The sequence below is a fragment of the Euleptes europaea genome, chromosome 2 (genome assembly GCF_029931775.1).
Source record: "Euleptes europaea isolate rEulEur1 chromosome 2, rEulEur1.hap1, whole genome shotgun sequence".
NCBI lineage: Eukaryota > Metazoa > Chordata > Lepidosauria > Squamata > Sphaerodactylidae > Euleptes > Euleptes europaea.
Genome location: NC_079313.1, coordinates 115,354,000 through 115,477,422, shown reverse-complemented (window position 1 = coordinate 115,477,422; position 123,423 = coordinate 115,354,000). Strand labels below are relative to the sequence as shown.

The window sequence follows — 123,423 nt, the reverse complement described above, 5'->3', positions numbered from 1 at the left end:
AAAAGAGAGAAGCCGATATAAAAACACAGGTAGATTCACATGAACACATAAAGCTGTATACTGAATCAGACCCTTGGTCCAACAAAGTCAGTATTGTCTACCTGGACCAGCAGCAGCTCTCCAGCGCCTCAGGTAGAGGTCTTTCACATCATCTACTTGACTAGTAGTGCCCTGACTTGACTAGTGCCCTGACCTGGATGGCCCAGGCTAGCCTGATCTCGTCAGATCTCAGAAGCTAAGCAGGGTCAGCCCTGGTTAGTATTTGGATGGGAGACCACCAAGGAACACCAGGGTTGCTGTGCAGAGGAAGGCACTGGCAAACCACCTCTGTTAGTCTCTTGCCATGAAAACCCCAAAAGGGGTCGCCATAAGTCGGCTGCGACTTGAAGGCACTTTACACACACACTTGACTAGTAGGTGTAAGGGGTCTAAACTCTGTCAAGAGACTAAACTCCTAGCAGAGTCGCTCAACATGGAATGGTCATATCTGAGACACCAGACGAAGATGCATCCACCCACTTCAGGGATCAATGGCCACATGCGCAGAAGAGAACAAGCAATTCCAGTGGGGTTGGGGGCAGAGGAATCCTTGAAGGTTAGCTAATGAGCAGCGGCAGTAGTGGAAGGTGACACTGGCGGAGACAACGGCAGTGCCACTACAGCTAACCCTGGTTAGTATTGCGCAGAAGAAGGCAATGGTAAACCACTTCTGATCAACCCTTACCTAGAAAACCCTATGATGAGACAATCCAAAATGAAAAAAGATATAGTGTTGGAAAATGGGAACCCCAGGTTGGATGGCAATTAGCTACTGGGGAAGAGCAGAGGACAAGTACGAGTAGCGCTGTTCTTAATGATATGACTGGACTAAAGCTGAAAGGACTTTCAGTAGTCGACATGAAAGGATGCAAAAGGAAAGTCCAAAGCTGTTCGATGCATATAATAGGAACATGGAATGTGAGAAGCATGAATCAAGGTAAGTGAAACTGTAAAACAAGAAATGGAATGTTTAAACATTTCAATCCTGGGAGTAAGTGAACTCAAGTGGACTGGATTAGGACATTTTCAGTCAGAAAATTACAAAGTGTTTTACTCAGGGAATGACAAAAAACAGAAGAAACAGAGTTGCTTTAATAGTGAGGTAGCAAAGATTTAGCAAAGGCAGTCAGGAGCTATAATGCAAAGTCTGACCGAATAATATCAATCAGACTTCAGGGAAAGCCTATCAACACAGCCAACAATCAAGTTTAAGCCCCAACTACAGATGAGGAGGAGGAAGAAACGGAACATTTTTATGCAAGTGTTCAGTAAGAAATTGATCACACACCAAAACAAGATGAGCTGATAATCATAGTTGACTGGAACGCAAAAGTAGGAAACAAAGCAGAATCAAATGTTGTTGGCAGATTTGGGCTAGGAGCACGGAATGAAATTTACGCTGGTTACTGGAGCATACGAGAGAATTTCAGAAGGAAATCAGCTTGTGTTTTATAGATTACAGCAAAACCTTTGACTGTGTATATCATGAAAAGCTATGGCTGGTTTTAAAGGAAATGGGTATGTCACAACATCGGATTGTTTTGATGCGCAACCTGTACTCTGGACAAGAGGCCACAGTTAGGACAGAATATGGAGAAACAAAATGGTTTCCAACTGGCAAAGGTATTAGACAAGGATGTATTTTAGCTCCCTATCTCTGCAATCTGTATGCAGAACATATCATTAGGAAAACTGGATTAGATTTAGACAAAGGTGGAGTGAGGATTAGGGGGAGGAACATTAACAATTCGAGATATGCCGATGATACTACATTACTGGCAGAAAATAGCAAAGGCTTGTAACAACTACTGCTGAAAGCTAAAGGAGAAACCGCCAAAGCAGGACTACAGCTGAACAAGAAGACAAAAGTAATGGCTACAGAGAATTACTCAGCTTTAACACTGTCAATGAGGAAATTGTTGAAGACTTTCTATTCCTTGGCTCCATCATCAACCAAATTGATGACTGCAGCCAAGAAATCAGAAGGAGATTGAGAAGGGCAGCCATGAAGGAGCTAGAAAAGATTCTGAAGTGTAAGGATGTGTCACACAGGCAACCAAGATCAAGTTAATTCATGCCATCGTATTCCGTTACTATGTGTGGGTGTGAAAGCTGGACAATGAAGAAAGGTGATAGGAAGAAAGTAGATTTCTTTGAAATGTGGTGTTGGAGGAAAGTGTTACAGATAACCTGGACCGCTCAAAAAACCGAATAAATCGGGTATGGATCAAAAAGCCTGGAATGGCCCTAGAAGCTAAAATGACTAAACTGAGGCTATCGTACTTTGTTCACATTATGAGAATACAAGAGTCATCGGAAAAGACAATCATGCTAGGAAAAGCTGAAGGCAGCAGGAAAAGAGGAAGACCTAACAAGAGATGGATTGACTCTACAAAGGAAGCCACGGCCCTCAGTTTGCAAGACCTGCGCAAGGCTGTTAAAGATAGGACGTTTTGGAGGACTTTCATTCATAGGGTCGCCATGAGTCAGAAGTGACTTGACAGCACTTACTTAACACATAGTCCCTTTAACTGGAGATGCCGGGGATTGAACCTGGGACCTTCTGCATGCCAAGCCGATGCTCTACCACTGAGCCACAGCCCCTCCCCGCCGATATATCGTGTCTCTCTACCTGTTGAGGCTCCTCCTAACCGGGCTTACCAGAGACTCAGCACTACGGAAAGAATCCTCCGAACGCGGAGCGCCGTGAGCCTCTTCCGGTCTGAGAGAGAGAGACCAGCTAGCGCCGACGACAGGTGCCGAAGAGGACCACACTTACTCGACTCAGCCCGGGGAAACCTCGAAACGCGACGTTCTCCCGCCTGAGCAGCGATAGCCCAGTGACCCGGATGTAGAGGCGACCCTCCCTCGAGCAGCAAGCGAGGGTGCTAGAACGCGAGCCCAGATCGGATGAGCGACGGGAGACTGCGCCGAGTGCGCATGCGCCCCTCCTGGAAGCGCGCCCAGCCTACTTCTTCCCTTCCCTCCCTGCGAAGGGATTGGAATCCGTGCGCGCGGGGGAAAGCCTCCCTCGGCGATGTGCGCACGCGCGGCTGCTGTCGCCACTTCCTGTTGTTGCTTTTTCGTTCACTTCCGGCAGTGACTCTGTGGACTGTGCGGGTGAGTGGCGCGTTGCGGGCGGAGGAGGCGGAATCCTTCCCCTCAGCCGCGTTTCTGATCTGATGGGGGCCAGAAAGTAGTTATGGGGGGGAAAGGGAATAGCCTCTTCCGTCGAGATCCGCTTCAGCGGCGACTTTTCCAGGCAACTCTTTTGCCTCCAGGCAGAGAGGCTGCTTTGGAAGTGGCTGCAGGGAAGGGTGGAGTGCTAATGCTTTCCCCCTTCCTATACGTCATGCTGCACCCCCCTTATTGTTTTGTGGGCTAACGGTTTGTATGAATAGAGCTTCCACCTAACGGTCGAGTCTGCTGTCTAGTTGCAAGAACACTTCGCGTTTATATAGAGAGCTTTCTGAGGCCAGAGCGATTCACAACAAACTGTGTATTTGGCTTTAAAGCCAGAGCATGCATACACTTCCTGATCAGATAGCGTTGCCACTCTGTCGTGTTTTGGGCTGCATGCTCAAGTGAGGGTAAGACCTGTTGACCTCGATCTCAAATGCATCTGTATAGGATTTATGCCAGGATGCTTCCCTTCGATAACGAAACTGAATGCTCAGTTTGTGATATTTGCATGCAAAATTGAGCTTTTCTCCCCCTCCCCCTTGTGATGGCTGTGGTCCTTAGTTGGAACTGCCCAACCATCTTTCAAAATCTCTTCGCTAATGCATGAGAAGAGTTCAGTTGTTAGTGCTTGTTCTCATCTTCTCCTTGAGAAGATGCACTCATGTGTCTTGACAAAAGTTGTTTTAGTTTGGTCTGACATCCTAATGAAAAAACAAACTTGCTGATGGCTTCAGTAAGTCCACTTGACAAGTGAATGTTTCATTTAATTGTTGTATTACAACATAATTCTAAAACCTCTTGTGCCAGTCATACCCATTATAAAACATTGTTTTGAAGCTGCATGGCAGATAGCTTAAATGTTAATAAATGGTGTATCTCTTTGTGACGTAGGCATGGATCCACCGGAGGATTTCCATGGACAGAAGGAATCTCCGTCAATGGAAACTTCCTTGTCCCCCTCTCCCAACCCCTGAATTCCTGGAGGACTGAGAACCCCCAGGAACAGCACGAGAAGGGAGTTGGTCTGCAGCTGGAGAGGGGAATTAGTAAAAACCAAAAACATTACAACCAGAATGGAGGTGGCATGAACTATCATTACATTGAGGACAATGATGAGCAATAAGACACCTATCCCCACAATTGGATTGTGGATTGCCAAGAACGGCACTATTACAAAAACCATCAATCACCAATCAACATATTAGTATAAATTAAAAATAATCACTCATGCAGAGGGAATTTTGGTAGGTATTAGTAGAGGTGCTGCCTGTTCCTCAGAAAACCGTGCATGGGTTAAAGAACGTTTCTAGAAATGCTCAGAAGATTGGCTCCTATGGAAACTAATACTATTAATCACAATATTTTCATTATGGCATGTATCTTGTAAATGCCAGGAACTCAGGGTTGCAGAGATTTTTAACTGTCAGTATGATTTATAGTTCCTATGAACAGTTATGCAAAATAAAAATATTAGTTATGTGCTTAATTATTTATGTAACTATAACTACAGCTTTTAGCATTATCCAGCTACAAAATTTTAACAACTGTAAATTCCCGAGTCATTAGTATTTCTTTGAGCTGTTGCATGTATTTTGCAGCCGTAAAATGCTTCTCTTTTAAATCCCAAGATGTTAAGGAACACATGAAGCTGTCTTATACTGGTCAGACTAGAAGTCTATCTGGCTCAGCATTGTGTATTCTGACTGGCAGGCGATCTCCAGGTTCTAAGGCAGAGGTCCTTTCACAACAACTTATCCTTTTAATTGAAGATGCCTAGAATCTTTGGCATGCAAAGCAGATATCTAATACTGAGCCATGGTCTCTGCCTGTCAATGCTTATACATTTTAGTTTCTTCTAAACTGAACAGTGATTACTTGCTTCATATCCACATGATAGTTAGTCTTGCCATCATTGGTGAAAGAAAAACTTAATACTAAAGAAAACTTAATACTGATAATGTAATTGTGAGTTTATCACTGTGAAAAATGTTTGTTAAAACATTGTGTTTGTGTGACTGCATGGTTACATTTTAGTATATTTGTTGGAGCCTATTGATGAAGCAAGATTTGAAATAAGCAGGAATTGAATCCCATGATGCCTCTGTTGCTAAACAAATCAGCAATCATTTATTTTATTTAAAAACGCACCTTTCTCACTGAGTCTTAAAGCAGATTACACACTGGCAAATAATGCAGTCAAATAGCACAAGACATCCAACAAACAAGTGTCATACGAACATAAGAAAAGCCATGCTGGTTCAGATCAAGGCCCATCAAGTCCAGCAGTCTGTACACACAGTGACCAACCAGGTGCCTCTAGGAAGCCCACAGCTGACTGCAGCAGCATCCTGTCTTGTGTTTCACAGCACCTAATATAATAGGCATACTCCTCTGATACAAGAGAGAATAGGTATGCATCATGACTAGTATTCATTTTGACTAGTAGCCATTGATAGCCCTATTCTCCATGAACATGTCCACTTCCTTGTCAGACATGATGTGTCATAAACAATGCAAAAAATGGAATTATAAAAGTGGAAGACAGTGCAGTGAGAGCTAGATAATACATATAATAAGTAAACAATGGAATAGACTACAGTTCTATTCCAAATTAAAATACCGTAATCATATGAAGTCTTTTATGTGCATGTCATGCCTAGCTGGGATGGCAACCACACAATGCAGGAAAACCTTGTGAAAGTCTGTTTAGCTGTGCCCATGAATGGCAACAGAACTCCACAGCTGGGCTGTGACGTTCTGAATGACAGTATCAAGCAAGTTTGGTAAAAAGGACCTTTCTGTTTTGATTAGTACACTCCGTTCATTTGTCGTCTTTGCTTTCATGTGTGAGCATTAGATTTTCTTTCCCTCCCTATGTGTAAAGTGTTCTGATCAGAGCTCTAAAAATAATTAACGTGTAGTTTCCCTCAACAGTTGTTTAGACATCTCAGTTTTTCCAGCCTTGGTTCCAATATGAAATAGATGGCTTCAGCTATTAGCTTGCATGATTAATAAAATATTTTATCTATTAATTGTATTCTCCTCCACTTCAATTAATCTTGTGGTTTAGGATTGGTTGGGGAAGGAAAGGAATAGTTTTGTTGCTAGGAAATACCATATTGTCTGTTGCTCCTAGCTCAAATTTAGTGCTCCATGGGACAACTTTTTCTTTAAATGCAAGACTAAGTATTCTCATCATATATTTACATCTGTATCCATTGGTGACTGGCAAAGTTTTGAAATAATGCAGGAAAACATGTACCTTCGGTGACAAGAATGTTGGTAGAAATTTAATCTTTGTCTCCTTTTTCCAAATAATCTTAGCCTGTTTTTGTAAGATGTCTTTTCACATGCAGTGTCAACGTGAGTCAAACTGTGTCTGAGCTAGGTGTAATACTAGTAATGATGATGCAGTATTTTTTTTGTGCTTCATTAGTGTATTTTATTGCATTTATATAGTGTTATCCAACTCATCTCAGTGCAATTTATTTTTCTTTTGTTAGTGTTCATTATATGGCAGGTCCAGTACTATCCTAACAGTCTACCAATGGAATCAGAAGCTAAAGAAGGAGATGAAGAAAGTCTGCAAACTGCTTTCAAAAAGCTGAGAGTAGATCCAGCTGGGTAGGTGACCACAGCCATATAAATTTGTCTCATAGTTGTTTTACTATTTTTATTGATGGTCTTTTTATTGTGATTATATCCTATTCTCTTGTAAGCCACGTTAGGTGTTTTTGTTAATAAAGTAGACATTTTCCCATGTAGATGAGCAGGATGCAAAAAAATGGCCAGAAAGAAAGCAGGAGTTAAACCCTGTTGAAATCCAACAGTGCATCCGAAGACATGACTATACATGTCTTTCAATAGGAGGTGCATTCCAGAATGTGAACGCTCATCCAGCTGAAAGCGTGCGTTATGGATAAACCACATCCGAACTTGAACATGCACTTGTATGCACATCCAGTTCTTCCCAGAGTTCCTGATACAGCAGTGATAAATTCACAGAAGACTGCTTGGGCACTGAGACGTCCTTCAGGGAAGAAAGTCATTTACTGCTCTTTGCCCTCCTAACTTCTTCATCCATGCCATTTTTTTTGGCGCATCCACACACTATTAAAAATCAAAGGCATGTTTTGTTTATAGTAAAGGGGGTGAAAGAATAATTTTAAAGGAGAACATACATCATCATGGTTTTTTTCATTAATCAATACTCATTGTCCAAAAAGGGCAGCCTTGTACAGTTACTAAAAATTAAGAAATGAAATCTCATTTGCCTTCACTTAAACTGCTTGAGCATGTTTTCTGGGCTCTCTGCCTTTGCCTTGGCTGTCCTACCCTGTTGGAGGTGTCTTTCATCCTTTCCACTTCCCTGAAATTATGCTGTTTTAACAAGCTTTTTCATCCTGAATATTTGGTACTGGGTCCCCATTTTCAAACCCTGCCATTCCCCGTTCTGTAGAAACAGTATTTGTTTTTCAGTAGGTCTAGCACTCTGATTCTAAGCTTGTTACATATGAACAATCTCCTACAGGTTTCAAGCACTTATGTTTACACAGGATGCTTTAGGACTTGAACGCAAGCTAGATTACATGTCCTGTTGGCTATTCCATCCGCTAATTAGCTCACGTTACTGAAAGTTAAAGCCCAGGTTCTAACCAACATATCCCTTGTATTGTATATTAGGATTAAGATCAAGGGGAAGCACATGTATCTGTGTTTATTTTATACTGTATTACTGTTTCACTCACTGAATGGATGATCCAGAATCATAAAAGTTCACCTGTTTGTTCTAAATAAAGCCAACTTTACAGCAATATGTTTGTGATAACAGCCACATACAGCTTATATGCTTTTTCAATGAAAAATTGCATTAGGAAAAAATTGGGTTACCTTTTGAACAGATTCATCCAGGTCAGCTATGCGGTAATATGACCAGTTAGTAACTATGAATTGTTTTATAATGTCCTTAACCATCACATAGAGGGAGAAGGCAAACGTTTCCCTACCCAAGACGTTTCCTCAAAATGCTTGTTTAGCTTTTTAGTACTAAAATTCCAACAGTACAACATTAGGTGCCCAAACAGTAATTTCGTACCCGATCTTTTAATTCACACCGTGAATTAAAACAATCACACAGTGTTAGTATGACAGTACTACATCATACTTCTCACTCGTTTATACATAAGCAATAAATCGGAAAGTAGTTCCAGATGATTGGAGGGGCTTCTAGGCATGCCTTGTAACTATACGTTAAATGTCATTTGAATCTGCCAGTAGACCCTTCATTTCAGAGCAAAGCTTTAACATTCTGGTTTCCTGTTAACCTAGGTCTTCTACGTCTATGAGTGAAGGTATTGGCCTGAGAACTCCTGTCCGAGCAACTGTGGATGGAGCCAGGCATCAAACTGTCTGCTCAAGAGAGACCTGGCATGGGTAAGGTATCTTTTGTGGGGAGAGGAAGGGAAGGTGATTGTAATCCGGTTTGATTCTGCCTTAAGTGGTAGAGAAAGTCGGCATATAAAAACCAACTCTTCTTTTTCTTCTTAATAACTTGTCTCTTGATGAGGATAGTTTATAAATGACTGAACTGAATTATATGACTTCTGTTACCTGCAGTTAACCTAAGGAGAGGAATTTGGGGGGGGATTTTGATCTGCCGCAGGAGCTGAGAAAGTCATACTCCTCAGGTAGAGGCCATTGCGCCCACAGAAAGGCTGTGCCAAATTCAACCCCATGATCTTTTTTGTTGACGTATGCTGCAGCAGATCAGTACTCAGGGCTATAGAAAATCTTTTTAGGTAGGATAACACTTTAAATATATTTTGTCCCGATATGAGATTCTGAATAATGCTGCTGTTCTCTGTTCAGGTGTTCAAGGAAACCCTTGAGAGGGGCGACGAGGCCACAGCGCCGCAGGCGTTCCAAATCCCCTGTCCTTCATCCCCCCAAGTTTACATACTGCGGTATGAAAGCATCCTCTGCAAGTAACCAGCTGAAACATAAAAGCCAGGCAGAAGTTTCAAAGAGCCAACTCAGTCCAGACCCTGGCATTACCGAAGAGCCATACTTGGGAGGAAAGAGATGCCCTCTTTTTGACAGCGGTAACTGCAGGAGAGCCAGAGCAGAGCACCGGAGCGCTTGCACAAGCGAACAACCTTCGGAGAATTTGAGAAAGAGCTGTCCTGTTTTTTCTTTGGCCTTCGAGACCAGCCTGGATCCCAGCCATCCTTCAGATTTCCAGTCGTTATCCCAGCTGAGTTACGGGAAGCAGTGCTCTGGTCTGGACAAGGAATGCCGGTGCAAACCATGGCAAGCGATAAAAGCGTATTCGTTCTCTGGCTTGCGGAGCGTCCTGTCAGAATGTGAAAAAGCCGTCCTGGAAGTGCGTTCACAATCACTGCCAAACAGGTCGCCCTCTGGTACATGTTCGTCAGGCTCTGCCCGGTCGTGTTCTGAGCAAGCCCGTGTCTTTGTGGACGACGTGACTATTGAAGATCTTTCAGGGTACATGGAGTATTATTTGTATATCCCCAAGAAAATGTCCCACATGGCAGAGATGATGTACACTTGACATGAGAATCATGGGTTGGCAATTCAGTGGTGGTAGTGAGATGTTCCCTCCGTGCCATAGTTGGAAATGTATCCATTGTTACTGCTGCGTGTTTGATCAAATGTTTATTTGCACCATACAGTGTAGTTTTTTAAATAAAGTGAAAAAAGAGACAATGGGCCTGTGTCTGAAAGGTGCATTGGATTCACTGTTTCAGGAATGTACCTCAGTAAAGTTTCTCCCCTTGATCCATTTTAATGTTCGCACTATATCACCAAAAGTAACCATGTTTTAAAAATCTAAAGTGCATCTTCATTAAAACTTAGCAAGTTGTTCTGTTTTGAAAGAAAATGTAAGGAGCGGGTTAAGTCCGAGCCAACTTCTCTTGAAGAAGGGAAATGTTGAGATAGTTCCTCGTATATGTTAATGTCATGTTTTTAATAGATCTCCAGCAGAGATACTAAGAAATGGCTTGGCATAAGTAGGGAAGTGCAAACCCCATCTGAACAATTTTGCTAGCCTTAAACTCTTTGCATTCAGTGTGCCTTTGATTTTGCCTGCAGAATGCATTTTGAATTTTGTTTTGATCAAAATGTCAATTGCAACTCTTAAGCATAAGCTGTTAAAGTATTTCTCTCTGTTCCTGTTTAGCACTCCACTTCTGGATTTTCTTCCATACAATTTTTGTACTGTATTGAAGAAGTATAAACTGATTAGTCTAGTGAGAAGCCCTGCAGTGTACCAGTCTTCCTGCATCTCTGGAGCATTACTCAGCTGAATTTTCAAGGGACACATAGGAACTTAAACACAACAAAAGTACTAATGTGGACCCTCTCTAAGAGCTTTTCACATAAGCATTCACTGGATTCCTCTTAGGAGTTGTCTAAGTGGATGGATACTACTTCTAAAACAACCGGTACCATGCTACAAGTCTAACTGCATGCCACACAGGTTTGAGCCTGCTTTATCAGTGGGCTCTTGCAAGCCATGTGTAGCTTTCATGTCTGTCTGTCTGCACTTTAAAAAGGAGGCAGTATTGTTAATTAGGATTTTGCCTTGTGGTTATAATCCTGAATTTTGTTCCAGTGCTGCATTTAGTGGCAGCATAATGATTTTCTAAGTAAAATAAATGTATATGCTGTGGATTTTATAATCCGGTCTCTCGGTTAGTATGAGCTTGTGAGTTGAAAATTGAATATAGAAAATAGTCAGGTATACCCCAAATCACAGAAATGACTGTGGTGAAACAATCAGGTAGCAGAGTGCTTCTGTGCCTAGGAGCAAGCACGGGTTCCAACAGACAAGAACAATTTTCTGCCTAAGTGCGGGGAGAGAGAGAGATCCATTTCCCTTTTGTAAGAAATTTGAAATGAGGTATGGGATATCTCACCAGTGTTTTGTGAGATTAAATATAAAAGCAGCTGAAACTAAAAAAAATTGTATGTAAAGAGCTGTGCCGATCAAGCTGCACAATAAAAGTAGGGCAGGTTCTCACATGCATTTGAATGACTTTCTCAAGGACTCTATTCAGTCCCACAAGTAAGTTGTCCTCATCAAGCCACATTGAACTGAATGGAGTCACCCAAGAGCATGGCAATTCATACTGCTTTTAGGGAACTGGCAAGAGAACATCTCAGTGGGTTGTGCTCTTGATGATTTGCAGCTGTATGTATGAAACTGCTTCATTTAGAAGACATGGAAGTTTAACTTGCAATATCTATTCTCACGTGCAAGTTATCACTTGATGTTGCAGTCAATTGTTCCTTGCACTTTAAAGGCACTTGATATCTTCCTCACATTTCACAAAGGATATTAAATAATCCGATGGTGTTGACAAGCAAATTCTCATCCTGTACTCACCCTGACCTGGATGGCCCAGGCTAGCCTGATCTTGTCAGATCTCAAAAGCTAAGCAGAGTCAGCCCTGCTTAGCATTTGGATGGGAGACCACCAAGGAATACCAGGGTTGCTGTGCAAAGGAAGGCACTGGCAAATCACCTCTGTAGGTCTCTTGCCATGAAAACCCCAAAAGGGGTCGCCATAAGTTGGCTGCGACTTGTCAGCACTTTACACACACACACACACACACACTCAAGCCTGTAGGGAAAATATGCATTGCATGACTGAGGTTGAATCACTCCTTTAAGAGCAGGGATCGCTTTGAAACTATGGTAACTGAGCCTATTTTAAGAGATAACAAGGAAACTAAAACGAAGCATAAGCGCTTGGCCAAGCATTCCCATTTCCTTGAAAATGAACCCTCTCTTACTATAGTTGGATGAAAAGGTTCCCAATGTCATTGGTACAGAATGTCTCCAGAGTGTAATCTCATACCACATTAATTTTCTTTCCCCCATTTTAGGGCACAAGAAGGGCAAGAAAAATCAGTGCCGGAACCAAGAGTAGAAGGCAGTAAGATTAACTTCCAAAATTTTAGTTAATTAGTCAAATTCCTCTTCTCGGTGATTGCTAAATAACCAGCAGAAAGGTGCAGCATCCAAGAGGGGTCAGTGGAAGCGGTCATTTAAGATCACAGTTTATGCAATTCTCAGCATGTAATAAACCACTAGATGGAGCTTTGGGTACTGTTCTTGAGAGCTTTTCTAGTTTTAGCAAGAGGATTCATTCAGAATGGTGGAATTCCAAATGTGCCCACCAGCTCAAAAAGGTTGGGGACACCCGACTTAAACCTTCCAGTGGGTGCAAAGGAAGTAAATCTTAGATGAGAAGATCTGTGGGTTGGATCCTACCAGATCTTCCTGGTGGTCCTGGCCGGTTCCCCTCCTCATTGCAGCCCCCTTACCTAGTGGTGGTTCATGCTGGTTCCATAATCTCTGGTACAGCCTGTTTGTTGTTCAAGCGGAGTAAGTCTTCCCTCATTTGCTGGCAGAAAAGTTGGTCGGATCTAACTTTGTCCAGGTTGGGTATCGCTTATCTGAAATGCTTGGGACCAGAAGTGTTTTGGATTTCGGATTATTTTGGAATATTTGCATGAGAAATTCATTTATGTTATACACATAGCCTGAAGGTTACTTTATACAATATTTTATACAATATTTTAAAAATGATTTTGTTAATGGTACAAAGTTTGTGTACATTGAGCCATCAGAAAGTGAAGATATCACTATCTCACCAGAAGTTTTGGATATTGGATTTTTGGATAAGGGATACTCAACCTGTATCATCTTGTTGTGTGGGACAGGCCCTTTTACAGAAGGATGAAAATACGTTAGATTTTCAAATATACTGAAAAAATACATGTTATTTTATTCATTTTTTGTCAAAGTGGAAAAATTAAGACTTTGAGGTTGGAGAGTTAAAAGTGCAGGTCACAGTTGCAAATATAAAACAAATGCTTGCATTAAAATTCAAGTTTTCAGAGCTGCAAATGTCACCTTCATGTAACAACCCATTCTGTTTGCACGATTGCACACACATTTACATCTGTATTGTTCACTTAACTTATTGTATGTGTATCCCTTCATTCCTTCAAGCATCTCAGCGTAGCATACATGTGAACAATTTCGTTTTATTTTCACAAGATCACTATGTGATAGAATAGGTTGAGAGAATGAGTAATAAAACTGGCCTGTGTTATAAAGCTGAAGTACAAATGTGAACCACTTTGAACACCGAAAGCTCTGCATGAATGCTAACTATTGTGTTATGAAATCTGTACCAATATCCTATTTGGTGACTTTTCTGTGCTTTTGCAGAATCATAGCACACTCACAGCTGAAGTTCAGTTTAATAGTTGCAGCCTTTATTTTCCTTTGCTTTTATTGGTTGAGTACACTGGACCACCAAAAGCACCAACTGGAAGCATGACTGAGTCAAGGAATGCAGGGGCCAAAGTGTCTCCTCATACAATAATGTGTACAGAAGTAAAAAAGTTCGAACCCAGACCTGGATGGTGCTGGGCTAGCTTGATCTCATTAGATCTCAGAAGCTGAGCAGGGTCAGCATTGGTTAGTAGTTGGATAGGAGACCTTCAAGGAAGTCCAAAGTTGCTGTGTAGAGGCAGGCAATGGCAAACCACTTCTGTTCACCTCTTGCCTTGAAAACCCTACAAGGTCGCCATAAGTTGGCTGCAACTTGACAGCTCTTTCCACCAACAGAGAAGCTCATATACAGATGTGTGTGAACTGGGAAGAGAAAATGGCCCTGGAACAAGCCAAGCTGAGTGGCCCTTGTGACATTATAAGCCAGTGCTACAGAGGGTCAGTGGCGCCGGCAATGGGCTTTAGTTCATCTACTGCTTCCTCCTTCAAACTGACAGCAGTACAGGAGGAACTGGGTGAGTTTTATACCATTGGATCATGATCTGAGCCAAGTGGTCTTGGCAGAGTTTCTGGGGCTTGGCTGTGTTATACTTCACCTGGCCACCTCTGACCATCTAGGGTCAGTCGCCCGCCAAGAAATTTCTCTGTAACCTAAATGGCCAGTCTTCCCCTGGTGAGAATATACTGTAATCAGAATCCAAACCGTATTTGATATATTTAGTGTAACTTATTTGATTGCCTAGAAATGACTATTACAATATTTGCAAATGGGCAGTATTCTGTCACCTTAGTGTCTGCTTTTCTTACTTAAAACTGCTAGTGCATTGAAGAGACAAGGTGACTTGGCAAATAATCTATTTGACAGGGACGTCTTCCAACCAGATGTTATAGATGTTCCCACTGAAGAGGACCATCTCCCTCTGCGTTTATGTACACAGTATTTACATTTACCTCTCCTGGATTTCCCTAATATAGTTTTTCGTTGAAAGCAATGAAATTGAATAATGACTATAACAAAGAAAAATAATTATAACAGAAAAAAAATGCAACCCATACTGTCCCAAATATATTTTCTGTGCACCTCCCTAGAATGAGATGATTCTGAAGACAAATGTATGCATTTTTTCCACTTCTTGGCTTTTTGAACTCCACAAAAGTATGGGCCTGCTCTATTCTGAGTTGTTGTAGTATACTAACATTGTGGATTTGGGGACCTGACCTAGAGGGGTGGCAGGTGCAAAACCCCTGGAGTTCATCACAACATGTGTGAGGCTCCACTCCTAGTGAGCCAGCTGCCATACCACTGTATGATGGATGTGGCAGCCATGTTGCTAGGCCTAACCAGTCAAGTCATCACCCTGGCAACCAGCGGAGGTAACTTGGAGTGGCTGGCAGAGAGAAGGACAGTCTGGTTGTGAATAGCAACAGTGGAAGGACCAGAAGTGGTCCTGGGAATGGGGGGAGTGGCTGCAGGAGCCTCTTTAAGCCCTTGTTAAACTGGGCTGAGGAAGAGTCCCCAGTGCTCATTCCCAGCCGACTGGACAGGAAGATCAAGAGAGGCTGTGGGGAAGGTAAGTAACAAGGCATGAAGGAATCTTATTATTTGGGGGTTTTATAGTCATTATAGTCATTGCTTCATTTATAGTCTGCCATTCTTACTGAGACTGGAGGCAGATTACACAATTTAAAAGAACAATGCAATAAAAACAACAATATAATAGAAAAGTGCATAAAAGATGGATTACAAAATGACAAAACAACAGAAAAATTACAGTATGATATATTCAGTAAAAAATGCAATGCAGCCGCATTACAGAATCAGGAAATGGTGCAAGAAAAACAGCAAAATGCATACAATACACTGCTATAAAAATGGCCTAAAACACAGAGACATTGAAACTAGCACCCTTTTCCCTTTATAAAGATGCCCTCCTAATGCAGCCCCAAGGACTGCAACTGGCGGTGTGAGGACAGAGGGCCACGTAGGGAGAGCACCAGCTGGGCACACCTGCTCACCTAGGAGGGCATGTGGCTCAGTGGTAAAGCATCTGCTTGGCATGCAGAAGGTCCCAGGTTTAATCCCCGCCATCTCCAGTTAAAGGGACTAGTCAAGGAGGTGGTGTGAAAGACCCCTGCCTGAGACCCTGGAGAGCCGCTGCCGGTCTGAGTAGACGATACTGACTTTGATGGACCCAGGGTCTGATTCAGTATAGGGCAGGTTCATGTGTCAAGAGCATGAGCTGCCATTCAGAAGGTTCTTGGTTCAAATGTTGCCTCTGCCATTAGCTCAATAGACGATTGTGATCTTAGACAAATCCCTCATCTGGATCTACAGCATAATAATATAGACTTGCCTTGCTGGGTTATTGTAGGATTTGCAACATAATGTATAAGAAATGCTTTGAACTCTCAAAAGCACTATATGTCTAAAAATCATTCTGGGTTGTAGTTTCTGTGCATTCTAAAGGGCAAGTAAAAACAACAACAACCAATGGGTGCATGTGCCCATCACATTGACACAGTGTATGCATCTGTACTGAGATCCAGATTCTGAGAAGCAGTTCAGAGAGGCTAGGGGCCAAGTTACCCAAAAGACTAGAACGTCTCTGACTGGGTCTACTCTGCATTTTTTAAAAGGTAAAATGTAGTTGTGGGAAGTTACTGTCCAAGTCAGAGCCCTGGAAAGTAGGAAGAGACCCAGACATGATGCTTGGGTTCCCCAAATGTGCCCATCTTTGTTTTAGATCAGAGGTTCCCAAACTTTTTGAGTCATGGATCACTTTTCAGGAGAGAAATTCATCATGGAGCACTAATTTTCACCTAGCCACCTATATACTAAACCGAATAACAGTAGTATTTTTCTTTCCAATCTCTTCATGGAGCACTAGGAGATGTTTCGCGGAGCACCAAGTGCTCCATGAAGCACAGTTTGGGAACCTCTACTCCAGATCATCTTCTGTCATGTAACCTACCACTCATCTCAGTAAAGTCTGAAACTTTCATCCAGCCTTCAAGTTAGAAGAGCAGAAGAACGTGACATTGAGTTGCAACTGACTCATGGCAACCCTTTGCACAGGGTGTTCCATGCAAGAGATGAGCAGAGGTAGTTTGCCATTACCATCCTCTGCATAGGAATCCTAGTCTTTCGCGGTGATCTCCCAACCAAGTACAAGCCCTGGCTAAGCTGGGCTATTCAGGCTGCTCCTCCAGCGACTCTAAATTGGACTGGTGTTTCTAAATGGGAAGACTTCTTGGACCAGAGAAAGGCTTCAAACTTGGCTGAGTGGGGTGGTAGAAGAAGAGTTGGTTTTTGTATGCCGACTTAGTCTACCACTTAAGGAAGAATCAAACCAGCTTACAATCACCTTCTCCTCCCACACAACAGACACCCTGTGAGGATGAGAGAACTCTAAGAGAGCTGTGACTCGCCCAAGGTCACCCAGCTGGCTTCATGTGTAGGAGTGGGAAATCAAACCCGGTTCTCCAGATTCGAGTCCACCGCTCTAAACTACCGCTCTTAACCACTACACCATGCTGGCTCTGGAGGCAATTACCACATCATTATAGTGTAAGCATAACACTATAATTATGTGCTAATTGCCTTTTTTAAGCCCTTGGGGGGTGGCTGCTGCAGGGGACTGGGGCAGGGAAACAGGCATTGATGTGGATAGAATTGGGAAGATCCACATCTTTTCCATCCACATGGGTGCCAGCCTGGCCTTGTGATCTTTACCAACTAGAGAAAAGAAAGGTGAAAAAACCCAGAAGGTTCATGAAAGCATCACGATGCTGTGGGGAAGCAGAGGGGAAACACCTGTCCCATAGCATCCAAGACGGCACACCCATGTGTAAGTGATTGTACTCTAAAAGCACTGAATCAGCTTCTGTTGGAAACTTTCAAGCAGGGCTTGGAAGTGCAATTCATCCCCTGCTTTCCCACCCCAAGGTATACTCCAAGGTATATTGCCCCTGAACATGGATGTTCCATTTAGTTGTCATGGCTGCTAGCCAGTGAGAGGCATATATGACTTTAATATTTCACCATACTCCCTGAACAACAGTCTTCTGTCACCAGATCTTCAAACCTGAAATTAAAAAAAAATATATGTCAAGGTCAGAAAACACTTTCAGATTTAACACATCAGCAATGCATGTGCATTAAACAAAAATTCTCATTTGCATAACTGGACTTTCTGATATATATATATCAGATATATAAGACACATTTGAGATATATATATATATATATCAGTCCTTTTATCTGGATACTGGATTATCATCTCAGTCCTTTCATCTGGATACTGGATTGTCTCGACGTGTTGATTTATATCCTGCCAGAAGCCATTCTAAGCAAAGAAGGCCACCCTGTATTGTTAATAAGATGCAAGACCCCCCCTCCCCAGTCATGTGTGGATGCTCAGGTCTGTCGTCAGGTGGCACAGACTCTCTGTTGTGTCTGTGATTGGAACAATGCGTGAGCAGTGCAGCAGTCCGCCTCAGTTGCAACCTTGCCACGGTTGTAAAGGGGTTGTGATTTTAGCACACGCACAGCTACACCCCTGCTCCTCTTCCAAAGCCAGATGCTGCTTCTGATCCTGCTGCCGTGGGCTCCCTGTGCCAATCCGGAGTGAGTAATGAAATTCAAGCCCTCCGGCTCCGGCAAGGATGCTGTTTCCATGAGCCCATGTGATGCTTCGGTAGTACAGCTGCTGCAGCTCTTCCTTTCACCCGTTCTTCCATAATCTCGGGCTGTCATGGCGACTCCCAACAATGTTACTCCCACCAACTGCAGCTGGTGGCCCATTTCAGCCCTGGAGAACGATGCAGGCAAATCCATGGAGACGGAGGAGATCCAGGACCCGGCACACCCTGCTTTCCGATCCAAGGACAGGCTGGTTTTGTACCACTGGACCCAGTCGTTCAGCTCACAGAAGGTAAAGGCTTAACTGGGTTCAGAAGGGAGGGATGTCAGCCAATATTGTCGTGTGCAAAATTCCTGGATGTCAAGGAGAATGTGAAACTGGTAGACAAAAAGGAGGTTGCTTTTCCCTCGGGGGATGCCCAAGGGAGCAGCTGGGAGGCAGGGTGTTGTTGGAACAGAGGTGTGTTTTTATGTCTGCATTTCAGCAATTTCGACAGAATTGAGCTTGGAGGCAGGGGGAGGGGAGCCTTGACTGTCTCCGTCTGGTTTGAGGGTCAGATTTTCAAGTCGTGTTTGGCAATGCTTCTGACTGATGATTAGAAATCTTAAATGAATGGTAGTGGGGGAGGGGGAAGAGAAGCGTAGAAAAATGAATCCTGAAATGTTTAGCAGGTAATAATGGAGGAAGACTGGCGTGGAAACCTACAATGGGGCTTACTTCCTGAATATATATTGGGGAGCAGGACCGCATGTAGGGCTCAGAACTATACTGAACAACCCATTCACTTTTGAGACTGCAGTATTGGGACCAAAATCCTATTTCTTTTGCCTGTGCACAAGGGCTGTATGTTTAGGTTTTTGTTTCAAACCGAAAGCAAATGGCATCTCCTCTCCCCCCCCCCCCGTTCTAATTTGTGAATGCTCCATCACTGGAGTAGGCATTTACACAGGATGGAACACACCTGGCCTTATTTGTCATTGCCCAATGTACCCAGCATCAGCTGTTTCTCTTTGCATTCATTATATATGGGAGTTGAATTATGCACGGGGGTGAAGATGAACGGACAGGCTTCTTCAAGGAAGGTGGGCCTCTTATTTCCTTTGGAAGTGGAATAATCCCCCCTTGGAAAACTATGTGGGTTGAGGTGTCTCTCCCCCCCCTCCCCCAATACACATGCACACACAAAGAAACCCATGGAGTAAGGCTGTTGATTTAAGATTAGTGGCTAAAGTAACTTGTTTCACATTCACAGGGCACAGCTCTGCCTGTCAAACAAACTGTGTCCCCTCTCTTTCACACTGCACCCTCTCCTCTTTTCTTGTGTGATCATCTCTCTCCCTTCAAGGGGCTTTCTTTATGTCTTTCTCTCCGCCTTTGCCTGGGAAGGAAACAGTTAACTAGGCACTCATACATGCTGTTCTACAACTAGTCCAGAGCTAGCCCCACCTCTGCCAGAACTGATGGGACTCCATAGGTGGCAGATAGAGCGAGTTAAAGTGGCAGCGCACAAATATGCCTCTGAAAACCAATCTAGTTTGATAAAGAGGGTTTTTTTAAAATTGCTTTCAGAGAAAGCAGGATTCTCAATGCCTTGTAATGTACACATTGCATTGAGCTCTTAAGGGAACCCTAGATTAAAATGCATAAACCCAGCACTGGAGACATGCTCCTTTGGATAAAGAGAAATAGTGCTTTTCAGGTTGGAGTTTCCATATGCCAATGGCTTTTTTCCTTTGATAGCAATATAGCTTCAGCATTCCTGGGTGCAAACACCCAATCCTCTCTATTGCTGCATTTTAGCATAAGGTTCAGTGATCAAATCCTGACATACTAGAACATTTTGCAATCCAGCAATGAGTTGACTAGCTAAGAAAATAAGCTATCATTCAGGAAGCCCCTGTTTCACATTTTGCCTCTGCCAAATTTTGTCTCACTGTTCTCAGGCTTGCCCACCCCCATCTGCAATATAGGAAGGATAATACTGGCCTACCTTACAGGGATCTTGTACAAATGTGTGTGAAGTTCTTTGAATTCTGAAAAAGCTGTATTAATGCTAAGTATTATTACTATTTTAGGATTCACTTCTCTTTCTAGATAGAAAAGACAAGGGTTTATTATATAGGCATCCCTGTTGTCCATGATGTCTGCTATCTGCAGAAAACACACCGAGAGCTAGGTGCAGGCATACTCCCCAATCCTATCAAGATTCCACTAACAGCAGTACCGGCAGAACTGGCTTCTGTATTCTTTGTTCAGTACCATGGCCAGAGCATTCAACAAATGTGCTAATATTCTCCTAAAGCAATTCCCTTCCATAGAGAAGACTCTTGCAAGCCAAGGAGCCAAGTCCACTGCTGATAATGGATTATACCAGAGATAAAATGGGCTAAAACACAGCCTTGACATGTCCTTATGGATTTCTCTCATTCTGGAATTCTGCACTAAAATGACCAACCTCTGCAGTTACAAACCTTGTGATAGGAACCGAGTTGTTCATAGAGTATTTCATTTGGGGGAGGAGATATTTATTTATTTAAAGGTTTTTTAAAAAGATAAAGGTCCCCTGTGCAAGCACCGGGTCATTCCTGACCCATGGGGTGATGTCACATCCCGACGTTTTCTAGGCAGACTTTTGTTTACGAGTTGTTTGCCAGTGCCTTCCCCAGTCATCTTCCCTTTACCCCCAGCAAGCTGGGCACTCATTTTACCGACCTCAGAAGGAGGGCAGGCTGAGTCAACCTTGAGTCGGCTACCTGAAACCAACTTTCGTCAGGATCGAACTCAGGTCGTGAGCAGAGCTTGGGCTGCAGTACTGCAGCTTACCACTTTGCGCCACGGGGCTCCTTATTATTTATTTATTTATTTACTTCGTTTATACCCCAGATTTCTCCCCAGTGGGGATCCAAAGCAGCATACGTAATTCTCTCCATTTTATCCTCGCAACAACCCTGTGAGGTAGGTTAGGCTGAGTGTGCGACTGGCCCAAGGTCACCCAGGCAAGCTTCCGTGGCAGAGTGGGGATTGGAACCTGGCTCTCCCAGATCCTAATTCAACACTCTGATCCCTACACCATGCTGACACATGTATTGGTCAGAAAGAAAGACTACTTCTTATGATGCCCTCTGGCCCGGAACTCCCTTTTCCCCATTCCTGGATTCATGGGTGCTAGTTGAGGTTACTTATAGTGAGGGAGAGACATTTTGTATGTGGTCCAGATTGCTCTTTTTATCAGGGAATCCAAGGCTTGACAGGAACTGTGTGGTCTTAGGTTGGGACACAGCCTGGTGAGCTACCATGAATGGGTGTGTGCTTAGGCTTCAGAGTCCTCTTTGGACACAGAAGGGAATAGGGTGTATAACTTCAGCCCTTGCCACTGGCCAGTAGCATGAAGCTTCTGGATTAGCAAGGCCTGGCATAAATATGAGGAACTTGGCCTTCTGCCTTGACCCAATAAACGGAGCAGTACATTCTGCCTGCTGTAGTTCATGCTCTAACTTCCATCTTCAGCCATTGACCCTGGAAACCCATAGGTGGAGAGCACACTATCTAAGTCTAGAGATTGTGGTACAGCTGTCCAAGGCCCTAGTTCACATAGTTCATAGTTTTAATGGAAAGTGGACTGTGTTTGCAAGCCAAGCACAACTTATGCTACAAAATGTACTTTGCTAAATCACATGAACACATGAAGCTGCCTTATGCTGAATCAGACCCCTGGTCCATCAAAGTCAGTATTGTCTACTCAGACCAGCAGTGACTCTCCAGGGTCTCAGGCAGAGGACTTTCCCATCACTTACTTGCCTAGTCCCTTTAACTGGAGATGCTGGGGATTGAACCTGGGACCTTCCGCATGCCAAGCAAATCCTCTACCACTGAGCCACAGCCCCTCCCCTATAACTCCCATAATCAGTTCCTTGTCTTGTGGCTGCATGATGTATTTTGGACTTCTCTGCTCTGTGTGTTTTAAGCAGTGTCTCCTTCTCTCACATCTAGAGGACATAGATCAATATCTTTAAAATATCTGGCCATGTGGATCCTGCCTTAGTGCATAGATTATTTTCAGATTCCTCAGGAATCATTTTATCTTTTGTGAAAACAAAGGAGGCCTCAGCACAGTTGCTTGCTACAAACCCCTTAGTGTGAGGGAGTGTGCTGGCTTGAAGAGGGCTGACTTTAGAATAAACTAGCTGAGTGCTAAACCATTTGCTGTGTTGCTGTGATGTCACAGAATCTTGGAGGATGGATGGATAGAGAGCAGCCAAAAGTAGGGACTAGGGAAAGGGGATCTGAAAGGTAACGGTGTGGCAAAAAAGAGGCCTTAAAGGGAAATAGAAGGCAGAGGGAAATTGACCACAGCACCATGAAGAGAGCAGAGGAAACTGTGGAAGTTGGTGTGTTTGTGTACATGGAGTGTGGGTCAGAGAATATGCAGGTGGAAATCTGTCCAACTGGGAGCCAAGCCATTCCCCACCCCTTCTTCACTAATTTTTGGCTGATTTACTTTAGTGCTGGGGAGGAAGGAAAACTTCACAGGGACCAAAAAGACTAAACGTTCTTCTTGGTAAGCTGTGTGTGGAGAGGCAGAATTTCCTCGTGTTTTGGTAGCATTTGCATCATCTTCGGAACATAAGACAGCCCTGCTGGATCAGATGAGACCGAAGAACATCTGTTCCAGCATCCTTTTTCCCAAAATGGCCTGACAGATATGTCTAAGAAGCCCAGGAACCGAGCATGAAAGCAACAGCCTTCCCCTCTTATCCCCCAGAAACTGGCATTTAGAGGTACACTGCCCCTGAACATGGAAGTTCATTTAGCTTTCAGACCCAACCTTCATGATTTTATCTAATCTCCTCTCAAAGCCATCTAAGCGGTGGCCATATCCTGTGGAAGGCAGTTCTGTAAATATGTGAGTTATGAAGGAGTGCTTTCTTTGGTCTTTTATGCATGGGCACTTGGACTTACTTTTTCCACTGGTCTGCCTTGGTTTTTCATTGGGTTTATGTGTGAGTTTTCTGTCTCTGAGAGATGACCTCGCGCCCAGACCGCACAATGTCTGGGTCTTTCCGATCCTGTTGTAATGCAATCCTTCAGTCTCCCCTGAGATCAGCCTAGGTCAAATCGTCCCCATTTCCATGCATAAGCCAAAGCGCGGGAGAGGGGAGCTGGTGAGGGGGTGACATTTTTCTCACAGTAAGCACTACAAAGCAGCGTTTTCAAGGGGCGGGGACTCAGACACTTCCAGATTTCTGCTGGCCATGCTGTAGTGCTCCAGAAACCCCAGGACTTTCTTTAGGGCAAGCAACAACATGCATAGCATTTTTAGAATTCAGAACAGAAAAGTGTGGGTCAAGAGAGCCTTGAACTCCAGGTAAAACCCCCATGTATAAAAGGCCTTTGTCTCTCCTGAATTTGCTGGCAATCATCTGCTGGGGGCTGGTAGCATTAAAAAGAAACTGAACAGAGCTTTGACTCTTTTAAAGCAGCCCAACGCCTGCCTAAGTGTTGGTTAGAGTGCCAAGAGGTGAGACGAAAGTCTGAAGTCTTAGATAAGCTAATTAGAATAAATCTTTTCATGAATTTTCATTGGCTTCCTTTTGTGTCTAATGCACAGATCATTGATTACGTATGAATAAGACAGGCCTATTGAACACATCAATTATCTCAGTACCAGTTCTTCAGAATTTGAGGCAAGTAACTATACAAAGGAACAAATCCTTAGTTTAATTAGTTTCTTTGGCTTATGTTTAACTACAATCTAAATGGACAAACATGAAAGTAAAATAGCTGTTAATGTAATCTAATATGTCTATTTTTGTTGAGGGGTGCTAATAAACACATTTTTGTTCCATTTTTAGAAGTCTGAAAGTTCAAGAATGCATGCTTGTTAGTTTTCCAATTCAAGAATAGTTTCTTAATTGCCCACTACATATTCCTTACTATTTTCATTCTTTTGTTCTGCTTAGGGCAAAGTATGCAAAACTTTGAAAACTGCCTAAACCAGGGGAATTGAACTCATTTGTTACGAGGGCCGGAAATGACATAAATGTCACTTGGTCAGGTCGGGCCATGCGTACCATAAAATTTAATGGCAGGTACTGGAGATACAAGCTTTATAGAAGACACAGGCAAAGCCAATTAATTATATTATTGTTTATTTTTTACTTAAAATATGAACGTGCTTAAAACAATAGCACTCTTACAGTATTTTCTTTTATTTAACCATCTTTAATAATTGACACTTCAGGACTTGGGGGGGCTGCCTCAGCTGGCAAGCCCAGCCCAGATAGGGAGCGAGGGGGGTGGCTGCCTTGGATGGCTTGCGGGCCTGATAAGAGGTCTCAAGGAGCCGGATCTGACCCATGGGCCGTATGTTTGACACCCCTGGCCTAAACCCATCTTCAGAAACTTCAAAATAATGGCTTGATTGATGCTCATTGAGAATTTTTTTTTTTAATGAAAAGCATCCATAGGTAGCTGCAGATATGAGCAAAGAAATTGTATTTTTCTACTCCAGGTCACTCCCACTCAAGTTTTTTTCCCTTCTGTGGGTGGAAAAGCAGCTGGGGGGGGGCAATTTATATGCCTAGTGAAATTTACAGCCTCCCATGGCTGCTTTTCATTAGAAAAGAAACATCAAGGAGACTGTTATCTGCCATGCCATGCCATGTATTGTTGATTCTTAGCTCCCAGCCAGATGATACATTTTTAATTGATATCCTCATGCTATTGAAGAGCACTTTTTGTTAATGATGCCGCAAAGTTTTTTTTAATGTGCTCATAATGCAACATGTCCTGTTCCTGTTTGTATCACTAGTTGATCCCCCTTGCCTTGAAATTACATCTAAGAATTTATACTAAATGTAGTTCATACTTATGGGCTGTTTTGTGCCTGCATTGTAAGTATTCACCAGATTAAGTAGCCTAGGCTAAAACCCAAGATTGGCACATAAACTTGCTCAAAATTGACTGTTTTGACTCTTTACTTGGACTTGATGAAAGTCCTGGGTTGCTGAAATTGACTCGATGTTGTTGGGAATAAAACTGACTGAATATGATACCTGAAGCTGCTCTATGTATCTAATTGGGCAGATCCAACCATCCTCTGAGAAGTCTTCCTCCAGCTGATGGGGCTCTTCCTCTAATGCAGGGATGGGGAACCTCAGGCCCGGGGGCCATATGCGGCCCCCGAGGACATTTTCCGTGGCCCTCGGAAGCTCCGGGGCCGGGTGTGTGTGTGTGGGGAAATGTGGAGGCTGGGGCCTGGTCGCGTGGGGCCAGCGTGCGCAGGTGTGTGTGTGTGTGGGGGCGAAGGCTTTTCTTCCTCTTTTTATGTCACTCTTCTTTCTCTCCGTCTCTCCCTCTTTTTCTGTCTCTGTCTGTCTCCGTCCTTTTCTTTCTTTCTCCCCCTCCCTCCATTTCTTTCTCCCTTTCTCTCTCTTTTCCCCTCCCTCCCTTTTTCTCTTTCTCTGTTTTCTTTCCTTCCTCCCTTCCTTCCCTGCGGATTGGCTGCGGGCTCAGCCCCCCTGGTGCCTCGTTTTCTTGGGCCCACCGCTGGCTGCCCTCCAGTTTGGGAGGGGGGACGGTGGGGGGAGCGGGGGCTCCCTCCAGGCCTTCTCTGCATGGCCTCCCTGGGGTTGCCAACCTCCAGGTGGTGGCTGGTGACCTGGAAACCCTAGCCTCCCCCCCCGCCGGGAGATCTACACCTGGTTATGGCCCCCGAATGATGTTATAAATGTGCAAATGGCCCTTGGCAGGAAAAAGGTTCCCCACCCCTGCTCTAATGGAGCCCCTTAAGTTGGAGGAAAATCTCCTTAGGCTGGAGGAAGGCTTCAGATGCAGCTCAGAGGAGAGATAGGACAAGGAGTAGGACTAGGATCCATCCCAATAGCTCCTTCTCCATTAGGGGATGCATATATATATGTAAGAAGTGCATGCAACCAATCATGGAGAAAGGTGTCATGACACACAATGTACACATTCACAATAAGCAGGAAAGCTCCTCTTGACCTTGCTTGTTGCCAAGCGCTTTTGTGGCCTGTACAGCTGGCCAGGCAGTCCATGGGATAAGCACGAAAAGTGCTAGGCCCAGATTGTTTGCAGGCTCATAAGAACATAAGAAAGGCCCTGCTGGATCAGACCAAGGCCCATCAAGTCCAGCAGTCTGTTCACACAGTGGCCAACCAGGTGCCCTTAGGAAGCCACAAACAAGACGACTGCACCAGCACCATCCTGCCTGTGTTCCACTGCACCCAAAATAATAGGCATGCTCCTCTGTTACTGGAGAGAATAGGCATGCAGCACGACCAGCATCCATTCTAACTGCCATGAATACCCCTCTCCTCCATGAATATGTCCACTCCACTCTTAAAGCCCTCCAAGCTAGCAGCCATCACCACATCCTGGGGCAGGGAGTTCCACAATTTAAAGGCTCAGGTCTTTCAGCTCACTACCTTTAGTTCCAACCTCTCATCACTGGCCCATGTTCTGTGCGCATAGAGAGAGCTCCAAGATACAAGCGGCGCCGAAATGCAGCTTTTGCTGCACGGCTCGATGTGAGTGGGCGGAATGAAATGAGGCTTCCTGCGTTTTTTAAGAGCCATCCCCTCCTAATAAAGTGGTTGGCAACAAGATGCATTGGGAGGCTGCAGAATCTTTACCACTGGAGATTTTAAACAAAAGGAAGCTAAGCAATCTTCTGCCAAGGATGCTCTAAGTATGAGATAATTTACCTCCGGCTCCTGGGGTCACTTCCGAATATGTGGACTTCTTTACACTGAAACCTCATATCAGTCTCATACTTGTGTCCTAGGATTACCAACTTCCAGGTGGGCCTGGATTTCTCCCAGAAATACATCTGATTTACTATGGAGATCAGTTCCCCTGAAGGCAACGTCAGTGTTGGACTGTATGGCATCACATCCTTTTAAATGTATGGCATCACATCCTTTTAAGGAGAATCAAACCAGCCTGCCATCTCCTTCCCTTCCTCTCCCTACAACAGACACCTTGTGAGGTAGGTGAGGTTGAGAGAGCTCTAAGAGAACTGTGACTGGCCCAAGGTCACCCAGCAGGTTTCATGTGTAGGAGTGAGGAAACCAACCCGGTTCACCAGATTAGAGTCCGCCGCTCATGTGGAGGAGTGGGGAATCAAACCCGGTTCTCCAGATTAGAGTCCACCGCTCCTAACCACTACACCACGCTGGCTGCCAGTCTGAGTAGACAATCCTGGGCTAGATGTGCCAATGGGCAACTTCATATGTGTGTTGCTTTTATCTTGTTTTGTACTTTTGTCTTGGTTTTGGAGTCCTTACAATTTGTTGTTGCTCTCTTAGCTGTCTTAAGTCTAAAAAGGTAAGACAGGACATAAATATTTTACATAAATAAACTGTTCAGTATTAACAATCAAGTCTTCCTCCAAGGAATCCTGGAAATTGTAGTTTGATATCGATTCTTTGTATCCCTGTGCTTTCTCATGGAACTACCATTCTGCAAATTCCTTGGTGAAAGCAAACATTAGTAAACTGCTTCGGTAGTGCAGTCCTAAACAGAGTTAAAGGTAAAGGTCCCCTGTGCAAGCACCGGGTCATTCCTGACCCATGGGGTGACGTCACATCCTGATGTAAACAGAGTTACACCCTTCTAAATCCATGGTCTTCGAAGAGTGTAACTCTATTTTGAATTGCATAGTTATTCGTTCGGGAAGTTTTTGTCAGTGTGCCCATAATTCTATGAAATTTGGGATTGCCAGATCTGAATTTGTGGCCTCCTCCTCATTGTACAGCCCATGCAGACTTCAGGAAAGAACCAGTTTCTTTGAGTTGGTGTAGGTAGGAATGTAGGAGGGAAGGCGGCATCGTATAGCCTGATCTCATCAGATCTCGGAAGCTAAGCAGGGTCAGTACTCGGAAGGGAAACCACCAAAGAAGACTCTGCAAAGGAAGGCAATGGCTAACCACCTCTGCTTCTCATTTGCCTTAAAAGCCCCTTGCTGGGGTTGCCAGAAGTCAGCTGCGACTTGACGGCACTTTACACTCACACACATAGGTAGGCATGTGAACTGTCAGCCAGGAAGCCCAGCTTTCCATCAACTATAAGTTCACATAGCTGATCCAAGCTGTTAGTTTTCTTTCAGTCTCAGCCCTAATCTGCAGCCCTAATATTGGCCAGTAAGCATCAGTGAGATAATGCTGGGTGCTCACGCCGTCAAGTCACAGCTGACTTATGGCAACCCCATAGGGTTTTTAAGGCAACAGACATTCGGAGGTGGTTTGCCATTGCCTGCCTCTGCAGGGGCTGAGAGAGTTCTGGGAAAACTGTGACTGGCCCAAGGTCACCCAGCAGGCTTCATGGGGAGGAGTGGGGAATTGAATCCGGTTCTCCAGATTAGAGTCCACCACTCTTAACCACTGCACTCTTAATTCTATAATAAGTGCTAAATATTGTTATTAATTCCTTCAAACACAGCATCATCTATTCACTTTATCCTGTTCTTTCTCCAAGGGGTTCAGGGGGCATAAGAGTCTCTGCTCTTCCATTTTATCCTCACAGCATCACTGTCTTGAAGTAAATGAGGTGGAGGGAGGGATTGGTCCAATATCACTCAGGAGCATTGCCAACTGGGGGTTGGGAAATTCCTGGAGATTTGGGGGTGGAGACTGGGGAGAATGGGGTTTGGGAAGAGGAGGGAACTCAATAGGGTATAATGTCGTAGAGTCTGTCCTCCAAAGCAGCCATTTTCTCCTGATCAATTGTAATTAAGAACATAAAAACATAAGAAAAGCCATGCTGGATCAGACCAAGGTCCATCAAGTCCAGCAATCTGTTCACACAGTGGCCAGATGGGGATGAGATTCCAGAGGATCTCATCCCCATCTGGAGGTTGGCAACCCTATCACTCAGTGAGCTTCATGGCTGATTTGAACTCACATCTCCCTGGCCCTAATCAGGCACTCTAACCACTATACCACACTGCGTGAGAATCAGTCCTCTGCTGATTCTGCTGTGTAGATCTTAGCATGTAACAAACTGCTTTATGTAACTAACTCAATGTAAGGTTACTGTCAAACTTGTCCACGGTTTGTAACCAACTGGCATCCCCTGGGTACTCCATCCCACCTGGAGTGTTGATTCAGTCCCACCCAAGGTTCTTTTTTAAAGCAGCTGCTGTCTTTCCTTCCAGCTAGTCATGGTTGTGAATTCACAGTTTCCATTTAAAGAATGTGATTTTGTTTTAAAACCAACAAGAGTTTTTTGGGGATAAGCTTTCAAGAGTCAAAGCTCCCTTCACCAGATACCTGCCAAAGGGAGCTTTGACTCTTGAAAGCTTATACTCAATTTTTTTTTTTTTTTGTTGGTCATGAAGGTGCTACTGGACTTGATTCTAGCTGTTCTAGTGCAGACCAACACGACTCCCCTCCAAAACTGTTTTAAAAATGGGGACAGTTCTGGTGAGTGCTCCAGTTTCCACCCACCTGACCTCTGCCCAGTTCTGCCCAGTTACCTTTTACTCTGGCTCAGGGTAGACTTCTCAAGACAGTAATTGGCTTTCTGCCTAGCTGATCTTGAAACAAACTCCCATTTTGTTGTTTCTGTACTTTGGGCATGGTAGGTACTACTTAGGGTGCTTAGAATACATGGAGCCAGCATGGTGTCGTGGTTAAGAGTGGTGGTTTGGAGAGGTGGACTCGAATCTGGAGAACCGGGTTTGATCCCCCACCCCTCCACATGAGCGGCAGACTCTAATCTGGTGAACCGGGTTGGTTTCCCCACTCCTACACATGAAGCCAGCTGGGTGACCTTGGGCTAGTCACAGCTCTCTCCGAACTCTCTCAACCCCACCTACCTCACAAGGTGCCTGTTGCAGGGAGGGGAAGGGAAGGTTATTGTAAGCCAGTTTGATTCTTCCTTAAGTGGTAGAGAAAGCTGGCATATAAAAAACAACTCTTCTTCTTACATTGACTCAGACCATCGGTCCATCAAAGTCAGGGTTGTCTACTCTGACTGGCAGCCGCTCTCCACAGTTTCAGGTGGAAGTCTTTCATAACACCTACCGCCTGGTCCTTTTAATTGGAAATGCTGGGGATTGCCCTGGAGTTTCTGGGGCAGATCTCCTACCACTGAACCATGACTCAGCCTGAGTAAGGAAGCTATTATTTGTTTAAGGAAGGCATTGTTATGAGCAAGTAAAAGTTTCTGTCCCACCTTATTCCATGTGTTCTATAGCTAACAATTCATATGCAGTATGATAAGTGTATTCACATTCAATACACACATTCATATGCAGCCACCCTGGGGTGAGAGGAGAGGCAGGGTATACAGATAAATAAATTTGGGCTTTATTTTACAAATGTTTTGATTAATTATGGAGAAATCACTGAACCACAGAAATGTTGCAGCCCCAGCTAACAAGGAAGGGTGCCTATAGCCCTGCCAATACGCCATGCGTGAACACTCTGGGATCATTACCCAGAGTGGATTTAGGGGTATGTGGCCCCAGTGACTGCTCAGCTTAGGGTGCACCTGTATATTCAACTAGCTAGCCTTTCAAAAAGTGAAAGAAATCATACAAACTAAAGAACCAGGGCTAACGGTGTAAGGATGTCATCTACTTATGGTACTTTAATATTGGTCTGTTCAGTGTTGGTTCAGTTTCTTGGCGTTTGTCCATTTCAGTTATTCTTAAGATTAAAACATTTCTATCCATTTAGAGAGAAACACTCTTGATTTTATTTGGAGTTTTGTGGCACGAATAAACAGATTTACAGATCTCAGCAAGCAAATTTATCTTCTTATATGTTTGTGTGTAAAGTGTTGTCAAGTTGCAGCCGACTCATGGTGACCCCAGCAAGGGGCTTGCAAGGCAAGTGAGAAGCAGAAGTGGTTTGCCATTGCCTCTGCAGAGCCTTCCTTGGTGGTCTCCCTTCCAAATACTGACCCTGCTTAGCTTCCAAATCTGATGAGATCGGGCTATACCATGCCACCTTCCCATCTTCTTATGTATTATATAAAGTATGCAAACAAATTGTATGTCAAGGTCATGGTGTGGCCTGCAAATGTAGTTGAAAACCAGGTGTTCAAAAGCTGGAGAAATGGGGGGGGGGGGCAGCAGGGGCAAGCTGACAATGCTCTTCAGCTGGGGTGGCCACGTGGTCCAGGGCCAATCCTGATCATCATGTATGTGTGTGTTAAGTGCCGTCAAGTCGCTTCTAACTCATGGCGACCCTATGAATCAATGTCCTCCGAAACGTCCTATCCTTAACAGCCTTGCTCAGATCTTGCAAATTGAGGGCCGTGGCTTCCTTTATAGAGTCAATCCATCTCTTGTTGGGTCTTCCTCTTTTCCTGCTGCCTTCAACTTTTCCTAGCATGACTGTCTTTTCCAGTGACTCTTGTCTTCTCATAATGTGACCAAAATACGGTAGCCTCAGTTTAGTCATTTTAGCTTCTAGGGTCAGTTCAGGCTTGATTTGATCTATAACCCACTGATTTGTTTTTGTTTTTTTGGGCAATCCACTGTATCTGTAACACTCTCCTCCAACACCACATTTCTTCGTATCAGCTTTCTTCATTGTCCATCATCATCACGTAGCTTTATCTAATTGTGGCCATCATGTGAATGTCTATGGAGAAGTGACTTCTATCTGGTAATGTGAGAAGGCATCCTTCCCTGTCATTTCAGCCAAGCGGTATATATTGTACTGACTATTAGGGCAGCGTAAAATCCATGAGTCAGAAATCCTGAGCTCCACTTGCTCTTGCTGGTTTCTTTCATCCAGCAACTCTCTCTCTCTGTCTCTCTGTCTCTGTCTCTCTCTCTCTCTCTGTCTCTGTCTCTCTGTCTTTCAGCAAGCAAGGCAAAGCTGGCCACAGCAGCTGAGTCGTGCTCCCGACCAGCAGAGCTACTGAACAGTGTGGGCGGTGAAGGGATGCATGTGATACGTGCCTTTCCTGTCTCAGCAGATCCCAGGACCTGCTGGAGAAAATTGTGGTTTGGCTGAGCCAAACAAAATGCCCCCTCTCTCACAGTCCGATAGTTAGATAATCTGGCGATGAAACCATTGATCCAATGACACAGAGGTGTAAGGGATGAAATACGCCTGTGTCGCTTTCCGCGGCTGAAGCTAGCAAAATGGGATGTGCCGCTACCAGATGCGAAGCCCACCGAGAACTGACTGGGCCAGTCCCTTTGGCGTGGTCAAGGGCATTTAAGCAGAGCGTGTCTGGATCTCAATAGGGTACCTGCTCTCCGTAATTCAATTCCTGGCACGTCTCATCTGCAGAAAACTCAGTTCTCAGAGGCAGCCACCAGCTCACGCTTACTGCATTTGGGCCACATGCAGAAAAATCATGTGGGAGAGAGCCCTCTGGGGACTCTGCCATTGCAAAATTCAGGGTGGTACATAGCACATTTGAGTGCTCACCCCCCCACCACATTTCCGCCCTTGAAAAACTCTTATTAACAGCTCAACTATATGAAATGCAGGAAGTTCTGGGAACAGAGACCATGGGGGCTTGATTCCAATCAGCACAAGGGCACCAGGAAAGGAAGGTGCTTAAGCCTTTCCTCATGATGTTTCTAGGGTTGCCAACCCCCAGGTACTAGCTGGAGATCTCCGGCTATTACAACTGATCTCCAGCCAACAGAGATCAGCTCACCTGGAGAAAGTGGCTGCTTTGGCCATTGGACTCTGGCATTGAAGTCCCTCCCCAAACTCCTCCTTTCTCAGGCTCCACCCCAAAAACCTTCTGCCAGTGGCAAAGAGGGACCTGGCAACCCTAGTGCCCGCAGCGTGGGCTGGATTAGGATTGGGCTGTGGCAACAATTTTTAAATGGCTAAATTTTCCATTTTCCAAATGGAGCTGGTGGCCACGGGTTGGAACTGTGGCTGCTGGAACCGGCCCATTGGGCTCACAGTGGGATTTAGACCCAGTTTTCCAGCTGTAGAATGCAACATTCCTGTCTTCCCCCTCCCACTCTGCAGCCCATTGATCTCCATGAACTGCTACTCATGGAGGGTTAGGGGACCCTGAGGAAGAATGGGGGGGTCTGCAGCAGGAAGGGGGAATCAGCAGAAAGTGCCAATTTAGTCTGCTTCCAACCCAGTATGCTTTAGCTCAGATGTGGTCAGAGAAGGCAGTAGGGTTGCCAACCTCCAGGTACTAGCTGGAGATCTCCTGCTATTACAACTGATCTCCAGCTGATAGAGATCTCTTCACCTGGAGAAAACGGCCGCTTTGGCTATTGGATTCTATGGCATTGAAGTCCCTTCCCTCCCCAAACCCCGCCCTCCTCAGGCTCTGCCCCAAAAACTTCCCGCCAATGGCAAAGAGGGACCTGGCAACCCTAACAGAGAGTGATCAGTTGTTTTCCTGTTCTGGGCCTGCATTGCCCTTACTTTTGAAAGACTACAAATCAAATTAAGGTGGCCAGAGCTGAATACAGAGTATGCCATGCATGAGACACAGCAGAGATGGCACAGAATTTAAATAAATCTTGTCAAGCTAGCAGTGGTTGAACTATGTGGTTAAAAGATGTATGATATTTGTTATCTGATGATCTCTGGTGGGTTTTGCTATTTGGCTATAGAAGACACGCTTGTTGCTAGAGAACTGTTTCTGAGAACTGGAGTACTGCTTCTGAGGTATACCCTCGTCCATTTACATCTCTGGTCAATGCGTAGGGTTGCCAACCTCCAGGTGGTGACTGGAGATCCACTATTATAACTGATCTCCAGGTGACAGAGATCAGTTCCCCTGGAGAAAATGGCTGCTTTGGCAATGGGACTCTATGGCATTGAAGTCCCTCCCCACTCCAAACCCTACCCTCCTCAGGATCTGCCCCCAAAATCCCCAGGTATTTTCCAATCCAGAGATGGCGACCCTATCAATGAGTTTTGCAGGGTTTTATATGGTGCCTAAAACCCACAGACCCTCAGCATCACAGTAAGGCAAAAAAAAAAAGCCTTTGTGCATGGTAACAGTGGACTGACATCTGCCTTCCAAGGTGTACTTTTTAAAATTACAATTCCTATCAAAAGTTAGAATTCCAGAGCTATAAATTTACAAAGCAAGAAAGCATCCTCACAATTTCTTAATAGTTAGCTAATCCATTCCAATGGATGCCATCTGTTCCCCGTTGTTTAAGAATATAAGAAGTGCCTTGCTGGATCAGACCAACAAGAATCCTGGCCATCAGCAAATACTTGGGTGGTAGCAACTGGTCAGGTATATTTTAGTCAACTTTCTGTCCATCCATAGGTGCAATTTAGGAAGCAAATCTTTTCTGAAACTACTTTAAATTCTCTTAAAATCAAAGGTTTGTCTCCAGCCTAAGCTTCTCCCTGTTACCAGGAGGAACTGAATAGCGCTAGCTTCATGGGGAGAGACTGTGCCTCAGTGGTAGAGCATCTGTTTGGCATGCAGAAGGTCCCAGGTTCAATCCCCAGAATCTCCAGTAAGGGAGCAGGAAAGTAGGTGACGTAAAAGACCTCTGCCTGAGACCCTGGAGAGCCGCTGCCGGTCTGAGTAGACAAAACTGACTTTAATGGACCAAGGGAGGGCTGTTGCCTTCATGCCCTGTTTGTGGGCTTCCCAGAGGTATCTGTTTTCTGTGGGGAACAAAGAGCTGGATTAGACCTACTGTCTGGTCCTTTGAACTGAAGCCACCAGAGATTGAACCTATGGCCTTCTGCATGCAAAGCAGAGGCTCTTCCACAGGGTCACAGCCCCTCCCCAATGTGCACCCTGAGAGTATACCACCCTGTCCATATTGCTTAGCTTTTTGTCTATACGGGTTTCCCAATACCCAGTATCAGCTTTTTGAAATTCACCGGAGGCTGCTGGAAGAGAGGCAGGTGGGAAAGACCAGCTGCCACCAGGACCTTCTACTGGCTGTTGGATCTCACAGTTAGTTATTTACTGTTAGCTAGAAAATATTGCCTACATGAATTTGTATTAAATATCATTTTATTTTTACTGATAATATTGTATAGATGCATAAAGGTCACAACTTATCTGAAAGCGAGGGTTGCCAACCTCCAGGTACAAGCTGGAGATCTCCTGCTATTATAACTGATCTCCAGCCAATAGAGATCAGTTCACCTGAAAATGGCCGCATTGGCAATTGAACTCTATGGCATTGAAGTCCCTCTCCTCCCTAAACCCCACCCTCCTCAGCCTCTGTCCCAAAAACCTCTCTCAGGTGGCGAAGAGGGACTTGGCAACCCTACTGTAAGCAGTTCTCTTACAAAGGGATTTGAAAGGGAGATTAGAAAGAGAGACTGCTGAATTACAACTAATAATGAAGCTCAAGACAATGCATTCTCCTGAATAGAGACCTGGGATTCACATCTCATTACCAATGCTGATTTCTCCACACCTGCTACTCCTCTGCATATCACATCTAATCCAATCATGCCTGCTAATGTCATTTACTTGCTATTGGTATTTACATGCTATTGCCATTGGGTGTCTGAACTCAGTATTCTCTACTTAAGGATAGATGTACTCACATTCTAGCTGTATCTAAAGAAGTGAGCTGTGACTCACAAAAGCTCACACCCTGCCAGAAATTTTGTTAGTCTTGAAGGAGCTACTGGACTCTTGCTCTTTTCAACTTATCTGCTGTTATTCTAGATGTAATTTATAAAAAGGCAGTATGACAAACTAAGGGATTCTCAAGGCTGTGTTCCAACACTAGGAAGTATCTGATGTGTGCTAACCACTCACATTGTTCAGTTGTAGCAACATTGTGCAAAATAATCGCAAGGCTAACTCGCACAGTTAGGGTTTCCAGGTCTGTCTTTGCTACTGGTGGGAGGTTTTTGGGGCAGAGCCTGTGGAGGGTGGGGTTTGGGGAGGGCAGGGAATTCAGTGCCATAGAGTCCAATTGCCAAAGCGGCCATTTTCTCCAAGGGAACTGATCTGTATCAGCTGGAGATCAGTTGTAATAGCAGGAGATCTCCAGCTAGTACCTGGCAGTTGGCACAGTGCATGTCTTTCATGAGGCTGTTGAGCAGCACTGAATCATCGCTCCATCCATTTCTTGCTTCAGGTCCGCCTGGTCATTGCAGAAAAGGGGATCCCATGTGAGGAGCGGGACGTCAGCATGCCGCTGACTGAGCACAAAGAGCCCTGGTTCATGCGGCTCAACCTTGGGGAAGAGGTGCCAGTGATCATCCATGGAGACAACATTATCAGCGACTACAATCAGATCATCGATTACATGGAAAAGACCTTCACAGGAGGTAAGATGAGACATGTGAAGACTGTCAAAAGCAGGGGTCCTCCTAGGGAGGAATCTTCAGACTAGAGTCCCGTTTCCCTTAAGTGAATAGATAATGAAAGTGGAGAAGAGCTTGTAAGCAGGGCTGCCAATGAATTAAACAAGGTAGTTGAGTAAGCAGTTTAAAAGGCAGAAGGTGAATCAATGTACCCAAATTTGCATAGATTACTTTTTGTGATATTGATAGAAGTATGGGTTATAAATAGGGTTACCCGCTCCAAACTGGGAAATAGCTGGAGATTTTTGGGGTGGAGCTTGAAGAGGGTGGGGTTTGGAGAGTGGAGGGACTTCAATGCCATACAGCCCAATTGCCAAAACAGACATTTTCTCCAGGTGAACTGATCTCTGTCGCCTGGAGATCAGTTGTAATAGCGGGAGATCGCCAGCCACCACCTGGAGGTTGGCAACCCTAGTTATAAACCTGTTAACAAACAATGCAGCCATTTTCTCTGGGGGAAATGGCTCTGTAGTCTGGAGGTCTACTGTAATTCTGGGAGCTCTCTAGGCCCTACCTCAAGGTTGGCAAGCCTAGCTTTGCTTCACAAAAGTTGCCAGTTGTGCTAAGAAGCTGCCATGTGGCACAGTTTACCAACTGCAACCATACTGTGCATCTGCAGGCCTAGAAAGCCATCAGATTATATAGGGTACATGTGTGCATTTGCTCCACCATGGGAAATCTTGCAAGTACAGTTTCCCTGCAAAGGTGGGGGCGAATTTCACCAACCAGTTTTCTCCCTAGGGTTGCCAGCTCTGGGTTGGGAAATACCTGAAGATTTTGGGGGTGGAGTCTGAGGAAGGAGGGGTTTGGGGAGGGGAGGGACTTCAATGCCACAGAGACCAATTGCCAAAGCGGCCATTTTCTCCTGGTGAACTGATCTCTCTCGGATGGACATCAGTTGTAATAGCAGGAGATCTCCAGCCGCCACCTGGAGGTTACATCAAAATAAACACAGAAACAACATTCAGTCATCAATATACTCAATTTCTCAATCAACATACATATATATATCATATCTGACATCTGTGAAAGAGACACATGGATTGTTAATCTTGTTATAGGATATGATAAAGGATTAGAACATATAGGTTAATATTGAGATTAAATATATAACATGCTATTTTGACTGGAATTATACTTACCTGTGTTGCGACTGGTGGAACCAGATATGGTGGTTTATATTATATTTCACTGGTTGGTGTATGTTAATAATATATGTATATGTATGTTGATTGAGAAATTGAGTATATTGATGAATGAATATTGTTTCTGTGTTTATTTGGATGTAACTATACTGTAGGAGCCCCGTGGCGCAGAGTGTTAAGCTGCAGTACTGCAGTCAAAAGCTCTGCTCACGACCTGAGTTCGATCCCGATGGAAGTCGGTTTCAGGTAGCCGGCTCAAGGTTGACTCAGCCTTCCACCCTTCCGAGGTCGGTAAAATGAGTCCCCAGCTTGCTGGGGGTAAAGGGAAGATGACTGGGGAAGGCACTGGCAAACCACCCCACAAACAAAGTCTGCCTTGGAAACGTCGGGATGTGATGTCACCCCATGGGTCAGGAATGACCCGGTGCTTGCCCAGGGGACCTTTACCTTTTACCTTTATACTGTACACAGAAGTGTCTATTTTTTGCTAACCACCTGGAGGTTGGCAACCCTATTTTTTCCTGTTTAAGGCAGAAGGGCCTTATCCCATCTAGAACATGATGGAGACTCACTTTTCATGTTGACGCAGGGGCCAATGTTTACATGGGAATTATATACCTACATTTGTGTTGGGATCTTCTCATTACAGCCTTCTTTCCCAGTTCTGTTCCCAAAGCCTGCTAGGCTGAGAAAACCCAAAGGCTAAGGACGGGTATTTCAATGGGGGCTTTGCCGCCGTTGTCACAGATCCCGTCATCTGTGCCAGCAGATGCTTGAAGAATGGCCTTAAAATAGATCCAAAGGAGAAAGGGAGCCTTGGCAGCAGAACCGAATTCCCGGTTGCTTAAGCTCTCACATTCAAATGAACTCCCCTCCCCACCCTGCATTCAGCAGATATCAGCTGGAGCTGATATTCTGTCACCAGCAGAATATGAGACTTCGGGTTAGTTAAATGTGCTGGCCTTTGCTGAATCCCCGAAAGATGTAATCCAAGCTCCGTTTCTAAATATATTTATCAGGAAGTGAGGGTGAAGACAGACATCACACTTTGCAGAGCAGTGGGGCAAATTCAGCAGGACTTCCCAAACTTTGGTCTAAATATACTTTTATTTGGTCTAAATATACTTTTGGGGAGGGGAGGGACTTCAATGCCATACAGTCCAATTGCCAAACTGGCCATTTTCTCCGGGTGAACTGATCTCTATCGGCTAGAGATCAGTTGTAATAGCAGGAGATCTCCAGCTAGTACCTGGAGTTTGGCAACACCTAAGGTGATACCACTTTGAGGTGATGCTCTAGGCTGCCTCCCGTAGTCTCTGTGGGTCTTTAACACAGAGGCTAGGGGAAATTCTGAGAGCATCACTATGTGGAGGCTATTTTTCTGCCATTTGTCAGTTCCTCAGGGGCAGGAAATTCAGGCTTGGGTGGGTAATTCCCCAACCTGGGTGAGTAAGTGAAAGGCCTACCTGTAACATATGTGAAATAACTTCTCAGCAACCAACAAAATTTACCCCCTTGCTGTCACCCCATGCTCCAGGGCTAGCATATGCACGTTGGTTCTTTGCTGTTGGGGATAATTCTTGGTTTCCTGCAGATAAAGCACAGACCTTGGTCAGGGCAATTTGGAGGGTTTTCAGGGGAGGAAGAGGATTGTGGCAGATTGTAAAGCGTGTCTCCTACCCTGGCTAGCCCACACACACACTAGGCATAGAGATATCTGCTTTAGAAATAGATCTGTGATAGCAGAACAGTGGTTAAAATCTTACATGAAATGATGGGGCATAATCTGTTTATTGACTCTGCAATTACACCATTAGGTCTTTTTAAAAGGCTCAATGAAATCTCAAGGCAGGGACTTAACTGGCAATTTATTAACTGCAAGAATAATTCTGGCTAAAAACAGGAAGCCTGTATATCTAGTGAGTGATATGGATTGGAGAAAATAGCCATGGGGCATCATAGATGTGATGTGAACCAGCTGGCCCAAATCCATTCAAAACCAGGAAGGAAAGATGCTGCACTTAAAAGACCCTTTGGGGAAAAACCTTTTCCAGTTCATTCAGTATTGGGAAGTGTTGCAGAACACCCTGTTGTTCCATTAACTTTTAGAGATCTGGAAAAGAGGGTTGAAATCAGAACCGTGGCAATTCTAGCAATTCATACTAGCAACATCGCGAGGAGGTCATAAGGCAGGGGTCTCCTCTGGTGCTGCACCGCCCTCCCAACTTCTGCTCCATTTCCCCTCTTTTTGGTTCTCTTCCTGGCTGGCAACTCTTAGCTAGCAGAGATCATCTACCCACCGGTAGGAGATTTTGGGGGAGGAGCCTGAGGAGGGCAGGGTTTGGGGAGGAGAGGGACTTCAATGCCATAGAGTCCAATTGCCAAAGCGGCCATTTTCTGGTGAACTGGATTTGTTTCCCCGCTCCTACACATGAAGCCAGCTGGGTGGCCTTGGGCTAGTCACAGTTCTCTTAGAGCTCTCTCAGCCCCACCTACCTCACAGGGTGTCTGTTGTGGGGAGGAGAAGGTGATTGTAAGCCGGTTTTGATTCTTCCTTAAGTGGTAGAGAAAGTCGGCATATAAAAACCAACTCTTCTTCTTCTTTTGTAACATACGTTACAGGAAGATACATTTCCATTGAGCATTTGAGCTAACTTCCCAATGGTGAGAGCGGTTTGACAATGCATCCAGTTACCTAGAGGGTGCTGTTCACCCTCACTGGAGGCAGAGGCTGGGCAAGCCATCAGCTGAGGGTGCCCTCACTTTGGAGTTTCTGCACGGAACAATGGGTTGGACTAGATGGTCTATGACCGTGTTGGCGAACCTATGGCACGCGTGCCCGACCTGGCACGCGTAGCCCTCTCTGCCGGCACTCGGGTAAGTGCCTCGGGACGGGACCGAAAGTCCAGACGGGCGAGGCAGCGACGGATGGAAGAGGTGGAGAGAGAGCAAGCCCGCTTCCCGAGGGACGGGGCGAGGAACCGGCAAGCCGACAGAAGATGGAGCGCAGAGACGCGGCGGCGCGCTGCCGCACCCCAACTGTAGCCCCGCCGCCCGGTCTCGCCTGCGCCAGTCAGAGGACTTGGCTGGGGGCGTGGGGAGGAGGGCAGGATGTTTCAGCCCTCCCTCTAGTCCCGCCTCCAAGACCTTATTAGGGCTGAAACATCCTGCCCTCCTCCCCACGCCCCCAGCCAAGTCCTCTGACTGGCGCAGGCGCGACCGGGCGGCAGGGCTACAGCTGGGGTGCGGCAGCGCGCCGCCGCGTCTCTGCGCTCCGTCTTCTGTCGGCTTGCCGGTTCCTCGCCCCGTCCCTTGGGAAGCGGGCTTGCTCTCTCTCCACCTCTTCCATCCGTCGCTGCCTCGCCCGCCTGGACTTTCGGTCCCGTCCCGAGCCACTTACCTGCGTGCCGGCAGAGGAGGCTCCACCCCCACCAAAAGTCGACCACGAAGCCTCTCCTCACCGCCCCATTTCTGGTTTATTCCCCCCCACACACACACACACACACAAGAGAGGTGGTGTGTGAGGTAAAGCGCCACCCTCCCCCTCCCCTCACAGCGCGGCCGGGTTTTGAATGCGCGCTCGAGGGCCGGCAGCGCCAAGACGGGCGGCGAGGAGGAGGTCGGGGCTCGGGGGGGTGGGGAAAGCAATGTTTGATTCAAAACTCTGCATGGGGGGTTATTGGCCATTTATGAATGGGAGGTTTTGCATTGGATTTGCCATTCAGATGCACATTTTCCCCATCCAGATCCTCAGAACTCAACAATAAGCCCCCCTGCAGAGTTTTTTTTTCAGACTGAACCCTCTGAATATAGAGCAGGTTTTGCTTCATATATTTGCCTTAGGGTTGCCAGGTGTCTCTCCCCCAATCATTTACCTCTTTTCCTGATGGTTCAGTTACAAATATCAAGTTTCACTTTGAAGAAGAGTTGGTTTTTATATGCCGACTTTCTCTACCACTTAAGGAAGAATCAAACCCGCTTTCAATCACCTTCCCCTCCCCACAACAGATACCCTGGCCATTTATGCATGGTCAGTTTTGATGTTCGCTAAAAGCTCTTTTTTAAAATGCGAATTTAAAACTGCCTATTCACGGTCTCGAAGCAAAAGGAGAAATTCCATCCCTCCCACTTGCCTGCTCCTTTGTTCCTGTTTGCATAGCCATTAGCATGTGCATAGCTAACCCGCTGCTGTTATTTTGCATGGTTCCTTCAGGGGGATTCTTCAGGTTAAATTGCCGTGTTGGCACTTTGCGATATATAAGAGGGTTTTGGGTTGCAGTTTGGGCACTCAGTCTCTAAAAGGTTCGCCATCACTGGTCTATGACAAGGGTAGGCAGGTCACTCGGGAGTGACCAGTCACTCTCCAAGCAATTAGCTCTCTCCCTTTCCGTGAGTGCTGCTTCTGCTTCTTTTTCAAGCGCCTGCAGCAGCTTCTCTCCTCTTTTGTGCAGGAGAGGAGGTGGAAAGCAATTACACATGCCTTTGCTCTGGAGGGGAAAATGACAAAGCCAGCAGCCTTTCCCATCTGCCTCTCCTCCTCCTCCTACGTGCTCCCTTGTTCTGGACAGGAAAGGAGCCTGTTATTGACTCTTTTCCCTGTGCATCAAAGCTGCTATTTGCCTCTTCCAGGGAAGCACACTGGTCACTGTATATTTCCCCCCTGCAGGGAAAGTTACAATTTGCGGTGATGGTTTGCTTTGGGCAAACAGCAGAGGAAAGGTTTTCTCTGGAGGCCTGCTCTGAAACACACTTTTGTGACCAGCTCTGCCTATTGAACCACCATTTTGACTCTTGGGGCGGGAGGGAATCATCTTGCTCCTAGAAACATACAATCTGGCCTCATCCAAAAGGCTGGGAAAACTATAGCAGGAAAAATCAGTATCAAAATACACGACAAGGTACTCTGATGTCCAACCTTGGAATATCTCTAGGCCTAGCAGAGCCAGGAGACGAGCCCATCATATTCTGTTGGGGAGCAAACTTCTACCTGGCATTATATTTGTGTGTGTAAAGTGCCGTCAAGTCGCAGCCGACTTATGGTGACCCCTTTTGGGGTTTTCATTGCAAGAGACTAACAGAGGTGGTTTGCCAGTGCCTTCCTCTGCACAGCAACCTTGGTATTCCTTGGTGGTCTCCCATCTAAATACTAACCAGGGCTGACCCTGCTTAGCTTCTGAGATCTGATGAGATCAGGCTAGCCTGGGCCATCCAGGTCAGGACGGCATTATATTTAGTATCCTGGAACACCCCTGGCTTACTTTCTTCCACCATTCAGTAAGCAGAAGTGATATATCCACTTTCTCCCCTGTAATTTCCCCCAACAGAGTTATTTCCCTTTTCCTCCAAACAATCATAGGACCAATTCAGGTATAATGCAAAACCATAGTTTCATTAAACTATTATTCGATCATTGATTGTTGGAATGCAGGTTTCTATACCAGCTATGGTTAGTTAGGGGTAGGGTTGCCAGGTCCCTATACGCCACTGGCAGGAGGTTTCTGGGGCGGAGCTTGAGGAAGGCTGGTTTTCTCTATTTTCTCCCTTGTTTAAGTCAATTGCTAGCATATTCATGTTAATTATTATTTGTTAATTAGTATTATGTACTAATTTATGATATAGTGGTCCCTGAAGAAGGCGTTAATCGCCGAAACGGAAAGATCACCGGTTGAGAACAACTGCACTACTGAATTGCTACTCTCAAGAAGCATATCTGTGGAAGAAAGGGAGGTTGGCACCCCCTTTCATGGACTTACCTTTAATACTGTTATTTGTTTGTAACAAGGCATAGTCCTCTCTTCGGCGTTACTTTTAAGGCAATAATTAACAACACATGTTTTTGCCTACATACTATCAGTGGTGGATATGTCATTAAATACCACTACTTTATAATCATTGTGTCTAGCTTTGTGAAGTGCTGTTTCTAGTTTGCTGAGCATCCAACAGCATGCTAACCTTTGTTTACCAAACCTCCAGGTACTAGCTGGAGACCTCCCGCTATTACAACTGATCTCCAGCCGATAGAGATCAGTTCCCCTGGAGAAAATGGCCACATTGGCAATTGGACTCTGTGGCATTGAAGTCCCTCACCTCCCCAAACCCTGCCCTCCTCAGGCTCTGCCCCAAAAACCTCCTGCCGGTGGTAGAGAGGGACCTGGCAGCCCTATAAGAAACACTGGCTGGTGCTTATGAAACAATTCTGTGAATTTTCCTTTGTTTTTAAGGGTGAAAACGCATGGTCGCTTTAGCCCCCTTTATTCCCTGTTTCAGCCAGGATTCAGCCAGGACCAAACGCGCGTTTGGTCTACAGTCAAATGTTAGGAATGTTTCAGGTAGCCAGCTCAAGGTTGACTCAGCCTTCCATCCTTCCGAGATCAGTAAAATTACCCAGCTTGCTGGGGGTAAAATGTAGATGATTGGGGAAGGCACTGGCAAACCAACCCGTAAACACAGTCTGCCTAGTAAACGTCAGGATGTGATGTCACCCCGTGGGTCAATAATGACCTGGTGTTTGCATAGAAGTGCAAACCTTTTTAGAAGTGCTAAGCAAACAATGATACAGTTCCACTTCTGAATCTCTATTCTTGTGTGACAGACTCAAGTAAAAAATGTATTCAACCCTACATGCCACCCTACCAATACCACCCTACCCATGGCCATCAAATGCCAACTGAAACACATGAGGTTGGATCCGGCGAGACATAAGTGGAAAGGAAAATGTACTTAACACAGTTCTATTTGTGCAAGCAATAGTGTAAGGGCATTTCAATATTTTAAGGAAATAACAATGTGAGTATGGAGCAATGGAATGTACGACAGATGGTTGGCATGATTTTATGTAATTTATTTTTGAAACTGTATCAGAAGAAATACCTCATGTAGGGATGCCAGTTCTCATGGATTTACAAGTGTTCTCCAGACTACAGAGATCAGTTTCCTTGGAAATGGCAGTTTTGGAGGGCAGACTCTATAGCATCACGTCCCTGCTAAGCTCCCTCCCATCCCCAGACTTCACCCTTCCCTGCTAGGGTTGCCAGCTCAGGTTAGGCAATTGATGGAGATTTAGGGAGTGGAGCCAAGGGAGAAGGATTTTGGGAAGAGGAAGGAGATCAGCAAGGTATAATGCCATAGAGTCCACCCTCTTCACCTGGCTGGCCTGTCACTGCCACTAGTAGTTATGTACTCACCATCAAGATTTTTTATTTTAAGCTGATTAAGTGGATTTTATTACAAGTTTTAGTTTTGATTTATTATATTATGTATTGTATGTATGTGTTAAGTGCCACCAAGTCGCTTCCGACTCATGGTGACCCTATGAATCAGTGTCCTCCAAAATGTCCTATCTTTGACAGCCTTGCTCATGTCTTACAAATTGAGGTCTATGGTTTCCTTTATTGAGTCAATCCATCTCCTGTTGGGTCTTCCTCTTTTCCTGCTCCCCTCAACTTTTCCTAGCATGACTGTCTTTACCAGTGACTCTTGTATTAGGGTACTGTATTTTAATTTGAATGTATTGTTGTTATTACTGATGTGAACTGCCTTGAACCCAGCTCTGGCCAGGAAAGGGCGGGATAAAAGACTAATAAAATAAAATTTCTCCAAAAGAACTGATCTCTACAGGCTGGGGGTTAGTTGTAGTTCTGCAAGATCTCCAGCCCCCACCTGGAGGTTGGCAACCCTACCTGGTATACCCCCCTTCCCAAATCTCCAGAAATTCCCCAAGCCTAACCTTGCCAATGCAGAAAAGAGGGGATACAGTCACTTTAACTTAGCACAAGCAGACAGGGAAGAGCCATTTCAGCCCTTCCGTTTGCGCAAGGACTGTTGCATGTGCGGAAACCTTCTGTGGGCTCTGACTAGGGTTGCCTGGTCCCTATTCGCCACCAGTGGGAGGTTTTAGGGGTGGAGCCTCAGGAGGTGGGGTTTGGGGAGGGACTTCAATGCCATAGAGTCCAATTGCCAAAGTGGTCATTTTCTCCAGCTGGAGATCAGTTGTAATAGCAGGAGATCTCCAACTAGTACCCGAAAGTTCTGACCCGAAGTTTTACACCTTGTAAATTTGGTGCAAAGCACCACAGACACAAAGGGCAATATCGAGAGTGGCGTAACACAATTATTACATGTTATGATCATGTAGGCAGCAGTTGCAGGACCCTTGCCAGCTTGCGACTCATCATCATTGTCCCAAATGCCCAGCGCTTTGAAAAAATCTGACTCTTGAATGCAAAATAAGCCACCAACACTAAGTGAATTCAGTTAATGGCTCAGATCCCAGAAAGGATTTCTGCAGGTGGAAAGGTTTTCTGTCCTCAGACCATGGCTTTCTACCCTCCCACTGGAGCCTTAAATGCCCCCTAAAATGGTGCTCCTGGAGGGCCCTGGACCTCCAGGAACAGCAAGAGGGTAGAATTGCAGGTCTACAGTGGGAAGGGATAATCAGGCAGAAATGCCCCTTTCGGTCTTTAGATAATTTCCTCTGGATCCAATCCAGTGTTTCTAATTTATTTGGAATGCAGAATTTAGATTACTAAAAGAACGCATAAAACACTTCTCATAATTAAAGGCGGCTTTTATTTTAGGTTTTTTCTTCTTGTTGTTGTTGCATTTCAGAAAATGTTGCCCAACTAATTCCAGAAGCGGGGAGCCTCCTTCATTCCAGAGTGGTGCAATACAGAGAGATTCTGGATTCCTTGCCCATGGACGCTTATACGCACGGATGCATCCTTCACCCAGAGCTCACCACAGACTCTATGATTCCAAAGTATGCTACAGCTGAGATCCGCAGTAAGTGGCTGTTAAACAGGGTTGCCTAGGAGTAAATGGCTGTGTGAGCATGTCACAATCATGGAGGGATTTGGATCTTGCAAGTTCCCCTTCTCCCAAAGCAAACAGCATGGAGTATTTAGTGAATGATCAACATGGGCAACAGTACATGTGAAAGAGATCTGGGAGTCTTAGTGGACCCCAAACTGAATATGAGTCAACAGTGTGATATGGTGGCTAAGAAGGCCAATGCAATTCTGGGCTGCATCAAAAAAAGTATTGTGTCTAGATCAAGGGAAGTACTACTACCACTGTATTCTGCACTGGTTAGACCTCACTTGGAATACTGTGTCCAGTTTTGGGCTTCACAATTTAAGAAGGATGTTGACAAGTTGGAGCGTGTCCAGAGGAGAGCGACCAGAATGGTCAAAGGTCTGGAATCTATGCCCTATGAGGAGAGACTTAAGGAGCTGGGTTTGTTTAGTCTGGAGAAGAGAAGGTTAAGGGGTGACATGATAGCCATGTTTAAATATTTGAAGGGATGCCATGTTAATGAGGGAACTAGCTTGTTCTCAGTTGCTTCAGAGACTAGGACACGGAGTAATGGATTTAAACTAAGAGAAAAGCGATTCCACCTAAACATTAGGAAGAACTTTCTGATGGTGAGGGCGGATCGACGGTGGAATGTGCTGGCTCGGAGGGTGGTGGAGTCCCAGTCTTTGAAGGTCTTTAAGCAGAGGTTGGATGGACATCTGTCGGGAGAGCTTTGATTGTGGGATCCTGCATGGCAGGGGGTTGGACTGGATGGCCCTTGTGGTCTCTTCCAACCTTGTGTGATTTTGTGATTTTTGTCCTTTCCCATGAAGTTTAAAATGAATGTTCTAATAAGAAACTGAGTTAAATCTAAAGGCGTTCTTCTGCCAGTGGAACAATCGTTGATTCCCTCTCAGTATAGACCCCCACTTCACTCCTATGCTGTTCAGGAGAGTCCCCTGGCCCGCCAGGAGCAGAATTTCAGAAGGATGAGTGAGGCAGAGAAGACAAAGAAAGTCCTCTTCCGCAAGCTTTGCTCTGCTTGAGGGACTTTGGATTCAACCCAACAGCTTGTATCCAATGCAATGCAGATGGAGCCAGCGTGGTGCAGTGGTTAACAGCAGTGGTTTGGAGCGGTGGAGTCTGATCTGGAGAACCGTGTTTGATTCCCCACTCCTCCACATGAGGACGGATGTTAATCTGGTGAACTGGATTTGTTTCCTCACTCCTCCACATGAAGGCAGCTGGGTGACCTTGGGCAAGTCACATTCTCTCAACCCCACCTATCTCACAGGGGGTCTGTTGTGGGGAGGGGAAGGGAAGGTGATTGTAAGCCGATTTGAGTTTCCCTTAAGTGGTAGAGAATATAAAAACCATACTCTTCTTCTTCTTCTACCACCTCCAGTAGCAGTCTTCTGTGTTCCTGTGGATCAGTGGGCCCCCAAAATCATCAGGGCGGTGGAAGTGGGGAGGGAATTGGTGAAAATTGCCTCCCCCCCCCCCCGTTTCATGAGTGGAAGTATCTTCCACAAACAGAACAGGAGTCCAAGCACCTAATGGAGGAAATCCCCAAATCTCCAGGAGTTTCCTAACCTGGATCTGGCAACTCTACCCCCTCCCCCATTCTCCGCCAGTGGCCAGGGAAGACCTGGCAACCCTATAGCTACAAAATGGCTTCCATAGGAGGTGGAGCCAGCCGCAGAATGGCTGCCACAGCTTACCTTCAGGCACACAGTGAAGATCCTTGAGCTGTAATGGCAGCTGCTACCAAAGCAACACTTTTAAAAATCTCTACACTCAAAAGCACTTGGTGGGTGCCTGGAAAAATGGCAGGGGGCACTATGGCACCCAGGAACACCATGTAGGGAACCCCCGGGGTTGGGGGTTAGGGTTGCAAAGGTTTTAGCCACAGGGAAGGGATTTTTTAACCTCTTTTATTAACGTACTAAAAACATGTAAGGCAAGAGCTGTGACTGATGAGCAGCTGGTAGCAATGTCACCAAAATCCACAATTAAGTAGTTCAGAATACCAGTTTGCACCCCAGAGTACAAATCTGCAAAATACACAGTTGTGAATGCAGCATTTGTAATTCTCAGACGATGAGCGCCCTCGTCATGCATCTGATCAAGCAAGCTCTGACTCACAAAGCTTTTTCTGTGATATATTTTATTAGCCTCTAAGGGGCCACAGAACTGTTTAAGTATGTCTAATAAATGTAACTCTGTCTGAAAGCACATAAAGCCCTATGAGCAAATGATGAGCATACGATACAACTGCTTTATACAGAGTCAGGCCATTTGCCCATCTAGCCAGCGCGGTGTAGTGGTTAAGAGCAGTGGTTTGGAGTGGTGGAGTCTGATCTGGAGAACTAGGTTTGATTCCCCACGCCTCCACATGAGCGGCGGACTCTAATCTGGTAAACTAGATTTGTTTCCCCACTCTTCCACACGAAGGCAGCTGGGTGACCTTGGGCTAATTCCTAATATAGCTCTGTTACAAGGACATCTTCGTCTGTGGTGTTACAGCTGGAGTGTTATTGGGGACATACATCCCCTAACCATAAAGATAATTTTAGAAGGTAGCCGTGTTGGTCTGCAGTAGAAGAGCTAGGTTTGAGTCCAGTAGCACCTTAGAAAAGACAAATAAGTGGGTTCTAGATCAAATCAAGCCTGAACTGTCCCTAGAAGCTAAAATGACTGAACTGAGTAGGGTTGCCAGGTCCCTCTTCGCCACCAGCAGGAGGTTTTTTGGGGTGAAGCCTGAGGAGGGCGGGGTTTGGGGAGGGGAGGGACTTCAATGCCATAGAGTCCAATGGCCAAAGCGGCCATTTTCTCCTGGGGAACTGATCTCTATCGGTTGGAGATCAGTTGTAATAGCAAGGGATCTCCAGTTAGTACCTGGAGGTTGGCAACCCTAAAACTGAGGCTATTGTACTTCAGTCACATTACGAGAAGACAAGAGTCACTGGAAAAGACAAGTATGCTAGGAAAAGTTGAAGGCAGTAGGAAAACAGGAAGACCCGTCATGAGATGGATTGGTTATGTAAAGGAAGCTGGGGCCTTCAGTGAGCAAGACCTGAGCAAAGCTGTTAACGATAGGACGTTTTGGAGGTCATGAATTCATAGGGTTGCCATAAGTCAGAAGTGACTTGACACAGCACCTAACAGATAGACAAATCGCCTGAGAGACCAACAAGATTTTCGGTGTATGAGCTTCTTCGAGTCTAAGGGAGCTTTGACTCTTGAAAGCTCACAGCCCGAAAATCTTGGTTGTGTGTAAGGAGCAGCTGGACTGATATCTAACCATGTAGAGAAACTCTTGGCATATGAAGTTAAATAAATAACTAAATGTTGGTACCCAAGTGCTCATTATATCCTTTCCAAAACCGTATTTCCCATAAATAAACAGGTGTTTTATGGTAACTTTATGATAGAATTTTATTGTAGCAAAACCTTTTAAGAATAAAAGCACACTTCTTCGAGTGCATGAGTGTGCTCATATCTGGAATCTATTGTTACAGGAACCCACCCTTATTGTTGTGATTACAACAACATGTGCATTTTCTTATGAAGCAGAGGGTTAGTTAAATACTCTGTGCCAACATAGGGCACCATTTTAAATTATGCTTTTGAAACCACTGAAGGAAAAGCAAGGCATTTTGTACCCTTGGGTTAATGATACCTATGGCTGGATGGCACTGCAGGCCAGTACTGTCATTGCTTACACAATTATCACTGTCTGCCAAACCCAGCTGGGCAGAACAGGAAGGAGAGGGACATGCACCATCAGTTCCACTAAGATTCAGGTAATTTATGTTCAGTCTCCAGGACATTATTCTTGTTTTTTTCCTTTATCTTTCCCTATGTTCCTTATTTATCTTCCTTAGTCATTCTCAGCTCCAGAGTTAAACACCATCTGGCTACTTGATCAAGGGTACACAAGAACCTGATTTTCTAATCCACTGGTATAGGTGGTTGTATGTGTAGAGATGCCCTGACCTGGATGGCCCAGGCTAGCCTGATCTTGTCAGATCTCAGAAGCTAAGCAGGGTCAGCCCTGGTTAGTATTTGGACGGGAGACCACCAAGGAAGTCCAGGGTTGCTGTGCAGAGGAAGGTACTGGCAAACCACCTCTGTTAGTCTCTTGCCATGAAAACCCCAAAAGGGGTCGCCATAAGTCGGCTGCAACTTGACGGCACTTTACACACAGACACACACACACATGTGTATGAAAGAATCCCGTAATGGCAATGTAGATGCAAGGCAATTGACACAACTGCTTTTGGAACTTATGTTTGTTTGCGTTTTTGGATTCAAAGTCCTCATGGCAAAGGAGTTGTGTGAATCTACAAATGGGCTGTGTGAATGTGCTGTACGGTGATGGGTTCCTGGTGTCCAAATCACAGGCTGTGATTCCTAGTGGCGAGCAGCCTGGGGAGGGTTCCTAACTATGCCTACAGAGACTATGTGTGTTCAGTAGGCCATTCATGACAGAGATGGTGGGGGATAAAGACTAGAGCTTTCTACGCACGTGCACACATCCCATGGTCCTTGGGTGACCATAATGGTGTTGTTGCCAAAGAAAGATGCAAGCCTTACACACCATAAACTTTAAGTTACCTTCGGAAGCTGTTTGTTGCATACAGGCAGGTCTGAGTCTCTGCTTCCCACACAGCAACTTATCAATGCTGAAGGAAGCAGAGCCTGACACGTATTTTACTCTTGCCGGGAGGGGCCGGCAGCTCTTTAACACAATACAGGAACAAGATCACAGACAGATACAAGTTCCTTACCCGTAAGGTCTTGGCTGCAGGCATGGCTTTCTTCCAAGTTCAACACCACGGCAAACCGGACTCCTAAATGAAGCTTTTCAAGATAAGAGACAGGCGGCATGCAATAACATTGCTCCCTCGAGGCACTTAACGGTCAGTCTTGCTTATATTGCCTTCGTGACTCTCCAGGTGTTTCAGCTCAACTGTCTGCTTCAGACTCTGATTCCTCCTGCGCCAACTTACGTCTTTTGTACAAAAGCCGGGCTGACTTTCTCCTTTGCTGCAATGCCATTCTGCCTTTTTCTCTTCTTCTCTCCACTGGTGGAGGAGACCCTGAAGGTGAAAGGCTTTCTCTTCCCTGTTCTCTTGTTTCAGCCGGCTGATCCTCTGGCTCAGAGGCCCCATCTTGCTGTTCCGGTGTTATCTCTTCAGAGGGAGTGAGGGCTTGTTCTGTCGCCTCTTCTTCTTCTGAAGAGTAATTCTCAGGCTGGCTCACGACACTGTTCCAGTTATCTCCAGAGGCTACTCATGAGAACTATGGAGAGAGTTACCCCTCCCTCAGACTCCACCCCACCCCCAAATCTCCAAGTATTTTCCAATCCAGAGCTGGCAACCCTATTAATGGGGCCATCCTAAGCAGAGAATGCATTGACTTCAATGGACTTAGAAAGGGGTGCCTCTGCTTATGATGCTTTTGCAAGCTACCATATTTTTCCGTGTATAAGACGCCCCCATGTATAAGACGACCCCTATTTTTTGAACCCAAAATTGAGAAACCAGGGGTCGTCTTAAACATGGGGGCCTCTTATACACAGAAAAATACGGGCAGGGAAGAGAGCGGGTGAGGAAGAGCCCGGTTGCTTCTGATGGGCCCACTCTCTTCCCTGAATGTATTTTCCCATGTATTCCGTGTATAAGACAACCAACAATTTTTTACTAAAAATTTTTAGGAAGAAAACATCGTCTTATACACGGAAAAATATAGTATCCATTGGAGTACTGCCTGACTTTTCATTTGCTTGGCTTGCTGGTATGTATTTTTACTAGCTAGAATTTGCAGTTAATAGCACATGAGTTCTGCAATGTCTGCTTGGTATGCATGGAAAATAGGAAGGAGGCGGGATGGTCAACAGAGCTCAATTTAGACTATCGATTTGCTGTAGACGAAGTGGCAGCCCGATATGCCATCGGAAGCATTCAGGAAAGGTTTTTAAAGCACTGCTCTTGAGAGGAGCTCCACTAGAGATCTGAAGCAGGAAATGAATAATAAAATTTAATTTGAAACCTTCAGGGGTGAGATGAATGGGAGATAGGTTCTAACATGCACTTTGTGTCAAGACTCTGCAACAGAAGAAGCCACAGAGTAAGAGAGAAACGGACCATTTCAAATGGTGCTTTGGAGCAGCAAAGGGCTGGTCTCAGTTTTGCACAGTCTACTTCCTTACTTCTTAAAAAAAAAATCCCTATGGCCTACCAATGTATTTTTAATTTACAGAGCAAGAGTGAATACTTAGGACCTTTTAATAGTTAGGAGATAACTAATCTGTATTGTGCTGAGCATGCATTTACGCTAAAATATGTTTCAAAAGAACGTTCTGGGATTGGACTAAGATCATTGTTCTTTGCTAGAATCCCAGCCAGCAGCCAGCATGAGGTGGTCCATCAGAAAGAGACTCCCGTGGTCTGTCGCTGGATGGAGGCCTATGTTCTGCCCCACATGGCTGTAGCATAAGCCCAGCTGCAGGTCCTCGTCCCAAGGATCTTACATAGGGTTGCCAGCTCAGGTTTGGGAAATACCTGGAAATTTTTGGGGTGGATCCTGAGGAGGGCAGGTTTGGGGAGGGGAAGGACTTCAATGCCATAGAGTCCAATTGCCAAAGTGGCCATTTTTTCCAGGGGAACTGAGACAGCGTGGTGTAGTGGTTAAGAGCAGTGGACTCTAATCTAGAGAACCGGGTTTGATTCCCCGCTCCTCCACATGAGCGGCAGATGCTAATCTGGTGAACTGATTTGGTTTCCCCACTCCTACACACAAAGCCAACTGGGTGACCTTGGGCTAGTCACAGCTCTCTTGGAGCTCTCTCAGCCTCAACTACTTCCCAGGGTGTCTGCCATGGGGAGGGGAAGGGAAGGTGATTGTAAGCTGGTTTGATTCTTCCTTAAGTGGCAGAGAAAGTCGGCGTATAAAAACCAATTCTTCATCATCATCATCTCTATCAGCTAGAGATCAGTTGTAATAGCAAGAGATCGCCAGCTAGTTCCTAGAGATTGGCAACCCTAGCCTTACAGTTGGAAAGGCGAACTAGACTTGACAAGGGGGGGGGGGAATCTAAATATATGTGCATGGCTACTTGTTTGTGTGTAAAACAAATAGTGGGTGGGGAAATCGGGGGGGGGGGTTTAAACAAAGTTGGAGCACATGGACAAGGTGAACTAAACCATGCACTTGCCCCTTTCTATGTTCTGTCAATTAAGGATTTTCCTTCCAGCTTAGCTCCAGGAACGGAAGTAGGGTTGCCAGGTCCTCCCTCTTCACCAGCGGGAGGTTTTTTTTGGGGGGGGGGGTAGGTTTTGCGTGCAACGTGCTTATGTCACTTCCAAGTTTAGTCCCGGAAGCGCTTCATCGCGAAGGGGCCCTTTACCACTCGTTAAGCTGTTATTCTCCATGTGTGCAGCCACCTCTCCAAGCAGGCTGCTGGATTGGCGGCCTTGGCGGGCAATTGCCCACCAGTTCCAGAAACCTGGCAACCCTGATCGGAAGTGAGCTGAACTGAAAGAAGAACACTGGAACCATCAGAGCCTGGCAAGGTTAAGCAGAGAGGTAGACTGGGTGGACATCATCTGCTTTAGTCGCAAATGAGCAGAGGTCCGTATAAATATACATGGATCACATTTAGTTTGACCCTAAATGTCAATAGTGGGAGAGAAGCGAAGAGCACAATGCCATTAATGTGCACAAATGCAATTTTCAGGCAGCTCTGCTTTCTTATTGCATTTTGGTGTTGGGAAGTTAGGATGGGTATGAGAACCCCTAACTATTTGTTTTAAGTGGGCTCTAGATCAAATCAAGCCTGAACTGTCCCTAAAAGCTAAAATGATTGAACGGAGGCTATTGTACTTTGGTCACATTATGAGAAGACAAGACTCACTGGACAAGACAATCATGCCAGAAAAGGTTGAGGGCAGCAGGAAAACAGGATGGATCCATGAGATGGATTGACTCTATGAAGGAAGCCACGACCCTCAGTTTGCAAGACCTGGGCAAGGCTGTTAAAGATAGGGCGTTTTGGAGGATGCTGATTCATCGGGCTGCCATGAGTTGGAAGCAACTTGGTGGCACTTAATACACACATACAACTGTTTGTTTGGGAGCAAGGAATACCACAAGTGGCAAAGGCCCAGAGGGGATGGAGAACTACTATTTGAATAAGAGGTCTTGAAAGGTCTATAAAATGTCCACTTTGGCCTGGTCAGGGAAGACTGTAATTGCCAAGGAAAGTCATTACAGGGGGTGAAGAGAACCTGAGTTATTTGAAAGATCTTAATATTGTTTTATTGATTTTATTTTCAAAATGTGTCAGGGAACAGGGCATTAGAGGTAGATGGTAGGATGAAATCTGCCCTGGGTTTGAGTTACCACTTAGCTGTATTCACTCAATACCAGTATAGAGTTTTCTCAACATTACTTAACAGAGGACAGTTGGGGATGCCTTTTGGTATGAAACAGAAGCCGGCCGGTCTACTGGGCCCTTCCTCATCTCACTATCTATTCTAGGTCTCTGCTTCACCATAATCATTCTTAAACAGACATAGTACAAGCCACCTTAATACTATAAGCTTGCGCAAAAACATGGACCTTTACATCTCAATATTGTGTTTTAATGGAGAGGGGCTGTGGTTCAGTAGTAGAGCATCTGCTTGGTATACAGAAGGTCCCAGGGTCAATCCCTGGATCAGGTAAATAGGGTTGCCATCAGACCTGGAGAAGAATATTCTGTCAGTTTAATCAAGGCTTAATGTATGGAAATGGGCAAGTGAAACTTTTCATGGCATGGAGGTGGGGATGCCAGCCTCTTGGGATTACAGCTCATCTCCCGACTACAGAGATCAGTTCTCCTGGAGAAAATGGATGCTTTGGAGGATGGACTGTATGGCATTGTATCTCACTGAGGTCCCTGTCCTCTCCATGCTTCACCCTCAAATCTCCAGGAGTTTCCCAACCTGGACCTGGCAACCCCATTCCCCATCTCTTGCTGGTGGCCAGGGGGGACCTGGCAACCCCTGAATGGAGGCAAACACACCACCTGGTAAATAACATCCCATTAAGTGTCTATGGAAGGGACAGGACTTTTTCTTCTCCGGGTGGCTGGCGACCCTCGTAGATGATGTGAAAAATTATGTGAGACCTGGAGAGCCGCTGCCAGTCAGAGTAAAAAATATTGACCTTGATAAGCCAATGGCCTGATTCAGTATTCAGTAGTTTCATGTGTTTACAGAGGTTGTAAAATACTGCATTTAAGACTTCCTTTTGTCTTCTGTGTTTATTATGAGCCAGCAGAACATATAATACACTTAGTCAAGTGTGAGGGATGATGTGCCCTTTAAAAAAAACCTCATCTTGTAGATTCAGCATCATCTTTGGGGGTAAGATCAGAAGCCTGAGGCTAGATTGATTAAGTGATCAGGCCATGCAGGTTTTCCATCAGCTGGGATGTTTAGCCCTCTCTGCCATTCCAGCGGCTCTAACCTTTTCCTGCTTCAAAACTGCAGCCTCAGCAAACAATGTGATCATTTTCCCTTTTAAAAAAAGCAAATCAGCCCAGTGACCTTCTCAGCCACTGAAGATGCTTGTTTGCAAAATAGTTGTGCCCTCCTGGTCGCAGTCATCCAATAAGTTCACCGTGAAGAGACGGAGAGAGTGTTGGGGGTTGTGGTAGGGATTTTAATCGCATTGGTTGTGCTGGGACATAAAGGGCAATCAAGAGTCTAATTTATAAGGCCACTGCTGGTTTTGGTGAGCTAATGATGCTGTGATAATTGTCGCTTTTAGGAGGTGCAAATTCAGGGCAGGAGAAGGATGAATACTGGTCATTATTGGCTAAACTTATTCACTGTTTTGCCTGCAGACAAGTCTCCTATTGTCATGTATCAACTCACTATTTGGTCTTTCCTGTAGGGTTAGGGTTGCCAGCTCCAGGCTGGGAAATACCTGGAGATTTTGGGGGCAGAGCCTGAGGAGGGCGTGGTTTGAGGAAGGGAGGGATTTCAATACCATAGAGTCCAATTGCCAAAGCATCCATTTTCTCCCGGTGAACGGTTGTCTATCAGCTGGAGATCAGTTGTAATAGCAGGAGATCTCTTTTTAGATCTAGCCATGGATTCCTCTTACTCTCTTTCCCCCCTCTTTTCATTTCTCTTTAATGAGACATCAATGCACCCCTTTGCAGTTATTTTATGTTATGGGCCACAGGGAGGTGCTCTAGCAGGAAGACACAAAAATCTGGGAATGACATTGCCTGCCTCTCAGCATGGACAGAGCAAAATACTAAAATGTTGCAGAACCTTCCTTCCTGCCCCTCACCCCAAATTTCTCTTTGGTTAATACAGAATTGGTTAGGAAGAGACTCCAAATCCCTTTTGAAAAAAATGGATTGTTGGCTTTCAAGGAGAAACTGGGTAAAGAGGAATCAAGAGACTTTCTCTTAACAGCAGTAATCTGGAGCCTTAATTATCACAGCTGCTGAGGGAGAAAGATGGATGAGAGGAATGGGATCAGCCACAGATCCCTTTTCCGCATTTCAGATGGTAATATCAAGGACAACACCCAGTGCGTAGGTGAGTGGGGTGACAACCCTTTGTGAGCCCCTTCAGCCTAATGAACCCCAAATAGGATTGCCAGCCACCCGCAGAAGAAACAGTCCTGGCCCTTTTATAGAGGCTTAATGGGATGTTATTTACCAGGTGATGTGATTTACCTCCATGCGGTGAAAAGCTTCACTTGCCCATTTCTACACATCAAGCCTGGATTAAGGCAACAGAACATTCTTCTCCAGGTCTGCTGGCCACCTTACCATGATCTGTGGAGGTGACCTGAGTCTCATCTCTCCATGAGGTTAGATCAGCAGGTAATCTAAGAAACCCTGTTGTGGCACTCTGTCCCTGGAAATCTGTCCCTTGAAAAGCCTGTGGCTCATAAAGACTTATAATGCCTCCTTGGGAAAGTTTTTAATTGCTCCTTCAAGGGTTGGAGGCTTTGACACCTGTGCTCATGCAATCCTCTCTGGGCAACATAAGTCACATCCCCAGGACCCCCACCTAGGGTTTTCAGGTCCCTCTTCACCACCAGCGGGAGGTTTTTGGGGTGGAGTCTGAGGAGGGCGGGGTTTGGGGAGGGACTTCAATGCCATAGCGTCCAATGGCCGAAGCGGCCATATTCTCCACAGGAAATGATCTCTGTGGGTTGGAGATCAGTTGTAATAGAAGATCTCCAGCTAATACCTGGAATTTGGCAACCCTACCCCCCACCCCAATGGTTTTCATACATGTTGCAGTGCAATCAAGTTGAGCACACAGCAGCTCTCCAGGGTCATAGAAGGAAGTATTTTCCAGCCCTGCTGCCTGAGTCCTGGACCGAGAGACACCAGGCATCGAACGTGTGGCCCTCCTGCATGCCGAGCATGAGTGATAAAACCTCTTTTCTTGAAGGCCCAGCCAATGTAGTGATTTATGGGGCTACTCTGAAAAGGTTTCTTGCATGGAGGTTTCTTTCTCAATGTGCTTAATCCAAGTAAGTATGACAGTTTCCTAGAAAGGTGAAGTGTTTTTAGACAGTGTGTCAGCCAAAAGTCTACTGACAGAGAGAAATAACATGTCAGAAAACCCTGCAACAATCTATTCTCTTTCCACCTTTTGCAGGACATTTAGCTAATGCCAGCACGGACCTCCTGAAGTTAGACCATGAAGAGGAGCCACAGTTAACGGAGCCATATCTTTCCAAACAGAAGAAACTCATGGTGAGGCATTTGAAGCAGCAACAGGGATATTATTATGGCAGGGAAGGGGAGGGGAAGCACTTTGGAGTACAGTGTCATAGAGTCCACTCTCCAACACAGCCATGTTCTCCAGGGGAACTGATCTCTGTTGTCTGTTGAAATTCTGGGAGATCTCTTCCACCTAGGATTGCCAGGTCCCCCTGGCCATCAGCAGGGGATGGGGGGAATCAGGTTGCCAACTCCAGGTTGGGAAACTCCTGGAGATTTGGGGGTGGAGCCTGGGGAGCACAGGGACCTCAGTGGGGTACAATGCCATAGAGTCTACCATCCAAAGCTTCCATTTTCTGCAGGGGAACTGATTTCTGTAGTTTGGAGATGAGCTGCAATTCTGGAGGCTGGCATCCCTATTTCCACCTGGAGGTTGGCAAGTGTTAGACATTCAGCTGAAGCCAGTTGAGTTTGAGCTGAGACCAAGGGGTTGCAAAGCACAAATCATATCCAGCAGTTACCCCCTGCTGGCCCTGTCCATTGCCTTCATAACTACACCCAGTGCTGCTGCCTGCTATTTCGACTGCTGCCCAACGCTACCCTGGAGCGGAGCCCTCCCTGCCTCCTTCTCTAAACTCCCCAAATCCAAATAATATTCCTCTGAGCACCTTTATTGTAGGCTTTCTGTTCTTTTTAACTTACGGTGCTATTCTAACAACATTTTCCATGGACTTAGCCCCACTTAGTAGACCTGAGCCAGCGTGGTGTAGTGGTAAGGAGCAGTAGACTCTAATCTGGAGAACTGGATTTGATTCCCACTCTTCCACATGGGCGGCGGACTCTAAACTGGTGAACCAGGTTGGTTTCCCCACTCCTACACATGAAGCCAGCTGTGTGACCTTGGGCTAGTCAACAGTTCTCTGAACTCTCTCAGCCTCTCACCTACCTCACAAGATGTCTGTTGTGGGGAGAGGAATGGAAAGAGATTGTAAACCAGTTTGATTCTCCTTAAAAGGTAGAGAAAATAAGCATATAAAAACCAACTCTACTTCTTCTTCTGTAGGAGACAGGATCTGAGTAGGATCAGTTTAGGATTGCTCTGTTTGTCACCTAATTCCAGCCACATTAATCTGTTGCAGCAAAAACCAACAAAGAATCTTGTGACACTATTAAGAGTAGCAGATCTTTATTCTATCATAAACTGCCATGGTCTGGACCCCACTTTTCCTGTATCTGGTGGAGTGGGCTATTGTCCATACCAGTTTATGCTAATGTTCAATGCTGTTCCTTAAAGGTGCTCAAGATTCCTGTTTGTTGTATTACCTAGAACTCCTGTTTAACTCCTGTGTAATCCAATTCCCATTTAATCCAATTCCTTGTGCAGAAGATGGGATTTTGACAGGTCTAGAATTTGCTTTTTAACCTTTAAATTATTATAAAAGCGACACCTGCCAAAATTCCCTGTTCTACAGGGTAAGGAACCATTAGCGTTGCCAACTCCGAGTTGGGAAATTCCTGGAGATTTGGGCGGAGAGCCTAGTGCAGGCAGGGTTTAGGGAGGGGAGGGACCTCAAGGGTTTATAATGCCATATAGCCCACCCTATGAATCTGCCATTTCTCCAGGGGAACTGACCTCTGCAGTCTGGAGATCAACTGTAATTCTGGGAGATCTCCAGGCCCCACCTGGGGGTTGGCAACCCCATCAATGGTTATCCTATTATCACTTATGTGTGATTCATGTATATTTATAGAATGGACATGGAATGAATGATCCTGCAGTGCTGTCTCTGGTTGTTGCACTCCAAGCGGGGTTAGTCCAGGCATCACATTCCAAGACAAAACGCATTTACTCTTTCAATTTCTATTCCAGCTAATAACCCCATGCTAGAATGAATTTACACACACACAGTGGTAAAACATAGATCCTTGATCATCATCTAGTTTTCTACTTCAAAATAAGTCCCTTTTTATTCAATAGAGTTTACTCCCAGGAAAGTGTCTTTAGGATTGCAGCCTTTGATAAATGACTGGAGCCAAGAATCCAGTTCCCCCAAAAGGCCTTGCTACCATGCCCTGATGCTATATATGCCAGTTCTCCAGATACATTTTTGGTTTGTGGGTTGGCAAATGGCCAAACTGTGCCATTTAAGTGCCCAGAATTCCTTCCTCTGAGAAGTTGATTCAGGCACAGAGTTTTGTCCTCCTCTGCAGCTACTCACCCTACCTAGGGTTGCCAACTGCCTGGATTTAAAAAATGCCCAGGTGCTTTAACAGAGGCTGAATTGTATTTTATGTGCTTCATTTATAGCTTGCCTTTCTCGCTGAAACTGTAGGCATAATACAAATTTTTTTTTTTACAAAATGCAAGCAAAGCCGCAAATGAACAGTGTAGTAGGACTAGGATTACAGAATTGGAAAACGGAACTAAGGCATGACATAATCAGACTATAATGCAGAAAATGTGTTACAGAGGTAAAAGACAATGCAATAAAAGGAAAGTGGTGCATAGAACAAACATTGCAGTAGACAACAATCCTATTCCCTTATAAAAGCAACTTGCTGATGAGATCTTATTTAACAGGTGATGTTGTCTAACTCCATATTTTGAAAATCTTCAGCTGCCCGTTTACTCAAATTAAGCCTCTGCTAAAGGGACAGGACATTCTTCTCTAGGTCTGTTGGTAAACCTACCTAACTGTGAGATCAATGCTCCTTGTGTCTCCACCACAGCAAAATATTTTTTTCCCAGTTTGGACTTATTTTGATACAGCTTTTAATATTTTACCTAGAGCCTCCTGAACACCTCTTTGAATTGGAGGATAACTAAAATAATGTGCCGATCCTGATGAGGTTTTAGTTCCATCTTTTAAAAAATAATAATAAAAGACTTCTAGTGTGCAAATTGATTTGTAAGGAGATTATTTGCAGGAATATAGTCTCTGCTTGCTTGATTAGCTTGGTATGAAGATTTCATTATTTTCATTCAGGCCAAAATCCTGGAACACGACAATGTGAACTACTTGAAGAAAATCTTGGGTGAGCTGGGAATGGTGCTAGATCAGATTGAGGCTGAGCTGGAGAAGAGGAAAATCGAATACCAAGGTATGTATGGTGTTTAATCTTCTATGACAATGATAGTCTAGGATTGTAATCTTAAAGAGTGCTAAACCCTTCTAATTCCATTGAAGTCAATTGGCTTAGGAAGGTGTAACTCTGCTTAGGATTGCACTGTTGGTCTGCTAAAACTGATAGTGGAGGTGACGGCTTTGTACCGAGGGAGGTCCACAGTCTTCAGAGATGGGCAACTTCCAGCCACCATTCTTCCATTTAGGCTCTCCATTGGCAAACTGGGTTCTGGGTCCTCACTCACAGGCAATGTTTGCCCTTTGAAGCGTTCCCAGCCATCAAGACAAGATTCACGTGGCATCCTGTTTCTCCACTGGTTCTTTTGCTCGCCTTCTCCCTGCCGTCCCCTCCTCGCAGGGCAAAATCGGGCATCTGCGTACATTGAATGGATGACTGTTTATTCTTCTATACCTGGATATCCAGCAGTAATGGTTTTCAGTGATCCTTAGCAGAGTTGCTTTTGGGCCCAAGGTGAATTACTAATGTAATGGACCAAACTTGTCAGGTGTGCACACAAAGTGAGCTGTTGTTCACTGGACAGTTCAAGCTACAGCACTGTAGGGCGGGGGACATAAGAAGACCTGTAGAGGGAGAATGAGTAGCTGCATTTAAAATATCATTTGAATTGCAAGTAGCATGCACAAAGCTGCCTTGATTCAGACCACTGGTCCATCAAAGTCAGAAATGCCTGCTCAGGCTGGCAGTGGTTCTCCAGGGTCTTCGGCAGAGGCTTTTCACATCACCTACCACCAGAGCCTTTTAACTGGAAATGCAGGTGATTGAACCTGGGACCTTCAGCATGCCAAAGAGATACTCTACCATAAGCCTTGCCCCACCTGGTAATACTTCTGGGTACTCCTCCACATGAAGCCTGCTGGGTGACCTTGGGCTAGTCACAGTTCTCCCAGAACTCTCTCAGCCCTCGTAGAGGCAGCCAGTGGTAAATCACCTCTGAACCTCTTTTGCCTGGAAAACCCTATGGGGTCAACATAAGTTAGCTGTGACTTGATGGTACTTTCCACCACCAAGGAGCTGGCTTCAGTGCCAGCAAATAACATAATGGTCCTTCACCATCATCACCCATTCACAATAGAGTTTCTAGAGCGTTCAGTGAATACATTCTTTCCAGGCCTCTATGTTGGTGGATCCCATGATGTCATCCTCCTCCTTTTTTCCCCTTATAAAACGTCATATTCTCAAACAAAGCATCCTTAGTGCCAAAAATTCAGGCAAAATATCACTCTGGTCTTTGGGGAAAATCAGATACAATCCATGAACACTGTCCATTAACACTGAGTGATTGGAGAAAGACCTCCTTGTAGCCCTTCATCCAAAGTGCTGCCTCCATCAGTTCAGTTATCGCACTATTGCAGGTTTTCTACTGCAGTGGCAACAGGTAAACATTGTTGTCTTACCCACCCATACAGGGAGCAAAGTTCTACAGCCGCCAGGCCTAGCTGGTGATTAGAATGACCCAAGAGCAGCTTCAGAGGTTATAAATCTGTGAGTTATAAATCCATGCAGTCAGGCAAATTTGCCGTTGCTTCCAGGTCTGGTTGGCAGTGCAAGAGTTTAATATCTAAAGCAATCTTCTAGCACAGCCTTCCCATTCTGCACCATCAGCCAAATCTAAATGTAACTGCACTTTAAGCTAGCTTTGACCAATTGTAATGTTCAAGCTATTCTGAATGTATATCCTCTGGGTGCATTCTCAGCTGCACTTTACTGTTTCTGTGAGAAGCCAGCTTAGCTGTAGTCGCCTGGCCTGGTTTACACACAAACTACAACATACCAAAAAGGGACGCCAAAGATTCTGAGACATTCCAGTACTCATTCTCAGTTCATGTTGGATGGCACCAGGCCTCCAAAAAACCCTTCCACAGTCCCACTGTTCAGTTGGTCCTGATCCTAGCTCACTCTGCCCAGATAATCATGTGGTTTATCTGCTTGGTTGTGCTTAGTAAATTGGAGAGGGAGGGGACCATCAGAACACAAGAGAATGGTGAACCCATCTGTCTGCAGCTGCTTCTGTATGGATGTTCTAGTTTGGCTTCCAAACCGGAGCAGGGTTTTTTTTGTAGCTTCGACACAATGTCGTCCCCAAGTGTCCACTTTCTATATTTTCCCCTGCTTTGTTGCAGTCTTTCCCAAACCTGGTTTGGTGCAATCTTTTTGGAAAGATCATAGTTAAATAGGTGGGGCCTGGAGTTCTCCAGGAATTACGACTGATGTCCAGACTACAGAAAACAGTTCCCCTGGAGGAAATGGCGGCTTCAAAGGGAAGATTCTAGGGCATCACATCTCCACTTAGACTCCTTCTTTCCCCAAACAACGTCCTCCCTAGATATTGTTCCCAAATCTCCAGGAATTTCCCAAGCCAGAGTTGGCTATCTTATAGTTGAAGCATGTTTGTATCTCATGTGGATGGGAAAGTGCCTGTTTTTTCATGTTCCACCCACTTCAAAAAGGATGTGTCACTGGCCACCAAGATTAGGTTAATTCATGCCATCGTATTCCCTATTACTATGTATGAGTGTGAAAGCTGGACAATAAAAAAAGCTGACAGGAAGCTGACAGGACTCCTTTGAAATGTAGTGTTGGAGGAGAGTGTTATGGATGCCATGGACTGTCAAAAAACAAATTAGTGGGTTATAGATCAAATCAAACCTGAACTGACCCAAGAAGCTAAATTGACTAAACTGAGGCTATCGTATTTTGGTCACATTGTGAGAAGGCAAGAGTCACTAGAAAAGACAGTCATGCTAGGAAAAGTGGAAGGCAGCAGGAAAAGAGGAAGACCCAACAAGAGATGGATTGACTCAATAAAGGAAGCCACAGCCCTCAATTTGCAAGACCTGAGCAAGGCTGTCAAAGACAGGACATTTTGGAGGACATTGATTCATTGGGTCGCCATGAGTCGGAAGTGACTTGATGGCACTTAACACACACACCCTCTTCAGCACCATTTTCCTTCCTCAGCTCCCATGCCACAGCTGCCATTTCCCTCTACAACCAGAGGATATTTTGGGCTTTTAAAAATGGTTAATAACACTTTGCTATAGAATTTTAACATTGTAGCAATGTTTCAACTATTTCCTCTGAATTCCCAGATTCCATTTAAAAAGACTCTAGTCTTTTCCATTGTGGAGACATGCCTTTCCCTTTATGTTTCCACAATGAAAGAGGTTAGAAGCTTTCTTTATGGGCCAAAACCCCCCTCCAAAACCTGAAATTCAGAGAAATTAGTGAATAGATCGCTGGAATGTTATAATGCTATAGCAAATGTCAATTGCTGATTTTTTTAAAGCCTGAAAAAGCCCTCTAGTTGTGGTGGGAAATGGTAGCTGTGGAGGGCTTAGGCAAGGAAAGTGCAAGGAAAATGGCCATGTGGATGCTCTGTTGCCATTGCACATGCCTCTGTATTCATATTGGCAATGAAAGCATCATGGAGGATAGCTGCTGTGTGGAAACTGTCTCTCTCTCTCTCTCTCTCTCTCTCTCTCTCTCTCTCATTCACAAATGAAGTCTTAAAAGGGGAGAATGGTAGAAATTAAGGAGGCTGGACTATTCCATACTGTGTTCAAGGGAGGCATACTAATCTACCCTCTATTAAAATCTCATTAGCTTTTCAGCATCCAGACAATTGCTTAAGCCGGTCAGGTAACTTAACCTGGTTGTGTGGATTGCTCCTGTGGTTGTGCAGATTGCTCCGGTGGCCTGCTTGCTCATGCGTTTACAGATGTTGCCTGCGCATGTGTATGGATGTTTGGATAATGCATTTGAATTGCCCGCAGTGGGTTTAACTGGTCCCTAAACCCTGTCATGACTGTCATCATGTCTGAATGCAGCCTAGGTGTGTGTGTGTGTGTGTTAGGTAGCTTGGAAATCTCTCTGGGCCCTCAAATCTAGGAAATCCTGGCAAATGGCAAATTGAGGTTTTGAAAGTGGGAGATGTTAAGTCCGCGTGGGAAGGATTCACGAGATCCGAGACGGAGTTCAGTAACACAGCTTTATTTGATTTCAGCACAGAACTAACTAACTTACACACTGAACGTGCCCTGCTTATATGCCCCCCTGGCTGCCTCCGGCCACTCCCCCCCTGATCTGTGATAGGGGGGAAATACCCTCTCGGTGACCAATGGGACCTGCTGGCTTAGGGCCAATAGGATCCGTTTGCTTGACCAATAGGGTGAGCAGGGTTTAGGATCCTTCGACAGAACTCAAGCTCCTCCGCCTCCCTTGATAACTCCCCAATTATATACATACACAACACCCCTCCCCCCTAGGTCCGAGCAGCCCCCCCCCCACTGTCACTCTAGGAGCACACAAAGTCCCGGAGGTAACTCGGCTGCGAGCGATTCCACTGGGAACGGCGCGGCATTGGGATGGGGGACGATGGGCGATCTGTCGCTCCCGGATCGGTCTTATCCTCGGTGGTTGGGCTGTCATTAGCTGGGCTGAGGTCCGGCGCTGGCAGCGGCAATGGCTGTTCCGGTCGCTCTGGTTGTTCCGGCTCCCAGGCGGCAGGAATCGGCGGCGGCGCTGTCACTGCGGCTGCTTCCTGCAAGTCGACGGGGCGGCGGCGTAGCTGATCAATGTGACGCCGCAGGACGCGCCCCTCCGGGGTGGCGACCCGATAGGATAGCGGGCCGGTGGCATCCTGGACCGTGGCTGGGATCCAGGCGGGGCCCGCTCCGTAGTTTCGGGCGAACACGGGGTCGTCCTGTTCCATGACCCTTGGGGAGGCTGTCACGTCTTTGCGGCCCGGGTACTCAGGCGCGAGGTCGGGGTGCAGCCGGTCGAGCATGGTTTTTGGCCGGCGACCCATGAGGAGTTCTGCGGGGCTTTTGCCGGTCACGGAGTTGGGTGTGGTGTGCTGGGCTAATAGGAAATCCACTAGCCCCCTGTCCCAGTCACGGCGGTCGATGCGTCGCAACGCATCCTTTGTCGTTCGGACCATCCGTTCTGCCTGCCCGTTGGTGGTGGGGTGGAACGGAGCCGAGGTTGTGTGGTGGATCAAGTTCCTGGCCAGGAAGTCTTTGAATTCGGATGGCGTAAATTGGGCCCCGTTGTCGGAGACCACAGTGTCAGGCAAGCCATGGGTTGCGAAGACTTTGCGCAGCTCAAGGATGACCACACCCGAGGTCATGGAACCGACGTCGACCACCTCCAGCCACTTGGAGTAGGAGTCCACGATAATCAAGAATGTCTTACCCTGGAACGGCCCGGCAAAGTCTATGTGCAGGCGGGACCAGGGTGTGCGGGTGGACTCCCAGCACTGGGTCGGTGCCCGAGGCATCTCCAGGCGGGACTCCTGGCAAGGTTGGCAACGGCTCACCCACTCCTCGATAGCAGCGTCGATGCCTGGCCACCACATGTAGCTTCTTGCCAGAGCTTTCATGCGCACGACCTCTGGGTGGCTAGTGTGTAGAGCCTCCAGTGTGCGCATGCGTAGCTTGGCCGGAATCACGACGCGGCTCCCCCACAGTAGGCACCCCTTTTGTAATGAGAGTTCGGTCTGGCGGGAGGCGAATGGTTTGAATTCCCCGTCCGGCCGGGTCACCGGCCACCCCTTCCCCACCCAGTTAAGGACCCGGGCGAGGGTGCGATCCTTCGCTGTGTGTGCGGCGATGTCCGATGCATGGAGGGGAGATTCGGGCAGCGACTCCAGAAGCATCACCTCGCAGGCAGGAGCAGGGTCAGCATCGGAGGCTTCCAGCGGCAGGCGGCTGAGGGCGTCGGCGTTGCCGATGGACTTCCCAGGCCTATGGACGAGCAGAAACTCGTAGGCGTTCAGGAAGATCGACCAGCGGAGCATACGGGGTGACAGGATCTGCGGCGTTTGGCGATCTGGCACAAACAATCCCAAGAGCGGCTTGTGGTCTGTCACAACGGTGAACTGTCGTCCTTAGAGGAAGTCGTGGAATTTTTTTATGCCGGCCACGACGGCGAGTGCCTCCCGGTCGATTTGCGCGTAGTTCCGCTCCGCGGGGGTGAGAGTCCTGGAATAGAAAGCGATCGGGGCCTCCCGGCCGTCCGGCAACCGGTGCTGCAGGACCGCACCGACGCCGTAGGGAGAGGCGTCGCAGTTAGCACTACCGGCAGCTTCTCGTCGAAGTGGACGAGCAGGCTGGCCGAGGAGAGGAGGCCCTTCACGGCCTCGAAGGCCCTCTGCTGCGACTTGCCCCACACCCACCGGGTAGAAGTGTCCAGGAGATGGTGGAGGGGTTCTGCAACCGACGCTTTGTTAGGCAGGAAGGCATGGTAGAAATTCAAAAGTCCCAAGAATGCCTGAAGTTCCTGCTTACACTTGGGCGGGGGAGCGCTATGGATCGCTTTGACTTTCAAAGGGGTCGGGTGGACGCCGGCAGCATCGATGAGGTAGCCCAGGAACTCTACTTGCGGCAAGCCCAGCTGGCACTTCTCGCGTTTGACGGTGAGCCCCGCGGCTCGGAAACGGCCGAGAACCTGGCGGACGCAGTCAACGAGCTCACCCTCGGAGGCAGTGGCAATCAGGACGTCATCGAAATATGGGACGACGCCGGGCAGGCCCTTCAGGAGGTCCTCCATGATGTTTTGGAAAATCCCCAGGGCAGTGCTGACCCCAAACTGCAGGCGGGTCACCCAGAAAGCGCCCCGGTGTGTGACGATGGTCTGCGCCTCTGCTGACGACTCGTCAACCGGCAGCTGCTGGTACGCCTGGGCCAGGTCAAGTTTGGCGAAGACCCGGCCCCCAGCGAGGGAAGCCAGAAGGTGGCTGACGACGGGCACGGGGTATGCGTGACTCTGAAGGGCCCGATTCAGGGTGCACTTGTAGTCTGCGCAGATGCGGACATCCCCGTTTGGCTTCAACGGGGTAACAATCGGCGTTTCCCACTTCGCGTTGGGCACTGGAACCAGGACGCCCTGGGCGATGAGCCGATCGAGCTCCGCGTCAATCCGGCCCTTCAGAGCGAAGGGGACACGGCGGGGCTTCAGGCGGATGGGGGCGGCGGCTGGATCGACGAGGAGGCGGACAGGCGGCCCCTTGTAGCAACCCAGGGGGCCACGCCAAACATCCTCGAACTCGGACCAGACAGCCTCGAGCGACGCCAGACTAAGGTGGTGGAGGCCCGTGATACGATCGAGGTAGCGGAGGCCCGAGATGTTTAGTCCAAGGGCCTTGAACCACTCGAACCCCAGCAGGCTGGCGTGGCGCCCCTCGACCACGACGAGGCGCAGGCGGCTGGTGAGGGGCCCGTATCGCACGGACACATGAGCAACGCCCAACACCCGAACACGGCGGCGTTGGAAGTCTGTGATGACGAGGCTGGAGGGCTCCAGCTCGGGCAGCGGGGCGCGCTTGGCGAGGTCCTGGAAAGTGTCCTCAGAAATGATGGAGAGGGTGGACCCGGAATCCACCTCCATCTCGCAGGGGGGCCCCTCAATGAAAACGGTGGTGGAGAGCTTGCTCTCGCCGTGGACCTTGTGCAGGCGGAGGGTGTGGACGCGGCGCCGGTCGCGAAGTCCACGGGACGGGGACCCGGAGTCGTCGTCGTCGGAGAGGGCGTGGACTGGTCGGGTGGCGCCATCCTTCCTCTCCGGGCGGGACGGTTTCCGAGACGAACGGCAGACCTTGGCGATGTGACCAGCTCGGCCGCACGCCCTGCAGAGGGCATCTCGGAAACGGCACGTGCGTCGGTCATGGGGGTCGCCGCAGCTGGCACATGCCCTCGATGCCGGGCCCCGGGGCTTGGGCGCCCTGGCGGACAGTTTGTGGGCCTCGTCGCCGGAGTCGCCATCACTGGCGTGGCTAAAGTGGATGGGGGCAGCCTCCTTGGGCCCCCTGGCAGCGGGAACGGTGGTGAGGTCCCCCAGACGCTCGTTCCGGTCCTCAGACTCTGCTGCGGTCGCTTCCTCGACGGCCGTCGCCAGCGTTGCCTCTTTCTTTCCCTTCAGACGGCGGCGCACTTTCGCGTCCCTGAGGCCAAACACGAACCGGTCCCGGAGCATCTCGTTGAGGGCTGAGAATGCGCAGGATCTGGCGATCTGGCGGAGAGCTGCGAGGTACTCGGCGGCGGTCTCTCCAGGCCGCTGGTTGCGGAGGTGGAAATCGTGGCGGCGGGCCAACACTGTGGGCTGCGGGGAGAAATGGCCAGCTAGCGCCTTCATGATGGCATCGAAGTCGGTCGCCTCGAGCTGCGCGGGGGCCACGAGGGTCTCGGCCAGCTGGAATGTCCGGGGCCCGCAGACGCTGAGGAAGACCGCCCGCTTCTGCACGGCATCCGTGAATTTGTTCGCCACCATGAAGAACGAGACGCGGGAAGCGTAGCTTTCCCAGTCGCCGGGGTTGGAGATGTCGAATGCCTCCAGAGATCCGGTGGTGGCCATGAGGGCTGTGAGTGCGTCTCTCCCAAGAATCCCAGGGAATAAGCAAACGGGCCGGCTGCCTGGACACAGCTAGTGCGTGGAGCGAGGCTGCGGGCCAGCCGGCGTGTGATTCAGCGTGGCGGACCGGGCTGCCTACCGGTCACTGTGGATGGCGAGGCGAGTGATTCAGCAGGTCAGCCAGGCCGCTCCCAGTCTTCGTCGCCACTGTTAAGTCCGCGTGGGAAGGATTCACGAGATCCGAGACGGAGTTCAGTAACACAGCTTTATTTGATTTCAGCACAGAACTAACTAACTTACACACTGAACGTGCCCTGCTTATATGCCCCCCTGGCTGCCTCCGGCCACTCCCCCCCTGATCTGTGATAGGGGGGAAATACCCTCTCGGTGACCAATGGGACCTGCTGGCTTAGGGCCAATAGGATCCGTTTGCTTGACCAATAAGGTGAGCAGGGTTTAGGATCCTTCGACAGAACTCAAGCTCCTCCGCCTCCCTTGATAACTCCCCAATTATATACATACACAACAGGAGAGATAGCTAAACTCACAGCAGGGAACCCTAGAGACATCTCTTCCCAGCAAAGACAGTGGAGTATTAACCATTAGCCTTTCTTCTGCGTAAACATAACATTTCTAATAATGGCACCCGTCAATGCATTTGAGGGCTGGCCTGCACCAGGCCTTTGCAAAGGGCTTTGACAGTCATCAGGGTTTCTGCCCCTCAAACCACTTCCATCTTCTTCACATGAAGCCTGCTGGGTGACCTCGGGCCAATCACAGTTCTCGCAGAACTCTCTCAACCCCATCTACCTCACAAAGAGAGGAAGGGAAGGCAATTGTAAGCCAGTTTGAGACTCCTTAAAGGTAGAGAAAATCAGGGTATAAAAACCAACTCTCCTCCTCCTTCACTGCAGTGTGCTTGAAAATGCCTTAACTAGTATAGGTGAGCTACTTGCAGAAGCACCAAGGTGATAGACTTCACAGTAAGAAGCAACCTGTAATTAGGAGTGCAAAATGCTTCTAACTGAAAAGAGTCATGGTCTCAAGGGCTGTTTTTGGATGTCTTGTTTTATGTTGAAAAATTGCATGTGCAAGAGCATGAATAACTTTGCTTGGAAATCTACATTAACTGAACACAGGATTCCTCTATGAATTTTTTCCTCATTGAATATTGATATTCTCCAACTCACCTGCATTGAGAAAAGCGCAGAAGAATGATGCTTGTACTCCTTTGAGACACGTCATACATGAACTGTTCCCTTTCTTCTTTCACCTTTGGGTGCTTTGTTGTACATTGTATGTCTTTTTTACTGTTGTATTTGTGAGTTGTATATACCTTATAGTTGACTTAGAAGTTTGATGTATAAGGTTAGACATAGTAGCATATAAAGTTATTTTTGCACTCTAAACTTGATTTCGCTCCTGTACTGATTTCCTAACCTCCAGGTACCAACTGGAGATCTCCTGCTATTACAACTGATCTCCAGCCAGTAGAGCAGTTCACCTGGAGAAAATGGCCACTTTGTCAATTGGACTCTGTGGCATTGAAGTCCCTCCCCTCTCCAAACCCCGCCCTCCTCAGGCTCCGCCCCAGAAACCTCCAGGTATTTCCCAACCTGGAGCTGGCAACCCTAATCAGGGCCCTGTGTAGTGATTTCCACTAAGAGAAGCAGAACAAATCATGCAAAACAGCAACAATGACAGAATTAATTATGCAAAGTAAGAAATGATGCAAATTTGCCTATATTGCAGTACTAATTCTGACATCTGCATCAATGAACAGTATGGACAGAAGTCACCCTCAATTAGAGTTGCCAGCTCTGGGTTGGGAAATACCTGGAGATTTTGGGGACGGAGCCTGAGGAGGGCGGGGTTTGGAGAGGGGAGGGACTTCAGTGCCATAGACTCCAATTGCCAAAGCAGCCATTTTCTCCAGGTGAACTGATCTCTGTCGCCTGGAGATCAGTTGTAATAGCTTGAGATCTCCAGCTACCACCTGATGGTTGGCAACCCTAGGCTCAATGCATAGTGGGAAATGTACCTCTTTCAAGACAAGTATAGTGTGACATCTCTCTTTAATTATTTGTATTTTGTCTCCCTTTCTTCCTCGATTAGGGAGAGCTCAATCCTTTAGGCCATAATGTTAGAGTTACCACCAGATGTCAGGGACGTTTGCACAGTGGTTGATTTCACAGGCTTCAGAGTCTGTTGCAAAGGTTAAATGTTGGCAGTAGCTTTATTCAGTTCTGCCAAGACCAATAGGGAAACAGTATTGTAGAAGGGAACAGAGGCCCTGACAGGTCTTTTGCTTCTCATGTAAGACTAAGGTTGCTAACCTCCAGGTGGAGGCTGGAGATCTCCAGGAACTGCAACTGCTCTCCAGATGATGGAGATCAGTTCCTCTGGAGAAAATGGCTACTTTGGAGGGTGGACTGTATGGCCATTTATGCTTAGTTATCAGCTGTGCGATCTCTGCAGAAATGCCCCGTGTCTTCTTTTGAGTTATTCATGAATTTTCCGTCCTTCAAGGGTCACCCTGTGGCTGCCCCACACTTGCCCCGCGGTTTCAGAAACTTCTTTTATCACGAATTTAAATTTTTCCTCGATCTCAAAGCAAAGCCAATTGGGGCAGTTTTCATGAATAGTCTCAACTTTGGGTTTTCTCTTCCCTCGCCCATTGTTGCTTGTCCCGCCCTCACATAAGCTATCCCAGAGAAACCATTTTAATAAGTCGCTTAAAGATCTCGGAATGGAGCCAGCTCTCTCTCCCCCCCCCCGCCCCCGCCCCCAATGTGTCCTCTATGGTCAGCTTCAGCAGCTGGAACGGAGATGATCAGATGAAAGAATCCCACTGCTGGGCTGGCAGAGGAATGTTGATGAAGGTGCAGGCTGATTAGCTGGGGAGGCAGCAGCAGTGGCCATGGGGCAGGAAGTCTCTGGCGGCAAGCCACAGCAGGGTTTTTTGGGTTTTAAATTGCTGTTTTAACCCTTAATTTAATAGCATTTTAGCGATAAAACACTAAAATATTAATAAATTAATCATATCATTAAAGCAGCAATGCAAAACAAAAAGCTGCAGTTCGCCGCCAGAGGCTTCTTGCCCCATGGCCAATGCTGCCTGCCTGTCCCCCCGCCCCCAACACCTCATAAGCGTTCTCTGGTCCAGGAGCCGACAAGGGGCAATGGATGACCGCCACCGCAGCTCGCAACCTGCCGGCCGTCAGCACCCCTTGGCAGCCAATACAGAGGGGAGGGACTCTGATGGTCTGCATTTTTGCTAGGTTTCATCATTGCTTTAACTTACTCCTGCTACTCCTGGATATCTTTGGGGCAATAAGCCCCCATGCCTAGGGCTTTTAAGATTCAGATCAGAAAACTGTGTCTACAGAGCGGCAAATCCTTCAAAGCATAAATGGCCTTAGGCATTAAACCCTGCAGAGGCCCCTCTTCTTCCTAAATCCTGCCCTCCCCAGGTTCCACCCCCAAATCTCCAGCTATTTCTCAGTCCTATGTAAGGCCATTGTTGCATCAAGCACTACAAGATAACTTAGCTAATTAATAAAATAAATTAGCTGATTGATGCTTTGCATTCCGCATTAATCTGTGGGGTTGACATGCAAAGGCTGACCGCTGGCTTCCTCCTCCTTGTTGTGAATTTGATGGAAAAGAAACAAAGATTCAACAGCACAGCGTTAACAAAATGCATCTTTCTCCATAGCTGGCAGCCCCGGTCAAGTTACCACCATAGACCTACTGCCAGAAGATCCTGTAATCATAAGAACATAAGAAAAGCCATGCTGGATCAGCCCATCAAGTCCAGCAGTCTGTTCACACAGTGGCCAACCAGGTGCCTCTAGGAAGCCCACAGACAAGACCACTGCAGCAGCACCATCCTGTCTGTGTTTCACAGCACCTGATCAACTCCAGTGTAGAGCAGTTGAGGGTCTAATTGAGTTTGCTGGGTAAAATATTGATCTCAAGTCTCCCAATGAGATTTGCAATTTCTTCTTACACTGTTTCTGTTGTGGTTTTGTTCTCCAGGACAGAAGTGTGAACTCTGGCTTTGTGGGTGCATTTTCACCTTGGCTGACATCTTGCTGGGATCCACCCTGCACCGCCTCAAGTTTCTAGGACTCTCTAAGAAATACTGGGAAGATGGCAGCAGGCCCAACCTACAGAACTTCTTTGAAAGGATACAAAAACGCTTTGCCTTCAGGAAAGTTTTGGGAGATATACACACCACCCTTCTCTCAGCTGTGGTACCCAATGCCTTCAGGCTGGTCAAACGGAAACCTCCGTCCTTTTTCGGCGCCTCCTTCCTCATGGGATCTCTAGGGGGGATGGGGTATTTTGCTTATTGGTATCTAAAGAAAAAATACATCTAATGCTGGCTGTTCCGGTGTTTCGTTTGGTGTCTCTGTGCTGTGTTGAAACCATGATGAATCCTCAGTAATTGTAATGAAAAAATTGAAACCAATATGAATAATTATACTGTTAATGTAACATTCCATAGTCTAGAAGTAGAAACTTATACTGCAAAGAAGCGAGTCAACAAAAATAGTCAACTTGTTTTTAAAAAAAAGAAGCCTTTTTTTAGGTTTAACTGTTATAAAGACGTGTATAAGGCTTACACAACCGCCGTAGAGCAAAACTGCCCTCTAGCACAGTCAAGCGCCATCAGAAGATGTGGTAACCCCCAGCAAAACAGAGGTCAAGCAGGGGGGTTCTCTTCTGTACCTTTACACTCCCCCCCCACACACACACACAAACACAGTCTGTTGGTCACATAGCACATTTTTTTCACGGGTGCAAATAGCAGGGAATTTTCCTCCTCCGAGCTATGGTGGTGACATGATGAGACTGAGTCTTTTTATAGAAAGGGAATGAATGTGATCAATTAAAACCCAGTCGTTGATGAAGTTCTGGTTTCTGGTGGAAATGAAATCTTTCTCTCTCTCTCTCTCTCTTTGTATCATTATTTCCATTCAATCAAGTATTTTTATTGACCTGCGCTTAGAATGTATCCACTTTCTACTTCTATTTTTTTAATTTTTTGTATCTATAGCTAACAGACAGTGGTCTTTCTGATTGTAATCTTGATTTCGACAATGAATTCTGTCTTACCGAGGTGTTCGCCTCCAGCTTCTTTCATGAATTTGCCAAGCATCGTTCACCAATGGAGCCTTTTCCGGGACTCTTTAACAACATGACTCTTTTCATTACGTTTCAAGCCATTTCCAAAGGAGTTCTGTTATTTGGACTCTTGTGTTTCCTCTTCCTTTCAGAGCTTTTTTTCAGTCACTGTTTCGCTGTGTATTTTCTTAGGAACACTTTGCACAGAACAAAAATCACGGTTTTCACTTTCTTGTGCCTTTTGCATGTCAGAAAGAATAATGAGCATCACTGCTACTCACGCTTAAAAAAACCCTCTGAGATCCTAAATAAACCATATGGGAGGAGTAACTGCTTTACATTTCTAAATATGTTCTGCATCAGTGGACTCATTTCCAAAAGTATGTGTGAGTATTTGTGTGTGTGCACTTGCATGTATGTATGACAGCACAACTGCCATTTTTCACTTTCACATGTTCAGGGATTGGCTTAGACTCAAGATGATTTAGCCATGGTTAAGACCTGGAATCTGACCGAGATATCCCCAGGTTAGCCTGATCACGTCAGATCTCAGAGGCCAAGCAGGGTCAGCCCTGGTTAGTATTTGGATGGGAGACCTCCAAGGAATAATAGGGTCGTGATGTGGAGGCAGGCAATGTCAAATCACCTCCGAACGTCTCTTGTCTTGAAAACCCTATGAGGTTACCATAGGTAAGCTGTGACTTGATGGCACACAAAAAAAAAGACCAGAAATATGAAGATATACACCTCTGAATATGTGCTGATTTTGCTCCCACAATTTTCTTCCATTCCAATTTTCTTCTTATATTTATTGCTATGCATTACACAGGAACGAATGCTAGATTTTCAAAGTACAATTATTTTCTTTGAATTACAGGAGAGTGTAGCTAATGGTTGCATGGCGTGCAAGCAATGTGTGATCATTTTTCATCAACAAATAAAATAGGCAGTGTCAATTTTTTTCAGATATTCAAAGTTCTTAAATTAGTCTCCCTCCCTCTCTAAGCTGTATACCCCCACTTGCAAAGTTTGCAGTGAAGGCTCTTTAGTCACCCTATACAGGTGCAGGGATTGTTCTTTCATTTCCTTGTTCAACATACAGGAGGCGGGGGGAAATAACATGACATTCTTGCTAAGGGAAGTTTTAAAAAAAATCAAAGCTGTGATCCCATAAATCTTTTACTTTGGAGTAAGTCTCATTGAATTCAGTCATATTTTCTTCTGAGTAAACATGCATAAGATGGGAGTCAGCGTTGTGTAGCGGTTAAGAGTGGTGGTTTGGAGCAGTGGACTCTGATCTAGAGAACCGGGTTTGATTCCCCACTTCTCCACATGAGCGGCGGAGGCTAATCTGGTGAACTGGGTTGGTCTCCCCACTCTTCCACATGAAGCCAGCTTGGGTGACCTTGGGCTAGTCTTCATGGCTCCCTTAGAGTTCTCTCAGCCCCGCCTACCTCACAGGGTGTCTGTTGAGGTGAAAGGAAGCCGTTGCGGGGAAAGGAAGCCGGTTTGGTTCTTAAGTGGTAGAGAAAGTTGGCATATAAAAACCAACTCCTCCTCCTTCACCAAGGTTTTTCCATGGTAGTCTGGTTGCTGATATGATTCTGTGTGAAATTGCCCTGGCCACAGAGACAGCCCCAGGTGATCCATTTTCTCCCCATTTTTAGTGGTGTTTTCCTTCTCACACTTGATCTACATTAAAGAAGAAGAGTTGGCTTTTATATGCCGACTTTCTCTAAAGCTCCCTCCTGTTTTCATATGACCCTCAGGATTCTCTGTGCCCTCAGTGTTTTAATTTTTTTAAGAGGATGGGTAACATAGTGCTGCATAGAAATTATATAGCATCTTTAACAACCTTTAAAAAAACTCATATTTGTAAAGCCTCTGATGATTGCCTCTGCTCTATCTAAAAGGCAAAACAATTTTCTCTTATGCTAACTGTAGTGAGAGCCAGCGTGGTGTAGTGGTTAAGGTGTTAGACTAGGACCTGGGAAACACAGGTTCGAATCCCCACTCTGCCATGGAAACTTGCTGGGTGACCTTGGGCCAGTCGCACACTCTCAGCCCTGACCCTGGCAAGTATTTGGATGGGAGACCTCCAAGGAACACCAGGGTCCTGACGGTGAGGCAGGCAATGGCAAACCGCCTCCGAACATCTCTTGCCTTGAAAACTCTACGGGGTCGCCATAAGTCAGCTGTGACTTGACGGCAAAAAAAAAAAGCTAACTCTTGTCCGTTGCCCTGTCCTCCACAAATGGAAAGAGTAACTAACCTGCACTTCACTGAAGTCCTGTTTCCTCTTCAGACACAAGAATCTGCTCATGCCAATACCATCCTGCCCAGGAAATATTGCCCATTTTTACAGGTTTAAAATAATGTTGTGTTTGTGTGTGGAAAGAACAGGGTGTTAACAGTCTGTGCACAAACAAAGGATGTCATGTGGAAGCATACAGAAATGCACTACAGGGTTTGCTGAACCATGGGAAATCATCGGTGTCCTTGTCCCAGGAGGCTTGTCCCATTTGGGTTCGTAAAATTAAGTCATTATAAAAAACATCGTAATTAACTTACTGATCAGACTATGAGAAACTATTAAATGAAACACCCAAAGGTCATATAAGAATCACAAGACATGAACTGTAGCCAGACTTGTGTGTGTTACAGTTAGACCTTGTTGCAACCTGTCATCTTCCGACATTTCAAAGACCAAAGGCAATTTAAAGTTATCTGATTAAAACAGGCAATTCTTTCAAATGGTTCTTCCCTGTTGATATTGCTTATTTACACACATATACTCGAATGTGGTCTAGCAAACATAAGAGCTGCTGGATTAGAGCAGTGGTCCATCCAGTCCAGAGTCCCGTTTCACCACATGCCCCTAGTGGCCAAAGCCTGGTCCTGTATTAATTGTCTTACTGCCTCTGAACATGGAGGTCTCATTTAGTTATCATGGCTAATAGCCATTGACAGACATCTCTTCCACGAATTTGTCAAAGCTCCTTCTAAAGCCAACTAAATGAGCGCCCTTTGCTGCATCCTGTGGCACCAAATCCCACAAGTTAATTACTGTTTGAGTGATCAATGGGGAAAGTTCTCTTTATTCACTTTCTCTGTCACATTAGTTTCCTCTATTAGTCATTTGCTAAACTAAAAAAGCCCGAATTCATTACATTTTCCTTATAGGGCAGCTGCTCGAACCCCCTAATCATTTTGTTTGTCCTTCCCTTCCTGCACCCTTTCCAAGCCTTTTTGAGATATGGCAACTAGAACTATATACTGTATTCCAAATGCAGCCACACCATCCATCTATACAAGGGTGTTCGGATACCGGTCCTTTGGTTTTCTTTCCTTCCATGATAACCCCTAGCATAAAATTTGTATTTGAGCAGGCTTCAGTTCCCATACAGGAGCAGCAATTGCAGGGCAGACTCCAGAGCCATCTTCCATAAGTATAAACTACAAATAACGGGTGAACCAATTCAGAAAGCAAAGGAACAGGTGCTTCTTTTCAGTGATCCAGAAATAGAAGCCACAAGCAAAACATATGGAGAGGGGTGTCACATCGTAATTAACAAATGTTACACTGTGCTGGAACAGTGAGAAATGAAGGAAGATGTGAGAAAGATGTGGATTTTGTAAACTTTCAGTTTAATAGGACCTTTAGGACATATGTTCGCAGCAGGATTTGGAAGTGAAAGTCATTGTCTAACAGGCTTTGCCTGTACAAAAATCAAAATTACAAATATGGCTGGGATTGTCTAAGCAAGCACCAGCACAGGGAGATTCAGTATTAGAACCAGTGTGGTGGTGTGAAGTGTGTCAAGCTAGTTTCTGGGAGGCCCAGGTTTGAATCCCCACTCTGCCATGGAAGCTTGCTGGGTGACCTTGGGCCAGTCACAACCTCTCAGCCTAACCCACCTCACCCTCAACACGGAAGAGGGGAAGAATGTTGTCAGCCACTGTGGGTTGCCGTTGGGAAGAAAGGCAGGGTATAAACGAGGGGCATTTAACCCCTCCTCTAACAGGGAAACAGACTTAAATCAAATTTTGCATAAGCAACTCTATCACCAATTGCAGCTGGGGGGGGGCAGCAAAAATTGTGCAAGTATGTGTATGTGAGAGTATTGTAATTTACTAGGCTGTATATAGGGAGAGAGCTATGGATTACTGGTAGAGTGCGTGTTTATGCTCAGAGAGTGCCTAGTTCTATCCCTGGCATCCAGGGCCGCCAGTTCATGGCACTCTGGTGCCCTGAGTACCTGTTCCACCCCAGCAGAGCAGAAGGCGAGCCCTAGAAACAGGGCTTCTGCAGGCAGCCTGGATGGAGGCAACAGCAGCATTGGCATAGGGCACACAGAGATTACCACAATCACCGTAACACAATTTAAAAATGACAATAAAAAGGCACAAAGGTTCATATGGCCTCCAAGCAAATGTCACATTTGTGATCTAAACAGTAAAATTACATCCTTCAAAATACTCTCTCTCAAACAGTTCCTTTCTAGAAGGTTCTAAGTAAAATTACAATACACGAGACCATTGCAAACAGCATCCAGTTCATACTCTTTTACCCCAACATCACTAAGAACCTCTCTGCTTTGCTCTATTGCTCTATAGTAGCTATTTGGAAACTCAGTACAATTCCTACAGACACTCAGAAAGACCCAACAGATCTTCTGCAGTGTGTTTAAATATGTTCCCAGTCAGTGCTCCCCCCAACTGCACCCGGTTACACTCCATTTAATTTGACATACAGACCTCTGTAAGTATCACTGGAAATGAGACAACCTATATCTCCCCGACTTTACATTTCATTTCTTGGTGCATGTTCAAGAATTGTTTTTATACCCCGATTTTCTCTACCTTTAAGGAGTCTCAAAGCAGCTTACAATCACCTTCCCTTCCTCTTCTTACAACAGGCACTGTGTGAGGTAGGTGAGGCTAAGAGTTCAGAGAGAACTGTGACTAGCCCAAGGTCACCCAGCAGGCCTCATGCAGAAGAGTGGGGAAACAAACCCAGTTCACCAGATTAGAGTCCCCTTCTCATATGGAGGAGTGGGGAATCAAACCCGGTTCTCCAGATTAGAGTCCACCGCTTTTTTTTTAACCACTACATCACACTGTCTCAACTCCTATAATCTTATTATATTATGATAACACAAAAAACAGTATACTCAGTTTGGAAATGAAGGAAAAGTTGTCCAAAGATACTACAGTTCAGTCCAAGTGTGTGTGTGTGGATGGGTGGGACCCCAAGCAGTTGCTTGTCATGTCATACAAGACTGCCTTATCCATGGGGTTGTCTACAATTGAACCTGGAACTTTCTCAGCATAAATGTGCACTCTACCTGTGTCCAGTGGGCAGTTGTGTGAGGTACTTCAAGGATCTTTTTGAAAACAGGGGGTCACACCTGGGACCATCTGCATATAAAGAATATCCCTTCTACTGAGTGAGAATCCAAATGAACTTCAGTTGCCTAAGGCTGGGAGGACCCTTTTTGACCATGAAGTCTGCCCCAGAACCTAACCATTGTAATAAAACCCATTAAATTACATAGGATTTACTCCCCAGTAAGTGTTTTTAGGACTGCAGTTATGAGAGTTATTGCTTGGGGGGGGGGACTTCTCTGCACAAAACGCAGGTGCCCAAAGGGCAGGAAAGGGGGCTGGGATTTTCGTCATAATGCAACCTTCTTCTTGTCCAATTGGAGTTCGCTAGGGAGGGGGATTGCCGGAGAGGCAGGAATGGTGGGCGGGATGCGCGGAAAGACATGGATCCAAATCAAAGGAGTTTTTCATGATTCTCCACTGCAATAACTTTGCTTTGGAGTCGAGGCAAACACTAGATTGGCAACAAAACAGGTTTCTAGAGATGCAGAGCTAGTGCTCTCCAACTGCGAATTTAGGTTCAGGCCTGGTACAATCATGAATAAATGAAAATTACCCACGTGGCAAACCAGCAAGGATAAATGACTATACACTACGTTGGAGTCAGGTATAGAAAGTAATCTGCATTAGAAGCAAATGCATTTGGCTTATTTCCCTCAAAACTTCCTTGTGTGTCACAAGAACAGGACCTATAACATGGGACAAATGAAAACAACAAAGGCTTGTAGTAAATGTACTTTAATAGAAAAAGGTAGTATTACTCTTTTCAATATAGTCATGATTACAGTAGCTTTCTGCAACACTGCCTTTTAAAATACTCCCCATATCAGCAACAAATGCGTTCAGTTCTATATAAAAAAATCTGACAAAAACCTGTTTCAGTTCTGGCACTGTGCCTTGTTGAGAAGCATGCAAGTCAGGCTTCTCCATTCTTAGATGGAATTAGTATTTCCATGGTATAAATACTGTACAAACTATCTTCTCTCCAAAGAAAAGAAAACAGGACCCTGAGCAGAAAATGCCCTGCCCTTCGATTTCAAAAGCTGCTATTCATTTAATGTGAAATACAAGCTATTATCAAATGCAATCAAAAGGCTCGGGTAGAAAATGACAGCATACAGTGAGGGGAAAAAGTATTTGACCCTCTGCTGAATTTGCCTGTTTGCCCTCTGACGAAGAAATGACCAGTCCATAATTTTAATGGTAGGTCTATTGTTATTCTGTCTCTCACACCTACAACAGGAAAAACCCCAGAAACCCAGAAGACAAAAGTCAGAGATTGATGTGCATTATAATGAATGAAATAAGTATTTGATCCCTTTGCAAAAGAAGACTTAGTACTTGGTGGCAAAACCCTTGTTGGCAATTACAGAGGTCAGGCGTTTCTTGTAGGTGGCCACCAGGTTTGCACACATCTCAGGAGGTATTTTGTCCCACTCCTCTTTGCAGATCCTCTCCAAGCCAGTAAGATTTCGAGGCTGATGTGTAGCTACTCGAACCTTCAGCTCCCTCCACAGATTTTCGATGGGATTAAGGTCTGGAGACTGGCTAGGCCACTCCAGGACCTTAATGTGCTTCTTCTTGAGCCACTCCTTTGTTACCTTGGCCATGTGTTTTGGGTCATTGTCATGCTGGAATACCCATCCTCGACCCATGTTCAATGCCCTGGCTGAGGGAAGGAGGTGCTCACCCAAGATTTGACAATACATGGTCCCGTCCATCGTCCCTTCGATTCGGTGAAGGTGTCCTGTCCCCTTAGCAGAAAAACACCCCCAAAGCATAATATGTCCCCCTCCATGTATGACGGTGGGGATGGTGTTCTTGGGGTCGTAGGCAGCATTCCTTCTCCTCCAAACACGGTGAGTTGAGTTGATGCCAAAGAGCTTGATTTTGGTCTCATCTGACCACAACACTTTCACCCATTCTCCTCTGGGTCATTCAGATGTGCATTGGCAAACTGCAGACGGGCCTGTACATGTGCTGTCTTGAGCAAGGGGACCTTGCGGGCTCTGCAAGATCTCAGTCCTTCACGGCGTAGTGTGTTACCAACTGTTTTCATGGTGACTATGGTCCCAGCTGCCCTGAGATAATTGACAAGCTCCCCCCATGTAGTTCTGGGCTTCTTCATCACCGTTCTCATGATCATTGCAACTCCACGAGATGAGATCTTGCATGGAGCCCCAGACCGAGGGAGGTTGACAGTTAGGGTTAGGGTTGTCACCTTCTCACCAAGCTGCTTGGCAATAGTCTTGTAGCCCAGTCCAGCCTTGTGCAGGTCTACAATCTTGTCCCTGACATCCTTGGACAGCTCTTTAGTCTTGGTCATGGTGGCTAGTTTGGAATCTGATGGATTGATTGCTTCTGTCGACAGCAGAACCCTAACCCTAACCCGGCTGGTTGATAGGGGATCAAATACTTATTTCACTCATTATAATGCCCATCAATCTCTGACTTTTGTCTTCTGGGTTTCTGGGGTTTTTCCTGTTGTTATTCTGTCTCTCACAGCTACAATAAACCTACCATTAAAATTATGGACTGGTCATTTCTGCGTCAGAGGGCAAACGGGCAAATTCAGCAGGGGATCAAATACTTTCCCCCCTCATTGTATCCCCAGTTTTTTAAACTGAGTATAGTTTCTCTGCATATCAGAGTGTTCACCCATCACATGAATGGCCCCAAAGGGCTCTCCCTAGTGAGGAGGAAGCATCTAGCACTAGACCACATACTATATGCCTTCCATGATAAACACCTTAACCATACTGCCTACTGCAACTATGTACAAATACTAAAGCTTTGTCAGAACACTTCCACTTACCCCAATCGGGATATTTGGTGGGTTTTTGCCTCAAGCCCTAACAATTTTAAGTACAGCTACTTGTAGGAAGCTACAAACACTGTAATACTTGACAGGGACTGTTCTATGACCTCTGGGTGGCCACAAACCCAAGAGGAAGGACCTGCTAAAGCTTAAAATGGGTTCTCTTTAGGCTACCTGCTTTCAAACCAAGGATAGAATCCAAACACATCTGCACGATGCAGCCACCACTGCAACGCGGCCTGGCCTTTGTTTTAGGATGGGAAACAGGAAGCTACTTTCAATGTCACCTTCCTCATGCACGTGAAGGCTGCTGAAGTGACCCCATATGTGCAGAAGTGTTACCCAAAATTGGTTTATCCACCCAAAATGCCATTTTTTCCCCCAAACAGGTGACATTTGTAGAAGTATCTAAAGGGAAGCTGCGATTTATCCGGATGGGATGGGCACCCACGGGAATCATCCCGATCGCTAGTAGGCAGGTGCTTGATGTGATACCGGAACTGTTCCCAAGTTGCCCACCTTCAGAAATGCTCCCATGTTTGAAATCTACCCTTTTGCTCAAAGACGCATTTAATTTTGGCCTCTGTGCATCCCCAAGTAATGCCTCCTCACTGGCAATAGTTCCTTAAATCTATAATCCTAAACCTACATGCTTGAACACAAGTCTCAGTGAAATCAGTGGGACTTCCCTGCAAGTAAACATGTCAGGAGCAAGCTGCAAATCACACTCGTGATCACTTGCAAACACATGTGATATGTCTGAGTCCCCCGTGCTTTCTTTGCTATTTCCTGGAACAGAAACCAACTGAAAACATCCCTAGTAAGGCCCCTATATTAAATATATTATTGCTGTGATTACATAAATATTCTTAACATTGCTAAGCCATCTAACGCTAACAAGTGTCATTACGACTGCTTTAGGTATACAGTACAGGTTAGTGATAATTGCTCGAGAAGAGACTGCAGCCCACATTCAGGAACATGAATGGCAAAACTGTCACTGATTTTCACAGAACAGGCATGTGACACAGCTTTAAAAGCCAAATCAGCTGCATGCAGCTTCATTAATTCTGCTAAGGTCCTATTGAGGAAAGGCAGCTTAAAGGTCTGGCACGATTATACAAATAATGCAAGAATACCAGTTTCTTTATATTTACTCTAACTTTATGACTCTGCATGAAAGGACCTGTGTTACTCTGAAGATCAGACTCTAATAGGACCAGAAAGCATCCTTCTACACACCCTCTGGCCCAGAGAAAACTATAGACATTAAAGTAAAATAGAAAAGACATCATGGCACACAAACTGTAGGTCAGGGTACTGTCAAGGCAGAGAGGCAATCCTTTTGAAACAAGTAACATACACCTGAAAAATGTGTGCACCCTGATCCTTTATTGGGAAGGAAATCCTACCAAAATCAAGCGGAATGGTTTGCAAAAGTGAGTGTTTAGAATCAGGCCGTTACTGTCGTGCTCCTGGAAATAAAATACAACTTGGCAAATAAACAAGACTGCCGGAGAACTGTAAGACTCGATTTACAGTTCTTAAAAGGGGAACTTAATTTGTTCGTTCTTGGACAAAAAGACAAAGCAAACACCTCAAATTAAGTACAATGCTCGATAACTGCACTATACAGAGGACAAAAGAGCACCATCTTTTATATACCATCAAAAAGTTCTGTGGTCTCCCAGCATCGTTACATCATGAGTGCCCAAACTAAGCCTGGAGCTCTACAATATTTAACCCGCACACTTGAAATTAGTAAAAATATATGCACATAAATTATGTTGAGGGAAGGAGTGTCAGTGCAGCGTTGTTTTTTTAACCCACATAAAGTTTATTAGCACTAAAGCATAAATGAATGTAAGCTTACTACTTAAGTAAGCTTAAGATACCAGTAAACTGCAAGATATAATACTTTGGGCCAGTGCTCTTTCACCACGTCTTTGTTATCCACAAATGATCTGGAAACCTGGCTGCACAATGGAACAGCCACACAGAGTCTCATGGACAGGGTGGCTGGAAAAAGTGCTTCCACAACTGTGACTGTGTGAAATGCCACTTCTTGCGCCAATGTATAGTCTCCGTTCATGGGCAAACACATGACTAAGGATGGCTTTAAACGTCTTTCATGCAAACAGTGCTATTTCCACACTGCATTTTCCATTTACAAGTCTTTTAGATTTGGCACTTTGGCACAAACCATAATTTCAGAGAAATCTATGAGACAAAAGCCCTCTGCAGGCATTACATTCTGTTCATGTGAACTGGGAGCTTGCCAGGTGCCTGTATTGGGAGCATGATGCACCTGATACATGTGGTCGCCATCTCATGTGAATTTTCCATGCAGGTACACCTTCCATTTCACACAAACCAGAACCCCATTAATGAAAGCTATACCGGTTTATTGTAGTGTTTAGAGCTGTGCGTGGAAAAGCCGTACACCACCCAATTTGCATGAAACAATGATGTGTACTGGGTGTACCACATTCCTGAGACACACAGCTGGCAGGCTCCCTCTTTGCATGAATGGAACAGATCCATAACATCTGTACAGTTATAAACAATATAAGGCTAAGTATTGGTCTGTAATTCACCAAGATGTTTTACGTTTCTGTAATGCCAATCTACAATTTCTTTCCTGCAATCCACATTTAAAGTTGGAGGAGGAAATTGGAAGTTCAGCAGCCCTTAAAATCCTTTTAGGTAAATGGATATGACACGCACTCACCTCCGGATCAATTTGGAAGCCAGCTCCATAGAAGTAACTTCTATCTAATTGTGCTTATAGGGGCTGTGAAATTATAGGCATTTACTTGCAAGTAAGTGCATTGGGGATTAAGGGTGCAGTCAGTTTAAGTATAAGTAATCCACCTCGAGAGGTTTATGAAATACAAAAACCAAGTATTGAAATATTCCTGTTGATTTTTTAAAAATTGAAGATGGCAGAATTTGGATAAACCCCCAATAAATCTGCAGCAGGTTAGAAACTTGCATGATAGGATACTCTGGAATAGAGAGACTCTGCAAACTTTGTGTCTTTACAAACTATGCATTCATTAGGATTTAAAATTTAAGATCATCTTGAAAGCACCCAGCCGTCAGAAAGCTGGAGCAAACAACATAATATAGAATAAAAAACATTTCTTATTTAAAAAAAAAATTGTCATGAAAACAAAGCACTCAAGGCTGCGAGTCTAAAATGTTAGTTGAAGTGGGCTCATTTCTCTATTTCCCTCAAAGCCAAAGGTTAGCTGTGAGAATCACTATAAATAAGAAAACCCTTTCATTAAGAACCAGCGCCTTTCTTTCTGCTGTCAATGAATGCAGCTAGTTAAATTAACAGATGAAGATATAACTGAAGAAAGTGAGATGTGGCAACTTTGCAACCAACACCCTGTTTTGAACAAGACAAGTTTGATTGCCAATATAATGCATGTTGCAACAGCTAAGCAGAGCTGTATTGCCACAGGGGCAAACATCAAGTTATTCAAGAGATTCTCGCCAGACAGAGAAATCAGTAGTGCAATCCTAAAAAAGAGCTGCACCATTCTAAGCCCATTGTCTCCAATGGACATAGAAGGGTGTAACTCTGTTTAGGATTGCATTGAAAATCTAGCGCCATGGTTGGATAGCAGACGGCATTTTGTACGAAGAAAACATTTGGAAATTAATTTCACAGCTGTTTGATGGGACGTTTGGATCGAAGTGAGACTGAGAACATTTAACAACCTGGAATTTCAGGTTTGGCGCACAAAGTGGGCATAATACAATGACGCAGACTTCTGTTCTATTAATCCATAAACAGCATAAACTACCATGGACTCAGCTGATGGCCTGCTATTACCATAACAGAAAGCCTCATTTTTGCATCAAACTCCATTCCTCGGTTCCATACCTTGGCACGGCTGACAGGCAACCTGGTGTGAAACGTTGGAGTATCTACGGCAAGGATTAGGGAGACTCTCAGTTAAGGGGCTGGATTCTACCAGCTTTGCATAGATGCAAGAGGGAGGAGGGACCATCTCCCCTTATCCCCCCCCTTCATGCTATATGGCCTTTTATCCCTATGAGAACCCCAACACCTAGCACAGCCTTTTTGGGAGTCAAAAGGGGTTGCTGGAGGAAGGGGGGAAAACAGGGAACAAGCCACTTCCATCAATGGAAAGCTGGCAGAATTCAATCCAAGGAGTCTCCTTGGCCAATACCTTCAGCTGAACAGCTACCTTCCTGTAGCACATTTCAATTTGTCTTTGGCTTATGAAGTTAGCCAATGAACCTCTAGCTGACCTTACCAGCTTCCCCCCAAAAAACATTTTGGAACTCCACTGCCGAAGCATTAGTGTTTCTATTGAACTGGTTCACCAAAAAGCTGAAGCAGCCCCCTTGTAACTAGGATTCCAATAGCACCACCCTCTCTATCTGGAACTAGACCACAACCTCTAGCCAGAATACAAAAATATTTGGTCTTCTGCCCCTTCCTTTCAATACACTTCATTTTAAAAAACTTTGTACCAAATAATAATAACCCTTCAAACAAAGTCTAACTCACATGAAACTGGTTTTATAGGCTACGTTTGGGCTTTTGAGAGCTCAAGGTAACACTTTGCGGAGGAAGTCCAGGAGAGAAGGGCGTCAGGTACCAGACCCTGTATGTTCCATACCATGCCATGAGGCCCACCGAGGTGCCAAAAAGCTTTTGGGAGAAGTCATGGAAATATATAGCAGTGGTCAAAAACATGAACAACCAGATCACGGTCAAGCAACTCAAAGCCAGGAACAGGCAGCTGACCACCATGTGCAGCCGGGGGTTCCTGGAGGTTTTCAAGCTGTGCATCACGGCCATCTCTTCCACGATCATCAGGGCGCAGTACGAGAGGAGGAAGGAATGCCCGGAAATGTCAAAACCGTGCCAGAAGCCGCCAGCTTGTTGGCACTGCAGTTTGCTGGGATGCTGCCGGTGCAGTGCATCAAGAGCTGGCGATTTGTAGCAGCTGCCCGTGAGGTCCTCAATGTGCAGGAACACCCTCGTGCACGCATACCATACCACGGTGCCGACCAGCAGAGCAGTAAGGCGTCGCAACACCACCAGTGCGTTCCGGGTGACGTGGTAGTTAGTGATGCCGATGAAAGGCAGCAGCAGCCATAACGTCCAGGCCCAGGCGATTTTCACAAAATACCTGCCAGAGAGAAATCAAACAGAAATACTCTAAGCTCCACTGGAACCATGAAAGCCAGTGTCAGAGATGTGGACATCAGAGATTATTTTATACCATTCACACCCATTTCTATAGACCTTTGGGTTGAACCTTGTGCCAGATCAGATACCTATGGAAGCCATCAGAATCTAGAATCTGGTACTGACCTAAGTGCCTTTGCAATGCTTAACAGCAGCGAGTACAAGGTTACAACTGCGGGAGCTGAAAGCTGCCCAGAAAATCCAACATATGTTAATTTCAACGTTCTGTAAAAATCAGATTCGTTGAAAGGAACTGGAGGAGGATCTAATTCAGAGGGTAAACTTCTGGCTAGATTAAGTAAAAATAATAAAGAAAAAAAATACAGTGGATCATAAGGGGTTGATGCTCTGACCATCCCAAGTAACACTGGTTTAAAGTTTCTTTGTTCAATGTTTCAGATCCACAACTCAGGGTATGGACAGTCTCAGGCTACAGCCAGAAAACACACAATACAGCATCTTTGCTGATGCTAATCCAGTTTGAGAAAGCTCATATACATATAGCATTGCTCTCTGTAATAGAAAAAAGGCAGAATATAACTATGGACAAAAAAGAAAGTTGGATTTTATATGCCGATTTTCTCTACCTTTTAAGTATAATTAAACTGGCTTACGGTATCTTTCCCTTCCTCTCCCCACAACAGACACCTTGTAAGGTAGGTGAGGCTGAGAGGGTTCAGAAAGAACTGTGACTAGGCCAAGGTCACCCAGCTGGCTTCATGTGGAGTAGGGGGGAAACCAACCCGGTTCACCAGATTAGAATCCGCCACTCTTAACCACTACACCATGCTGTACTAAGAATCCTGCCACTCCTTCAAGAAGTTACTTGTTTTGGCTTGAATTTTGACAGCTCGGGTTGAACGGACAGGCCAGTTACTTTGTGTGCGTGTTAAGAGCCGTCAAGTCGACTCATGGCGACACTGTGAATGGAAGTCCTTCAAAATGTCCTATCTTTGACAGTTACTTTACTGCACGGTATTTCATGTGCCTGTGTGCGTAAAGTGCCGTCAAGCAGCAGCCGACTTATGGCGACCCCTTTTCGGGGTTTTCATGGCAAGAGACTAACAAGAGGTGGTTTGCCAGTGCCTTCCTCTGCACAGCAACCCTGGTCTTCCTTGGTGGTCTCCCATCCAAATACTAACCAGGGCTGACCCTGCTTAGCTTCTGAGATCTGACGAGATCAGGCTCGCCTGGGCCACGATGGGGAATAGATTTTCAAAAGAAACGAATGGCCCGATCCTTCTTGCAAAACCCTCACCCCCATTTGCAGGAGAAAAACACCCTCCGCTTAAAATTCCGCCCAATCCAAACGCCAGTAACAAATGCTCCCCTTCTCATCTTCTGTAACCCCCTTTCCTGAAAGTAAGCCCGTCCTCTTCAGCAGCACTTCTCCCCCCCTGCCCCCCCCAAGAACCTTCTCTGCTGTGAGTCCTTCAGATCCCTTCCCCCCCCACCTACGCGACTGTCAAGCAACTTGTCCGGCCGACCCTCAGAGCCTGAGCGAGCCCCTCCCCCTCCCCCAGCCACGCCCCCTCCCCTAAATCCCTCACACGTTGAGCAGGTTGCGCTTGTTGCTCAGGTAGGATTCGGGCAGCGGCGCCCACTCCTTCACCAGGGAGCCGCCCAGCGTGAGGCCCAGCAGCCCCCAGGGCATGGCCCTCCGCACCGAGCTCCGCACCAGGCAGGAGCGCGCGGAGCGGGCCCAACGGTCTACGCGATCCATCCTCGGAGGCGGCGGCAGCGCTCTGCGGCGGCAGGACGAGCCGGGGACGGCCCGCGGTGGAACTCCCGGCCTCCGTACTACGTCACTCGACGCCGCCTCTAACCGCCATACTCGTTAAGCGCGCCAGTCCGCCTCCCACGGCGCATGCGCTTTAGGAAGCGCTTGTATGTTGCCGTTAGCGCGGCGGGAGGGGGCCCGCTTGCTGAGTCAGTCGCGGTCTGCTTGGCGCGCGTGCGCAGAGCAGTACCGACTTTGCCCTTGAAGGCGGCGGTTAAGCGCCGTTAAGTCGCTTCCGACTCGCGGCGTCCAATCAGCGTCCTCCAAAAGGTCCTGTCTTTGAAAGCCGCGTCAGTCTCTCTCTTTTCCTGCTGCCTTCAACTTATCCTGGCATGATTGTCTTTTCCAGTGAAGGCGAGGGTAGCTTGCTCTTTTGAGATTGGAAAGCAGTCGCCGTTTCTTCTCGGGTTGTGTTTTGCCTTGTTGAATACCAAAAGTGAAACTCCCTTCCTCCACCAACAGCTGTGCAATAAGATGACCTTTAAGGTTTCTAGAGCACTGAGTAATAAAAGCTCTAAGGGGAAAAATGTGTGTATTTTAAATGCAACTGTGTTGTTGTCAAAGTCTTCTGGATCAAACTATTTTGTAATGGATTTTGCTGTTATGGTAAGGCGCTATAGTAAGGTAGAAATTGTTTTCTGTGTCTAGATTGATAGTTTTGTCTTGTAAACGTTTTTGTGTTGAATGCAAGGTACATTGAGTATTTGCAGTGTAACCAATAATAGATTTGGCTCATAAACTTTAGGTATGTTATCATATAGACCAGTGGTTCCCAACCTTTTTTTGACCAGGGACCACTAGGACTTTTTTGTTCGGTGCAGGGACCCCAAGGTTCAAAAAAAAATTCTGAGAATTTGAAAATAAACTTTAATCATAACTGTTAGTTAAACATTAAACTTAGAATAATATTTGAATATATATATTTTATAATAGAGAACTTTTAATTGAAAATATTAATTTATTATGGCTTGGAACCAGTGATATAGACAATGCATATTGGAAGCATATATGTTAAAGGCAATACCTGTTGGAAACATATAATATAACCATCCATGACCGATTATAGCACTAGAACTTTGTAACTGATTGTCCTGCCACTAAGCTTGCATTCTAGGATAGGAGTCTGCAAACTTCCATAATTATGCAGTCAATTATTTCTAAATTCCAATCAAGTGATCAGAAAGAGCCAACATAAGAAACGCAGCATACAAACAAGGATAAAAGAACATGAAAGATACTGCAGGCTTGGCCAACCTGAGAAATCAGCAGTGGCTGAACATGGACTGACACAAACAGGACACAGGGTCTTATTCCAAGACACTGAAAGACTGGACAATTCTACCAACTATTTTGTCAGATTTCACAGGGAAGCCATTGAAATTCATAAACATCAGCACAACTTTAACAGAAAAGAAGAGAGTTTAAGAATGAATAAGGCTTGGCTTCCTGTCTTGAAAACCACCAGACTAACAAAGACTACAGTCAACAATAGCCATGCAGATTAGCTTTGGATTTCACACATTAACAGATCACTTCAGGATACAATGGTTCCATATTAACATACCACACCCTCATTAGCACATTACCTTGGATACTTTTTGCAGGACAATGATTCAGCTCAAACCCAACCCCTTTCTGACTATGTATTACTCTTCCTACACTCTTGACACTGAGAGACACTGTCCTTCAGTGTTACTCCTCTGAAGATGCCTGCCACAGCTGCTGGCGAAACGTCAGGAAAGAAAATACCAAGACCACGGTTACACAGCCCGGATAACCTACAAGAACCAATAAGAAAGGCTATTTGCATATTGTTAAATATACAGATTGATGTTATTGATAATTGAAAAGTTGACTAATCAGTAGGGTTGCCAACCTCTAGGTGATACCTGGAGATCTCCTGCTATTACAGCTGATCTCCAGGCAATAGATATCAGGTCCCCTGGAGAAAATGGCTGCTTTGGAGGATGGACTCTATGGCATTGTACCCTGCTGAGGTCCTTCCTCTCCCCAAACCCTGGCCTTCCCAGGCTCCTCACCCAAAATCTCCAGGTATTTCCAAACCTGAAGCTCAAGACTATGCATTCTCCTGGACTTAATAGGGGTCTGGGATTCCCTTCTCATTACCAATGCTAATTTCTCCACGCCTACTATCTCTTTGCATTAGTAGAAAAGGGCAAGAGTCCAGTAGCACCTTAAAGACTAACAAAAATATTTTCTGGTAGGGTATGAGCTTTTGTGAGCCACAGCTCACTTCTTCAGATACAGCTGATTCTAGCTGTATCTGAAGAAGTGAGCTGTGGCTCACGAAAGCTCATACCCTACCAGAAAATATTTTTGTTAGTCTTTAAGGTGCTACTGGACTCTTGCCCTTTTCTACTACTGCAGACAGACTAACACGGCTACCCACTGTGAATTATCTCTTTGCATATCACACCTAATCCAATCACGGCTGCTAATGTCATTTACTTGCTTTGGACGTTTACATTGCCACTGTGGGTCTAATTCACTCCTCTCTACTTAAGGATATCTGACGAAGTGAGCTGTGGCTCACAAAAGCGCTTATCCTGGCAGAAATTTTGTTAAGTATTTAAGGTGCTCCTGGACTCTTGCTCTTTCCTACTGCTTCAGACAGACTAACACGCCTACCCATTGTAAGGAAATGTTCTGTTGTGGTTATAACAGTTTGGGACCCAGCTTTCAGTACCTGGATGTTGGCAACCCTAGTTGTGGGCCTTCAAGTCCACATGGAAAGTATCCTCATAGAATTCTCACTGGGGGGGGGGTAGTTGTGAATTTCCTGCATTGTGCAGGGGGTTGGACTAGATGACCCTGGTGGTCCCTTCCAACTCCATGATTCATAATCTCACTGAAAGCAAAGGCCCCTGCATAAATCAGTGGTGCATTGAAATATACCCAGTTTCCAGAATGTTAAGGTGTTAAGCTAGAAAAGCCATAGAGAGAGAATAACAAAAAACAAAACAGGAGCATGGTGGACATCAATATGTGCATACATGCTGATTTCCACCAAGTGGCAGCACATGACTGTAAAAAGCTTTTTCTACACTCTGCGCTGGGCTATTGCAGGCGCAAGTTTAGTTGTAGGTGAGGGGGCTGGGTTTTATTTTATTTTTTTACCTTAGTGGTTCAAGCGTAGCAAAACTATATGCCAGGATAAGCAATTCTACTCAGCCACATTTTATTCCTTTTATTTTTAGCTAGCTTCCATATACCCTACGGAGCAGTGTCTCTACAATTAGGTTGTTTCATTGATTTTTTAAATACTCCTTTAAATTGCATGAGCACAGGGAACCATTTCATGAGACCATGATGTAAAGGCAGCAAGTAAACTGCTTTTGTGTAGATAATAGGCCCATTCCTTTCCTATTGAGAGCTTGTGCATCTGGAATGTTACATACTGTTTCTGGGTAAGAGCAATGTCATGGCATGGTTTACAAGATCCCAAGTGCACTACCATGGCTTATTAAAAGCAGAAGGAATGAAAACACTTTCAAAGTATGTTCCTTGGAGATGGTTAGGAAGAATATTACTAGCAAAGTATAAGCCAGCATTCCCTCTCAGTATTGTTACTTTGGATTTTAAAACATACTGCATTTTATGAAATTATTGAAAGAAGAAAATCACTTTGTCTTACTTGTTCCACACACATAATTGGTCAGTGAACACAGGTGAATGGGGTAAGAAAAAGAGCCAGTTCCTTCACTTCATTTCACAATGGTTCCATATTAACATACCACACCCTCATTAGCACATTATCTTGATACTTAGCACATTACCTTTGATACTTTTTGCAGGACAATGATTCAGCTCAAACCCAACCCCTTTCTGACTATATTACTCTTCCTATACACTTGACACTGAGAGACACTGTCCTTCAGTGTTACTCCTCTGAAGATGCCTGCCACAGCTGCTGGCAAAAGTCAGGAAAGAAAATACCAAGACCACGGTCACACAGCCCGGATAACCTACAAGAACCAATGAACTCTGACCGTGAAAGCCTTCGACAATATACTGAGGTTTTTGTTTAGAAAAAACAACTCATACATTAACATCTTTTGTCTTAAAAGAAAAACACAATAACAGCTTTCAATGATACAAACAATTTTTTATTGAAAGGTAAAAGTTTGCATTTGGCATGCTTTTGAACAATTAATGTGATTTTTGCTGTTACTTTTGAATTTGCAGACCTTTTGGCCTGCTCTGGAAAAGGCATCTGAGTGCATTTCCTACCTTTGATTCACCTCCGCTGTACATGTGTTGGACCTATCTAGTCCAGCTCCTGTATCTCACAGTGGCCCACATCTATAATAAGGAGGTAGCACATAACCATCCGGGCTAGTAACCCACGATAGACTTCTCCTCCAGAAATTTGTCCAATCCCCTCTTAAAGGCATCTAGGCTAGATGCCATCACCACATCCTGTGGCAAGGAGTTCCACAGGTTAATTACATGCTGGGAAATTGGGTGTTCCTCTTTTAGTAGGAGATTTCACTGAAAGGTGGGAGGCGCCGCAAAGCCCGCGCTGTGGCCCGAGCGCACTGCTCCCCTCCAGCTATGCCACTCTGTGATCTATGCTCTCCTCCAACCTAGCTCCTCTCCAACCCCACCACGGGAATCACCTTCGCCACAGACTCAACAGGCTGCCGTCAGCACCGCACCCTTACGCCGCATGTGAGCCGCCCTGCAACATGTGACGGGAGGGAGGAAGCGCTCCCCTTGGGCTGCTGGGCAGAGGGGCGGGTGATGTGAGAAATGCCCTCGGGCGCGCGTGGAGATGGGCAGGGGAGCAGCCCGGCCCTGCGTCCCTCTGGCTTTCTAGTAACGAACTCAGGCGAACTCTGTGCTGGGGCGACAGCGCGCGTGCCCACAGAGAGTGCTCTGAGTGCCCCCTCTGGCACGCGTGCCATAGGTTCGCCACCACTGGTATAGGTGGTCCTTAAGTGATGTTGGACTCCAGCTATATAGGGCTTTAAAGATCAATATGAGGATCTTCCCTCTCAACACAGAGTTATTTCTCTGGCTAGATTTAATGTTTTGCCATCTGCGCTACTTGAAGGCAGATTTCGGAAAACCCCTCTGTCTGCCAGGCTTTTCCCCTGTGACAACAATTGTATTGAAACAAGTTGCTCATATCTTATTTTATTGCAGTTTCTATATAGAATCTCGCAATGAACTATTAAGCCCCCTGTTGATTGACAGACAGAATGTCCCAGATCCTTTTAATGTCACCTATTTATTGACCAACTGTTCACCTCAAATATTGGAGACGGTGGCACAGTTTTTAAAGTTCGTTTTAAAAGCCCGTCAAACAGTTAATTAGATGGTAGTATCAGCAAACATTGTTATTCGATGTAACTGTCTACTAACTATTTTTAAAGGGCACCTTTTAATATTTCCATTCCTTTCGTATTGTGCCTTTTTGTGCCAATAAAGGAATGATTGATTGAATACGAAGATCTTGAATTGGGCCTGGAAACTAATTGGGAGTCAAGGTAGATGGAACAATACTGGACTGATACAGTCCCTGTGATCCACTCCAGTCAACGTTCTGGCAGCAGCATTCTGTACCACCTGAAGCTTTTTGGACAGTCTTCAGGGGCAGCCCCACATACAGTATATTGCAGTCTAATCTAGATGTTACCAGGGCATGTACTACAGTGGCAACTTCTTTTTGCATAGGCAAGGCAGGAGACACATCAGTTCCTGAGTCAATCCTTCTGCCCACCAGTAGCACCTTCGTTTTGTCAGCATTAACTTTCAGCCGTAGTCCATCTCAAAGCTGTCTTCAGTCACTGGTTGACGATTTCCACAGCTGCAATCTGCTGGAAGGTCAAGATGTAGCTGAGTATCATCTGCGTGTTGGTGACAACCCAGCCCCAACCTCCAAATGACCTCCTCCAGTGGTCAGGTTACTGACTTGCAGAGTTCAGGAGTTGGTGCAGGACAGTCTATTGCAGACTGTGTCTTTGTGTAAAGTGCCATCAATTCGCAGCCAAATGATGGCAGCCCCAGCAAGGGGCTTTCAGGGCGTGTGAGCAGCAGAGGTGGTTTGCCATTGCCTTCCCCAAACATATATTGCAGTTTAAACAAACATTATGAGAGCCAGTGTGGTGAGGTGGTTAAGAGCAGTGGTTTGGAGCGGTGGACTCTGATCTGGAGAACCGGGTTTGATTCCCCACTCCTCCACATGAGCAGCGGAGGCTGATCTGGTGAACTGGATTTGTTTCCCCACTCCAACACACGAAGCCAGCTGGGTGACCTTGGGCAAGTCACGCTCTCTCAGCCTCATCCACCTCACAGGGTGTCTGTTGTGGGGAGGGGAAGGGAAGGTGATGGTTAGCCGGTTTGAGTCTCCCTTAAGTGGTAGAGAAAGTCGGCATATAAAAACCAACTCCTTCTATTACAGGAGACAATGAGGAATCTTCAGCAACATCAAATGGTGTGCACGGGGAGCAGTGATCCTTGCATGAGTATAGGAGTTTTATAGACAGTTGTCCAAATAAGAACCTTGTGCACAATTTTTGAATACAGCAATGAGAAAATATCCTCTGCAGACTACTAAAATTGTGGATTCTTTTGAATGTTTTCTGCATCTATATTACTTTTAAGTTTTAGAACTGCCAGTCATCTCCCTTTGTCCTCGAGGTAGCCTCTCCACAGCAGGATCCAACATCTGCACTATACTATTGTATTCAGTTTGATGAACTGAGGCAACATTTGTTCAGCTGTAACAATTGATTTGTTTACCAAAGGAGGATCTATCTTAAGAGTTGCCAGCTGTAAGAAAAAGCTTTGTGTGTGGAGGGGGAACTATCATTCAGTATTTTTAACAATGTGTATGAAGACAGACTAGGAATCTTTCCAGCTGGGGACAAAGGATACATTCCAAGTGCTATTTAACAAATTAGAATTGCTTCTAATTCTTGCTTTCAGGATGACCCACTGTAGTCTACCAGGGTTTCTTTTTTCTGGTGGGTGCCAGAGTAGCACAGTGCTAAAATTGTCAAGAAACAGAGAGTTGGAACTAACACTGGATATTAGGGGGAATTTTTTACTGTTAAGAGTTGTTCGACAGTGGAGTCAACTACCTAGGAAGGTGGTGATCTCCCCCTCACTGGCAGTCTTTAAGCAGAGGAGGAAGAGGAGGAGGAAGAGGAGAAAAAGAATTGTTTTTTATATGCCAACTTTCTCTACCACTTAAAGCAGAGTCAAACCAGCTTACAATCATCTTCCCTTTCCCTCCCCACAACAGACACCCTGTGAGGTAGGTGAGGCTGAGAGGGCTCTGAGAGAGCTGTGACTAGCCCAAGGTCACCCAGCTGGCTTCATGTGTAGGAGTGGAGAAACAAATCCAGTTCACCAGATTAGCCTCCGCCACTCATGTGGAGGAGTGGGGAATCAAACCCAGTTCTCCAGATCAGAGTCCACCGCTCCAAACCACCGCTCTTAATCACTACAGCAGCTGCATTCTGGACCTCCGAGTGGGACCTGAGCTCATCTCCAGACTACAGAGATCTCCAGACTACAGAGATCTCCAGACTACAGAGATCCATTCCCCTGGAGAAAACTGATATTTTGGAGGTCGGAATCTAAGGCATTGTGCCCCTCTGAGGTCCCTGTTCTCCCCAGGCTCCATCCCCAACTCTCTAGGAGTTTCCCAGCCTGGAGCTGGCAACCCTAGGGTTCATTTCAAGGTATTGGCGATCATATACAAAACCCTTCATAGCCTTGATCCCTCATACCTGCAGGACTGCCTCACCCCCTATTAGGGTTGCCAGCACCAGGTTGGGAAATACCTGGAGATTTTTGGGGCAGAGGCTGCGGAGGGTGGGGTTTGGAGAGGGGAGGGACTTCAATGCCAAAGAGTCCAAGTGCCAAAGCAGCCATTTTCTCCAGGTGGATTGATCTCTGTCAGCTGGAGATCAGGTGTAATAGCAGGAGATCTCCAGGCACCACCTGGAGGTTGTCAACCCTACCCGCTATGCTCCACCATGACAGCTTCATTCATCTGAGCAGGTCCTTCTGCAGGTACCACTAACTGTTCATATGTTAGATTTTGGGTGCAAACTCTGGTGTTAGCAGAGCGCACAAAGGCTATTGTGTACAGCAAAGCCCATATGCTCTCTCTGTGTGCTAAGAACAAAATTATACATAGCCTCCTTTATCTATTCAAACTAATATTTATTGTATTTATTTTATTTTATTTGTTCGATTTATAGGCTGCCCTTTCCTGGCCGAAGCCAGGCTCAGAGTGGCTCACCACCTTTTAAAACAGTCTAAAATCATTCGGTAAATTACATATCATTTACAACAATAAAACCAGGCGCCTTCAACTATAACAGCAACAGTATATCCGTAATAATAATACCGCAATCAGCAATAACACTCATGCCAGTTTGCAGGGGTATAGCAGAGGCGGGGTGAGGAGAAGGAGGGGAGGGCAGCCAGATGTGAAACTGTCACTGTCTTCAACCGTATGCCTGGTGGAACAGCTCAGTTTCACAGGCCCTGTAGAATTGCTTTAAGTCCTGCAAGGCTTGAATCAAATTGGCATAGTGTTCCACCAGGCCTGGTCCTGAGCCAAAAAGGCCCTGGCCCTGGTTGAAGACAGTCAGATGCTTTTTGGGCCGGGGATCACCAGTAGATTTTCTCCATCTGAGCGAAGCGTTGTTTGGGGAGGTGTATCGGGAGAGGCGGTCCTGCAAGTACGATGGTCCCAGACCATTTAGGACTTTGAAGGTCAATACCAAAACCTTATTGTAGGAACTCCAATTCTGGATAGGATAGAATAAATATATTAGTTTCCCAATCAAGTCTAACTAACTTGGATGGAGAGAGATACAGGACCTGCATCCTGCCTTCATGGTGGAAAGATGGAGAATAGTGTGCTTGCATGCATGTGGAGAAGGTGCAAAAGCAGGAAGGAGGGAAGTTTCCCTGAGATTAGCAAACTACACATCAAAGGAATAGTGTCAGAGCAGTAGAAAAAGGATGACCCAGTGCCTTGACCTAGTATCTCTCTGACTCTCTTGTCAAATCTCCCTCTGAAGTCCAAGGTGAGAGACAGTGCCAAGTCCTTCACGTCCAACACCATAAACGTACACTTTCTGCCGTGGTTTATGGGATGGCCTGCCTGATGAGGTCAGGAAGTAAAGTTGCCAACCTCCAAGTACTAGCTGGAGATCTCCAGCTACTACAACTGATCTCCAGCCGATAGAGATCAGTTGCCCTGGAGAAAATGGCTACTTTGGCAATTGGACTCTATGGCATTGAAGTGCCTCCCCTCCTAAACCCCGCCCTCCTTAGGCTCCACCCCAAAAACCTCCTGTCAGTGGGGAAGAGAGACCTGGCAAACCTATCAGGAAGGCTACCACTCTTCTGGCTTTCTACAAATTCTGCACAGCTAAATTATTCAGGAGGGCATTTTTGCACAGGTAATAGGGCTATGCTGCAACAAAATGGTACAGAAAGGTCTTTTAATAAAGGGATAGGGACCGTGGACTATACTACTGTGTATACCATAGCTCACTAAAGACTTCCATCAAACCGCCCAGGCCTGTGTGGAGTGACATTATGATGGCTCTGTTCCCTGTGGAGCACAGTGGCATTTTTTCATGCCTGTGAGAGCAGGTTACTTCTCCAGAGATCTCAGAGGTCCTGGGGCTTTGAACTTTACTTCAAAGCTGGGAGCTAGAATTAGATTTCTATTTAAACAGAGAGCAATATGCAAATATTTGCAAGAGCCCATTAATCCTTTCTGACATTTCAACGACCTAAAGTGGATGAACAGAATTCAACACATTTTATCACTTATTATGCTAACGCATCAACTCCCTTCCAGGGTATGACAGATTGCTGGTACCCAAAGCAGAGTTTCTCCATTTTCAAAGTGACTGTATGCATCATCCATGAGCAGAATCAACTGTTTTACTTTGTTTGCTGGGACCTACCAACCATGTAATTATTATTTTTATTTATGAAGGAAGGAATAGTAAAAAGGGGGATTTCGATCTGCTGTTGTTGACACCAGCATGAACCCAGTAACTCTACTGATTTGGAGAGTGGGTCAGAAGTATTTGAATTGAGGGCAGGGGCTTCTCCAACTAGTTGTTGCTTCAATCTGTAACAGGGAGCAATTTGACCCAAAGTAGGGTTGCCAGCCTCCAGGTAGTAGCTGGAGATCTCCTGCTATTACAACTGATCTCCAGCCGATAGAGATCAGTTCACCTGGAGAAAATGGCCACTTTGGCAATTGGACTCTATGGCATTGAAGTCCCTCCCCTCCCCAAATCCCGCCCTCCTCAGGTTTCTTCCAAAAACCTTCTGCTGGTGGAGAGGGGGGACCTGGCAACCCTAACCCAAAGTTTGGATTTGATTGGAGAAACTAACATTGAGAGGTCCATGTTTGGCTTTCAAATCCATCTTCCTCTGCTGGAAAAATGTCGACCCAGTCCTGCCATGTCTCTGTGCAGCAGAAATCCAGAGTGTATGTAAAATGATATTATGAAGAACTGCACTTGCTCATCTAAATCACCATCCCTCTCCACCGCCTTTGTTATCCTTTCCACTGCTGATATGAAGACTGTAAACTCTTTCGTGCAAGAATCTGACGTTTTTCCTCTGTAACTCTCCGTGTTTGTGCTGTATAAATAATACTGATAATCCAGGCCTTTGCATTTCCTCTGTAATTTTTTGTGCTAAAGCAGCAGTTCGAAAAGAAGCAAGCCTAGCACCTATAACATGCAAATACTGCAGTCCTGTTCATATTTACTTGCGGGGCACATTTGATCTGGCAGAACCCTAGAAATAGAACCCTGCAATAGTTAGCACAAAAGTTAGCAGAAAATGTTTTCTATAATTTTTACAACACGGATTTATTGCAGTTAGTTTCTCCAAGAACCTCTATTGCTTCTTGTTATAGTGTTTCAAATATGTTTGTTTTTAGGTTTCTGAGTTTATACTGTTTTATAGTTTGTGTGCCTTCTCAAGGATGAGATGAAGTGGCATGTAAATACACACATGCAGAGTATGATTAGAGGTTAGGGAATAAACTGTTGGGGGGAGAGGGGTAAAATATCTGGAAATTTCCCCCAGTTGACTCAAGTCTCTGTTGTAGAAGTGTAAACTTTTTCTTTTTTAAAATTGACATTGAGCTGCCCTCAACATTCCTGATTTCCTAGAAGGCAATAAGTGTGTTGTGTCATCAAGCCAAATTAGAAACAAATATTTCTCTGCATACCTGGGTAGCCTCTAAGTTTGCTGAAACCCCTGTCTTGGGGGTCCCCAACATTTTAGAGCCCACGGGCACCTTTGGAATTCTGACACAGCTTGGTGGGCCCAGCGACAATATGGCTGCTGGCTAGGGTTGCCAACTGCCAGGTAGTAGCAAGAGATCTCCTGCTAATTCAACTGATCTCCAGCTGATAGCGATCAATTCACCTGGAGAAAAATGGCCGCTTTGGCAATTGACCTCTATGGCATTGAAGTCCCTCCCCTCCCCAAACCTTGCCCTCCTCAGGCTCCACCCCAAAAATCTCCCGCCAGTGGCGAAGAGGGACCTGGCAACCCTACTGCTGGCCGCCAGAGGCAGAGCCAGCCACAAAATGGCTGCCACCACTTAAAAATGGCTGCCACCACTTACCTTCAGTCATGGAGTGAAGATCTTTGTGCTGTGGTGGCAGTTGCTGCCGCAGCAGTGTGTTTTAAAAATCTGCACAACTAATCAATACCCCAATGGCCAATGAGAAGCCGTGCTGGGCAAAATCTCCACCTGGCCCCACCCACTTTGTAAAAACACTTGGTGGGCACCAGGAAAGGTGTTGGGTCACCAACCTGTCTGGCTGCCTTACTGATAGGGTTGCCAACCTCCAGGTACTAGCTGGAGATCTCCTGCTATTACAACTGATCTCCAGCCGATAGAGATCAGTTCACCTGAAGAAAATGGCCTCTTTGTCAATTGAACTCTATGGCGTTGAAGCCCCTCCCCTTCCCAAACCCTGCTTCCTCAGGCTCCACCCACAAAAATCTCCAGGTATTTCCCAACCCAGAGCTGGCAACCCTAACTGAGAGGGACTTTTGTCCACACTGTTCATTGATGCAGATGTCAGAATTAGTAGACCTGGCAACCCTAGTTACTGACAAGCACAAAATCATCAATTTTTGTATTAGCAGACTCATTAGAAGAACCCCGGAAGAATCCTGGGGCAGTGGATAAAAAAGTTGGAAACTTCCGTCCCATACTTCAGCTGTGTGAGACTGCTGAACTCTGAGGTTAGATTAGTAGTGTTCTAATCACCTAGCCTGAACCTTAGCAGTCTAGGCGTGTAGCACAGTCACCCTGTCGAGGGTAGGTGAGAAGGAAGCTGATCATTCTACCCCAAATCTGAGCAGTACTGCATTGGAAGACGGGTATTTTAACCTCTTCCTATGTTGTACAGAAGAGCTGGAGTGGGAAATTGATTTTGGGGGATGAGCATTTAATGGCATCTATCCCCAGACCCTACTTTCACTAAGACTATTTGTTGTTAGAGGTTCTGAACACAGGAACACACATGAAGCTGCCTTATACTGAATCAGACCGTCAAGGTCCATCAAAGTCAGTATTGCCTACTCAGACCGGCAGCGGCTCTCCAGGGTCTCAGGCGGAGGTCTTTCACATCACCTACTTGCCTGATTCCTTTAACTGGAGATGCCAAGGATTGAACCTGGGACCTTCTGCATGCCAAGCAGATGCTCTACCACTGAGCCATTGGCCCCTCCTTTCACAGCTGACAGAAGGGGTTCATTTAATGAGGACTGGGGGAAGCTTCCTCTATTCCTAATACTCTCCCTTTCCTAAACTCTTTAACCTTCAGTGGGTAAGAGTACTGATGGCATCCTGGAATGGGGGGGGGGTAGGGCTCAATGATGAATGCCTCACGGGCACGCATGCCCTAGCCCAATTGTTTATTATACTGTAAGCTATTAGGGACTACAGCAGGTTAGTTCCCCCCCCCTTTCCCCCTCAATATTCTAAGCATAGACAAGGGAAATACTATGAAGACGGGGGCCTTTTTCTTTTTTTAAAAAAAACTTGGTATCAATTTATATTTTTCTATGTTCCTGGAAAATGAGCCAGCGTGTGTTGTGGTTAAAGTGTCAGACTAGGGCCTGGGAAAACCAGGTTCAAATCCCCCACTTGCGCCATGGAAGCTTGCTGGGTGGCCTTGGGCCAGTCACGCGCTCTCAGCCCAGACTCTAGTTAGTATTTTGATGGGAGACCTCCAAGGAATACCAGGGCCGTGACTCTGAGGCAGGCAATGGCAAACCACCTCCCAACGTCTCTTGCCTTGAAAACCCTACGGGATCACCATAAATCAGCTGTGACTTGATGGCAAAAAGAGAAGTACCTGGAAAGCCCTGCCTCGTTTGTGGGTGTCCCTATTTTACTGCCCTGGAGAGAGGCCCTCAGTTTGCTGCAAATGGGAGTGATGATTCAAAACTAGCCAAGGTCACTCGCGGCATGCCTCTGTCTTGTTTCATGAGCTGTTGACTCCTTTCTGTTTGCTCTTAAGATTGTGTAACTCACCCCACATATCGTGTTCCAGAGCTTCTGCACTGAGGATATATTTCCAAATAGGAACAAGCCGTGCGGTCCCAAGAGAACATTCTGAGCAATTATTTGAACATAGTTGCACGAGTACTTAAAAGGTTTCTACTCTCTTTAAATATAATTAAATCATTTGTGTTCTTTGGAAATTACATTCATTCATGGAAGACAAATTGCAAAGAGTAGAATAGATAAGGCCAACCTCTCCTAGGTCAGCTTAGCATCACTCTCCCATTTGTAGTTATCATGCCCCCTTTTAATATGAAGTAATAGTGTATAAGGTTGCCTTTTAAGTTATATGAAATGTCCTTCACAAACAAGCAACCATGGGGAAGCTTATCCATACACACAATTAAGAAGCAGATCTGTCTGTCTGTCTGTCTGTCTCTCTTTATCATATTTATATCCTACCCTCCCTCCAATGGCCTCAAGGCAGTGTACATGGTTATTCCCACCTCCATTTTATCTTCACAACAGCCCTGTGAGGCAAGTTAGTCTAAGGCCAAACTACACATTTGTGTTTTTGAAGAGTGAGTTCAGGGTTCCTCTCAATTACACAGCAGCTGAAGGGAATGGCTTTTAAAATATAAAAAAGAACTAGGGTTGCCAGGTCCCTCTTTGCCACTGGCAGGAGGTTTTTGGGGCGGAGCCTGAGGAGGGTGGGGTTTGGGGAGGAGAGGGACTTCAATGCCATAGTCCATTTGCCAAAGTGGCCGTTTTCTCCAGGTGAACTGATCTCTATCAGCTGGAGATCAATTGTAATAGCAGGAGATCTCCAGCTAGTACCTGGAGGTTCAAGAACAACAGGATGCGGCTCAATCACAATAAATACAACTTCAAACAGATACGGTACTGAGACCTTCATTCAAGTTATACGCCAAAATACAATTTATATATATGTTCAACCAAAACAAAATAAGGAGATAACAGAAATTAAAGTTCATTCCCAGTTCATAGGAGAATAGAATGTTCCAAGTTCATAAGCAAAAATTCAAACCGAAATAAGTCAAACCAGACTATCATGGAAAGTTCCTCCTATGAAACCAAACTTCCCCGACGGTAGTCGTCTCTCTGAAACAGCCGTCTCTCCGGGGGAGATGCAAAGAAGGTCCAAATCATAAATCAAAAAGACGACACTTCTAGATAAGCGGTCGTTTCGCCTGAATGGCTTCTTCAGTCGTGCTTAATGTCCGTTAATTATAATTTCCTATAGGGCATGCAGCCTCTATTAAAAACACATTTAAGAAATAATTGTATTATTTAAACTCATTATCAAATTCATTTTTCAATATTTAAACCTTTAAATTACTTCATGAGTACACATATATACAAAAATATATACAAAAAATCCATGCAATCTTACCCCATATAAGATTTCTGACCTGATACGGTTCAAGACCCAATGGGCTCCTTGTTCTTACTGAGAGGTTATGAGAACTAATTTTAGCTAAAGGGAAACGTGCTGGGAGATATAGATAGGAGTCAGCTGTAGCAAATGTAAATGCCTGCCCTGCTTAAAGAAAACTTGCCAAATCAAATTCATGATTGAGTCCTGCAGGAAACATCTTTAAAAAGAAAAATCATTCATTTCCTGCCTATGCAGAATCGTTGTTATATCTTGTTGATAATAGGAACGAGGTTTGAACTTCCAGAAGGCAAAAAATAACATGTCATTTTCCGAGTGTTCTTTATCGAGATAATGTTGCGTGAGGGGGGCATCTAAAACCTTTGCACGCAAGCGCGCTCTGTGCTCTCCGATCCTCAGCTTCAACTGTCTCGTACTGGAACCTATGTAAAGAAGAGAGCACGGACATAAAATTGCGTACACCGTGTTCCGTGATAGGCAATTGCTGAAATGCTTCAATTGATATTTAAAATTGAATGCGGAGGAGCTAACCTCCTTTATTGGTAAGCTCAGCGGACAGACGAGCACGTGCCGCATTTATGATGCCCAATGACAGTCGGCCCAGGTTTAGGGTCTAGATGGTCAGTTTTGACTAAAAAGTTCTTGAATGATTGAGTTTTCCTTAAACCAAATAAAGGAGGTAATTGGCATCCAGGTACATCCCGCAGGATGTGCCAATGCCGGTTTATTATTTTCTTGATGTCATATGTTAAATGATTGTATTCCAAAGAGCCAAAAATCCTTGGGGCAATTTCAGTCTTTCTACCCTCACTCGAGAGAAGAGAGCTCCGTTCCGTTTGCTCAGCCCGATTCAAAGCCTTTTTGATGTCCATAAATCAAAAAGACGACACTTCTAGATAAGTGGTCGTTTCGCCTGAATGGCTTCTTCAGTCATGCTTAATGTCCGTTAATTATAATTTCCTATAGGGCATGCAGCCTCTATTAAAAACACATTTAAGAAATAATTGTATTATTTAAACTCATTATCAAATTCATTTTTCAATATTTAAACATTTAAATTACTTCATGAGTACACATATATACAAAAATATATACAAAAAATCCATGCAATCTTACCCCATATAAGATTTCTGACCTGATACGGTTCAAGACCCAATGGGCTCCTTGTTCTTACTGAGAGGTTATGAGAACTAATTTTAGCTAAAGGGAAACGTGCTGGGAGATATAGATAGGAGTCAGCTGTAGCAAATGTAAATGCCTGCCCTGCTTAAAGAAAACTTGCCAAATCAAATTCATGATTGAGTCCTGCAGGAAACATCGTTTTAAAAAGAAAAATCAGTTTCATTTCCTGCCTATGCAGAATCGTTGTTATATCTTGTTGATAATAGGAACGAGGTTTGAACTTCTTGAACACTAAGTTTTTATCAGCATAGGTTTTTTGTTCTCCTAGTACCTGGAGGTTGGCAACCCTAAGAGAAATGCAAATGGGATCAGAATGCTGCTGTTGGGAGAGGAAGAGCTCTTGCCATCCTGGGGGTGCCAGCCTCCGGAGTGGGGGCACTGGAGGTCTTCCGGAATTACAACTGATTGCCAGACTTCAGATATCAGTCCTCCTGGAGAAAATGGCTGCTTTAGAGGGTGGGCTGTATGGCATTATATCCCACTGCGCTCCCTCCTCTCCCCAAACCCCACCCTCCCCAGGCTCCAACCTTAAAATCCCCAGGAATTTCCCAACCCAGAGTTGGCAACCCTATGCCTTCCTCTCCAAGCCGTTTTCTTGTACCAAAATAGCATTGGGGGGTGTTATTTCCCCATCCTTGCAGACAGAATATTCCATGTAGAGCAGCAAAAACGAGGAAATCACCACCACCACCACCCAGTGCTGTTTCCACAGAAGAAAATGGTTTGGGGAGGAATGCATAGGGTTGCCAGCTCCAGGTTGGAAAATACCTGGAGATGTGAATTTTGGAGAGGGGAGGGACTTCAATGCCATAGAACCCATTTGCCAAAGTGGCCATTTTCTCCAGGGGCACTGATCTCTGTCGCCAGGAGATCAGTTGTAATAGCAGGAGATCTCCAGCCACCACCTGGAGGTTGGCAACCCTAGGAATGCAGGAGACCCTTGTTCCCCCTGCAGCGGATGACAGCTTTGGCTAATGGGCTCTCCTTTATTTTTAAGGATGCATTTCCTGCAGCATCAGTGTGACTGCAAGGAACCCAGACCCAGCCATATAAAAACACAGACATGTAGTTTGGCCCTTAGGGTCTTTTCACACAAAGGATTTCTCATGTTTTGGCCACCGACCTCCAGGTTTTTTCCCCCCCTCCAAGCTTCCTCATGCCATTATTTTCTGCTTGTTGTCTTTCTGTGTTTTGCTGTTTCTCCATGTTTTCTCAGACCATCTTTCATTTGATTTGAAAAGGCATGGCCAAACAACAAAGAAACCGCAGGAGGACAGCAAATGGAAAATGAGGGCCTAAGGAAGCTTGGCAAAGAACCACAGCAGGTCTGCACCTTGTGCAGAAAAACCCCTGTGTAGCGACTGAGCTTCTGTCCAGGGCAGGTAGTAGAGTTCAGCACTTGTAAAGATAGTCCCCTGTATAAGCACTGGGTTATTACTGACCCATGGGGTGACGTCACATCACGACATTTACTAGGTAGACTGTGTTTATGGGGTGGTTTGCCATTGCCTTCCCCAGGCATCTACACTTTACCCCCCCCCCAACAATCTGGGTACTCATTTTACCGACCTCGGAAGGATGGAAGGCTGAGTCAACCTTGAGCTGGCTACCTGAAACCAACTTCCATCAAGATGGAACTCAGGTAGGGAGCAGAGCTTTTGACTGCAGTACTGCAGCTTACTACTCTGCGCCATGGAGCACTTGTGCACCTCAAGAAAATAATGCTTTTCCTTAAGAACTATTGTTTTTACCTGAATATAGAGTTCACTGATTAATCAATTAAAGCTCACGATTTTTAAAAAATTAACAGCCCTAGTTATTTATATCATCAACTGATCTCACTGGAGCTAAAGATTGTGCTTTTCATGCTCTGTGCTACATGAACCCCATAGCACTGCCTAGTGATGTTCAGCCTCTTTTGTTGGCATATATGCTGCTGGCATGGAATCATCATGATGACATGTCTGCGGAACAGAGGCACTGTGGGGTTTGCCAGGAAATGATTCTGGCCCCAAGGCTAATCCTATGCAGTATCTGAAGTTGAAAGCAAGTCCTGTTGAATTGAGTAGGAGTTATTTGCTCAAGTAAACATTCATAGGATTAGGCTGCGTGCCAGATTGCTAGGGCTACAGAGAGGATGCTGAAGTCATGGAAAAGATGTTTCCTTGAGCAAAAAAGTGCAGTAATACAAAAGCCAAGTTCACACATGTCAACCCTACTTATTTCTTCTTCTGCATCGTATGCCTGTGGTAATGTACACAGTTGCATGGAGGCGATCTATGGGGTCTGCATGTGTGAACTGCCACAAGATAGCAGGGGAGTGCTAATGCTGTTCCAGAAATCCATCTCAGGGACCTTATTTCACGTTCAGGAATATCAGCACCTGAGAACCATTCCCTCCCCCCAAAGAAATTAAAAAGCACTTCCCCTCCCATATGGGGGAAGCAGCAGGGACAATGAGGGAAGAAGGGAGAGAGAGAATGCTACCCTACTGGTCTGTGGAACATTGGTCTCTGTAAATGCCCTTTAAAATTTAAAGAGCCATTATTTTCAGTGGGTGGTTTACCTCCCATTGGTAATAAATAGGGTTGCCAGGTCCCTCTTCGCCACCGGCGGGAGGTTTTTGGGGCAGAGACTGAGGAGAGCGGGGTGTGGAGAGGGGAGGGACTTCAATGCCATAGAGTCCAGTTGCCAAAGCGGCCATTTTCTCCAGGTGAACTGATCTCTATCGGCTGGAAATCAGTTGTAATAGCAGGAGATCTCCAGCTAGGATTTGGCACCCTAGTAATACCGTGTTTCCCCGAAAATAAGACATACCCATAAAATAAGCCATAGCAGGATTTCTAACCATTTGCTCAATATAAGCCATACCCCGAAAATAAGACATGGTGATAGGCGTGGCTATGCAGCGTACCAAGACTTCCCGCCAGTTCACTGTTCCTGGAGAGTTTCCTCAGCCTCAGACCACTCGTCCTGTAGCCCCACCCGTTTCCCCCTGCCTCGTTCCGGCGGGCAGGGAGCCCGAGTCGGTGCTGAAGGGGTGGCGGGGCAGCAGGGAAATGCCGCCCCTTGGAAGCGGCCGCTGGAAGTGGGCTCCTCGCCTGTTGCCCGCACCCGGCCACCATTCCCGCCCATGGAGGGGCCGCCGTGTCCGGCCTGAGCTCGGCGCTGGCGGCTGAAGAGAGAAGGTCAAGGCGGCGGAGAGGGACGACGCGGCGCGGCTCCCCGCTGGGCCGGCACAGCATGGGTAAGGGGGGAGGCTGGGGCTGGGTCGGCAGGATGGGAAGAGAGACCCCCCGACCCCCAAATAGGCTGTGTGAAAGCGCCCTTCAAAAAGCCTTTGGACGGGTCACTCCTTCGTTGATCCGGCTGCCGTGGCCGCGCAGGCCTCCCTCCCCCTCCACGCCCAGCCCTGAGACGCAGGCCCGGCCCGGCCCCAACTCCCAGCCCGGCCACCCCACGGCCACTCCCCTCAGGCGGCCCCAGACCATACTTAATAAAAATAAGACATCCCCTGAAAATAAGCCGTAGTGTGTCTTCTTTAGGAAAAATAAATATAAGACAGTGTCTTATTTTCGGGGAAACACGGTAAAGGCCCTTTAAAGGGTTTTTAAAGGAGCTGATGTGCCGTGGACCAGCTGCCCTTCCCCAGAAAGCAGGAGCAGCTGCTTCATCAACCACCCTTTTAAAGGTTGCAAAGGCTATGTCTACCACCCATTTTTATTATTTACTTCTTTTCAATGCAACACAAAACAACAACAAAATACAATGTAAAACACATAACATACAAACTTAATAATACTTAATACACATCTCAGACAAGACACTTATCTATAAAAATCTGTAAATATCTGAAGTGGGTCTGCAACTTATCTGACTTCTACTATTCTGAAACCATTGGATATATATTAAAAGGTCAGATTAGATATATGTGAACTTAATAAGTCTACTATTTCTCCCCATTACACACTATTGTTCTTATACTGCTACGGCTAGAAACAGTCAATAAACTAACAAAAAAGTGTTTTATTAGTATAGTTGATAGTATTGATCATGTTGTGATAAAATATAATAAACTTATCTCTATCTCTGTAGCAAAACCTTATCTAGTTATTACTGAGTTATATAATTATTGCTAAACTAGATTGAATTATTGAACTAGAACCATCTCTATTGTCACATACCCCCTTTTAATTTCTATATCACTCAGAAATATAATCAAAATACAGTTTCCACTTCTTTAAGGAATCTTCTCTGGGTCTTTTGTTGACAATATTCGTGAGCTTGGCCATCACTGCATATTCTGCAAGTTTATCAAACCAGTTAGTCAATGATGGAATACTTTCTTGCTTCCAATTATGAGCAATGACCATTCTTGCTGCTGTAATCATATATCAAACAGTTCAGAGACGTTTCTCTTGATGTCTGGTGGTAAAATGCCTAATAATATTTTTGGGTCCAACAAAAACTTTCTATTTAAAATTCTTTGCATCTCCTGATGTACCACCCATGTTTTAGTGGTCAATTGCTGAACAAATTGACCAACTTTAGAGTGCTCCTTTCTCCCTAGTTGCTCCTGCCTCCCTGACAGGATTCCCGATTCTGATATTATCAGGAGTGGTGCTATCAGATGCAGGAATTGTATTGGGGAGACATCTGTGGCATCGGATATTGCCAGCCTTATCTGATGCCCAAATTTTTGGCATTTCATCAGGTTGGCAATACATGGCTTGCACACCCTTATTGTAACTTCTCCCGAGCCTTCAAGATATGGCAGGATAGGGGGGGGGGGGGAAAGCCTTGATCCACGCTAGTATTTCCGTTTGCTGCAAAACCTTGTGTCCACAGAGTACAGAGTACGATTCTCCCCTCCCATCTAGCAGCAGCCCAATGCGACCTTAAAATGTTGTTCCTGGGGGAGGAAAATCTACCTGGAACAGAATTGGCTGCAAGAGGAGGGAGGTGGGAAAGTCACACTGTTCTGGTGCAAGGACTTGCATCCACTGAAACACTAATATGGATTTAAGCCAAAATTAATTAATTAAAGATCCCTCCTGGTACAGATTGTCTTGGAATGGAACTGTTTGGTATTATATTGTTTCTCTCCTAGTCAGGCTGTCCCCTCCTTAATTTTTAAGTTTTTTTTTAATATCACTTTATTTCTCCATGGCAATAAGTGTTCACAGAAGTGTGGATCCAAGCCATTGGAAGGGATCATGGCTCAGTGGAAGAGCCTCTGATTTGCATTCAGAAGGTCCCAGGTTCAATCCCCAGCATCTCTAGTTAAAAAGGACCAGGCAGTAGGCAATGTGAAAGACCTCTGCCTGAGACCCTGGAGAGCCGCTGCCAGTCAATACAGACCTTGACTGACAATACAGACCTTGATTGACCGATCGTCTGATTCAGTATATAGCAGATTCATGTGTTAAAGTTGGATCCAAAGAGGCCGTTGTGTCCATGGAAAGAGATTGTGAGCAGAAGATTCCTTCCATGAGCAGAAGAGCATTTTTGGTTCCAACCAAGTGTATGTAAGAATAAAGAATCCTTACTATAGGGCAAGGGTCACCAACCTTTTTGAGCCAGAATATTGAGACAATGTGGTAGGCACAGCACAAAATGGCGGCCACAGGAGGTAGAGCCAGCCATAAAAGGGCTGCTATAGCTTACTTTCAGTCACACAGTGAAGATCCTTGTGTTGTGGTAGCAAGTGCTGCCAAAGCAACATTTTTAAAAATCTGCACAGACAATCAAATTTCCAATGGCCAATCAGAAGCCTTACTGAGCAAAAGCCCCACTTAGCCCCACCCACTTTCTAAAAACACTTGGCAGGTGCCAGGAAAGGTGTCATTGGGTGCTATGGCGTCCATAGATACCATGTTGGGGACCCCTGCTATAGTAGTAGCTAGGGAAGGAAGTAAATTTGTATCCTATAGCAAAGGTTAAAAGGCAGTGTTTGGAGTGATGGGGGCGGACTCCTTACTGGGTGATTTACAGTGCAGTCCTGTGCACAGTTGCTCAAGCCTAAATCTCTAGAATTCAACTGGCTTAGACTGGAGTAACTCTGCATAGGATAACAGTGCAGACAACAGAAGGGCTTGCATGGGTGTTGAGGGAAACCACAAAAAAATAATAATAACAAGAGAGTGCTGTGAAACAGCAAAAATTTGCTTGTAAACTGGTGCCAGCTGCTCAGTTTCCATCTTAATTTGGGGCTTGGGAAGAAAGTGAGCAAGTTAAGTACACAGGGGTTACAGTGCAGCTGAGGCGCACTTCCTTTCAGGCAAGAAAATTGTGTGTTAAAGGTTGCCAGGGTGTCCTGATTTCACTTCACAGGGACTCTGCTGGGACACCAGACCAGTGAAGAGCGGAACAGTAACTGATGCCATGCAGTGTTCAGCGCATGACTTTCCACACTCATAAAAATCATGATGGGTTTGGAAGAGGTTGGCGGTGGGGGAAAGACGTCTGTTAACGTTTGTCCTCCACTTTGGAAAAGCTTGAGGTCAACTGACAGCCCTCTGTTAAAAAGTTTCGTTAATTTCTTCACTCCCATCTCCTCTTGTGATCCTCACCCCTTCTTTGTAACTCTTGCACTGTATGTGTGCAATATGTGGCCTCAGGTAGGGTTGCCAACCTCCAGGTAGTTGAGATCTCCCACTATTACAACTGATCTCCAGCCGATAGAGATCAGTTCACCTGAAGAAAATGGCCACTTTAGCAATTGGACTCTATGGCATTGAAGTCCCCTCCCCAAACCCTGCCCTCCTCAGGCTCTGCCCCCAAAATCTCAAGGTATTTCCCAACCCAGATCTGGCAACCCTAGCCCTAGGCCAAGAAGGTACTGGAGCGGATGGAACTGGTTCCTGTTTTGAGATATGGAAGATATCTGACAAGCAATAACAAGTGTATGTGTGACTTTGATTTTTTAAAATGGTACATGGGAAAACCCTAATCCTTTCAGGAAAGGTCTGTGAATTCATGTGTCATTTTTCTCAACAGATGTTCTGTTGATGTCATGTGTGTAGTAAGTGATGGTTAGAAGTGGGGAAGGTGTATGGAATGTATGCAATGGCATATGATGGATCTGTAAATGTCACACATATATTTTGGGTGAATAAAATCCAGGCTATAGCCAGCTTATTTCCCTTCCTCCACCCAAGCGCATGCAGACATAATTTAACAAAAAAAAATATTTTCGGAGTGATGCATGGGCTGATGGGTTTTTTAATTTTATTTAAATTTTATTTAATGTACCTGTTAAATTCTCTTCTTATTGACGGAATGCACTGGGATCATAAAACTGTTAGATGCAAAACATAAATCAAGTGGCACACAGTAAAATAGCGGCTGACTCTTAGGGCATGGGGTAACTGGCTCTCTTTCAGTGGTATAAAATTAATTTCTGGTTGCTATAAAAAGTGGCTTTGAAAACAATCTGTTAAAGGGTCTCCGGCTGCCTTCAAGTGTTTGCTTCTTCTGATGGAAAAATGTCTCACCTTTCAAAATATATTTTGGTATCTTGGTTTGTGTCAAGTCTCACAGATTCCTTCATACATTTTGTTAGCCAGTTACAAAACTTCCTGGCACAATCAATCCATGTGTATCTAAGATGCTACCATGCTTTTTTTTTTCCCTCTCACAGAGTGAGGGGAAAATACCTTTTACTTTTCCTCTCCTGGCACAGCCATCCTTTCTAAACAAATTTTTTGGACATGTTCTAATAATATCATTCCCCCTACCACCCCATGTCTTACTTGATCAAAAGGCCCTCTGCTAAAGGCAGGTCTTCAAACCCATCCAAAAAGCCATTTAAAGAAGCTGCTGTTTTCAACTCCTTAGGGGGATGTAACAGCCCAAAAGGCCTTCCCATAGGTTCCCACTAGCCAAACCTCTGCTAAGGCTGGTTCCCTGAGGAAGACTTCCTGAGCTGATCTTAAGTTAGGGCTGCTAGGTTGCCGACTATGGTGGGGAACCTCCTGCCCTTGGGGTCTGTGCTCCTGCTGCCACTTGATGGAGCCATGGGAGGAAAAGGGGGGGGGAATGGTGACACATGATGCCATGACGTAACTTCCACTTTGGACCCTGATGTTAATGATAGTGTTGCACAATGCTCTAGGAATTTCCCAAATATCTGTGGTAAAAACCATAGAGATTAGAGAAATTCCCAGAGTGTCACTGGTACCAAGATGTAACTTCTGGGTCCAAAGCCATAAATGACACCAGTTTTTGAAATTTCCACCCTCTCATTGGTCCCAGGGATTGCCAGACAGGGGCAACCCTGTCTCAAATCTTGGATTGGCTGATAAGGATTAAGGAAGTCCTTCAGGTACTCTAATCCTAAACTATGTAGGGCTTTAAAGTCAAAACAAGCATTTTGTATTGAGCCCAGGAATGACTTGGAAATCAGTGTAGACGGTTCAATGCTGGCTTAATATGGTCCCTCTGGGTGCCCATAAGAACCCTAGCTGCCATATTGTGAACCAACTGACGTTTCCAAACTGCCTCCAAGGACAGACCCCATACAGAGCACATTACAATAATCAAGTCTGGATTTTACCAAGATCTATGTGATTGTGGCTAGGTCAGCTTTTTTCCAGGAAAGGTTACAGCTGACAAATCAGCCTCAATTGGCAAAAAGCATTCCTGGCAACCTCTGTCTAAAAATAGTTGAGTCTTTATTGATTTTGAACATTTATATTAAAGACAGCTAACAAAGCAAGCAACAACAGGCTGCAAACATATAAAATACAATATAACCATCAGTCAACAAGAAAATCCCATGAGAAGTCGCCAGAAGCCGTTGACAATTTGATGACACTTAATTATTATTATATGAGGCCATAATCAAAGACAAAGGATAAACTATCAATGGTTAAAGCAAATCATTAAAATAACCATGAATGACTTAAATACATTCAGCCCTGTATATAAACCCAAAGGTTTGTCTTCCTGATTTTGCCTCTCACTTTTTGAGAATCTAGTACTATAAAAAGATCTTCGGCATTAGATGCCTTTGCTGTGTGCCAGGACACCTGGAGGGAAGGAACATAACTGTGAACAACAGCACTTGATAGCAAGATCAGCAATGTGCCCCTTGGAGAGCATGATTTACTGACCTGAGTCCGTTGGCATTAGGTGACATATTGCGGGGAGGGGGGGGAATTGGGAAGAGCAACGAGAATTAAGGTACAAGAGTATTCAGCTGTTTGGCACAGGGTACAATCCAGACAACGCTGAGCTCTTTGAAATCCCATTGATTTCTGTTGGAGAAATCTAAGCATTTGATCTAGTTCTACTGAAATTAATAGGACGCAAAAGTGTTACCTTTGGCTGGATCCTGTCCTAGGATAAACACTGCTGTTACTCCCAAATCCCTTCTCTCTTGGCTCAAATTGCTAACCTGTTAGATTAACCTCTGCAGGTTGATGCTTTAGGCATAATGTCAGCCTATGTTCTTTGACAGCTTTTTAACAATTAAAAAGAAATTGGTTAGATTCAGCCAGAATTTCCATTGATGCAAATGGGAGGAGGGGGTCTTTTTGACCATCGAAACATGCTATTTTGGGGATTGTGGGACCTGCACAGACAAAAGCTATGTTGGACAAGGGCTGAAGTAAGGAGGGGAATTGGGTGAGAGTCACTAAAAACGGCAGGCTGTATCCTTTGTGTGTGTGTGTGTGTGTGTGTGTGTGCGTGTGTGTGTGTGTGAATTAAACAGATCCCAAATTTCCTCTCATAATCTCTGTTGTAAATTGGTTGTCTGTAATAATCTTGCCTCATGGTAAGGAGTATTTGACTGTACTTCAGGACCAGGTGTATATACTAGTTTGTTCAATAAAATGGTTGTCTCTGTTAGTCCAGACAGAAAACTTGAAAGAGGGGGGAGACATGCTATGCTTAAAATATTAAAAATATTATTTTAAACACAGTGGATGAAATCTTATCATGGTGTTCCACTAAAGGCAGAGTCTTCCACCAATGCAAGTAGACTTCTGTCAATGGAATGCCTCCTCCATTGTCAGAATAGACTCGTAGGATCCAATCCAATGGAAATAAAATTTTAAAAGGAGAGATTGGCTCAGTAGAGAAGTTAACATAGATATAAACATTTCTCAGAAGAATATGAAAGGTAATAGTAGAAATTAGATGGATAAAGGAGAGAGTTAGATGAAATCATGTTCATGTAGACTGAGTTTTCAGACATCTAGTACTGGCCAGAAGAGTAACTGTCTTGTCCAGCGTCCACAACATTATATGATTTCCCAGTCCTGCCTCTCCTTTTCAGGAAAAGTCAAGCTGCCAGCAAAGTATTTAGACTGGCTACAAGGAAGAATAATAAGGATATGTCAACAGAAGAAATTGTAGACTTTCCTTCCCTGCAGGTTGCAAAGAGCAGACTTAATGAGAACCTCCTCAGCAGGATTTGGACAATGGTTCTCTAACTGAGGGATGAGCCCACAATGGAGGACACAGAACACCTGACGGGTGGCACAAGATCCCAAGGCTACTGGAACTATGGTGGCCAACTCTACTGGGAGGGAGCTACTTTATCCAAGGGAACTGACTTCTATAGTATGGGTTGAGTTGTAATTCTGGGAGAACTCCAGGGCCTACCTGGAGGCGGGCAACTCTAGATGTAACCTCCCTCCTCACAGCAGCCTGGATTGGCCCAGTGAAACAATGTTAGTTCTGAACTGGGGACTTCAGAAGCAAAGTCCTTGAGTTTGGACCCTCACTCCATGCCCATTACGAATAAAACCCTTTAGAAATCCACATGTGACCACATGGCAAAACTATCTAATTTGGTAAAAGGAAGATCAATGGAAGAATTCTAGAAGAACTTGGCATCTTACTTTGAGTATGTAAAACTCAAACCATAACTAAGTAAAGAGGGGCTGTGGTATACTTGCATTTATTTGGGGAAAAAATGGGGGGAAATAACAATAAGTGGAATAGAAATATTAGATTATATATTCAATGGATATATGATATAGCATATGATATGGTAAATAGAGATTATTAGCCAATTGAAGATTAAGTGAATGGGTAGAAATGATTAATATTATTGGTATAGTTTAAGATTAAGCAGTGTATCGAAATCAGCTGAATAGGCCTTTGCTTTTTTCTTTTCTCTCTCTCTCCTGTAAGCTTGAATTGATAAATTTAAAATGAATCCCTGGAAGTTGGACTATATTGTATGTATGGGAATGACTGAGTTTGTTATGTATGTTTTTGTGCTACTGGACTCAAATCTTGCTCTTCTCTTGCATACCAGCATGGCTACCCATCTAAAACTGGTCTGAGGTTAGCCAGTGAGCTTCACAGCTGAGTAGGGAGCTTAATCTTTCAATCTAACTACTACATCACATTGGGTCTCTGTTCTGTAGTACCTAATTCATCTTCCATTCAGTAATTTTACCAAAATGTAATCAGACTGTTTTATCATCTTTAGACTCTGAATACTCACAAGACTGTGCACCAAACCACTCCCCCCTACATGTGGGCACACACACAAACTGCAATATGGAAAATACAGTGGCCCTCATAGTTATAAAAGTGTGCTGTCCATGGACTACATGACCATTCACCCCCCACATTCTCCAACTCTATACTTTCATGGCTTTCTTGCAACCAGATCTTCACCATGGGGGCTGGACTGTGTACTGTAGCTTGCCTGAACTGCCATTACTTATGAAGTGGTATGGCCTCTGTCTGGAATGTGGTATCCCTGAGTTTCATTTACCTTCATCTTTGCATGGCTGAGTTTTCTTTCCCTGTTATAGCTGCAGAAGAGGTGAAATGTGCATTTGCAGGCACTCTGCTTGCATCCAAGCCCCACCACATCACAGGATGCCAGATGGCTCCAAGTATCAGAAACATTGGCTAGAAGGCATCATTTTCCTGTCTTGATGGTTTAGGAGACACAGACCACTAAGAAGATTTAAGATTCAAAATGGAGGGAGGGTCAGGAAGGGAAAAGTCACATGATAGCAATAAATGAACGTTTCCTAAATAATCCAACAAGATTCAGCAAATAAGCTTGAGACACCTTGGCTCTCTTTCACTGCTAATGTCCTTGTAAAAAACGAATATCGCAGTTTTCGGCACAGTCCCTGATTCTTATGGGAAGCAATAACCCTTGTTCTGTGAGAGCTTCATTTTTAGGGCAACAATTTGGCTACAGTGCTACTTTCGTTCTAACAACTTCTGCTCCTCAGACACATTTATTTATATGTGCAAATACTGAAAAGTTTCTAGTTTACTGAAAGCGAATCCATAAAAAACAATTATAGGGAAATATGTTTAAATGAAAATCCACTGAAAAGGAAGAACATACAGGCTGCAAAATGCTAAGAAAGTATGCCCAAGGAAAGGCTTCCGGGGTAAAAAGAAGAGCATATGAACTTTGCTTGCTCATCAGAATAGACGAGCTTGTTCTTATACTGGATTGTATCCTGTGAATCCATTCCACCAATGACAATACATTCCTCTGGCTCAAAGAGCCTTCAGCAGACCCAGGAAGCTTGTGTCAATGGATAGCCCCTTGGTTTGGAGGAAACTATTACTGTTAGCAGATCAGATCTGCAGGATCTAACTCTTATTTCCTTTTCTATTTGCAACAAAAATGGTTCATTTTGCATGGCATATATTTTTCCATCCTGGAAGAATGGTGGCATCGTCATTATCCTCTGATTAGCATGCAGTCTTGGACAATGCATTTTAATTAATTCATTCATCTCCACATTCACTTAATGAATTAAACCTTTTCTTAATTAATTGATTGATTACAAAGTGATGCCACATTTTGTTGCAGAGCCAGATCTGTATGTGATCAAAGCTGTGTATAATTAGCACACTACTTACTTTCTTAGCAAGCCTAAACTTATTTTACTGCTTTAACAACAGAACATTTATCATTTATCACTTAATTAGTATACAATTAGTATACTCTTTGGAACTGGCATGAAAGTTATTATAAATGTCTTACAGCGCAATTGCGTGCAGAGTTACTTCATGCATAACTATGCATAATATTGCACTGCTATCTTCCAAGCAAGACTGTAAATACACCAAATACAAGATACATTGAGGGAGGGAGAGAGAGCGCTACAGGCTGCTGCCTGTTCTGCTACCTTAGCACCTGCCTCTTAGTATTTGCCAGCTAAAATGTAGGAAAGAATAAGAGTTGAAAATAGGAAACACACATTTTGTATTCAAGAAAAAGAAGAGTGTTAATCTGTACAGAAACAGACTCATAAGTCATAGTTCATGATTGCCTATCAATGTCATAATGTAGTTATGTTTGAATATTATGTTAACATTGAAACACTGAACATTACAATAATATCATCATACATATTATAGCACCTTAATTGTGGACAAAAGTGGTCACGTTTAAACAATAAATATATCCTTGAAATATGTTGTATTTCTACAATATACACAATAATTATCTTGGAACACTGGTGTGATACTTGCCTTGCCTGCCAACAATCTTCTAGCAGTATTACAAACCAATTGTAATTTCTGAAGTCTTCAAGGGCAGTAGTCTAATCCAACTGTGATCAGAGCATGGATAACTCTGACTAAATCCTGGTTTTCTGGATAAACTCACAGTTTTCATTCATTCAAGGACTGATAGAAAAAAATCTGTTGCACCCATTAATTACATAAATAACCATAATATGGATAATTGCCTCTTTTAGATCTTTTTAGTATGTTTAATGGAATCCCACTGTTACTTGTATTTACCTGAATGGTATTGTAATTTGTAAATATAATTATATACAATTAATTAGGTGGAGGAGAAATAGAGTTTTGTTATCATCAGCCTACTGATTACACTTTATCCCAAATTCCTTGAAAACCTACACTCTTGGTTACACCATCTGTGTGCCCAAGTTGAACAGAAAAACTTTATATAAAGATATCCTTGGTACTGCTCCACTATGATAAAACTTCCTTCTTCTTAAGGTTTATTAAAGTCTGAGCATCATCATTATAAGTGTTTTTTTTAACAGCATCTTATTTGAGCTGGCTTTTAATGGCTATGGTTAAGCATTTTAATTTTAATTTAAGCAGGCATGGGGTCATTTTAATCAAGTACATCTATGCCTTTCCCTGACCTAGATAGGTCAGGCTAGCCCATTCTGATAAGTTCTCAGAAGTTAAACAGGGTCAGTCCTGGTTAGCATGTGAATGGGAGACCACCAAGGAAGTCCAGGTTCACTACTTAGAGGCAGGCAATGGCAAACCACCTAGGGCTGTCAATTCGGTTCGGTCCGAACTGAAAATCAACCGAATTTCCCCTGATTCGTTGCTTTTCTGTTCGGACGGATCCGAACTCAAAACTGGCGGACAACCGGGGGGGCCGAATTCAGCGAGTTTGGGAGTTCGCGAATAAATTCGGCCAATTCGGCCGTCAGTAAGCAGCATAACCGTCAGTAAGCAGCATTCTCCTCCCCCGGCCAATCGGTGGGCAAGCTGGGTCTTCTTCTGGCCAATCAGTCAGGATTGAGTACTGGAGGAATCAGCTGATGTGCGGCCTGGCCAGGGAGAGAGAGAGAGAGAGTGAAATCCTCGTGTGTGTGTGTGTGGGGTGCTTGTGTACATTCGCTCCTTTCTGTGGCTGCAGGGGGCGCATTTTTTGAGGTGCACACACAAAACTTTCACTGGAACTTCAGATGAAGCTTCTTAAGGTACCCCCCAAGTTTTGTAAACATTGGGTCAGGGGGTCCCGAGATATGGGCTCCCCCCTTTTTCTTTCCATGGCTGCAGGGGGCGCATTTTTTGGGGTACAAATCCCAAACTTTGAGCGGAGTTTCATACCAGTGTTCTTAAGATACCCCCCAAGTTTTGTAAACATTGGGTAAGGGGGTCTCGAGATATGGGCTCTCCCCCTTTTCCCTCCCCCCCTTTTCCATTTATGTGGCTGCAGGGGGCGCTTTTTTGGGGATATAGCCCCCAAACGTTTAGCATAGCTTCAGTGAATTATTCTTAAGATACTACCCAAGTTTTGTAAAGATGGGTTCAGTGGGGGCAGAAATATCGCCTCCCCCCCTTTTCTCTTTCCATGGCTGCAGGGGGCGCATTTTTGGGGGTGCAGACACAAAACTTTCACTGGAACTTTAGATTAAGCTTCTTAAGGAACCCCCCAAGTTTTGTGAACATTGGGTCAGGGGGTCCCGAGATATGGGCTTTCCCCTTTCCCCTTTCCCCTATTGGGATGAATGGGGCAGCCAATCCGATCCTGTGTGCATCTCTCCAGAGCAAAACGTTCCGTGCCTAATTGGAATCATCTTGGATTACAGCCCGTCCTGATGGAACAGAAGACAGCCACAGTAAGACCCCTTTGGGGGCTTTAATCTATAATTTTTCTCCTGTGTATGTGTGTGTGTGTGGGGGGAAAGCAGAGTCTGTGTGTGTGTGGGGAGGGAACAGTTTCTGTGGGTGGGGGGGAAGCCAAAGGGGGCTTTCGTCGGTTCTGCCTGGGGTGTGTGTTCCCCCTCGAGTCTCTCGCTCCCTGGTTTGAGGGGGGAGGTTTCAGTTGTGTGTTGCAAAGGTGTTGTTTAACAAGGTTGTGTTTGCAGTTGTTTTGCTAATTTCTCCGCTGTTGTCGGGCTGGGAGCTTTGTGCGTGAGCGGCAAGCTCTGCTGAGAGATGCACAACATTAAGGGTGGGGGGGACCCCTTTCAGGGCCCATATCTCAGCCCCCCCTGACCCAATCTTTACAAAACTTGGGGAGTCTTTCAATAAACGTCCTTTGAAGCTCTGCCAAAAGTTTGGGACCTCTAAGCCCAAAAATGCCCCCCCCAGAGCCGCTGAAAGGCACGGTTGTGTTTTTAATGGCTTTATTCGGCCGAATTTGTTTCCGAACTTTGAATTCCCGCCAAATTGAACAGATCCGAAGTGGGGGAGTTCGGACTTCGGCACGTACTGAACCCACAAGGGCCAAATTCGGCCGAATCCGAACTGTACCGAATTTTTTTTTTTTTGACAGCCCTAAAACCACCTCAGAACGTCTCTTGCCTTGAAAACCCTATGGGATTACCATAAATTGGCTGTGACTTGATGGCACTTTCCACCACCATATGTGTGTATGTGTCTTTAGAAAATGTTTTATTTTATCTATGTATTATTAAAACATCTATAGACCACATTTTCTGGGTCCAGGTATAGGAGCACTGAGAATTGATTACTGAAGACCGGATGTGAGGGGTTGCCTGGCAAGAGCAAAAAAAGTAAGCAGATGGGTTCTCCCTTGGAAGGAAAATATGGGAGTGTGGGTGACGGAGAAGCCTGTGGAGAGAGAGAGAGAGAGAGAGAGAGAGAGAGAGAGAGAGAGAGAGTGGAGGTGTTTCTGAGGAGGTGCTTTGGTTCTTCTGGAGAAGCACAGTAGATCCAGAGCAGAAGGAAACCTGCCTTCTGGTATAAGCACCTTTTGTAAAGGAGAGCTATACAAACACCCCATCTCAATAGTGACTCTACTGGGACATTTCCCAACTGCCCAAACATATTGAGGATCTGGTCCCTTCCAGAGGATAGGGCCCAGAGACTAATGAGATGTGTATCTTCCTTCACAATCAGCTGGACCTTCCACTAGTAACAGTGCTTTCCTCCAGTTCAAGGAGTCTCTTATGTTAGGGGAATGATCCTTCCACTGGAGGAAAGTACTACTGCTAGTAGAACAGATGTAAGGGCTTCAGTGCATGGATGTTGGGACTACTCAATATTTCAGCCAAAACTCCCAGTTTCTATACCCTTTCTCGTCTGTAAATAATAATTGGTTCTGTGAAGTAGAAGTTCAGGTTTGAATGGGATACTAACAACTCTGTGACCCTTAGGGTTCCCAAACGCCAGGTGGGGACTGAAGTTCTCCCAGGCTAATGTGGTAATGAATATTTTCATGAGTATTTATTTTGCTGACTTTATTGGAATCGCCCTTGGCACGGAGCTTGATTACAAATCTAAATCCATAAAAATATATTTAATTTTTTAATCATGTCTTGGCATCACAACTAGGCCAATGGGTGCTTTACAATATAATTATATGGACAGATCTGCCTTCCTGCCTGGCTTGCACATTTCTGAGAAGCACTTGGCAGTGGGAGACAGCTGCTAGAATCAGGATTCTGGACTAGATGGTCTGATTCCTCAGGGCACTTTTTAAATGTCCTTATCAGCTCTGCAGTGTTTGAAACAAATAACTTTGCCTGAGTGTTAGATTTTTCAAGCACCGTGCAGGGACAT

At 45.3% G+C, this 123,423-nt stretch overlaps 3 protein-coding genes across 3 annotated transcripts; 2 read left to right on the top strand and 1 right to left on the bottom strand.

Annotated features, from left to right (window-relative positions):
• The first annotated feature begins 6,711 nt into the window (after window positions 1–6,711).
• Window positions 6,712–9,948, top strand: LOC130472695 (oxidative stress-responsive serine-rich protein 1-like). The gene is made up of 3 exons (XM_056844104.1): window positions 6,712–6,846; window positions 8,551–8,655; window positions 9,091–9,948. The coding sequence occupies exons 1-3, from the start codon at window positions 6,770–6,772 to the stop codon at window positions 9,791–9,793; spliced, it is 885 nt and encodes a 294-aa protein (XP_056700082.1). The 5' UTR covers window positions 6,712–6,769; the 3' UTR covers window positions 9,794–9,948.
• Window positions 9,949–18,100: 8,152 nt separating this feature from the next.
• Window positions 18,101–74,265, top strand: GDAP1L1 (ganglioside induced differentiation associated protein 1 like 1). The gene is made up of 6 exons (XM_056844102.1): window positions 18,101–18,488; window positions 36,247–36,439; window positions 46,228–46,401; window positions 58,101–58,198; window positions 61,153–61,267; window positions 73,700–74,265. The coding sequence occupies exons 1-6, from the start codon at window positions 18,309–18,311 to the stop codon at window positions 74,041–74,043; spliced, it is 1,104 nt and encodes a 367-aa protein (XP_056700080.1). The 5' UTR covers window positions 18,101–18,308; the 3' UTR covers window positions 74,044–74,265.
• A 13,296-nt stretch (window positions 74,266–87,561) lies between these two features.
• Window positions 87,562–89,974, bottom strand: FITM2 (fat storage inducing transmembrane protein 2). The gene is made up of 2 exons (XM_056845249.1): window positions 89,787–89,974; window positions 87,562–88,177 (listed from the first exon to the last, which is right to left on the bottom strand). The coding sequence occupies exons 1-2, from the start codon at window positions 89,957–89,959 to the stop codon at window positions 87,562–87,564; spliced, it is 789 nt and encodes a 262-aa protein (XP_056701227.1). The 5' UTR covers window positions 89,960–89,974.
• Between the last annotated feature and the right edge of the window lie 33,449 nt (window positions 89,975–123,423).

Bases quoted from the DNA above. Each gene is read 5' to 3' on its own strand.
- LOC130472695 (XM_056844104.1), top strand. From the start codon at position 6,770: ATGGAATCAGAAGCTAAAGAAGGAGATGAAGAAAGTCTGCAAACTGCT. The intron at 6,847-8,550 runs GTAGGTGACCAC...CTGTTAACCTAG, and splicing joins CTGAGAGTAGATCCAGCTGG to GTCTTCTACGTCTATGAGTG. The intron at 8,656-9,090 runs GTAAGGTATCTT...TTCTCTGTTCAG, and splicing joins TCAAGAGAGACCTGGCATGG to GTGTTCAAGGAAACCCTTGA.
- GDAP1L1 (XM_056844102.1), top strand. From the start codon at position 18,309: ATGGCGACTCCCAACAATGTTACTCCCACCAACTGCAGCTGGTGGCCC. The intron at 18,489-36,246 runs GTAAAGGCTTAA...TTCTTGCTTCAG, and splicing joins AGTCGTTCAGCTCACAGAAG to GTCCGCCTGGTCATTGCAGA. The intron at 61,268-73,699 runs GTATGTATGGTG...TTTGTTCTCCAG, and splicing joins GAGGAAAATCGAATACCAAG to GACAGAAGTGTGAACTCTGG.
- FITM2 (XM_056845249.1), bottom strand. From the start codon at position 89,959: ATGGATCGCGTAGACCGTTGGGCCCGCTCCGCGCGCTCCTGCCTGGTG. The intron at 88,178-89,786 runs GTGAGGGATTTA...TCTCTCTGGCAG, and splicing joins AAGCGCAACCTGCTCAACGT to GTATTTTGTGAAAATCGCCT.